The sequence below is a fragment of the Hetaerina americana genome, unplaced genomic scaffold (assembly GCF_022747635.1).
Source record: "Hetaerina americana unplaced genomic scaffold, ioHetAmer1.1.p SCAF_4, whole genome shotgun sequence".
Lineage (NCBI taxonomy): Eukaryota > Metazoa > Arthropoda > Insecta > Odonata > Calopterygidae > Hetaerina > Hetaerina americana.
Window position 1 is genome coordinate 31,044,135 of NW_027286985.1, and position 144,179 is coordinate 31,188,313.

A 144,179-nucleotide genomic window follows, 5' to 3' on the forward strand; every position below is an offset into this window, starting at 1 on the left:
ATAATTCGTCCGGAGATTCATTTTTTCTCTCCCGGAAGAAACGAGCTTCAGTCTTGGATATGGAGCCTACATAGTAAATAAGATATGCTCCACGACTCCCTTTGAATTCCCGTGAATTATAATTTTATTGTGACTTTCCTCGGTCGCTGACTGATACTCGAATTTCAATTTAGCTTGAGCTGGTTGCCGATAAGTCAACTTTATCGAGAGTGACTACGATGTATTCTCTTTTTATGACATGAGATTCAAAGATTCTGGAAGAAGCAGTTCGAGGTTATTGTTGCAAATCTTACGGCGCTTATTCCTCTACTAATACGCATTTTACAATACATCAGCACTGAGGAAAAAAATGATCATAATTTACGAACATCGTGGAAAAACTTCATAGCTTACTCACTTCCTTCGTTTAATCAACTATGGACCCAATCCACCTCGTTTAGGGCCAGTGAGTCCGGGATTTGAGCTCGGACTGAAGAATTACCGGATATCTATGTTTATTTATTACAGGTCCTTAGGGTAGGATGGTGATTACGGATCATTTTTCCGCGAAATATCGCCATCGCTATTTATTATGTGACTTTTATTTGTAGCAGTGTGAGGTCATGGGCATCGGGACCAAGTTGACCTGATGACTCGTGGTTTCGCAAGAAGCTATGAGAACACGAGTTTGGTCTTGAGAAATTTGAGGCATGGCGAGAGCGTTTTCATTCTCCGTCACGTCCATTGAGATAGTGCACGTGCATTATAACGATCCATGGTCGAACCCCACGTCCCACATGCTTACACACTGCTGAAGTTGATCTGATACAATATGAAGAACTTTTGTTCCAACAATACTCCATTCCCTTGTTCAGATCTTTATCGTTCCAGACTCTTCATGCTCAAGATAACTTTTTTCTAAAAGAGGAATCCTATGCTTAAGAAATCTTATATCTGAGGAAATAAATCCACTCATATAACTGCTCTAATGTTGCAAGCGTCTTCTAGTTTGAATAACAATGAAACAATACCTCCATGATGATGTTAACGAAGCATTCAAAGCTGAGGGAAGAGAGGTCTGTCGCTCTACCGTCGTGAGGCGTCGGCTAAATACCTAGAATCATTGGCATTGCCAGCGAATTTGCCCTCTTCCCTTGAGTGGGTTATTGCTTGATTTTTTCGACCTCGGATGTGATCGAGGACGATGACACTTGCACTCGAAGGAATGATTGATACTCCGGTGGAAAATACAGCATATACCAGAGTGAGACAAGATATTCGAGCTGTCGAAGTGTTCTTGCATTCGCCGTAGAGATTTCTGCGTTTACTGCAGCGAGCAGAAAACAACGAGAACCACATTTATTCGCACACGTTCTCCATGAATTACACGGGTCAACTTTCGCCGGAAGCCGCAGTGGGGAGTCAGGCCAAAGAACTTAAGGTATTACGGAAACACACCAGGTAAATATGTAATATTATGTAATATTTATCACTTGCGCGCAATGGGGAAGGGAAGTTCCTTGTTTTGGCGAGTCACTTCCTTTTCCCTCGATTCTTTTCCGCCCAGAATAGTGCTTTTCAGGTGAGATTGTAGAGTAGTCACGTTCGTTGATATCTGTAACGTTTGAGTGTAATAATATAAGACACTCCTTACGGGAATTATTCTCAGCATGGTTATGAGACATGGACATAGGCTGGAATGTGACGCAATGTACGCCAGGAGCAATTGAAATTAGCTTCAACGACAGAAGATTGAGACACGCTCTATATAAAGGGCAGGCGGAAGTGATTAGATGAGAAGCTAATATAACTAAAGGAGAAAGGTAGGGTTCTTCATTAATCGCCCTTGATATTTAATGTGATCTTGGAAAGCAATAAACGAGATCAAGGATGAGATAAAAGGATATCTATGATTACACGGAGAGAGGAAAATAATCTGCGATTTGCGGATGAAATGGATATACTTACATCAAAGAAATAAACCTGGCAAGGATAAAAATCTGAAAAATGGATAAGAAAGGGGGATATTTATTTAAGTTAGAGCCAAATGGAATAAAGGATATTCTAGGAATAATCTTATAGAAGAGGATACAGAAAGATCAACTGACAAATATTCCTTAATCTAAAGAGTGACTATGACAATTTCTACAGGAATTTGATGCCAATTATCCTCAAGGAAATTGCAATGAACTACAGCGACAGGAGATTTTTACCCCATATAAAGAGGAGGCAGGAGGGGTTAGATTTGAGGAAAAAAGGGGAGAAGCTGAAACAAGAATAAATAAGGCAGGAGAGCTCATCATCAACATTGGTATTTGTGTACATTGAGAAAGCTTTGAGAAGATTGACTAAATCAAGGAAAAGATAAAGAGTTGGAGTATAAATTGAATGGCACAAGATAAGTATGAGATAATTTTCTGGCGATATAGCTACATGTAATCTTGCAGAGAAGAAAGACCATGCAAGATTAATGGCCGATATGGAAAAGGGGATGAGAAAGTACAACCTCAACATAAATAAGATTAAAACTAAGGTAACGATCTGCAGTTAACGCGGGGAAGATAATCTCCGAATACATATAAGCATACATGGTTTGCATAAAAATTATTGGGGAAATAAATTAATTGCAGATATTGGTACAAAACCTCAAAATTCTTCAAAGTACATCCGTTGAGCGTCGACACACTTTTGCCTGCCGTTTTTCCACGAATCCAAGGCTCCCTGGTTGGTGGATTCCGCAAGATCCTTGAGGGTACGCGTGTAAGCTATTTTGGCGGCACTTAGGGTCCCATGGTGGTGTCCTTTGGAGGAGGATTTAACTTTTGGGAATAGGAACTAGTCTGCTGGCACCAAGTTGGGACTATAAGGTGGTTGGAGAAGCGTCACGATGCAGGTCTTCACAAGCAGACACTTGAGTCTACTTTTGGTCGTCCGTCAAGACCTTTGGGACGAGTTTGGCGCAGATCTCTCGCATCGCCAAATTTTCAGTGATAAATGGTATGCACTGTCACTTATCAATGCAATCATGCGTGCACTTAACTGACGGTCTGAATAGAGCACTTCACGCAAACCTCAGGAAAATATCGTTGCCGATACTTTTTATGCAAAATTTGTAGGAAAAGGCATGCTGGAACAAGTGGATGGCAAAAGATATTTATTCTGGTATAGACAATAGGCAATTCTCTAATATATATGGCGTATACTCTCCTTTGAATGTGAGAATTGGATGATAGGAGCAGCAGAGAAAAAACCGTAGGAGGCGATGGAAATTTGGTGCTACGGAAGAGCGCTGAAAATAAAATGATTGGATTAGCAAACTAGCCAATAAAGAAGTTCCTTGAAGAGCGCACGAGGAAAGGAGCATATAGAAGGCCCTTGAAAGAAGAAGGAAATTGATGTGACAAATCCTGAGACACAATAATTGACTGAAATTAATCATTTAAGTGCATAAGCAAATTACGGGCGAAGGCTTAGAATGAACTACGAGAAGTAGGTAACTAAAAATATCTGAGCATGGAGCTCTGAGGAAATGAAGAGATTGGCAGAGAACAGTATTTTGATTTGAGAGTTGCCGAAAACCAATCCTAAGATCGATAACCTGTAATTGTGATATATCTCTAAAAAAACGCACACAATGAATGCTTAAAATGCTCAGAGACGTATTCAGAGAAGGGAAATTATGTATTACATACGTAATTATCAACTTGAATTAGATTTTGTATAGGCAATTTCATTTCTCCCTGCATGGTAAAAGGCGCAAGGTTGCATAATATTGAGATGACCGGCCTCAGAAAAACAAACCAGTCGAATATTCCAATTTGGTCAATTGATTAGACGTAACCGTTGGCTGACCTCTGCTCGTCTTTTGAAAGCTTCTCCGAGGACCACATAATCTATCCAATAGTAAAATGAATAAGAAATGCTAACAAGGGCATTTCTATACTTGGCTTCGCAAGTCAGTCTACATAGCTTTCGCGAGGAATAATTATGTTCAATAAAGTAGAGGAATGTCCTCGCCCGCGGGGATTGATGACGTTATTTCTTCTTGAGGTTCAGCTGATGGGAGGAGCATTTGGAAAACATCGTTGTCTCATTTTTCTGGCCCTCTTGAAGGTAATGTGATTAGTTTATGTGAATGAATTATTCATCAGTAATTTTCGCTCAGTGATCCTAGATACCGCTTTTCGTGTTTTATTAAGTTTCTGGAATTTAATATGGCATTTCATCATTAATGCCTTGGTGACAGCCAGAGTGGTCTTCCCTCTCCTCGCATTTTCCATGGATGTATCTATCGGCGGCGGCTTAAAACAGGATATTTCCCGCTACTTATTGCCAGTAGATATTTCGATTTTGTAGGATTTCCATTAGTCATCCATCCTCCTCGTTCTATTCCTGATTCATATTTTCCAGCATTTTTACCGTCTTGGTATCCTACGATAATATTCCAATTTACGAGTAATAATGAGTATTCTTCTGATCTCATTTTTTTATTATTTCCATGGTACTTTCGTAGACCTGTTCCACATTATTAATAATTCATCATAGGTATATATATACCAGTACTAGTATTGTATCCGTGGGGTGGGTTTCTATATTAATAATTGACTAACACTTCGTATTGCGAAGGAAGAAAGCCCTCCACCCGCATTCTATACAGCACTCCGACACAATAGTGAGCCCTCACTCTTGCATATCCGTTCGGTGATTAAGTGCACATTGGGCCGTATTCCAGAAGGACACTTCCCTTGACTGCGAGCGTTGATCCACGGGAAAAAATCGCATCGCGGCTTGTGCCTTCTGATGACCCCTAGAGCCGTGCTGGCGGGAGCAATGATATTTGCTCCTCGTAGTGTCACCCAAATAGGTCGAATGGTAGGAGCTAGACGCAAGGTAGGTCGCTCAACGTCTGCTCTTCAGTGAGACCGCTGCGAAGACATCTGACCCTAGAGGGGCAGCCATTTGAGTGATGGTGCCGCGTCGAAAACACTGTTGAGGAAGGAAACGGGAAACCACCTCAATTATTATATGAACCGAGTGTATTTTGCTATGGCGCTGAAACATTGTCTTTGAAGGAATATATAGGCGAAGATTGGAGGCGTTTTAAACGTGGGTTGGGAGAAGGTATGTAGGTAAAAAAGTATAGAAAGGAAACCAAACGAGGAAGTGCTACAGGGTTCGTCCGGAAAATAAGTGTACTGAGCTCAGGAAAAAAAATGTATTACACTTTTACATATCTTAAGCTAATATTCCTCAAAATAGGACCCTTGTGAGTCGATACACTTGTTCCAGCGGCGTTCCCATTCCTGGAACGCTCCCGCGAAGGCATCATCGGGAACCTCTCGAAGACTCGTCGTCGACCTCTTCTCTGCCCTCCACGAACATCTTGTGCCACCGAAAGATCATGTTTCTGGACATGGCTGACTCCCCGTAAGCCTGGTTAATCATACCGACAGTTTCGGTAGACGATTTCCCAAGCTTTACCGCAAATTTGATGGAATAACGCTGCTCCAAAAACTTCGGCATCGCGTTCCGTGACGTGGGTCGAGCGTGGAGGTTCGCGTTAACAGAGCTCCTACTACACCACAGCTCAGAGCCGACTGCCTTTTTCAGCGTCGCTTGCCAACATACCCCCCTCCAATCGCAGCCCGTCAGAGCGGTGCTGGGCGCGCCTGGAGCGGCGGGAAAAAATCAGTAGTCAGTACACTTATTTTCCGGACGAACCCTGTAGGCATCGTGAAGGAGGAGAGGAGGTTGTTGGACGAAATCCCAAGGAAGCAGGAAAGATGGATCCGGAGCGTTTTGAATGTCGATGAGATGCTTAAGACTGTGACATAGGGGATGTCATAAGTGCAGCAAGGAAGAGGTAGGAATGGGAAAGGCTTGTTGGACGTTATGATGGGAGGAAAGAAGTATACGGAATTCAGGAAGGGCTTTTTGTAGTGTGGGATGCTTTGTTAGGATGAGCGATGTATTTTTATACAGTTGTATAGCCTTTGCCCGTCAAAGCCTACCGACCCAGAGGCGCCATACAGAATGGAACCCGGGCCTCGGTCCAGCGCTCTATAAACTGGGCTACCACAATAGACATCAAAATGAAAACATTGTCAATTGAAAACGGATTCCAAAATGCAAATACATGTAAATATTTATGAAATAGCAAGTACACACACTTGCACGCAACAGCATTGTCAAAACAGTTTGCCAAGGTGCTACACGTACATCGGAAGTAGAAATATATAAATGAATTATGTATCAATAGATTGCCTTATGGAAATAACATCAATTATGCATGTCATTACAACAATAATTTATGCGATGATAACCTCGAAAATGTATAAAAAATGTAATTAGGACACGTCCAAAAGTGAAATAAGATTACCACAAGGGTTGGGGGTGATATAAAAATTAAAGCCGATTACTTGCGAAGAATTCCATTCAACCAATTCCCACTGCTTTAATAAATATTTATGAAATAAGATTCAGCGATTAAAAAGCGTTATTTATATAGTTCAATTTAAAAAATTGAAGTGATTGTTTTTGGTTTGCCAGGCATGCTGAAAAAATCTCCCCTCAGGCACTTGTGCAAATAAATTCGGTCTCTCCTGTTTGAGTGGAGTTGGATCGTTGATCGTATCTCTCGCGAGTGTTAATACTGTAAACCAATGCAGCAAATGAGCGGGTTGAATGGGTTGTGACTGAAGTTTGAGCGAAATCAACACCCGACTGTCGTTCTTCCATACGTCTTCATTCTGTTTCTTCGCCACCTAAAGCATACTAAATTGCGCTATCAAACTTCTATAATTCCAAAAATATCTCTTCACATTACTAGTGTCAGGCTCATTAAATTTCCACATGCCCTTAGAATTCTAACTTCATAGATTGCAATCTTAAATTGCTTACCACAATTGAATGATGTAATATCGTGGGTTCATTCTACCTGCTCGGAGTTCCAAACAAAGTTGTGTACTGCAGGAATATTTTACTCGAGAACATATCGTCTCTTCTCGATTAAATATACGTTGATGAGAGTTGACATGATAATGGCTTTCGTGATGAATTGCTTGCTTCCCTTTCTTCTCCACCTCGCAATATTTCAACCATTAGAGTAACTTTTACCAAAGTTGTTATATGACTATTAATGAGGCCAATCCCAATGGTAAACTCACTTAGAGATGTTTAAACTCCGATAGAAGATGCCTACCAAAAACGTTCCTTGATTTTTATTTAATTTTGTATCGATGTCCTTTTTGGTCTCTTATTTTGACACTATCGTATCACGTGCTACCTTAGTCTAAGGTATTTCCATGGCGTAAATTAACCTGTGGCCTTAGGATTGGATATTTTAATTTATTTGGACAGAAAAATCAGCATTAAATATACAAAATACCTAGAAACATAGATCAAGTTATTAAGCTATAGCAACTTACGCCTATAACTTTAATTTTGCAAGCACAATAGAATTTATAAAAAATTGAGGGATAATAATTCAGCAAACATGTATAAACTTTTCGTTTAATGAATTATGCCCAGAGGAATACCATAACTTGTAATTATATACTATTCATGCACACTTGGACTATGCACGCTGTCAATCGTCCTATTTACTCAATGACCCAAGCCAAAATTTCTTTGTAATGAACCAGTCAAGATATCGAAAATGATTTTAGGAGAATTTGCAGCTACACGTCAAGAATCCCTAACATCTGACATCAAATAAAGATTATTTTAGTTCGAAAAAAAGTTGTGTAAAAAAAATGCCAAGATAATTTATTCAGTGATCATGAATTTTTCACAAAGTCGAGTCTCAAACCATCAAATTCATTATTTTGATTCCAGCAATCATAAATGTCTTCGTCACAGCAAGCTATACGAACTGTGGATATAGAATAGGAGGAGTTAAATGGACTTGCAGACAATCTCATAATTAGATTTATAATGCTTGCATATTGGTTGCAATATTCGAATGCCTCGTTTGACTACAGGCATTCTATCTATTCAAATATGGTGATTAACACATTCCTAGGAGACGCAATTAGTGTGGATGTTCCACGTCGTATCAGTACGGGAGGCAGAATTTAACGATTTAAATAGATCAACAAGAAATATATGCCGAAAATTAGACGACTGTGCTCTGAATTCAGTTGTAATTTTTTTTAGAGCGCTCACGGGATATGAATTCCCCTCGCCAACTAAAAAAACCCTAAACTTTTCCCGGGAAATTAATTATTTTTATTATATTTTCACCATCCGATTTTCGGAGAGGAAAATCCAATGAAAAAGCGGAAGTGGCCTGGCCCCATCTTGCCAGGAAGTGGTCTCCCCTCGGTTCCACCCCTGATTTTCGACCTCGTCTGAGGTTAGCACTGCATGGTATCATTCCATGCTATCCACAAATTAGTTATCAGAGGCGCATTACTTGATTTAATCATGGTCGGCGATGCATTTTTTTACTTTGTGCGGCCAATAATCACAGTCATTACTCTTAGTTTAAGCTATTCATCAGGATCCAGTTTTCTTTAAATATCCATTTTAATCCCCCTCTGTCATACTTTAGGACACAATTATTACCTATTTTAAGAGAACCGATTTGATAGTTTTCCAAAATGCTTCAAACAGGTTTACACTTTTAAATAATTCTACAGGAAATTATTCCCACATTTTCACCCCGAGCTTGGGGAAACAGAAATCTTTACCCTAATGTAAAACTCAAAGTTTTAGGATATTAAAATGAATATATAATCCAATTCAACTGATGGATCATCTACGTCTGTGAGGACCAAGAATGAAGGAGCGTATTCTAACAGCAGAGCGCTAATTAAATATTTTATTCAAAATGCCACCGTCAGCGAACCTAAATATGTAGCTAAGTCTACTTGATTTCCGAAAGGGAATGAGTTCAAGAAGTTGAAAAAAGGAGACAAATAACACTTCTTCATTCTTTGGGAGACTGCCTTAATTCAATCAATGCTTTCAAGTTCAAACCTAATCTTATATTACCCATATCCGTGATACGTTCTTTGTGCAATTTCTAAGTCTCTTGACATACGAAAGTCTATTGCGCGTTATCTTAATTTTCTTCTCTGTGCATACGAATATGCTTTTAATACAGCGAGAGGATCGAAATGGTGCGGTGGCTATCGTCCTGGCTGCTCACCCAGAGGGTCCGGTAACCACGGGTTCGATTCCCGACGGTACTGATTATTTTTCAGTGGTATCTCGATCCCTACATGAGGAGCTTTGTGGAGGGCACTTTGAGTGGGTACGCCGTCCGTCGGATGGGACGGCGCCTTTCGTAAAGAGTAGGCTAATGCCGACGCCGGGTTTCTCTCCACCCTTCATCCTTTCCTGTCCATCCCCTATGGCGCAAATGACCTCAGCAGTCGGTCGCCTCCCCTAAATACTACTACTACTCTTAATACAACGATATGCGGAATGCCAATTCTGTCATAATTTCTACATTATTCCGCATACTAAAGTAAATGATATGGATAACATTCCAATATGATACCGAAATAAGTTTGAGAGACAATGAGATACTGAAGTAAGCCTAGTGAGGTTGGATACGGTCATCGATGGAAGACTGCTGATAGAGCGAGGTACGAGGAGAGGGTGGAAAAGAAAAGGTATTTTTGATGGAATTAATGGAGATAGAAAGTATTCAGGGCCAAAGACGAGTAAAAATTTAGCATATTTTTAAGGAGACTTTGCGTTAATTTAGTTAGGGCTTAGGAGTACGTTAGTGGGCATTGCTGTGGGCCATCAAAAACCTACCCTAAACCGATAGACTACTGCTAATAAAGAGGGATAATTACAATATTATTTATTTACACCTCTCACTTAACCTCCAATCCATTATTAATATGCATGAAAAAAACTGAAGTGTTAACAATTCTCAACAAACATCTAGGAATTTCACCAGCATCATTAAGAAGCTCTGTAATTGAAGATCAGCGAATGTGGGTATTTTCATGAAAGAATATCTAGATTTGCTGAAGGTAATTAAAACTGGCAAATTTAAAATAAAGAAATGAAATTCAATGAGGCAGGGCATTCCTTTGAAATACGGCCCGTGAAGTAAGGGTAAAAGAACCTCGCGGATGAACTGGTTTGATTCAAGCGTCCGAAAGAGTCCACCATTGTAGACTTCAACTGAACCGTAAAAATTATGCATCTTGTTTTCACGAAGCTCTCATTACACCGTTAACTTGGAATTAAAATAGGACTCGAAATACTTCGTCGTGCATCAAAATTTAGTGCGATGCCAAGGAGCAGGATGTAAGCGAAATCATCTGTACCCGATAGAAAACAATCAATTTGAAGGAAAATAGTTTTCCATTTAAGTGATTACTTCGCAACAATACCGACCCGGGAAGAATCACGAAGCCGTTCTGTGTTCAGTACTGGAAAATGGCAGATCACTGAGAAAGAAAACTGTATTCTCGTGCGTTGAAAATTTTGTAACGGCAGTAGTGTTCTCCATTGTGAGCTAGCGAATTTTCAAGACCGTTGAGGACAGAGACGAAGGGGATGACTGAGAGAACCTCCAATGAGGGTTTGAATGTGATCAAGGGGTCTGAGCATAAGAAAAAAATGTCAAATCTACTCGGCGTTAGCCTTAGACGAATTCCCCGCTGGCGCTGCTGCTCGTAGTTCCTCCTCTTGATCCGTTCATTCCATCCGCGTCGACCTCCCGTCGGGAGAAAGCGACGGAGGAGGTTACGTAACGACACAGTCGGAATGACTCGTTTAGGGAACCAGGACTCCTCTCACCACTCACCATGATCACCACCTCGGATGCGTGATAACAGAAGGATACATGGAAGGAGGCATTGTAAAAGAGATCAAGAGCAAGGCGGTGACGTAGTGAGCGAGCAGTTTAGTAAGCTCTTATCACTCACGAGACCATCGACGGAGGAGTGAGAGAGAGAAAAAAAGAGGCAGCGGGCGCATGGAATCACAAACACATGCTAGAGATGCGGCCATGGTGACCGATTTACATTCGAGCACTTGAAACTACGGTTTTGAGTCGTGCGGAGGGAGCCTGAGCGGACGATGGAGGGGCACGTGTCCGTCAGCCAGGCGAGCGGAATCAACGAGTACCTCGGGATAGGGTGAGTGAGCCGCGGGAAAAAAAACATCCTCATGCATACACGAATGCAAACGATTCAAGGTCTCCTTTTATTCACACGTTAGCGGTCGACTCGTTAATTCGGTAGTGCCGGTCGAGCGAGGTGAAAGTGTGAAAGTCCATCGATCGCCGCAAGAGAAAATGGAGAGAAGTGGGGCGTGCCGTGAGGACTCTCGGTTATTCCCGAGCGGACACTCATTCAAAAACACGTTCGCCTCTCTCGTCGGCGTCTCGACAGTTCGTTTGGAATCCGAGCTCGATTGATCGAAAGAAAGGTCTTCGAATTTGGAATGGTGGACCCATTAAGCATTACGCGTCCACTGCCTTTCACAAATTGTGAGCTTTGAAAAGCATACCCTTCGTTTAAGTGAATTCGTTTGGTGTAGGTGGAACCCCGGAGTGCTCGCCATGCGCCGTCGTGAACACAAAGTGAAAGTCGAGTGATGCCTAGGGCGTAATCTTCGTTTTCGGCCGCAGTTTAAATATTGTTGGAAGTCCCTCATTCTGATTGTCGAAACAGGCGAAAATGTCATTGACACGAAATACCTTAACGATAAAACCTTCATGCGTACCGCTTGGTGATTGTGTGTTATAACTTGTATGTATTATCAAAGATTCCCTGCGGAAGGAAGGCAGGAAAGTCAGCCATCGGAACTTGTGAGGGAGCTAGAGATATTAATGATCGTATGATGATTAATGACCATCCATTGTGCACAGTATTTATTATTTCCCTTTTGGTATTCTCATAATTTTATTCTTTTACACCCCATATCAGAGAGGGAAGTTCTGTTCAGAAAAGTAGACATATTCATTACTCGTGCAAGTGAAATAGTTCGTTTCGGAGAAGCTTATTCAAGGAAAAGATAACCATTTATAAAGGGTAATAAAAGCACAATGCCCGCATACATAAATCGGCGATAGTTCTCTTCAGGGCTCAGTTTGTGAAATTTGGACAGAAAACAAATAGTTTAATGATTAGAATATATTTTTTTGATTAATTGAGTAAAGTATTTAAGGACATTCATATGGATAACGTGTTCTCGCTTATATAGCTAAATCTGTGGAATTAATGATGCACTTTGTAATAGGACTACATATGAAAAACTCAATTCAAATTACTCATGTCTATGAAGACGCGAAATCACATCTTATTCAGCATTACCACCTTAATGACTCATCAAAATTTTGCTATGTCACAGTTGGCACTGTGCCATTGTACACTTTTGTTGAGGAAAGATGACACAAAATGAGCTTGCTGCGTTAGACTTCTTCGCCCTCCTCTCCAATACTTGTCCATGGTTCAAACTCAAAGCCTTTGCCATATCTCAGTACTTCTAACTGGAGTGGCGCAATGGCAAATCGATGCTGGAGGATGAAGTGTTTGGAAGGGATTTGTTCACTGGTCAGATATTATTATTATACAATCTAAACGAAGTCTCAATGCATTAATACTCAGGAAAATCCACCGTTCATCATCTCCTGCCTGTGAATTCGAAGAAAATATTTCCATCTGTTGAAAATGAGACCGCGAGTACTATAGAGTCTCATTATTGTGTAATGAGGGTATCTCCTGAGAGTTTACCGACATAACAAGATACGGACGAGACACGTGCCTCTAGGGGCGACATTATTTGTTTTCCGATAGGGAGATTTAACAGATAAAGCCTAATTATCCTCCCTCTCCTCCTATTCGGTAGCGATGAGGAAAGAGATAATGTGAAAATACTTGATGCCTTCGCCAATATACCACAGGAAGAAATGTGATGCTAGGTCAAGTGACGTAACTCGCCGACGTCAATAAAACCCGACTATCAATGATCTGCCAATAACGGAGTCCTTGTGAGACGGTCGCACTGCTTGAAAGTGTCAGAACCTTTGATATCCAAGTCCCCGAAATTTCACATGAATGGAGACCACTGCAGGAATAAGGATTGCCAATACATTGTGTTGGATTCAAAGACCCAATCAACTAAATTGTAATATGTACGTTACGAAATATCTTCGTACGTATGATGAGCTTACGTAAAGCTTTAATGCCACATACCATAGTTGGACGTGGGCAAAACGAAGGCATTTATTCAATAGCCTTTTATTCAACATATTCTGCAGCCTTTCAATTTTCTCTTCTCTACCACAGTCTTCGTTAATCTGGGAATCCCGGTAATTAATATTTCTGTCGAATTAATTCCTCAGTATCTTTTCTGATTCCCAACTCAAACTTGTACTGCCATGACAACTTCTTTACGCTTTGATGGAAGATCACCTGTTGGGGCATTTGATGAATTTACGAAAGTTAAAATTGGGAAATCCAGTATGAAATATTGAAATCGAACGTTTTTTGTGTGATGAATCTCCACTAAGTTTCTATCTATCTTAAAAGAATTCATTAAAAAAAATAAAGCTCTTTGAAAATTTTCGTCATCACCGTGGCTGGCTATCAATTTTAAGATCGGTTGGATTTAGTTTTACACTAACGTCTCCATATATGTATATGTATATATATATACAAAATGTGTAATATCTTTATATATCATATATATATGTATAATATCTTTATATATTATATATATATATATATATATATATATATATATATATATATATATATATGTATATATGTACATAACTATTTTGTGAAAGTCTCGTGGACGTGAATAATCATATATAAAAGTAATGGACAAAGACAAATACACAAAAAAAGAAAAGAAACTCACTCAGTTTCAAATTTTCTTTTTTTTATGTTTCTGTGTATTTGTCTTTGTCCACTGGTGCTAACTTTCATATATATATATACGAGTATATAAATATAAATACATATATATATATATATATATATATATATATATTCCTTCCCTTTGCCATGTCATTTATTCCATGCAACTTATCCAAGATCTTGTTCTGTAGTTATGGATGCGCACTTTCCCTCGGCGAGTCTTCATAAGGATATAGCGTCTCAAAATAAATTCCTATACATTCATTCTTTCAGTAAAGGACTGAGGAAAGACCTAATTCTGCTCTTAACATTCTGAAAATTCTCTTTGTTACTTAAGCGCTCCGTTGATTTGATCTTTTTCCTGTAGCACCATATTTTTCATGTTTCCAGTCCTCCTCATATTTCCACCTCATGTCCTTTTATTATTTTCGGTTTTGCTTATTTTTTTCGCACTTACGGACACATTATCACTAATTCCGTATGGGAGTCATTTCTTCTGGAATATTTTACCTCAGAGACCTCCATTTTGTTTTTGTTCAATAAACATTTGTTGAAAAAACTGGTTAACAAGCTCCCTCAATTTGGAATAATACATGGACGGTTTCTAATGATCTTCTAAATCTTAGCTATAAGGGCTTTAAAGCGACTTTTACCATCCATTTCACGGTAGGAGCGTTACTCTACCTGCCCCTGTAGTTTGCAACTTAGTAGTTAGCCTGCATGGAGAAGTGTTCCTGACAGCCTCGGGTAACTGGAGACATAAACTTCTGAGACTTTCGCCGACGTCAAGTCACGACATATTATGCAAGATTCCATATCTTTTGACAGACCTGTCTTAACCATGCAACCTGCGAATATCGCCGTTTATTGTCCGTGAATGTTTGTTTGTCGAGAATGCTCGCTTATTGCCTAGCTAACCTCTGTATATTGAGGGCGATCCAACGTCTGCAACCCTCATTCGACGCACCCGGTAGCACGAGGAAGCGCTTACTAAAATGCATCCTTTTCCCATTACGCACGCTTCAAAATTATAACTTTCAATTAGGTCTTCTAGTTTTTATGCATTTCATTCTTGAAGATGGCGTATTTAGCCCGATGTACGTGTCACGGTAATATTAAAAGAAAAGAATTCAATTGAAATATCTTGACCGAGCTGAACCAAGCGATAGTGACATGCACTAATGTGGTTTTTCAGAAGATTCAATTTGATGAAATGTGCTTGTGCTATATTCACTTATAATGGTCATGACATAAACACTAAAAGCAATAAAATGTATGATATAACAGTAAAATAATATGCCACATAAAAATAAAATATATATGCGGATATGATTAATCAATATTAAAATGTACCATGTGGTCTTCAGTAGAATTAATTAATCAAGTTGTCAAACTAATTGCTTATAACTATCTGTCAACATTAATCGCTACAGTCTTTAAGAGGCGCTCCACTTTATGTGAGACGGAACGAAAACTGTCTTACTTAGTATCGAGTATACTAACTACTGGCGGGTTTATTTACACGAAAGCGTGAGTACAATTATATCTTCCATCAAGCCCGTAAACATTCTAAAAGTGGCAGGAAATTGTGAATTTCCTTCGCTGAGTGATAAATGTGTTGCCTCACAATTCAAAGGTGAAGTGCCATATTCTGGCGGAAAGAGGTAAACATGTCTAACTGCGACAGTTGTCTTCTATCCCTCACGTCCAGCCGTGTGCTCAAAAATATTTTTGTGCGTGTGAAATGGCAGTGCCCACGCAGCGTCTGTTTCTCAGTGAAGAGGCTGCAAAGGTGGCTAACCCCAGTGGGACGGCCATTGAGTGATGGTGTCATGTTAAAAACACTATTGAGGAAGGCAACGGGAAACCACTTCAATTATTATTCCTAAGAATACAATGATGGACACCAAAGAGTATATAAGTCCGGGCAATTACAAGACTCAGCCCAATCGGCCGTGTGTCGTGCCCGGCAGCGGGAGAGGCAAGGCTTCCGCGGTCGCCTTCCTACGAAACCCTTGCAAAGGAAAACCGACAGCAGCATGACAGAAGACTCAGCATAAGATAACTAAATTAGTTAGAATAGGAACGTGGAATGTTAGGATAATGTTGAAGACAGAAAAATTAGGGCATATTAAGCGAGAGAGGGAAAGAGGAAATACAGATATGTTAGGTCTATGCGAGGTGAGATGGAAGGAATGCGGGGATTACTGGAGTGATGTTTATAGAATAATACTCTTATACAGCGGCGGGGACAAGAGCCAACGAGGGGTTGCCATGGTATCAAATGAAGAGGTAGGAAGAAGCGTAGTCAACATAGAGCAGGTAACGGATAGAGCTAGTAGAGATAAAAGCAGAAACGACGAGCTTCGTCATTATACAGGTTTATATGCCACCGAACAATCATAAGGAGGAAGAAGTCGATAGGATATACGATCAGTTAGAGGACATAATTGCGCGTGTTCCTGCAGGGAAACCATTGATCGTGACGGGGGATTGGAATGCGACGGTAGGCGAAGGAAGAGATGGTGATGAGGTGGGGGACTACGGTTTAGGCACGAGGAATGACCGCGGGGAGAAAGCAGTTGAGTTCTGCAGGAGACAGAGGTTAGTCATCACCAACAATTAGTTTAGACACGAAAAACGGCGTAAGTACACGTTGAAAATTCCAGGTGACACGGAAAGGTATCAGCTAGATTATATTCTCGTTGGGCACAGGTTTAGGAACAGTGTGATCAATTTGCACAGCTTCCCGGGAGCGGGTGCCGACTCTGACCACAATTTCGTAGTTATGAAATGCAGCGTCCTTTTCAAAAAGATAAGACAGGGTCGGCGGATTAGGAAATGGAATGTAGAAGCATCAAACTGATTGACTAGGAAAGAGTATCAGCTGGCTGTAGAGAAAATCATGGATGACGGTAAAGAGTTGAGTACTATCGGAGGAAAATGGGAATGTATCAAGAAAGGGATTAAGAGTCAAGGAAGATTAAGTATCAAGAAAGGGAAGCCGCAAAAGAAATTATAGAACCCGTTACTGGGAAAAAGACAAGGAAAACATGGATCACGGATGAGATGATTAGAAAGATATATGACAGAAGAAAATGGACGAATGTAAACACAGAGTTAAGCAAAAGGAAGTGCAAAGAGTTAAATAAAAAGTTGAGCTGGGCAAGAAATAAAGCAAGATAAGCATGGTGGAAGACGCAATGCGAGGATATGGAAAGTTTGCAGAAAAAGGTGAAATTGGTGCGCTATACATCAAGGTTAAATCACTATCGGGAGGTAAGAAGAGAAGATCTGAGCTAACAGTTAGAGATAAGTTGGGTAAGATAACATTTATTTATTGTATAATATTATTATTATTAAAACTCACATTTCCGGATAGACAATGTCAGGTGGCAAACAGGTCTTAAGTATTATAATCAAACTTGTATTGGAAAAATAACATGCCATCTCAAATCCAATCAACATTACAAAAGATAATAATAAAATCACTCAGAATAAATAGTTTTGATAATAGTTGAAACAGAAAAGATCCAAGAGATTTGGAAGGAATATATAGGAGAACTATATGGTAAAGAACTTAAAGTTTAGACGTAGAAAGATAACATGACGTAGAGGAAGATACAGGTTTAGCTTACATGCAAGCATACTCGACGATAAGATAGATATATAAAGAGAGGTCTTTATTTGAGCAAATTTGAGACCTTAGGGTCTCTTCTTCCATTTAACATATAAAGAAAGACAGAAAGGGTATTGCGGGAGATGAAATCAAGTGAGGCCGTGTAGGTAGACAACATTCCTGTGGAACTCTTAAAAGGTTTAGAAAAATGTGGGAGGAAGAGCCTATATGGGCTGATTCGTAGCATTTATGAGAAAGGAATCTGGCCGGAAGAGGTTGTGCAATCAATGTTAGTCCCTATTCCGAAAACATAGAGGCCACATCATGTGAGGACCTCAGAACAATATGTTTGATATCCCACGCAGCTAAAGTGGTTCTCAGGATCATCAACAAAAGGATTAAGAGCAAGGCAAATGCTTACTTAGGGGATGATAAGTTTGGGTTTAGGAAGGGGAGAGGTACTCGTGATGACATTGCAGTAATGAGATCACTATTCAAGAGGAAGAGGAATATAAAATACAATCAGGACGTATTGGCCTATTTCGTTGATTTCGAAAAAGCGTTTGATAGAATGCCTTGGGAAAAACTATTGGGTATGTATATTGAAGAAAATAGGAATACATTGGAGGGACAGGAGGCTAATCCCCAAACTAACATGTCTTAGACTGCTCATTTGCGATTGGAGGACGGAGAATCCGTATTGCCAGTGTTAGGAAGAGGTTTAAGGCAGGATTGCCCAGTATCATCGGCGCTGTTTAACGTATATGTGGAGGCAATGATGAAAGAGGCATAGGAAGACCTGGAGGTAGGAATGAAAGTGGGCGGGGAATTCGTGAAATCAGTTAGGTTTGCTGATGACCAAGCTTTAGTTTGTCAGTCAGCCAAGAGGTTGCAAGCATTGCTGAGTGAATTGGAAATTCATCGCGACAGGTGTGGGATGAGAATCAATATTAATAAAACAAAGGTTATGCGATTTTCTAGAAAGAAAAAGGCCAAGCTAAACATTAAAATAGGAGGGCAAAAACTAGAGCAGGTAGAACAGTTTACGTACTTCGGAAGTGTTTCGGACCAAAACGGTCAAAGTAGTAGGGACGTAAGGAGAAGAATTGCGCTAGGCAAAGATGCTTTCACAAGGAGGAGGGAGTTGATGACAGGGACGTTGAGTAGGGATGTTAAGATAAAACTCGTAAAAACTATGATGCGGAGCGTAGTTACGTACGTAGCGGAAACGTGGCCACTGATGAAGCAGGAGGATGGACGTAGATTGGAGGCTTTTGAAATGCGGGTGTTGAGAAGGATGAATAAAGTGAAATGGACTGGGAGGAAAACAAATGAGGAAGTACTAGGTGTGGTGGGCGAGGAGAGGGGTGTTTTGGGAGAAATTCTAAGGAGGCCGGAAAAATGGATGAAGGGCGTATTGATCGGCAGTAGGATGTTGAAGACTGTAACAGAGAGGAGAATGTTTGGCAAACGAGAAAAGGGCAGGAACAGGATAGGGATGTTGGCTGGGATGAAGAGAAAATGGAAGTATACAGAGATAAAGAAGAACTTGATGCAGGGTAGTTTGCTGGATTGTGCTTTGTTTTATTTATTTATACATACCCTGCAAGCCACCGCCAGGATGAATGGCAGGGGGGAATAATTTTACCTGAACATGACCCTACCGAGGTCAAACAATATTATTATGATTCCCTATCGTTTGTGGAAAAAGTGGCATTATAAATCTATCTGTTCTAGATTTGATCTCTCTAATTTTATTAGCATGATCTCTCCTACCGTGATACGATAGGGGTAATAATAAATTATCAATATCACTGCTAAAGATCTCGCCTTTCAAGTTATGCAAGAGCTTCAATCTGTAATTTAACCTTCGCCTCGTGAGTGATTCCCAGCCTAGCTGCTCTAATATTTTGGAAACGCTACTAAGTTTATTATAACAACGTTTTACAAAATCTGGCTCCTCTAAGCTGCATGAGATCCAATTCGGTAATTAATCTAAATTCATGAGGATCCCATATACTTGGAATATATTCTAAATAAGGCCTGACCAATGACTAATAACATGTCTCTTCGACTTTTTCATCACATTTACCAAGTACTCTTCTAATAATTCCTAATTTTTTATTAGCTAGTCCACATATTTCCAGTATGTGTTTCACCCAAGAGAAATCGTGAGCGAGGGTAACCCCTAGGTATTTAAATTGAGTCTACACATTCCATTTCGGTGCTCCCAATGCCGTAGGCAGTTTTGTATTTTGTTAGGAGCCACACCTAGGGTCCAGAAACATAATTTGTTGATTTGAAGAAACTTTCAACTAAAGTAAGCAAATTTTGCTCCCGCACCCTGTATACATGTATATATGCATGTGCGTGCGTGTGCGTATTAATGCATATAATCCTACCAAAAATCTATTCTATCAAGGAATCTGCCTGTATCTTTCTGGATGACATCATATTAACAGACTTTCCCGAATGGCACGTGTTCAACTAGTTATGACTTCTGTCGCGATGTATGCCTGCGCCGGTGAGTGCGTTGCTCCAAGGGTTCGCTCGTTGGACGGTACCGTTTATAGCTGCGTTGTAGAGATCCATGGCTGAGCTTCGGTCTAAGGTTGACGGGAAGGTTGCTCTTCCGCGGAAGGCCCTGACTCGGGGTGGAGGTGCGAAAAATTGCCGCGCAAACGGGGTCGCACGGATTCGTCCGAATGCAACATGCGGCGGAGTGATCGAGAGGTCGCCCCGAGTCCGATCGTTTGAAGGGGGAGAGGTGCCTTTCCGGAAGTCGGAGGATTGGAAGGTTGTCTCGCGCAGTAGCGGGGGAAAGTTAACACTTCGGCGAGGGATGGGAAATGCGAAGGCAAACCTCATCCCCGTCTCCAACAGGTATCAGGTGCTATCGGAGGATAGCCCAATAATATCTGCAGCCCCTACCTGCGCACCTGTGAGAGCACCACCCAGAAGGAACCGTCAGAGTGGGAAGGGGGGATTCTAGTGATAGGCGGCAGTAATATCAGATGTGTGATAGTCCCATCGTGGGAGAGGGCAGACCAGGAGGGTGTTGGCCAGCGCCTGACGGCATGGTGCATTCCTAGTGGCGGCGTTCTCCAGGTGACGACGGCGGTTGGGGCGGCGTCTGCGGGCACGCAGTCTTCCAGGCTGCGGGTCGTGGCTCATGTTGGCAACGATGCCGTCCACCGTGAACATGAAGAGATTCTGAATTCCTTCAGGGAATTGAACTTCGGAATTGAAGCGGGTGGGTGGTGTCGAGGGGGTTGATGTGACGCTCTCGGTCCCAGCCTTGTCCTGAGGATTGATCGTGGACCACTGGTTTGAGCCGAGTGGAAGGCATCAATCAGAGGTTGATTGATTTCTGCAGGGATACTGGGGCGTCCTTCATCGACCTTGGACCTTGTGCCATTGGGCATTATACTATATGTTATTCTTACACATTTCTCATAGAACTAATACATAATCCTCGTTCGCCATTATTAATATTTACAAAACGATGTTCACGTCTTCGTCGATGATCCTCATTCTTGATTGACCGGTGTTTGCGAATCAGAAATGGCGTAAACCACAAGGATTATCGTGAGCATTGCCGGCATGGAGTGGAGAAAGTTCGCTTCCCGGATGCCAAGTATTACTTAAACTTAGAATAAAAAATAATGAAACATTCATAGTATAAGTTTTTCAATATTTCGGTGTCCTTGCCGCTTTTCTCAACGGAAGAAAACTTTTTTTACATCGGACTCAGCGGAAAGAAGACATGTTTTTGCCTTCCGTTGAGAGGTGGTCGGGAGACCGAAATATTCAAAAGGTGATACTGTGAGTGTTTCGCTAATCTGTGTTCCTAAGTTACATATGTCATGACCACACTTGTGACTAACCTTATGTTCACCTTCGCGAAATTTTTTCGTGAATATAAATAATAGTAGAATTTCTGAACTAGTGATGTAACTTACATGTATATGTCAGGATGGCCGAGCGGTCTAAGGCGCCAGACTCAAGATATTCTTGCCCATTTCCAATGGGTCTCGTGAATTCTGGTCCTCGTAAGAGGGCGTGGGTTCGAATCCCACTTCTGACAGATTTTTTGCAGGCTAAAACCTTGTCCACACATATTTCTGTACTGTTTTCTGTTACTTTTTGCTTCTTCGTATTTTCTTTTCGAGTATACTCCAGTTCTTCAGTGAAGCCTGACGCCAAAAGGTCCTCATTGCAAACTAGAAAAACGAATGAATTTACTTCACCTTAAAATAAAACATAATTAGTGCAATGAGGACCTTTTGGCGTTAGGCTTCACTGAAGAACTGGAGTATACTCGAAAAGAAAATACGAAGAAGCAAAAAGTAACAGAAAACAGTACAGAAATATGTGTGGACAAGGTTTTAGCCTGCAAAAAATCTGTCAGAAGTGGGATTCGAACCCACGCCCTCTTACGAGGACCAGAATTCACGAGACCCATTGGAAATGGGCAAGAATATCTTGAGTCTGGCGCCTTAGACCGCTCGGCCATCCTGACATATACATGTAAGTTACATCACTAGTTCAGAAATTCTACTATTATTTATATTCACGAAAAAATTTCGCGAAGGTGAACATAAGGTTAGTCACAAGTGTGGTCATGACATATGTAACTTAGGAACACAGATTAGCGAAACACTCACAGTATCACCTTTTGAATATTTCGGTCTCCCGACCACCTCTCAACGGAAGGCAAAAACATGTCTTCTTTCCGCTGAGTCCGATGTAAAAAAAGTTTTCTTCCGTTGAGAAAAGCGGCAAGGACACCGAAATATTGAAAAACTTATACTATGAATGTTTCATTATTTTTTATTCTAAGTTTAAGTAATACTTGGCATCCGGGAAGCGAACTTTCTCCACTCCATGCCGGCAATGCTCACGATAATCCTTGTGGTTTACGCCATTTCTGATTCGCAAACACCGGTCAATCAAGAATGAGGATCATCGACGAAGACGTGAACATCGTTTTGTAAATATTAATAATGGCGAACGAGGATTATGTATTAGTTCTATGAGAAAAGTGTAAGAATAACTTATGATGTGCAATGGCACAAATTAATCATTTCGAAATATAAGTAGTGCGTTCTAATATTTATTTGAACCAAAAAAATTCTGCATTCTTTTTTAGAAGAGGGGCTACCGTAAGTGAGAGTGCATTATAGCTAACCATAAATGTTATATGCTAAAGGGGAAGCTGAAGACTGTGATAGAGGGGAGAATGTTAGGCAAACGCGGAAGGGGCAGGATTGGGACAGGAATGTTGAACGGTATGAAGGGAGTGAGGAAATACGAGGTTACGCAGATGAAGAGGGACTTGTTATAGAGTAGGATGTTGGGTTGAGCTTCTTTAGGAGACTAATTTGGTAGCTTGTTTCCATCCAAAACCTACCTTAACCCGTAGATTATCGTAATATAGAAAAATGGTAAATGAAACTGTTTAATCCTGGAGCACCATAAAAGACTAGCGGCAAGAATAAACAGAACAAAACACAAGCAATCGCAAGCAAGCACAAAAATACAAGGAAACAAGTATCGGGGGTAGGTAAGAGCCTATCTCGAGTGATTGAGTGATTGCGTGTTCACGTAAGTCTTTTCTGTATCGTTTGTTATTTCTGTGTGATTGACGGGTCCCCGGCATAGGAGAAATCCTTGTAAACGCTGAACGAATGAGTGTGTGCGATTCATAAAGGTCTAATACATCTGAGTGATTGAGTTATTGCGTGTTTACTTAAGTCCTTTCAGTTTTGTTTTGTCATTTCTATGTGAATGAAGGGTATCTGGCATAGGAAGAATCCTTGTAAACCCTGAACGATTGAGTACTTGTGAATCACAAATGTCCCCTATTTTCGAACACACGAGGGTGATTGAGTGAATGAGCGAAAGCGTGCGTACATCCGTTTTATAATATTTATTCATCAGTGTGATTGACGGGTCACTGGCTTCGGAGGAATCCTTGTAAACCCTGAACGAGTGAGTAAGTGCGATTCACAAAGGTTTAACACACCTGAGTGATTGAGCGATTGCGAACGGGAACTTGGGCCTTTTCTTTTTAATTTTTTTTTAATTCCTGTGTGAGTACAACGGGTCTCTGGCATAGGAGATACCCTTGCAAACCCTGAGTGTGTGTGTTAATGCGATTCATGAGAGTGACTGTTATTCCTTAACACACCCTAGTGAACGAGTGGTTGAAAATTTGATTTATTTTGCATAATTAATTTTGCCTTTTGTGTGTGATTGAGGTTGTGTGGATATGTGGGTCACCTTTTCCCAAACACACCCAAGTGACGTAGTGTGTGTCCCCTATCTTTCTTCTAACTTTCTTCTTACGTTCATTTTATATTTACATATATATATATATATATATATATATATATATATATATATATATATATATATATATATATATATATATATATATAATGGGCTGACACAATATAACACAAATAGAAAAGAATAGACACATTTAAAACAACACTCACACGGTAAATTGTTCGAGCTTTCGGCCCTCTCAGAGGCCTTCTTCAAGAGAGACTGAAAATATGCTATATGCTATTGCAGAGGAGAGGGGAAAGAGCTATGGGCGTGGAGGGGAGGTGTGGAGGGAATGCTGGGAGGGAAATTAAATATGGCGGTTTAGTGTGGGAATTTTAAAGGAACGGAAGGATAGTATGTAGGCGGATTCACGAGTTCCTATGTTGGTGGCTGAATCAGGTAGGGATTCTAGGATGCTTAGAGCAAAACACTGGTCGAATGAAAGGTTGTGGGAATTGGCGTGTGAAGGGATAGGAAGAGAAGAGAGTGAGGCAGAATTGCAGGAGTACCGGTGATTATTCATTCGGATGGATAAGGGGGTAATGCATTCACCTATGTAAAAGGAAGTGCAATGCTTGCATGATAAAAGATAAATAATATTTTTTGAGAGGCAATTAGCGTGGGAACGAGGTGAGGGGGCTATGAGGGGATGTAGGGAGAGGGGAGTAGGCATAATAAGAGGACAGGTTTTACTTCGGGGGCGGTTGCAAGTTGGGGAAATATTGGAAAATTTGTCACGGGGGGGCGCAAAAGGGTTGGTGGATCTCAGAAGGTTTTTGAGATTGGTGGGTCGTCTGTATGCGATAGATGGGCATTGGGGTAGTAAGGATGAGGTCGCGTCATTGTCATGTAAAATTGGAAACAGTTCTTTAAGGAGGGTTTTCAGTCTGTGTGATCCGGGGTAATAGGTGGTGCAAAGGTTGAGTCCTGCGTCAGATGTGGGCTTGTTATTGTGTGGTGTGTTTGGTCGGGTGGAACGGTGGATTTTATTTCGTTGTAACTTTTCTGGGTAACCGCGTTTGAGGAGTGCAAGGTGTAGATTGGCAAGGTATTTGTTGAGAGTGGCTGTGGTGTTGCAAATTCGGTGTCCGCGGATAGAGAGAGAGTTAGGAATCGAGCGTTTCGTGTGTTGAGGATGACAGCTTGTGTGGTGTAGGTATTGCTGATGGTTAGTGGCTTTGATGTGTACTGAAGTAGTGAATTTGTTGTTTTGAAGTGAGATGTCTGTGTCAAGAAAGGTGATGGTGGAGTCGGAAATGGAAGAGGTGAATTTAACAGTGAAAGATGAATTTAAGGCGGATAAGAAATTGTTGAGAGAATCAGAGCCATGTGTCCAGAGAATAAAAATATCGTCTATGTAGCGGACCCAGAAAAGAGGTTGAAGGGGTTGCTGTGACAGGAAAGTCTCTTCGAGATGGCCCATGAAGAGATTGGCGTATGATGGTGCCATCCTCGTTCCCATCGCTGTGCCTTTTGTCTGTAGGTAAAAACAATTTTGGAAAGTGAATGCATTTTTAGTTAGGACGAAAGTGGCAAGATTGAGGAGAAATTCCGTTGAGGGGCGCTGAGGTAGGGGGCGTAGAGAGAGATAATGTCGGAGGGAGGATAAACCTTCTGCATGGGGAATAGAAGTGTAAAGTGAGGTAACGTCGATGGTGGCCATAAGTAGGTTGGGTGTGGAGGGAATAGAGACGGAATTTAGACGGTCGTGAACACAACACTCCCTTTGATAAATGCTATAGTGTATCCATCATAGCATCCCTCCCACCCTCTGATCCTCCTCTGAAACTGAAAACATCAGAGCAATCTTTCATCTGGCTCTTGGAGTCCTGGAACTGGCCAGGAATCAATATTAGGCACTAATTACCCTGCTCTAATTATATTTTCATCCCCCTTCCACCCCCATCACCTTCTACATTTTCCCCACCCTTCCTACGCTGCCCCTCCAAACCCGTCCCTTCGGAATTCTCTCCCCACCTTCCCCTTCCATCCATCGCTCCAGCCCTCGTATTCCCTTCAGTTCTGTCCCTCTCTTCCTTGATAAAGGTGGCAACGACCACCGAAAATTCGAAAAATAGTGAGTCTCGTTTTTGTGTGTTTCTGTGTTTTTGTCTGTGTCCACTAGTGCTAAGTGTTATACATTATTATTCACGTCCGTGAGACTTTCAAAAAGTGTTTTATATATATATATATATATATATATATATATATATATATATATATATAATTAAGAGTTCTTTTATTATATATATATATAATAAAAGAACTCTTAATTTCAAAATTGCCATAAATTTTAAATTGATAGAAGGAAAAACTGTAGTATTAACGAGATGCTTGATCTTGAGTCTTTGAAACTAGTTCTTTGGCCGCAGGTTGAATTTAAATCACAATTAGTTTTAGCATTAGGTTGTCCTCTACATTCAGTCTGTTCCCGCACTTGTTTAAGATTTAACACCATGGAAAACCCTTGTTTATGCAGAACTGTTGTTGAAAAGTACACTAAGAGTTAAATGGCCAAATCTGCACCCCTGGGTTAGTGGCATCGTGCTTCAAACACGCAGAGGAAGTATCGAAAAGAAGTCTTTTACTCGAATATCACACGTAAGTTCAACTATTTTCGCCCTCATTTTATTAAGCCTTCTTCCTAAGCGTCTCGATCAGAAATTTTATTCCTAATCCTGTCACCAGAATATTTTTTAAAAAATTAGGTAATCCACAGATTAAGACAGGTTTTGGATGGACAAAACCACCAAATAAATATTTTGTTCCTGGTAAAAAAACAACCCAACATTCTACTCTACAACAAGTCACTCTATCTCTATGTATTTACCTCCTCCCTTCATCCCGTCCAACATCCTTACCCCATTCCTGCCCCTTCCTCGTTTGCCCAACATTCTCACCTATATCAGTCTTCAACTTCCCACCGCCGATCAATATGCTTTTCATCCATTTTTCCTGCCTCCTTATGATTTTTCACCATAATCCACTCTCCACATCAACATTTCAAAAGCCTCTATTCCACGTCGATCATCCTGCTTCAGTGACCATGTTTTCGAGCCGTGCATACCTACGCTCTATATCAAAGTTTCGAGGAGCCTTTTCTTAACGTCCTTACTCATCGTCCCTGTCATCAATTCCTTCCTCCTTGAGAAAGTTTCTTTGGCTAACTCAATTCTTCCCCTTTTTTCCCTACTAGAGTTAGAGGTTAGGTGGCAGAAGAGATTCCCTAGTCTCAATCTCGCCCCAAAATAAAGACGAATATCTGTCTATCTACTAACCTGACCGTGTTGGTCCAAAACACTTCCGAAATACGTAAACTGGTCCATATGATCAAGTTTTTACCCTCCTATTTTAATATTTAACTTAGCCTTCCTCTTTCAGGTATATTTCATAACCTTTGTTTTATTTATATTGATTCCTGATTATCTATCGCACTGAATTTCCATTACACTCAGCAATGCTTGCAACTCCTTGGCTGACTGACAAAATAGAGCTTGGTCATTAGCAAATCTAACTGATTTTACAGATTCCCCTCCAACTTTCATTCCTATTTCCAGTTCTTCCCATGCCTCTTTAATTATTTGCTCCTGATATACGTTGAACAGTACCGGTGATAACGGACAGTCATGCTAACACCTATTCCTAACACTGCTCATCCGGACTCTCCGTCCTCCAATCGCAAATGAGCAGTCTAAGACATGTACAGATTGCTGATTAGCATCCTGTTCCTTTAAGCTATTCTTATTTTCTTCAATATAATCATTAGTTTTTCCAAATTGACTCTATTAAATACCTTTCGAACTCTACGAAACAGGCAAATGCGCCCTGGTTGTATTCTATATCCCTCTCGATTAGGGCATTACTGCAATGGCATCGCGCGTACCTCTCCCCTTTCGAAATCAAAACTGTCCACCCCTTTAGGAATCATTTGCCCTACTCTCTTTCCTTTTTTTGATGATCCTGAGAACAAATTCAGTTACGTGGGAAATCAAAATTATAGTTCTGTAGTCCTCACATCATGTTACATTTTCCGGAATGGGAACGAACACTGATCTCACAAAGTCTTCCGACTAGATTCCTCCAGGTGATCGGAACGCAGAAGTCCTTCCACCACGTCAAGGTCTACGGGAGGGACCGGAGTTAATATATTCCGAGAATTACCATTAACTACAAAACCTTCAACCAATTTGTGCTGTTTTCATGTCCTTCAACACATCAGAATGAATTTAAGAGTTCATTCTCTTGAGAGAAGTCTCGAAGAAGTGTGTAAAAAAGCACATCACCGTTTTCGAAATCTGTCTCCACAAACTGGAGCCTAATCTTTCTTTGCGCTCACTTCGTCTTGAAATAGATAGGGAGTGTAGTCATCTTTCCCAGCGGATTTTAATTGAGGTTATTCATTGAGCCGGATACATCCGTCAAGTATGGAGCCCAACACAGCCACAATCCATCAAAAAATTAATTCTCAAGATCACATTTGATTCAATTGTTCCCGGCTCAACTTTGTGGAAATTCATTTTAATAAAATTAAGAATACAAAGTAACTTTCCACTATCATTTATTAGCGTATTAGCGTCATTTATGAGCGTCGAAACCGGTTGTACGCTAATTAATGACAGTGGAAAGTTACTTTGTATTCTTAATTTTATTAATATAACATTTGATTTTGAAATCATTGTGAAAAATCTACACTTCACGTCGCATCTCAATAATTCTGCTCGACACGTTACCCCTCGACAACTACCGTATAATTCTCCGTGGAATAGTGGTTTCTTGTGGTCAAATCCCATGCCATTATATAACACTGAAAATAATATTGATGTAGAAGAACATGATATTAATAAATACATCGCTTTAGCCACCGCAACGAGGACGGTTTCCATCCTTGGGGACAGATTTTTAACCACCAGAACCAGTCCGTGTATGCTGTGGTCGTTCAATAGCGGTTTGAGGAGTAAGTTCCTTTATTTATATGTTTTTCTGCCGTAGAACGTGATCAATGGATTCATGCTCCCATGCATTACCACGGATACAATTGATTAGTACTTGTGAAATCATTGATTTTCAAGATTATGTCTGCATAAATACAATGAGCTGTTAGCAGTTTCTTTCTTCACGAACATTTCCTCCGTCTTCAGAACTAGTGAAACATCGGTTGACTCATCAAAGTGGATCGAAACATTTTCCAGTCTTCAATTTTTCAATGAAAAGTCTCACTAATCTTGTCTGGCGATTGCAACAAGGTAAAAGTTGCAGAAAGGGATAAAATGAAATAAAATACTAAAAAGATAACTCTAAAAAGAAGACAAGAGTCACTCTAGTGATGAATTATTATTCACCAAGCGCCAAGGCTGTTTCTCATGAAAAAAACTAGGCTTACGTAAGTTTATCCTCGATTAAATTTTCTTAATAATGGACGACAAAAAGGAGTAATTTGTAAAGGCGATTTTCCTTATATTGATTAAAGAAAGGATTAAATTACACACGGCAAATACTGCTTGAACGAATGATGAGTGTTGTGAAGGTACTCATTTAAATTTTTTTGAAAAGAAGAATAAGAAAAAAATGAATGTGCAGGGGTCATAAATGAGGAGCGTCGGGTGTGAAAGGCGGCTAGATGGTGGCTTCACATTCCGATATCCTGGGTTCCAATCCCGGTGATGGCTGAATTTTTTCAGTGGTATCCCTACTTGGGGTGCTCTGTGGAGAGAATTTAAAGTGAAGTACACCATCCGTCAGATGGGACGTAAAACTCTGATCGCTTTGGCGCCCTTCTCTAAGAGTTTTGCTTTTGCCGAGGCGGGATTTCTCTTCACCCTTCCCCCATGTCCTTAAAATGCTACCTCCACCAAATTTGCCTGCTATCTAATCCCGAATGGCGCAAAAGATATCAGAGATCGGTCGCGCTCCTTAATAACTACAGATGTCATTGCTATGGCATGAATGTGGCGAATTAATCGTCTATTTTGTGAGAGTAATTTAAACTGTCTCAGCTTTCAGCTTTTGATTCCTTCCTCGGCGTGGATACGACGAACATGAGTCAAAGCCCCAAGAAACTATTTCCAGTGGTACAACCTGCTTTCTCTCTAGACTTGAGTTTTCTCCGAACCTCCTCCTTGCAAGGGTTTCATCACTTCTCGTGTTCAGTAAAATAAACGCTGGTTCTGCTGGATCTGATCACTTCTCCGACTTCTTGGTCCTAGCTGCAGACCGGCTCGGGCCAGTAACTATTAGTGTAGTGCCTGACGAGCCCGACTTGCCGGGGAAATCTAAAACAATGGTGTTAAGGTGATACCACCTGGCGGAGACTCGATGTTTCGTCGAGATATCGCAGAGTTACTCTAATAAAGTAAATTTAATCGCGATTTTTATCCCGAAAAATATCAAACATCTTCTTCGTAACATGCTTGATAGTCGGGTAGTTGTAGCAAATTAGCCATTAATAATTAAATATATAAGCCTGATTTTAATTTTGATGTAATAAATTCATTCCAAAACTTGTATACATTACGCAAATACAATTGAAATCCTTAATGCTCTCGTTCAAATCAGTATTTATTTACTAATGTGAAAAAGAGAACACTTACTCTTCGTTTTATTCTGATATTTCAAACGTATTAGACGCCGTGAAGGGAGATTCAACTCATGAAAGCTGGGGAGAGATTGAGTGAAACGCAAAATATATTTATGGTGTGTACATACTTTAAGATTACGAAGGTTAACTGAACAAATTAGTGTCCAGGATTCAACCAAAAATAAAATAAATAAGTAGACTACTTAATTGGTAATAACACCAAATTTGGCTTAAAATTTGGGACGTAAAAAAGTCTGTTTTAGTAACTTTACAGTCCTCTTCAAGTCTAGCTAAATATTGACATTTTTACTTAGTATTTAATTATTTCCACATTAAGATGGTGATTAGCCAAATTAGGCTTCAACAGTCGACTTTATTGAGTAACTAATATTTTTTAAAACAGAGACCTTAACAACACTCCAATCATTTTTCAATTCTAGGTTTCGGCTATTAGTAATAACAATCATATGTCTGCTCAAAACACTGGGTCCATTATAAAAAAAAGCTGAGTTACACATTTTAAAAGAACAAGTCGCTTCTATTTTATGTCCATACTAAAAAGAAAGACTCGTACTTTTTAGTCCATACTAAAAAGAAAGACTCGTACTTTTTAGTATGGATATTAAATACTTCCACGAAGTGAAGCCTGAAATAATAGAATATATTCTATTTTATGTATTTGTAATTCCAAAATTTAAACCGCCTTGTATTTTCGTAGAAAATACTTCTCCGGAGCATTAACTTAGGAGCAATAATCCTCGAATATGAAATTCCTTTATATTATTTTCCCATAAAATATTACACTTTAAACTACTCGTTGCCTCAATTATTTATAGCTAGGAAAATACATATGGTAAATCTTTCAATTAGGGCACTTGGAAAGTGAAATATCTTTTTTAAATTACAAACAAAAAAACATCTGTGTGTCATGGGAAGAGAGTAATTCTCTACAAAACTCAAACTACTACTCTGTCTTCTCTTCACATTTTTGCGAATATCTTACGAAAGGTCGGAGCGACACATCATCCCTTTAATTTTTTTTTACCAAGTTGCGGTTTTAATTTTCCAAGAAATCGGGACTTCTGAACCGCGTGGCTAACCCGTTCTCCCCATGTTCGTGTAAGCCCCATCCATGCCTCGAACCAATGCTCATCCAGCCTACTGCGTTCCCCCTCCATTCTCGACACCAGGTCGTACCAACTTAACGAAATACTTATTCTAACTGGGAGACACATTAACCTTTTCTAATTGCATTCGATGGGATAGCGTTCGAATAATAGAGCACGCGCCAGTGTATGAATGTTGCCACTCACAGAAGAGGAGATGGAGAGGGGTGAAGAGAAGTTTCACGAGCTCCAGAATTCACGCATATCACTTTTGCTTTCGCGTGCATTATATAATTTCACCAATCGTTCCATCATTTCGGCAGCGGTTTTTTATAATTTGCCATTTCTAACGTCACCCCAGTCAATCAACGATATGATACCGATATTCTGAGCATTTTTCCATGCCATCAAGGACTCCAAATGTACGTTCCATTGAAAGCAATATTTGATGACGTGTCAACAAAGTTTCAGTTTGCAGAGGTGGTTAAATTACGCCAACGTTTCGGGGACTCTCTTTAATCCTAGTTTGAGGGTTATTTTATATGTTTTGCGCAGAAATTGATGTCAATGCTCGTTTTCGGCGAAGAATATTCAAGGTTCATAAATGAATGACTAATATAAACAATTTAAAATAAAACGTAAACTATATTCACTAATTTAATGGATTAGCTCATTTAAAATTGTGTTTACGATATTTAAATCTCTTCCATTAGCTCTGAATCTCAGTCATTAGCAATCATAAGATCACAAGAATAACATGGCTGACAGGTTATAACACTTTCCACTTGTCATTTATGCACGGTTAAATTCTGGACTTTGAGCTCCACGTCATAAAACAAAATGTCACTTAAAAGCTAAAATCTCAAACCCAACTTTAGATGAAAAACTTAAATATTTATTAGTATACTAAGTCCTTATTTATTTTTAGAATACTTATTTGTACTTGCTGTCAACACCGGAAATCCTCGATTCCAAATACACCATGGTCCAATATTCAAGGCACTTCTGAGACTTTTTAGGGCTTAAATATTTCTGAATTAGCTCAGCCTTTATTATATGCGAAGAAGAAAGGACTGCTGGGTTTGTAAATGGCATTCTTAATTTATCAATAATGTGTGGGAATAGGTAGATTAAAATGACTCTAGCAAGTTAAAAAATCCTAATGAATGTTACTACTCATTTGGAAATTTTATATAAAACAAGGATAAACATTTGATAAAACTATTACCATTAAATTAACGATACTCTTCTGATCAGTACAAAAATTTTACCTATACTTAGGCTGCATAGACTACCCTTCGTCTGGCTCCTAACCTTCGACCTATCTGGAAAGCGAAATCATATAAACTTAAATGCAAGAGTGCTGTATTAAATTAGCTCACACAATATCTGGAGGCGATTTTTATGTCCACATACAAATGGAAAAAGAAGTAGGTTTGCACGCAATATATAGCGATTCTCAAAGTTTCTGAGAGAGTTAGTTCGCGTGGCATTGCTGTCATTCACATCTACATTTATTTAATATCCCGCAAGCCGCCATAGGGGCGTGTTAGGCCACCACCCGTAAAAGAGAATAAAAACAAATACTAAGCCAACGAAATCATGCAAAGGTACACCCACAGACGCGTATATAGTCATGCAATAACCTTTTTAATTTACACCCATGCATATGCATATACTATCAATTCACTCTTTCTTCTTCGCTCTTACGTGATCTTCACCAGCGTGCTCAAGAAGGGGTGATATTTTCTTAGGGGGCCAAAAACAATCAAGAGTTGTAGTCATTGCCCTCTCTTGAATGCATAGTCTTACGTAAGAACATATATTCACAAGCGAGAAGAGCCTCTTTGCTCCATTTGTGGAAACTAAGATGCTTAGGATCCTTAAATTCCATAAATGTAATCAAGATACTTTTCAGAGGACTTCTGAAAACAACTTGGTTTCATTTGAAGACATCTCTCTATTTTTTTTACCCATGCTGGTTACGAACGCTTACCGTTGCTGCTAGTAATAACTCGGGCAAAAGATAGAAAGCGACAGGAATGCTGCCTAATGCAAGTATATAAACGCCAGAACGTGTTAATCTACTTAGTTATCGCATACCTGGATTGATGAAGGATAATTTTCCTTATAATTATTTCGCTTGTGCTCGATAGTAGCTCCGCTTTCCAAAACTATTATATGTCTCTGGAAAAATGAGCAGTAACTGCGTTATCCGGCAATAATTAGAGACGTCTGTTTAATAACCGACTTAAATATTTCCCTTCCATCCAATATATTGCGATAACTTGCACGTGCTTAACTTTGTTATGTGAATATTCCTGCTATTATAAGCGACTAAAGTATGATGCCATACTTATCATGACACTATTGCAATATTCAGTTCTTTCACAGATCACTATTTATAAAAATAAAAATCTGCTTTCTTCTTCATAATCCTTTCGTTAATATTTTTTTCTACGAAGTTTTCGTGAGTACGATTTGCTAGTGTTTACTCATGTATACTCTGAAACATCTCAAAAATTGCGGTATGAAGTACGGAGGAACCCACGTTTTAATGAGAGGGCAGGCAGCTAACGTCCGCATGTGATTTTATGTAAACTATTATTAAAATACGAAGTATACTAGGATGTCAGAGAATGACCTCCCGATTGAGAGAGAATCGTAAATACAAAGAGCTTGGATATAATATCGTAATTCATCATATCAATTTCATTTAATATACTGCCGAGATATAATTAAACCCCTAATGCTGAATTGTCATCGTCATTAGAAATATCCTCCCCATTAGTTATCACATCAAGCTTTATTTTAGTATATTAAAATTTGCGAATTACATCTTAAGAATAGCAGACTATAAGCAGGTGAAGCAGATGCTCTCTTGGAGAACATCCCCATGTTTACCCTGTAAGTCAGTCAATGTCGTATGGCAGAGGATGTAATCATCAATGGAAAGCTGTTAAGAACTGGAACGGGATTTAATGAAAGAGAATGGGAAATTGAGACATTTTAATCGTTGCTATGATGCATTCATCGTGAGAAAAGGAATGAAGCCTATAAGTTCGATTGCCTTTAAGAAATGATTTTAGTCTCCAGCCATAAATCCTTGAAGATTATTAACACATTGTACTTGAATCAGTAATTACTCTAATAAAATCGCATAAAAGTTCAGACATCAAATGAACGGGTGGAATAACTGCTGCGCCTTTCAGGAAACATAAAATTACAAAATGTGAATATTTTAAATTTATTTTTTCAATGATTAGTGATGAACATGATGGAAGAGGAAATTAAATACAACATAATAGGAAAATCAAAGGACATATATCAAATAAAGAGGAATGTGAGAAGGGAGAGTAGTCACGGGGTTTAAGAATTAGCATTAGATAGGGAAGAATGACTGCAGTTAACCAATCTTCGGATTGAAGGATTCATGCTTGAATAATTAATTAGATTTGTCTTTTGGACAAAACCCTGTACCCCAAATAAATTCCTTAAATCCCCGGGCTAATGCTCGAAAGTCAAAGGTCTGTTTTCACGTACTTTAAATATCCATTCATTCCTGATTTATGTGCATTTTAACTATGCTTGAGGACATTTCCCCATAACTTGCAATCTGCGGTGACGATACGAGCCTTGGCAAGGGACAGCCCAAGACCACATCGCCGTCCTCGGATGTTCGACCCCCGACCTTTCCCAATACGGAATCAACATCCACTCTCGGCTTTCGTTTTATAATTTAATGGGAAGATAATGCAATGATTAAAAGTATTTTCTCCGTCTTAGCTTTCGATGTGAATCTTCAGATATCATCTTCAGACACCACATGGTGGCCCCCACCTGTATACACCAATGGTCTCTCCGATTTAAATTTCGAAAAGGTACTGCGTTAAGTCAGACGCTATGATCGCATTCAATGGCAAGAAGCATTTAGTCCCAGCTATTTTTGGTGTGATATATCTGAAGGCACCTTCTGCATAAAAAATATTTATTCACGCATCATCTTCAGCGGGTAGTCGAAGGACTTTCAATTTACTTCCTGAAAATGATATCTCACTTAATCATACACGAAAAATAGGCCGGAACAATTTTTTTAATTAGTGAACATTTTCAATCGTTTGCCATTCATTATGGCCCAATTTAATTTGTGCCTGTCTCCTTAGCGCTGGGAGCAGAACTTTTCGGAAACGAGGACTAATGCGACAGGTCGTCCAGGAGAGTAAATACCATTCGTGGGCAGGAGGAAGAGGTGCAGGAGTTTCGAGAAGACTCTTTTGGCGAGGGGATTAAGGGGAGAATCGCTGTGTCCAGACAAGGACGGGACGGGGCAGGGAGAGTGGGAAGGCTTATGTAACACAAGGAAGGCGCGGGGCGACGGAAGCTCAATCTTCCCTAAAACCAACACACAGCTGGCCAGACGGTCGTCCGAACGAATATGGAAAATAAAATGGGCAGAAAAATATTCGTTAAACGCACCTGGAAGCTCCAGATGGGTCCCTTTGCATTTAAACACCCGCGCGAACGAGCCTTCGGGCCATAAACTCGACGGCATTCCTTACGGACTGATTTGGGCTTGGCAATGATGCCACGAGGACGAGTGTAAAGAGCGTGGAAGAAACATAGAGGTCTTTAGTTGGGCGAATTTGAGACCAAATGGTCCCTTCTTCCATTTCAACCATCGCCGTGTGCATACCGTATTAGGCGTAAAATTTATAATTACATGAGTACACAAATACATAAATACAAAATACACATAAAGACAAACTTTAACTATGCACTGATTTTCACATCCAATAAAATATATAATTTAATACAAATGATAATATAATTTTATATATAATTATATATATATATATATATATATATATATATATATATATATACATAATTATATATACATATATGTTTTTTATACATATATGTATACATACATGAACATATATAAATTAAGAATACATCTAAAAATACACACACACTCAAAGTAAATTACGGTGAAGAAAGAACAATAGAATAGAGAAAGTCTAAGCAAAGAATGAGAGTTATAGGAAAAGCTAGAGAGAGCGTGGCATTGCTCACCTAGTAAAAACCCACGCAGGAAAACACCCACGAAGAGAAGGGATTGTGAAAAACCCGCGAAAATTTAGAGGAAAAAAATAATTAGAGGAAAGTTACATGTACATGGTAACAATCATTTTTCACATAGTATAAATAATATTAAGTTACTGGACTTGAAATGAAGAAATTAATTATATTGACAACACATGAGGAGTAAGGAGAAAAATGACATTAACTAAATATAATGATGCAAAATTCCAATGTTTGAGATGACAAAAGAACAATTAGAAACAGTGATCTGTATAGCAGTTGGAAGAGCGCAAGCTGGCTGGATGCAGTTTCTCTTGTCGCGCCCCATTGGCCTTATGGTCGGTGTCTTTGAACTCCCCGGTTTCGGTGAATATCTCCGACTGCCATATGCTGCCAAACCAATCGGACAGCCAGAGCAATAAATCTAGATTCTTCTTCAACCTAAGGGTTCAGATCGATGACGTTAACAGCTCTTTTAGCCACCCTCCTCGGCGAAACTTTTACGGAGATAATTAAAAGAAGAATGAAGTGGACGAGGGATAAGGTATAGGACTTCCATATCTAGGGTCCCCGGTTCCGTTCTACGCAATTGTTGCCGGATTTTCATGGAAGCCAATATGGGATGGCGAAGAAAATTTTAAATACCAAATGAATGTGCCTCTAATTTTGCGTGCAGATTCGGGCGAGCAGGTGTCTAAGAATGTTTGCGATGGAACCACCCAGAAATGTGTTTTTCACACTCTCCCGAGATTTTTTGATCCTAACTCCGAGGAATATTATGTACTATATTTCCAACCCTGTCGATAATTTAATTTCGATTCCTTTATTTGATTGGAGTGTTTTCATTCAGTGATTAAACAGCAAACAATAATATTTCCCATTTAACGACATTATTTTTTTGCCATTAGAATTTTTTTTCATTGCACACATGATGAATGATGATATAAAAATGAGAAAACCTTTAATCATAGGGGTTAATATCGAAAAATTAAATTCATGGATAGAAGAACTCATAATAAACATGAATTCATTAACTCTTAGGAGATATGACCGTCTAGTGATGTCAATTCCTACACACCTCCTCAATTAATATCACCAAGTATATAAAATCAATTTTGAGCGCTCCACTAAGCCCTTTTCCATGAAGTCTAAAAGTTTTCAACCATTAATGAGTACTAAAATTTGCAATCATTGAAAAAGATTAATTCGAAACTCTCGTAGTATTACGTGATATTGTAAGTAGCCAAACACAAAATTATGTGAAATGGAAATTTACGGAGTTAACTTTTGATGCAACGTTTAAGAGGTTTAAATTAGCGAACATCCTTCTTGATATTTTTCTTTTGATTTTTGAGTCATTTTTTCATAAAATTAAATTAAAGGTAATTCTTTTGTTTTTTATTTTTTACAAACTCTTAGTAGGTATTCTGAATGACAGAAATACGCAATATATTATGGCAATAAAGCATAAAATAAGTTATATACGTAAATCATTTCAGTTTCAATTGTGTTAACTTAAAATCCACGGAAACGAACTCGTTAATTCGCGTGAATACAACAATCCAAGTATAATTCAGAGAGTAAGATTAGTTTTCGGTTACGTTTTTATTTGAGAGAAAAATACTGATAAATTACCGAACAATTGATAAATAAATAATAATCTCTGAATAAAAAAATGAATTTCCGCAAACCATCGAGAGAGGATCCGCCAGGCGATTTAATTTCTTCGTAAGCATATAACAGAGTATAATGACGTGAATTTTTGTACGCACCGCAAAGCACTCGATGCCCGAAACATGGCAAGTGTATAATTTTCCCCTCAACTAGAATCCTTCCCCAACTCCTTTCGAGATTCCGGGCATTCAAATTCTCTCCCATCGTTCAATTAGGCGGGCAAGAGAACTGAAATCATACGCTGGCATTCCTTAGAATCGCACAACGAAACTGGTTGACGGTCTTTCTTTTCGGAACCCGACGTGAAAACTCGTCGCCGATCTAGCCTTCCCCGTCGAACCGGCGCCCCACCACCTTTCCCCGCCACCACATCCATCTCCACGAGCGCACCAAACACTTGCCTTCGACATGTCGGACGGGGTGGACGCGGGGCTCCACCACGAGTCGCTTTTGCCGCAACCCTCGCACCCGCCCCAGAAGCCGGCAGGAACGGCTCCATCCCTTTTCTGTGGACTCGGCTGTTTCGCCTGCCCCTCATTCCCCTCCGACCTTCGCAGGTCCTCCGTCCGAGCCCTCTTTCCAGCCGCCGCCGATGGGGGGGGAAGTGAGGAAGAGTGTCCACCGCAGCCCCCCAAGAAGCCCTGGAGGCCCTACCGCAAAGCTGTGGAGCTCACCCTCTCCATCCTCTTCGGTATCGGAGCGTGGCTGACCGTCAACGGCGTCTTCGTGGAGCTCCCGATCCTGGTTCTAGTGGCCCCGGAGGGATGGGCCTTGCCCTCGCATCTGTCCTTGGCGGTGCAGGCGGCCAATTCCGGACCGATTCTCTACGTCCTCCTTCTCCGCTTCTCGAAAAGGGTATGTCTTTCTCATTTAATATGAATATCAACGGTTTCCAATGCCATTCAGGTCGAAATCACCTCGAAGGTCAGTAACTGCTGCTCCTCCCTCACTAATTCATATATCTCTAGCCAAGGATGGGCCAACTGCAGTGCTCTATTCTTCCCGAACCACTGTGCCAGTTTCTGGCGACTCCCTCTCCCTTGTTTCACAACTATCCCTATTTGGTTCACAAATTAGCACCTCGTAATTCTTTGCTGGACATTCCATTCCTCGTCATTACGCTTCTTGAATATCGAACATGTTATATAAAATCGTGTTTGATCCATCCGGCTCTTCTTTTCCACATTGCACTCCATATAGATTTTTCCTCTTCGGTCTCCCATATACATCTTCATATCACATTTATCCTCTCCAGCATTCGCACCCAGTTCTCCTTTGATTAAAAAATAATCCATTCTTTACTTTAAATGGATGTTTTCATGAATGTCTAACCCTGACACCCTTTCTCCTTCCACTGCCCAAGGCAACCCAATTACGTTTCCGATTCAGGTTTTGGTAATTTATGAAAATTCAAACATGGATTTGTGTATGGAAACAAGTTCTGTGACAAATAATGGAAATGTCCACCCTTTGGTGTCATTTGACCTTATTTACCTAATTCTACCAGATTACCTAGGGATACCTAATTACGATGATGGCAGGGGTAAAGGTCTTCTAAGGAAATACATGTTTGAGCATTTGTCCTTTGCAAAATTTCGAGTCCTCATCCACATCTCTGGAATGTCTGAATTTGATTTAGAAAAAGAGGCTTTTCCCAACGGAACAAGGGGGAATGTATGGTAATACCTATTTTATTGTTTGGGACATTACAGAGAATGTGGGTTTTAGGGTAGAGCACGGAGAAAGGTCGACTTATTTCTAAAACCTCTGAGTGTTGTTGTGAGAATGAAAGGTACCCGACAGCGATGCTATCTTTACGGCTGAGTCCTGCTTAGCCTGATCCTTTCCCAGATGTCGCACTCCACTATTACTGTGGTGGAGGGCATGAGGGTTGAGAAGTGGCGCAACCGTTTGTTATCAGTAAAGTTTTTTTTCAAATGGACGGGAAGAAGTCGAAAGAAGATTCATGGCAAGAAAACGTTTTGGCCATCCTTGGCCCTTCAAGGTCAGCAGCCTAATAATATCTTCAATACGACATCACTGTCAAACCACCTTCCCTTTTCACATCAGTAGAACCACAATTAAGGTAGAATGACCGATGTGAGCCTTAACTACACTCAGGAAAATTCCTAGTCTCATCAGCAAAGAGTAGAGAGGCATCAGGGTTCTAATTCCCTTCTCTTTTCCCTCACAATTAGCTCGTTTTCAAGGCCAATATTTTAAAACAATGGAATGTCAACTAAAGATGAGAAAAAATGAACGAAGATATTCGAGTAAAATTAATGTTTCATTAGTTTTCTTTTAATTTTAATTAATTTTGTTCGGTTCTAATAGCTTCGTTATCTTTGACAATTTCCTCAAAATAATAATGTTTTTATCCTGGCTGTCGGGCGTAACATCATTAATCAGCGAAAATGGCCTTCGTTAGAAAGCATGGAGTGCAAACGACGGAAAGACGTAAAATGTGAATCCGACCAAGGAAATTCCTCGATGATTGCACTGAAATTCTGCATAAAGTCGCACTCCGCTGAATGAAAAGAGCGAGTCACTCCGGACGCCCACCGCCAGCATGGGCAGGATCCTTCTGCTCAATGCATATTTTCTGCAGTGCATATTGTTCGTCCCATTAATTAAACAAAAATATCCTTTATCCTGTAGTTGTGGGAAAAGACTCATTGACACACTATGCTTACGGTGCGACGGGGAAAAAACGAGCAATTCAGAGAGTGTCAGGCTGAATTGAAATGACGAGGAAATTCTCAAGTTCTAATGCGGAAATGCCACCACGAATGGATATGGGAGAAACAATGACAGAGGTGAAATTTACGCACTCAGTACGCTATTTATGGGTTGAATGCGAGCTCGTACGCCAGAACTTTGTAGACAACTCGGGATAAAGTAGAGTCCAGAACGAGCAAATTTAAATCTCTTTCTTCCCTCTATCAATTCAGTTCACAAAAAACCTGGTAATCCGACAGCTGGAATCGAAAACCGACACCTGGGTTTAATGATCCATCCCAGGGGCGAAAACATAACAATACCTTGGTGAAGAGGTTTACATAATAAAAGCTGACGCCCTAATAATCCCTGCCAAATTACCCTCTTGCATTGAATCATGTGCACGAGTTTTCACTATCGGAAGACCCGTTTTTGGACTTGTGTACGGGTGGATTATCTTTCAAATGGTAAAATACTCGGCAATTACTTTAAGCACTCATTAAAAAGTAGATAAATAGATAGAGGTCTTTATTTGGGCGAAATTGAGACCGAATTCCATTTAGCCCATCGTCGTATACCTTTACATACTATATTAGGCATAACATTTATAATTACATACATACACATAAAAAAATATAGACAGACAAACATTCATAATGCCCAGATTTGTGCATCGGAAATATATATATATATATATATATATATATATATATATATATATATATATATATATATATATATATATATATAAATTAAGTATAAACCTAAACATATACACATACTCAAAGTAAATGACAGAGAAGAAAGAGAACAATGAAATCTAAGTAAAGAAGAAAGTCTAAGTAAAGAAAGAGGTTTGTGGGAAAAGCTAGGGAGAGCGGAAAGTAGTCTACCGAGAAGAGGTTTGGATTTTCCATAAAAACTATGACATATAATCGCGGATATCTCACAGTCTAAAATAATGTTTGTTCTACGTTAGCACTTGTTCATAACTTTTGCCTCCATTCATGCCGTCCGAAAACTCTATTCACTTCTTTCCTTGACCCTAACTGCCTAACACACTCCTATCTATCATAGATCCTTATGCTGCTTCGTATCATTTACCATACCCTTTCCTCCACGACCTTTCCTCTGACCCATACAGAAACACGTTCCTTATATAATTTATCACTAATATGTTATTTGTGTCTTGGCATCTTACCGGGGATCAGATGTCACCGCGGAAATTCTTGCCCTGATATCCCTCCTATTTTATTGCTCCTCTTGTGACTAACGGCTCGTCTCCTGAGCGTAGAGAGGTATTTTACCCTTAAATACACACACTGTAGGTTATGTACGTATTGTTATAATACTTACAATTATTTGAACTAAGCAAAGAAAATTTTTTAGTCTCTTGCAGCCAAGCAACGATTAATTGATCTTGTTTGACTGATGTGGAATCTCCCCCTGCCACATACTCTGTAACGACGGATGCCTGCTGCATTTATGGTACCTTGTCACGTACCTTGCAGATGTTAACAGATGCAGATAAATAGAAAAATTCCACTCTCGATTTTAGGGTTTATTGATTAAAGAAAACCGCAATGCAATAAATATGGCTTCCAGTATTAAACCTTATTGGCTATAGGTGTAGGACAAAATTTGTGATAGTGGTATGCGCACTCTTCATGGAAGATCCTAGTAAGCTTTTCTTCCCCCTCCCTACTTCTAATGCTTGTCTTAACCTTCCAACTTCTTGAAAACCACGCGTCTTCTCGCTAACATTCTCCCATTTATCACCGCATTCAACATCACTCTACCTTTGAATATGCCGCACATGCAATTATTTCTTCTTTCGACTTACCTCTAGCAACTTCCTCATAACCTCATGTATTTATAAATATGCACACACATTATAAACACAAACCCACACACACATACACATATGGTGTGTATATATTCCTATTATATATATATGTCCTTCTCTTCCTTGAGAAAGGTGGTGTGGACCACTGAAAATTCGAAAGCTAGTGAGTTTTTTTCTTTTTTGTGTTTCTGTACTTTTGTCTTTGTCCACTATAGCTAACTTCATATATATATATATATATATATATATATATATATTGCTTACTTAAGCATAAATATATACTTGCCAAGACATGAACAGCCACTGACAAACCTTGGTGCCTATGTACATCATGCAATAATGGGTGTGCTCAAGTAAATTTTTAATGCTGCTTTTTGAATTCGGAAAGTAGTATATATATATATATATATATATATATATATATATATATATATATATATATATATATATATATATACGCACATATATATATATACTACGTCGTCCAAATGTTTTGTATATATATATATATATATATATATATATACATAACATTTGGGCGGCACAATAGAACTCAAAATAAAATGGATAATACGTAAAAGGACGGTCACATTTTAGATTGTTTGAGCTTTCGGCGTTCTCTGAGGCCTTCTTCAGGTCAGACTTGAGTCTGATTTGAATTCAGGCCCTCGGGTTGGGAAGCCACAACATGACAGACCTGAAACGGTGATGCTTTAACGAAACCTAGGTCGTAATAAAAAAATTCGATACGGAAAAGCAAAGCGTGTTTTTTCATCATCAAGCCACAACATGCTAAACATAACTAGAGTACAGGCTATCAATCGGGGTTCATGATATTTGTGCTCCTTAAGAATTGAAAAACTATACCTGATCGTCACATCACCAAAGTCTACTAAATAAACGTGACTTGCACATCTGGTCCCTTATAACTTAAACTCGATCAATATTTTCTGCACAGTGCTTCGGCGATAGAACAGACACCTTCGCTGTTTTTTCTCGGATTGTTTGGGAAATTTCTCGTTCCCTGAAATATGGCTCGGGAATTTTCAAGAATTTGCGTTGTGCTAACATGCCCCTCGAGCACCTCTGCTAAAAGAGCCGGTTGCGCGTCAAAATTAATATGCGTTTACCTCTCCGGAAATAGCGGACTTTGACGCTTTCCCATTTCCCACAGTAAATAACTGGTGTCGCTACTCGTGTACTGCTCTACCTAATGTAAATTTTGCTATCCAACCATGAGTGAAGAATACGAGAAAACTGTATTGTCGCTAGATTTTTTCTCTCCAAAATTTTTGCTGCAAATAATACGAAAAACTGGTAGATCATAGCATATAAGAACATATAAATACGTATGCTGCCGTCGAAGTGGCCACGTTACGGCTAGGAGTTCAGATTTTAGAGTAAAGAGAGCTTAGCATTAAGAGGGCTTTAAAGGCTACATATAAGAATAAGTTTATCACGCTTGCTCCTTGGATGTATAATTTCCGATCGAGTATCACATTCTACGGCAGAGCAAAACCGCAAGCTATGACAGAAAACCAGTTCGGAACTGTCGCTGAGTTGTTAGACAGTGTAAAAAAGATTTCCAGTAAAAATTGTCGCAGAGAGAGAAAATCCACCCCTGAGTGGGGAGTTGGGAGACGGAAATCAGCGAGAAATCATGCCATTTCAGCAGAAATCATATTTATCGCTTCAAGTCATCCAAAATATCTGGATGCGTGGAAGGCATTGTAATAATTAAAAAATTGACTTTTATTATTCACGAAGAAGAAGATATTTAGAGGACTAATCATTCAGTAATGATTTTGAGAAAATCTAGTGGTTTTGCACTGTGCTCATAATTCGAAGGCATACGGGAGTGTGTCGTTTTTAAGTATTTATTATTAAGAAATACCCGAGATATCTGGATTAAATCTATTATCCATATTAATGAATCCTTAGGTACATAATTTAATAAATTAAGGCTATTGATGTTGATTTGTTTTGTTTCCGGAAGCATTACAGATTGAAGTAACTCGCAATATGGGGAAGGTAGAGTGCGATTAATTGTGATTGGGTGTGTTTAAGCGTGAATAAGTTTCTTCATTTTTTATATATGTGTGTATAGAAATGTATATATATATATATATATATATATATAACACTTTTTGAAAGTCTCACGGACGTGAATAATAATGTATAACACTTAGCACTAGTGGACACAGACATTTATCAAGGAAGAGAGGTTCTGTCCCTCTCTTCCTTGATAAATGTGTGTGTGTGTGTGTGTATATATATGGTTATCGCACATATATAAAAAATGAAGGAACTTAATCACGCTTAAACATACCCAATCACAATTAATCATATTATTTATATATATATATATATAATATGATTAATTGTGATTGGGTATGTTTAAGCGTGATTAAGCTCCTTCATTTTTATATATATATATACTCATATATACAGAAACAGATATAAGGAAAAGGGATAGGAGCACACATAAAGGACGAACACAATAGAGGTGGGGAAGGCGGAATCGAACGGATCACAAGAGTAAAAATATTTCCTCGAACGGATCACAAGAGTAAAAATATATCCTTGATATTTTTACTCTTGTGATCCGTTCGATTCCGCCTTCCCCACCTCTATTGTGTTCGTCCTTTATGTGTGTTCCTATCCCTTTTCCTTATATCTGTTTCTGTATATATGAATATTTTTCGCCGTCTGGCGGGATTTCGTGTTTGAATGTATATATATATATATATATATATATATATATATATATATATATATATATATATATATATATATATATATATATATATATATATATATATATATATATATATATATATATGTATTTTACTCTAGAATATCAAATTTATGTAGATTAATTTTCACTTAAGAATTCATACAATAACGAGATTATTTATACCAAAATCGATATTCGTGTTATCTTTCTCCTAAGTCATCCGCCCACCCTTCCACCTTCATTTACGTATAAGAAAATCGGGTAATTTCATTAGGGTAAGGGTAGGTGGAGGGGTACAATAACACTTTCACATGTACAGGTATATGAATGAATCAGAATGGAATAATTATCTAGAATACTGAAAACATGAAATAATAATTCATTAAAAATATTTTCCCCACCCAGTTTCATAATAACACGTCAGTCTTAGGTGTAACCGTAAAATTTTTGCGCCCATCATTATTTTGGGTAATCTGAGACGGGTTTAGTGAGTAGCAGCATTGCTATGGGGAGGAGGAGGAAACAAAGCGAATGCACGGGGATGGCAAAGGAATATAAAGAAGCCGAGTCTCTACTCCCTCCCTGCTCTTTGTTTCCTCCCCATGTCGTAAAAAAGGATTCAATTGGAAATGAATACGCTGTTAGTTTTAATTAATTTATATAATTTGAAAAAATAATGTCATGACCTTATCATGATCTTATCATTTGAATATAAATCAAAAAAGTACAATATTTCGGTCAAAAATTAAAGAAGAACGACAGATATGAGACGATGTACTGTATCACCTTAAGGGTAAGGGGGAAACACTCATTTGAGTAATTACGCGACTTGAATAAATTCAAATATTATTATTATAAATCGCTGGCTATGAAAATTTAACAACATAATTTCATTATAGATTACTTTCCAAGGATTAAAAATTTTATGATGTATTTTTCATCTTTCGTTAAGACATATTGAAGCATGTTTCTTAGAACTATTCATTGCATTGAGTTGGGTGTCCAGCAAAGAAATTACCATCCAGACTTATTATTTATTAGGAATTATTTTCTAAGAGTAATTTAAAATCTATTTTTTTAATAGTTAACCGTATAAATTGTCATAAGAGCATGAATTTAATACTCGGTGCTTTTTTGGCTGGCATTCTGAGCCCGCTAGATGCAGATTGAGTCCGAAATCTCTCCCAACGACCTCCACCTGAAATCGCTTCTCGGTTCTATCTAACGAAAAATAATTGTATTTAACACCATAAAAGATGACACCGTTTACTCCTACGAAAACATTTTTATGACAAACGAAGTATTAAATAATGAGTTTTAATTTTTTATTGCACTTGTAGGAAGGACTTTGGTAGATATGCGGTCCATATTACTTTACCTGAAGCCTTTCCATGGAATGCTCCTTCGTTCCCTTGATAAAAATATAATATACCTTTAATAAAACCGGTTATTTTCCTCATCCTTGGATTACGTAATTAATTTTGCTACTTGCTTTATCCTAAATAATATTGTGCTTCTTTGGAAAATACGTTCTTCTTCATTAATAAACATCGTACAATGTTTAGCTGAAAAATATTCGCGACCTTGATAGTGATTTCCGAAATTATCTGCATCCTATAGTCGAGAAGGCACTTAAAGCGCCCCAGCGATCGCACACAACCAACACACGTCGTGAGCCTTGAAGTCGAAAATCTAGGGTCAGATATTGCAACAACGCGTCTCATTCGTCCCTCTCCCTCCTTTCCAAGGACTCGAGTGGACCTGCCTACTTCCTGAACTGACATGAGCCCCATTCACATCAACAGCTGCCGAAAAAGCGCCCCTGTTGGAAAAAAATACGATTTCTGGGAACGATTTTTGTCGTCTCTTGAGTCACTTCAAGGATGTGTATTTCGTGTTTTTGAAGGTTAAGAGTTACAGATTTTTTTAGCACTAGAAATATTTTCTCATTTAGGTGTCCCCCATTCATTACAGCTTGTAGGATTATATTTATACGTACTGCCAATCCATACCTTGAATCCGTAAGCAAAAATAAATTCGCCAACAGCTTGCAAAATAGGACGTGATATAATTGAAAATTAGGCGAAAAACAACGCAATCGTTCAAAAAAAATAAATAAATAAATGTGTTTATAAGCATGTCTCAATTAACATTTGTAAAAAATCAATTAAAACTGAATTTCAGATCATTTTCAGTATTTAACAACCAATATGGTTTGGTTACTCTGGGTTAATACTCTGCAAGTTAGGTACCAGACACGTGTTTGTCATTACTAATATTTGGTATATAAAACCCAAAATTAGTGGGTATACATGCTGGAGGATTCAGGAAGGTATGGTTGTATTATGTTTAGGCACAGTTTGAGAAATAGAGTGGTTAATTCGCACAATTTCCCGAGAGTGGATGCGGATTCAGATTATAAAATAGTAGTAATAAATTGTAGTATCAGATACAAGAGAATAAAATAGGGAAGACGGTCTAGAAAATAGAAATTAGAAGCATTAACCGGAACGGCAAGAAAGGAGCATCAGTAGACTATAGGGGATATCATGAGCGTGTTAAGGGCTGGGTGTAACAAAAGAAAAACGGGCAGGTAGTAGGGAAAGGACAGAACTAGGAGGACGAGATGGATAGGATGGTTTTTGAGGATTGATGTGAATTCTGTACTTTAGATATACTTACAAGAAACTGTTTCCATTAATTCAAATTCTTTAGCCTCAGGAGTCTACCTTATTACTTTTATTCAAATATTTCTTAGGATTCTAGTTCTCTTTCGTGACATAATGTGATTTTAAACTTACAGTTGATCGTGCATCTTATAGAAAATATGTTTGCTCATACATTCGTTAATTATTTTAGTGAGTCAGTTTGAATGGCCTCAAGGTGTTAGTTTGTTAGCATTAGCTAGGAGACACTTGATCGGAATTCCTTTTCGGGATAATGCTCTCATTTTGGTTCCTAAAACGCGAATGAAGGACAAAAATGGAAATTTCCACTGTTGTAAAATCTTTGGAAAAATTATTGACGCCAATCTTAAAAATTTGAAACATCCTTTCTCTGGACGAAAATTAAAAGCTACAATGTGGGTTTCGGAACTGCCTTTATTCCTCCACTTCCTACATATTTGCCAAATATCACCACTGTACCTACGCGTAGTCCTGGCGAGACAATGTCCGTTAAATGGCGCACACACTTTGTGGCACATCGCGCATAATTTATTTCCCTTATGTTCGTCAATCGGTTCCGCGGAATCAAAGGAAATAACATTTTTACAATGATTAAATTAAGTGCATAACTAAGTTTCAAAACTTTTTCATGGCACGGTTTATTTTTTTATAATTGCTTACGGTTTATGGATAAAGCCAACATAGTTATACAAAATGGGGTTTAATTTACTAAATAAATTTTGAAGAAATGCCGTAACATAAATTAGTGACGGGAATGATGCACCCTCGTTTACTCGGGCCTTTGGAGGGAAGGGAATAACTCCTTGGAAAAATTCCTCTATATATCTCGCTCCATTATAACTTTCAGGCATTTTTCTTGTTTTCCCTGGCCATTCCTTCTTTCACCTTCGCTCACCTCCCCTTCGCTCTGCAAATAATACTGTCATTAAATATATACGCAAACTTTTTCAATGGGAAATTTAAACATGGGATCCATTTGAGTTCCTACGAACGTCACCCATAATTTATGCCCGTGGTTACTAAAACGAGCATTCTGGTTGACAAAAAGAGTAACGAGTCTTTCTTCCTTCCACTTCACACAGTCACGAACGGTGGTCGCCAGAACAGCGGTCGTCTACGTAGTCTTGGTGATCGGCGCCCTTGCGGCACTCGCCCTCTCCTTCACGTGGAACATGCCCGTCGGTGGGACATCGTGGCCCACCCTGATCCTCACCTTCGTCTTCGCCATCGTCGGCTGCACCTCCTCCGTCCTATTCATACCCTTCATGGCAACCTTCCGGCCCCGCGCCCTAGCCGCCTATTTCACCGGAGAAGGCATCGGGGGCCTGCTGCCCGGAATCATCGCCCTTGCCCAGGGCGCGAGCGGTGACCCCAAGTGTGCCCCTGATGGTCATGTCCTCCCTCCTCCGCCGCCCAATTTCTCCCCCAAGGTCTTCTTCCTTTGCCTCTTCGTGCTCATGCTGTGCAGCGTCCTGGGCTTCCTCCTTCTGGAGAGGCGGAGTAGAGGAGGGCCGAAGGAGACGATGGAAGAGGACGATATCAGGCGAGTGGCGCGGGATATAGCCGCAGCCTTCTTCCATTTCAATGATTATTATACCGAATTGACTTCACCTAAGTCTGTTCCAAGTCAATGAATTTAAATTAACGAGGAACGTTGCTCGTTGACATCATATGCACAACGTACATCACATGTGACCAAAGTTGAACTCTAACCTGCAAAATTTTATGAGTTCTTTACTCACGGCAAGGTTCTGGTATTTTTAATTGATGACTCATGAGTGATGTGAACAGCATAAATGCCTACTTCAATAAGTGTCTATTTCGAAATGAAACGGTTTGGCGCGCTCCTGTCAACGTGGAGAATCGAGACCCTTGAGTTTTGGGGGTTATTTATCCAGAATGAATGTGGCCATTATTTAAAAAAAACAGCAAGGTGTAAATCCATTTATACTCATGCGATGATTGGTACTTATTTTGTACAAATACATTCATTTAATTCTAATTCATACGCTAATATTCTTCATGTGATTCTATTAGAACAAAAGAATACTTCCCCCCCAATAAAAACGAAATTATCACTATGAGTAATAATGTACAGAGAAATTTTAAGATGAAACAAGATAAAATTCAAAATAAAATAAAGTGAACGTATAGCGTAAAAAAATATTACATACCATATTAGCCTCCTCTTCGAGCCATAGACTTCTACAGTGGTTGTCTCTCAATTCCAGCAAATTCGAAACGCAAGATACCTAGGTTCATTCAAAATTGGTTCAAACTATTCGTTGCATGTGTCTGAGTGAATACTCGTCGCTTGTCGCTCTTTGTTTAATGGATGCAATGAATCAAACACCTCTATAAAGAATTAACTTGGTACGCCTAGCGGTACACTCATAGTTTCCCAATATAATTTATATTTTAAAGATCCGAAACATAAAGTCCCAAAAGGTCATACCCCATTCTAAAAGATACCCTATCGCACCCCAAGCCCTAATTGAAATCAAGAAAATGCTGTTCCTGAAACACGCCATATTGGTAATTTGCAATGGTATATTTGTTGCTATATATATATATATATATAAAACTTGGATAGCAACAAACAATATAAGAACACATAAAAAGAACACTCGCACCTTATTTCTTAATAATTTTGATGGAATTTACCTCCGTTTTCCTCAGCAGAAACAGTAGTACTGATATATGTATGTATATATATATAAATATATATATATATATATATATATATATATATATATATATGTATATACAATTTATCAATAATATAATCAAATTAAAAAAAGTTGTATCGATGTGAGAGAGCTCTAATTTCAGTAAATGAAAGAGGGAAGTTAAACTTTTGGAAAGTATTTTTCATAAATTAAAATTTTCTATCCCTCTATGATAAATTATGTATGAATAGAAAATACCTTTTCCAAAACACTTCTCCAACCTCTTCCCCTGGTTCGCCACACCCATTAACCCATTAACCCGTCCCCCAGAATTTGCTCAGCGCAGCACTCACTCGACAAGTTATGGTGTCATCGACCTCCAATGGCAAGCTTTCAAAATATTTTTGCTCACCGTTACAGTCAAAACATCGACACGGAACGTAAAAAAAAAGTTATCGGCTGATAATTTCAATTCTTTGAATTCTCGACCTCAAATCTTGGCCAGCCGTATTCGGCATTTCCTAGATGGCCTACATCCCACAATTCATAATTGGCGAAATCATTAAGATCGGTGAAATTCACGTCAGTCCGTGGGTCGCCGGCCGTGACACACTGGAATGTTCCTTAGACTAGTAAATGGTGTTTCGGCTCCAGGGAAACTTCATCGTTAGCGCAGGATTTTCTGAATCCCAGGATCACATGTGGCAGTAAAATGTCCGCGGGTTAAATATTATATCCCGCCGCCATTCGTCATTGAAACGCGTTCGACGTAACGTCATTGAATCCCGGAATATAAATATATTTCGTCAGGAAAGGAGTGAATCTTCGGGCTCTAAAACCTTGCCTTTTTCTCACCTAGGTCTACGTCAGTGAGGACGTACAACGAGCAACCTACTCCCAATGAAGGACCTCCTCTCCTGAGCACCTTGCAGGTGGCTCTCCTTCTGTTCATTGCATTCTGGGTTTGCTTGCTGGCCAACGGAGCCCTTCCCGGGATCCAGACGTACTCCTGTGCTCCGTACGGCAACTCTGCCTACCACCTCAGCGCAACCCTGACGGCGATGGCCAACCCTGCCACCTGCCTCATCGTCTTTTTCACCCCCATCCGAAAGACCTTCTCACTGTCCAGATCCTTCGCCAAGATATTCACGTAAGCACCGCTGGGGGTGATTTTCACGGAGGCAGGGAAGAGTGCTTATGTCAGGGCCTTAGACAATGCTTAAGAAGTGCGCATAGTGTTATTTATTCAATCAATAAATTTCACATGTCCTAATTATTAGAAACTGGATTCTAATTAACATTGAAGTGAAGCACTTGTCAAGGTAGGTTTTAGCGGATTCAATTCCCAGGTACTCTTAGATTTATAAGACCCGCGTGATATAACATTAAATAATCGTACATATTCGACACTTACAGGTAAATTACAAGAAACCATTCTTCGAAAAATACATTTTTACTCCTTCCCTTCATTCCATTCAACATTCCCATTCTTTTCCCCTCTCCTATCTCGTCTTCCCAACATTACAAGTATCCCATCTACCATAGTCTGCTACTTAATATGCTGTCCATCCATTGTTCCTGTCTTTTTTTCATTTCTTCCAATTTCCTTCTATCCTCCTCCACCATGGCCAGAACCTCTTCATTTGTTTTCTTTCCTTCCATTTCCTTTTTTCCATCTTCCATACTCCCACCTCAAAAGCCTCCAAATATCGCCTATTGCCTTGAATCAAAGACCAAGTTTCCGCGCCGTAAAATAAACCACGCTTCAATAAAGTTCTCAATAGCCTTTCTATAAGTCTTCATTCATGCTTCCTGCCATCAACATCCTCCCCGTAAAAGCTGCACCTTAATAATGACATTAAAAACCGATTAAGTTTGAAAAATCAAATTTTGATTCGTTGTAAGTAGTTAGAAGATAATTATTTATTCAAATGAACTATGTGTTTTCGTTATTTTTGCAACCATTCTAGCCCCGGGAAATGTTAAGCGCGTTGTGATAACAAAGTTAATTTATTTTTCGAAATAAATTGGTTGATTTTTATAATTAATGGAAAACAGTGTATCAAGTTGAATTAATTCTTTTAACAATTGACATAATCAAAAGTCATGTTGCACTGGCTTCACAGGTATAGTGAAGAATCTTGTCTGCTGTGGATTACTTGAGAAACTCTTTCGAGTAGATTTTAAACATGATTGTCGAAGTTTGTGAACTTTTTTAATTTAGTTTTAATTCACGGCCATAATTCAGAATACGACATGGCATGAGAATTACATGCACGATTACATGAAATGCGAAATAAATAGATAAATTTCTTCCTTTCTTGCAGTATTCCCATTGCGTGTGTCCTTGTTTCTTTCGGGCATTTTACCGTTAATGTCAACGATTTTTTATATAGCAATGTGCAACCATATTACCGAATATATTGTTCAGAAACTCTCTCTTGTGAAAAAATTGAAATCTGCTTGATTTACAGACTTGAAGAAAGTTGATAAATGGAAAAAACAGAGGAAATAAATAAAACGAGGGGATTACGAATAAGCGTTAGGTATGAAAGGGGTGGAGAGAAAATAGTTGCGGCAGATTTTATCATACAGAAAACTGGACGGAATAAATATTGATAGAATGAATCATGTGGAAGGAATATAAGAAGGAAAATGCTGGATGAGTGGGAAAGAAGGACAAAAGTAGTTGGCATTTTAGGCGACTAAATTGCGGTATAAAACTATGGCGAGCTGAAGAAAAAATATTCATTTTGTGCTGAAATATTTTCAAAGTGCAATGCGATATATTTTAGTTTCAGGTCCCGCGCAAAACCTACCTCTTCGCGGTACCTGCAATATGCGTTAGCTATTTCCATAGCATGGCTTAAATGAATTTGATGGGAAGGTCCCGCAGTCAACACCGAAATCGATCATAAAATTCTGTTCCATCCCAACCTGATTGGACTTCGAAAGAGAAAATATCCAGAGCGACCCTTTTGAAAGTCTAAAATATTTTCTAAAGCAAAGGCAACGTCATGAAAATGTTAATATTTTGCGTTGAGTTCGACCTTTTTACAGCTAGAGAGAACAGATGAACACTTGGAAATATAGTGACACCTGAATGACGTATATCAATTGAAGTGACTTAAAGATCAAGCTTATGAAATGCTATGCCCTTTCCAAAAGGACCAAAGAAAATTTTCAAAAATTAAGATATACATGGCAGCTATTCGACAGAGAATTTTCACCGCCTCGAAAATTACGGGAAAACATTTTTTTTAAGATAAGAACCACTTATGAACGACATCCGCCACCTTGAAAGATAAATGGCTAAAGGACCTGGTGGTAAAAGCTTTACACCACCCGGTCGGTGGCATGATTATACTATATTATGGCATAAAATTTTCGAAAGGCCTCACCTCTTACACTGTACAAAAAAAGCTACTTTGCAGAATCGATACAAAATCTTCGGTGTTGAGCTTCACATTTAAGCTCGAGAGCACCAATGCTTACATCAGCTGTCACATATAAAACACTTATGGATATTCTATACATTTGTTCACTTAAAACGCAATAAAATCGAAAGGGAAAAAATGAGAGGAGCAATATCACAATATATGTAAGATGTAGTTTGAGTGTTGGCATGTGTGTGGGGTGTAAGTGTTCATTCATGAATCTATGCCATGTTTTTTTTGTGGATGTATGATTTTGTAGTTTTTGCATGCGGTTTTTTTTCTTTTCTAAATTACGGGTGGTGTCCAAGTACCCCCCGCCACACGCCCTTGCGGCGGCTTGCGGGGTATTAAGTAGATGTAGATGTGGATGTAGATACCACCAGAGGACATTCCAAGTAGAATCAATTATATATCAAAAGATATATTTTTAAAACATTTTCCCATTAACAATGCGAAGCACAATTCCCAGTGGAAAATCTCACTTAATAATTTATTACGACTCAAAAAAATTTGGAAATACGGTATCGCTTTCACCTCATATTATATTTGATTATCCATCTCTTGCCTTTCAGAATACTACACCTGCAAATAGTTTACCTTATTGATATAACGAGCAATCACGTGTGGAAAACATTGCCTGTATTTTGTTGATAATTATCCCTAACGTGACTGCTGCAACCATTTTCGACAGCTCGTATTTATCTAACCCTTACAGTTTTTAAGGGTCACTTGGTGTTATCAATTTCTTAAATGACTGTTTTTCGCCATCACTCATTAAATATTCATCAATTGCCTTCGATCATGGCCTTGATTTTACGCAAAATTTCACTCATTCGTCCAATTTTCTTATCTCTTTCATCTTCATGTTCTCGCCTGTCATCATTTCACATGTCTCATCTCTTGTTTTCCATGTACGATATCTTGTATTACCTCTTTTCCTCCGTAACTAAGCGTTAACTTTTCCCTCAACGATCCACCATGCCTCAAAATGTGTCCAATTAGATCAATGCTTGTGCTTTTCAGTTTTTTCATGCATTTCATTTTACTTCTAATGTTCCTAAGATTCCTTCCTTATTTGATCCACCTGGATGGTCTTCATAATTCTGTGCATGAGCACACTTTGACAAAGTAGTGGAATGGTAAAATAGAAAATTATCGATTATTTTGAAGGTTTACGGTTTCAACCTTTATTTGGCGAGATGAATCCATATTGGATAATGAAAATTGTTGCACTAATTCACTAGATAAGAGAATTTATTACGAGAGACGTTTCGGTTCACTAAGCCATCATCTAAGGAAAGACGATTTATTACGTACGACGGGCGTTTCGGCTCACAGAGCCATTATCATGAACGAGATGCCAATACCAAGTGACACCCAGCAGATATACCCGCAAAAAGGAGAGAGGTAGAGTAGGGAAAGGGACTGTGGAGGGATGGAACCGACAGCGGACAGAATTTGTTGCATAGCCCTGTCCACTGGCAGTTCCCCTCCCATTCTTCCCTCCCCACTCTATTCCTCTCCTCCCCTTTTCTTGAGTAATTTCCAGCACTGTCATTTGGTCTCGTTGCCTTGTAAATGACGATGTTTAATGAGCCGAAATGTGCTTCTAAATTATTTCATTCACTGGAAAATAATGACAGTTTTTCATTCTCCGATATATATTATTAATACTGTAGTTAGATAATTATCTAATAGAGAATTCAAATTTTCTTCTGTTAACTTGCTGTAAGTTATTTAAACACTAAAAAAATTTTAAATTTCTCACCTCCCTTCAGGAACTCATCATTCTGAGTATAGAATCTTGTGATCATAGTACTATAATATATATAAGTGCAAGGAAAATAAAAAAGCAATATGAAAAAAGATTTTGGAACAAAGATCGAAGAAAAAATATTGAGAAAAGATATTTCAATGATTGCATCACGTATCAAGATAATTTCGGTTTAAAAATATCCGATAAATTATACATAGAGCTCACGCATTGTCACATTACTCACTCTAAATCTTTTTATAGTATTTTAGGTCTGTCGGCAATCGCATCTACGGTGCTTTCTGGCCTGGCGCTGACGACTGCCATCCAGTCACCAAAGCCACCGCTCGTCGGTACCAAAGCCGGGGAAATCCTAATTGTAAGTTTATTCAATGAAACCTCGGGAGAACATACTCCAATGAAGATCTATTGAGACAATCTTTCCGTTGAAAAACCCTTCCAATACTCTCCTTAACCTCTCCACAAGATCACCCATTCTCATTTTAGTGTTCATTTTGACCGCGGGTAGTCATCACGGTTTTCAGCAAATATTTTCAATTTAAACCCAGCTCGTTCTCATGCCTCATTCGTCACATCCAGTCTAAAAGGATCACTATTTCAAAATTAATTCCGAAATGGGAGAATATTCCAGGTGTTCCAACTTATAAAGATTTCGATTCATCTCAGATTTTACGATATGCTCACATTTTGCCGGATTTTTATTCGTTTGAATACACTCAGGTCCCTTTTGGTTACGATATGCACGCAGTTAATTCCACATATACGGGAAACGAATTTGGAAATAAAACCGGTTAATACAACAAGGCGTATTTCAAACATGACTGGGTTTTTTCCGGAATATTTGGGAAAACTTCGGAAACGAGTTTCCCAAATGAAAGGAAAACATTTCATTCTAAATGTCCCGGTGGCGACGGGGTGACGTCCTCTCCTGCCAGCTCAAAATTCGCGGTTTCGATTTCCCCATAGGTGGGTTTTCCTCCGCCTACGGCATGGGTCCTTGTTATTGTCATTTCCGTTAATTATTATTTTTTAATGGTTAAATGTTAATTTTCTATGCTCCTAGTACCCTATTTCCCTAATTTGACCATGCAATGGACACCATTTTATTTTTATTTTATCAATAAAAAATTCGTTTTCGAAATAAAAAACTGTCTGATGAGGGTGAGAGACATTTAAGCGGGCTGATACGCTTTACAATCGCCAATCAATCAAGGTAGCGTGGCGGGGAAGAAATAACAGCTACGCATATCCCCCATGCCTTCGCCCGACCTCAATCCTCAAGTAATTATATTTTTGCAGGCACACAATCTTCAGTTGATTCAACTTCAGATTAAAAATTTTGAATCACCTTGACAACGCATATTTGATATCCGTGTAACAGCACAAAACCATCTGGGAGAAGGTTGCAACGATCCAAGATCTGACTTGACCATATTAACATATTCACCATATTGCATTATTTCAAATGGGGACATTGGAATACGAGTACGTTTCGTTATTTTGCCATTCAAATTTCAGTGATCACTTATTCAATTGATATGGATTCATATTTTATGCACTTCGCATGATACTAACAAAATTTTTGCCGAAGGCGCTGGGTAATCCATTTCATTTTTGACACCAATGTTGTGGCCTGAAACTATAACGACGTATTAGATCGCCCAGATAAAATAAAGGAAGTTAAATGAAAATTGAAAAACGCAAAAAATTTGCTTTTCATGACTATCTAGACATTTTTTGCTGTTTAAATCGTGTTTAGTCTTCCCTTTTACGGTAAAAACACTTCATAAACTATTTATTAGAACACAATTGAATTATTAGAGGCTGGTGTTCTGCCATGCTTCGCCATCACGCCTCATTAGGGATTTAGAGTTAATTTTGTGAGTAATACAAGTTATATAAAACATTTACCTATTGTGTAGAACTTTGATCCTTAGCATAAATGCCATAAAAATAAAATCCTACAAAAACAATGCTAACACAAATAGTATTGAAATAAACTTAATTAACCAACGCCTGCGAGTTTATGCATCATTAGTTGAAACACCCAATATCTTCTAGGATAATTGCTTGAATCTCTTTTGGAAATTAAATAATAGGCAAGATAATTTTGCAATTATAATTCTAATTTTCTATAGCCTCAGGCAAAGAAAATTCCGGCAACATAAACGTATGTTTCCACTGGAAAATAAAAAATTACATGATGCCAGTTTAAAAGAAGGTTCAAATTATTAAAAATAAATAAATAAAACAAGTAATGACACTTGATGTTTCTTCAAAATGCATAGTAGTATTAACTATTGAGTTCACTTTCCTTGATGATGAAATGAAAAAATACAATATAGGCTAAAAAATCTCTTCTTCTTAAGTGGAACTGTCTTTTGAAAGGTTGCAATTGGATATACTCCATTTTGCAAGGTCGTGAGCACCTTCTTTCATGCATCTATAACGTCTGCCATTTTTTACGCCATCGAGTATTCCAGTCCGTCTTCTTCCCCATCCTCTCTTTCCTTCAACTTTCCCTCTACTCCCCTTCCCAATAAGCGATTTCGGGCTAAGTATGCTCCAAGTAATATGCCTTACTCTTTTTGGTATTCTCTCAACAATTTTCTTCCCTCTCCTATTTTAATCATTATTTCCTAATTTTTCTATCTTTCAGTCCAATTACTCTTAATCATTCTTCTCCACAGCCTTATTTCTAAAATGTTCAAGTATTTTCCAAATTTATTGTTAACTGCCCATTTTTGACTTCTATAAAACACTAGACTCCAAATAAAACATTTATTAAATCTCTTTCATAGTTCTAATGGAATTCTATTTACTGTCTAAAGTCCTTCCACCTTTTCAAAAGCTTCCCTACCCGGAGATATCCTCTTTCTTATTTCCTCGGTACAGCTTACATTCCTTATTGCTAATCTTCCCGAAAATTGAAATGACTTCACTTTCTGAAATGTTTTTCCTTCTATGGATATGGCAATGATTGCTTCATTCCTACTTACTCTCAACCTTTTTGTCTTTCCTGCTGCTATGTTCATTCTGAATTTGTACCCCACTCTCACCATACTCTATATCATACCCTATGGTTCAACTGACTCCGTCAGTACTATTTGAACATCTTCATTTTATTATTAGTATATAGTACGTCATTTATTATTTCTCATCCCAAAACAACATCTTTTCTGATGCCTGATTAGTAATACATCCAGCAGAAACATTGAAGAGGGGTGGTGAGAGACAACAACATCCTTGTTTGACACCTCTTTTAATACCTATCTCATCGGCCTCGTCATTTCTTGCTCTTAGCGCTGCTTCCTGACTTGTATACACTTACTTTATTATTTTCCTATCCTTACAATCTATTTAAATATAATTTTAAATATTCAGAAGCACAGTTTAGCTAAATGTCAAGTTTCTTCTCTCTAATGACAAAACATATATGCAGGAGCCGGTTCACGTTAAATTTTTTTTGGCAATCATCCATAGGCATCCAATTAAATCTCGTGCTCCTTTACCCTTTCTGAATCGTAACTGGTAGATATTCTCTTTACTTTTACTGTCAATTATCTGAAATAAAGGTATTGTGACAGATTTTGTAAAACGACTTATAAAACTAATTTGTCCCATTAATTTTAATTCTTTCGTGCTACACTTCTTAGGTAAGGAATCTGAGATTATCTTGAGTAACTGTTCAGGCCAAATATCCGAGCCTTAGATTCCATTGACTTAGACTGGTCAAAGTTAATATTGGGTTAGACCCTAAATATTTAAAAGCCTCAGATGATACTCTGGCCAACCCAATGTTTTCTTTTCGGTGAGTTCTTGAATCGCCTATCTTAATATATTTGGTCCTTTAATCTCTTCATTGCATTCATCTTCCGGAACTAGTGTATGATCAGCCTGTTAATCATACACTTCCTCTGAATACTTCATCCATACTTTCATGTTCTTTTCCCAGCTCGGCATCACCTTCCATCTTTATTTGAAATTCCCTGTTTGCTCGTTTTCCTTGAGTCTGTTATTGCCAAGTGACTTAATCCTTATGCAAATTTCTCTGATTTTCCTTACTTTTACAATTCTTCTATCTTTGACATATATCTCTGTATCCAGCCCGATCAGTCAAGCTCTTTAATTTATTACGAAGTTCTCTCTACTGTCTTCTTCCATCCTCGGAAGAGTAATTTTTCCATCGCCCGCTTAACTCCATTCTATCTAGCATACAGTAATCTCTGTAATCAACTCTTTCATATTACTTTCTTCTTCACATCTCCAACTTCTTCCTCCATATCCATCAATATTATACTAAGAAAAACATTCAATTCATATGCTACATCTTCTCTTAAATTGTCAAGTTTGTTCTTGACGTATTTAATATACTCTTTTCGAGAACATTAATTCTTCAGCTCACCAATATTCCTTCACAAGACAAACTAATGCATCACAAATATTTACAAAACAAAGGCCGGCTTCAATTGAGACATTATAAATACTCATCGTTTTCCCTCACTTATCCTATTTACTTAAAAAAAGGACACAACATACATTTATCTTCGCGGTCTACGCCCAATGAAAAGGCGCTACTCGTAAATATGTGCAGTACGCGAAATTTCCCAGTTGTTGTAGTCATCAGAGCAGATAATCCCAACCGGTACGACATACATTTAATAGATTTCATACCAATTATGCGTGTAAATGCATGTTGAGATTAGAGAATACAAGTGCGATGTGCCCCTACACTTGCACAAAGCCATGCGCTAAGTGCGCCGTACACTTGAAAGGGGTTGAGAAGCTCTGGACTGCGGGGCACGATTTATGTCGGCACTCACACTCAACTAACCTAACCTTTTCGTTTAACAAGATTCCCGACGATATCAGCGTTCTTCTAGAGTTTCCTCTTGCGCTCCATGTTAAGTAAAAATGCAACACGATGATGAGGCTAATCTGAATTATTTAAAAGCAAATAAATTTCCAGAGGAGGTTCCGAAAAAAAAATCCCGGGTACCTCCCTGCGAATGGGGTCAGTTGAGTGCATTTTAAAGGCAGGCCGATATAGGGTGGAACGATAAACACGAAGACTTTGAACCCCACTCCCACAGTAATTTTAATCCTTTAAATGGCACTGAATGCATTAAATACCAAGCAAAATGAAAGTCGTGAGTGGGAACAAACGGTGACTTAAGCGAGATAAGCTTCCTTCTCGATTGGAATCTCACAAGAGCATTACGCCTCAATGAGCTGTATTTTTCCTTATGAATCTCTCTAGTCGGTTTTATCCTCTTATTTTTCACTTGCATCACTTAGATGCATCGGAAGCAAATTTATTTGCCCCTTCCTCCCTTACCTTTACCTACCCCCTACTCGCGATCATAACCTCGCCTCACGCCATCACGTCTAATGCCCGAACGGTTTCTTTAAACGAGAGGACTTTCCAATTGAGGAAGCTTCATCGCATCGCGATTGCATCATCACTAGTTTAGCAGTCCTTTGATTGGTTCGCTCAAGTGTCGATATGTGATATCCTCAGTTTAAACTCATCTCCGCGCATACTTTCGTTTCATCGTAGGGAATTTCTCCCGTTTCTACTAGTTAACGTTTCACTTTATTCGTCTGATAACTTCATTTTCAGGTTTCCTCTCCTCTTTCCCTTCGGTTGCACTTCTAATGTAGGTCAGCATTTCTCAGTATACTACGGAGAGTCCTCTTGTTTTGAAGGGAAAAAATAAATGCTAACCAGTCATTATGTTCCTCGTGTATTTTTTTCTCCCTGGACGCGTCTGAAGGCCCGCGTGTACCTTGTGGTACCGACAAGCCGCTGGCTTTTCTTCATGTTCTCCGGGAACAGAACCACTAGAATTGACCCAGCATTCATGCCTGAGGTGAAACTCGTAGCCGCGATCTTTAGGATAGCAGGCGAGTGCGATACTCATTTAACTATCCCGACAAATCTCGTTTCCCTTGTGAAGAAAAGGGTTTGAATGGAATCAATGGAAAACTACTTGTAACGTAACTATGTCGGCCTTATCTGAGAGTCTAAATGCCGTATATATCAAATCGACTTAATTGCACCTCAGGCCTCCCAACTATATTTTACAGATCAAAGTAGTGTATTTTATTCTTGTATAATTCAGAATGTGCTCATTTTGGTAGTAATACGAGTAGTTATCAGGGGAGGTGACCCGCTGCCAAGATAATGTCTTAGGTGGGTGATTTCGTAGAGGTAGGTTTTTCAGGTCATGAGGGAAGAGCGATGGAGAGATGTCCCGCGTCGCAAATGGCCTACTCGTACCATTAAAGGAAGGCAAAAAAAGGGGCCACCAAGTAACGACCCATCCGACGGACGTGGTGCTGTATCTAAAGTGTTCTCCACGTAGCACACCAAGTACAGGTCGGGAAACCAACAAATAATCCTGCCAACGCCTGGGAATCGGACCCAGGTCCTCAGAGTGGGAAGCCAGTGGCTCACCCACCCTATATCCTGCTCGTATTTGGGCATCATACAGGCGACGTCCTACTAGCAATTAGCATTGAAAAAATGCGTACTTACCCAGATACGGCTGACCGAGTACTTTCACATCGGCCCTCAAAAGGATCACGTATTGGTACCCTCCCGAAATACACCTTGACCGGCTAGCGCTCAACACGTAGCGCGGGCGACCCCCTCCTCCCCTATCCTCCCCCCACCCCCAGAGTTTATACCTCTATTTACGACCCTCGAATCGAAATTTTTCCCATCGTTGGAGCGGGAGAGCAATGATTCCGCCGCACCCCTTCCCCCCAAGCCACTCGCGGTCCTTCAGCGTGTGATACGACTCCCTTTCGCCTCTGACAGGTGCTGATTTGGATCGGACTGACGTTCGGAGCGGTGTACGCCAAGGTGGGCGTGGCCGGTGCCCTGCAGGAATTGGACTCCCGGGGGAAAGCGACGGGCAGAGGGCCCCTGCTGTGGTACGGGGCGATGACGCAGGCGGGGTCCGCCTTAGGCTCCGTCCTTTCCTTCTTCGCCGTGAGCGAATGGAAATGGTTCGTCGCCCCGCCGCCTTGCTGACTCAACCCTAAGGACGCTCGCGGGTTTGACGGGCGGACGACAACGAGTGTGATCTCCGGGACGAAGGATTTACATATTGTTTATATTGTGCTTAGTGTTTCCGAATCCTAGCGATGGCAATATTTCTAACGGCAATGACGAATCAAAATATACTCTCAAAGAAAAAGGACTTGGGTATCGAGGGCTCGAACATATTGTTCTCAGTAAGACGGATGGGAGTTATTTTTTCAGTGCTCCATACGTAAACTGTGAAACAGTCATCAGTATGTTCATAAACTGTTCAATTCACCCTAAATACTCAAGTGCATGTGCCATAACATAGATTAAATTGATAAGGGTATTTTTATGAACACCTTCCAAGATGAGAGGTAATGTTTCTGGTAATGTGATCGTCAATGAAGACCAAATAGTGAAATTTATTGAAATAAATTGAGGAGGCATAAGTTTCAATCGAGAACTTATATGAATTTCCCTTCTTAAATTGATAATTACTGTTCTTATGTACTGTTCTTGGAAACCACTCCAACAATTCAAACTTGCCCTTCCTTGGACGGGCGCGTTCAATTCCACGTGGGATAGTTTCAAGAAAATTCCCGCTATTTTTCTACCAAATCTCTAGTTATCCGTTGAACGTAAAATGTTATCCATTAAAGTAATTTCCAAGAAAAAAGAACATTTTTTCTTCCTCTGATTTCCCTTGAAAATAAATATCTTCTCCATGCAAATCTTCATCTGCAATGATGCGTATGTACTTTGGAAGTCACCAGAGGGTGTTTTACATCAAGGGGAAGCGGACAAAAGGGCGGATGGCTGCGTGGGAAGAGATGGAGAAGGGGAAAGAGTTTCCATTAATAATACTAGCGGCGTGGATCAAACTTATTTCAGCTGGTCCCCAGTGGAATTCCATCGGATGATTCTGCTACCCGAGGTAAGACTCCGCGACCTTGGGTTGACCGGAAGCCTAATTATCAAATTATACCTGCCAATCACTCCCCGTTATGCGTACTACCTTTGAGTAATTTGTGGACGAAAGAAAATGTGATGACCCTGAATTCGCCCAACAAACTATGATACATTTATAACCCTTATAACCCAGTTTTCCTCCTAATTATTTTGTTTGTGGATTTCCATAATACTTGTGCTTCCCCAGGGAAAAACAATGATTCATGAATAGTATGCCGGCAACTGTTCTCTTTTAACTTTTAAGCTATCCGCCTTCGCGCTGATTTTCTAACTTCCTTGAATAACATTTCGATTCACATTTAATTTATTTAAAAGAATAAATTAACTGAGGTGTTAATTTATCTAATAAAGAAATAAACATTATATCGCAGATGTAATGTAATGACCCATACATGATTTGTATTCGAGTGGTACACGTGCTATTTAGCTCGTAATCCAACAAAAGCAGCGTTATGTTTTTGTAATATTTGGTACACTCCTTCAGTTTTGTGTCAAAGTTCACAAGTAGAACCTTACCGTGGCTTAGACTCTTATCAGCTAACTCAATCCTTTCTTCAGAATATTCATAAAAAACACACCCGGAGTATTTCCACCAGTAGGTGCGTCCAATGCCAGTTGCGAAGAATTCGTCTGCATTAGTTGCAATTGTAGTTTCAAAGTCAAGAACAATTTTTTAAGTATTGCTCTCCATTAGTACCTTCCTGGAATTGGGTTTGTGATGTCATTCCAGTACATATTGAGCTACTTGATGTATTTGATATAATATCTAAAATGCCCGACCATGGCAGGCACCTTGTATATCTAACTTGACGAATGGATGACGAATCGTGGCGCATGACGGAAGTATAAATAATGTGAAAAAATAAAAAAACTAATGAAAGAAAAAATCTAAACATCAGACCAAGGAGGTAAGAAGAGAGTTTAAAAATTAATGTTAGGTAAATTAAAAAACAATACTTGCATAGGGAATTTCACGAAATCTTGGTAAGTTCCTTCCGGCTAGAGTGGAGGGAGTCGTGAAAAATATCCCCAAATGGAAAACGGAAAAGCAAGTCATTTTAAGTAGTTTTTCGGACTAACGATCCAAGGAGCTAACTTGAAGATTGATAAGAGTTTTATAAAAATAAATTGATTTCAAAATCTAAATAGGGTGATTTAAGACTTGAAAATTTAGCATTAACTCCGGCAGATATTTGTATTATTTGTTGCTACGAAAACCTCCATGGAAAATCTATTTTTTATCATTTATATCAAAAAAAGGTAATACATAACCATCATTTATTTCCAGGAGAAAGAGGGAGTACTCTCCAAGACCATGTTTCCATGTGTGCAAAAGAAAACAGGAAAATCCAAGTCAACTGAGCGAAAAAAAAAGGTTAAAGAACAGGCGATCGCAATGACGATCTCACCAAACATCACAAGCAGAAATATTGCTTTATTTTGTTATTCCTTGTGTGGAAATACTGCATGCTTCAATAGTTACGAAGTCGTGAAAAGAGGCAAAGCGTGCCGCAGATTTCAAATGCCTGGCCAAAAGTCCGGAGAAGAGGAATTAAAATGCCAAATGCGGGCCGGACCTATAACACTACAAGCGGCGGCCTTGCTCGCCTGTCACGTCAAATTACGTGCCTTCGGACTGGCCCGGGTTCTTAGAACTTGATCTTTGAGAACTAGAACTGCTACGCCACGACAAGAAGTGAAGAGAAGACATCTCAAAAGTTTCGTTAGCAGAAGCCTGAAGTAACACTGCTCGCTTGTTATTTTAACTCACCCCATATCCTCCCCCGTCCCATCCCCCAATCTTTTGAGTGATGCGACAAAGCAAACAAAGGGAAGTTTTCTTCCGAATTCGAATAGCTCGTTGATGCCAACCTCTTGCACATTGGATATTTATCAAAGTCTGTGGGTTTAGTACCATAAATATGAAAGAACGCAGCGCAGAGAACTTTAGTCGATGCTCCCCCGTTATTCATTCAGAGATGTCAGATGGTGATTCCGCATGATTATACCAATATTCCATTGCCCGCTCCCACCAAACTCGGCCATCTCAACCAAGATTCGACTTCCCAAAGGTATTGCAAGAGCCGAACTCACGGCTATGAGTGGATATAATTGCAACTATTTCCCATAGTTTAGAAAGTAAGTCGAATTCAAAGATGAGAGCCAATGCCATTGATTTGAACCAGAGCTGAGTTTCTCCTCCTGAAATACTCTATTTCGTAATACTTCCATAAAACGTCTTTCTCGCTAGCGAAATTTGACTTCGTTTCAGCCGAATAATCAAATTCCGGCATGCGTAGCGCGCTGAATTGGTTCCACCATCCCACCCCCCCGCCCTCCTTCCACGCCGGTGATTCCGAAACCCTTGTCCGTGAGCCTTAGAAGTCCAATGAGGGTTTATTGATGGGCAAAGTTGTAAGAGTTAAAAGATAGCAGAAATAAAAGATAAACAAAAGGCATAAAATTATTTTTTTGGCAAATAAAATGATTTCACAGACACTAAAAGACTAGGCAAATATTTTGCATGAACTAGCAGTATGAAAGGTTGTACGTGTCTATAAATCTTCGTTTTTTAGCGTATATTTTGTGCTGATTCATTATAAATTTATTAAAAGTTAAAAAAGGTAATTGTAAGGTTAAAACTTGAGCGCACAAGTGGCCACAAATATTTTTCTTTACTTTTCCTTAAGAAAACCCCTTTAGACTTTCAATTTAGTCTGACATGAATGAGGTAAGTACGTTCTAAAACCTTGATACTGACTTACTATTTCACTGAGCTGACTCACTCTTGATTATAATACATCGCCTCGAAATGAACTGACTACTGACAATTGGCACTAATAATCACAAAATCATGGGAATAGTCCTCGTAAAGAATACCTTCGCCAACGTACACGAGCAGAAGACAGTTTTCCTGACGCGAGTCATGAGGCTATGTGTGTAATATTAGGTGCTTGCAAGTTCCAAAGTTCACTTAATTTTTTCTCGGGACCGGAACAGAAAAGAAAAATGTGGTTGAGCTTAAAATACAAGGGGTCTCCTTATGGATATAAAACCTAGATGACAGCACCGTATAATGCACAGGGTTTGTAGTACGAGTTTAGCCGCTGCCAGAGTAGTAAGCGTTTTCAACAAATTAAATGGCGTCGTTTAGTGTATAATAGCAGCGTGTAATCATCGGTTTTCTCCACTTTCGTGGATTGATAACCATCTAAATACAATGCCAATGAATGAGAGATGCAGTGATAATGTTATGGATGTGAAAAATGAGGTTTCTTGGGTGCACCAGTCCAAATAATAAAAGCTTGTGTAATTAATTTTAATATGCATAATCTTAGCCATGAGTCTTTCATTCAAGCTAAATTTTTAATAACATTAAAAATGGGATCTTTGCCTTTGGAGGAACAAATTGACTTTATCGGATTCATAGTTCTTCGTGTCTATATAATTCGCTGTGGTCTGGTTATTCTAGCATTGAATTAGTGGTTTGAAATTATTTCGGTCACCAGAAATCTTAGAATAATCTCATTTATTTTGCAAATTTTGGTACCACCACTAAATTTCCTATGAAGCTGTTCGGTAAGAAACGTAATCATAAATAAGTCATTAACTTCGATGCATGCAGCTCTGGGTTGCGGGGAGGTAAGTTTCCTCGGGCTCGCCGATTATTGCGGCTGTTAAGTTCCACCCACAAACCAGCGTTAAAGGCCTGATAGGAATTATAAATTACAGCCATAAATGTCGGTGAGTGCGAAAAAATAAATTTTAATGATTTATTGTGAGAGAAAAAAAGCAACAGAATTCATGAATGCTGCCGTAAAGGAGCAATAAATGTTCCGATGAAAGTTATTATGAAAGACAATGTGATCACAGGCTAACAATCAAATGCGTACGCTTAAATTAGAGAAATAGTGCCATGGTCGTTCGACCTGAATTCTTAAAATATTCCATTCAGACAGTAATGGTATATGTTACGGGTTTTGGAGTGTTTGGCAAAATCTAATAGCTTCGAAGGATTTTATACCTGCATTTTATTCATAAAGATCACCTATTACTACGCGGGAAACTCGTCGCACTAGCGCATACATCAGGTGGTGATTCCGAGGACCTTCCTAACTACCCTCGTATCTTTGGTAATTCATTTTTTTAATCTTTTTCAGACATTTTCCCATTAATTAGGTCTGGTTGTACAAATAAAGACTATTCTAAACAATGAAATTAATGCAAAAGGGAGAGAGAGTTCCAGCATGCACCCATCGAAGGCTCACTGGAAGTGCTCTTCTTTCATTGGAATTTGGATTTTTTAAGGTATTCTGGTGACGGAGGTCAGGCGGCTCCGGAGAAAACGATACCGCTTCAGAGAAAACCCGTTACGCGACAACGCGCTATCCACGGCCTCGGAGAGATTCGAACAAGCGACCTTTAGCCGACCAGCGTGTAACCAACGGTGCTAACCTCTCATGTTGAAATTAAGTCAGTTTTATTATTTTTTGAGCGGCGGGCGTGTTAGTTGGGTGTGTAATGCGTCCGCCGGTTAATTCAAAGGTCACAGGTTCGAGTTCTATCATAGGCAATGCGGACACTTGGTGGAAATGGATCGTTGAGATTACAGGAGATGACGGAATAATTTGAATCTATGCGCACAAGAGTATTGCCTGCGTACCCGTGTAAACAGCACGCATATAGCGTAAAGTAGATAGATAGATAGAGGTCTTTATTTGGACGAAATTGAGACCTAAAAGTCCCTTCTTCCAATTAACCCATCGCCGTATACATATGGCATTAAACTTATAGTTACATTCATAAAGTAGGTAGAATACGTGATCTAGGTAGATGATGAATAAAGTTTCTTTTTTCTTCCTATTTAGGAGTTACTTTTCATACTTGTAGGTGGTCAAAACCTTTGAGGTCGTGGGTCTAAATATATTTGGAAAAACGAAACTGGATGAGTAATATGGAAAAACAAAATAGAACATTTGTCCACTGTTTCACGGCCGTAAGTACGCTCGTTTTACGTTTACACTAAATATACTCGTAGTTACTTTTAATTGTTGTTTGGGAGAACATTTATTTAAACTTGTAGATATAAACATACATTTTAAATCGTCTCTAAGGAGCATAATAACGAATGAACCAAAGGAAGTTTTTAATACTTGGATTGAAGTGGGTATTCTGCGTAGGTGATGAGCTAAGTGACATAGTAAATAACTCAAATAATAAGGCGAGATTTATGTATAATAGCATTTAATTATTTTGGCGATAGTTTATCATAAAATAACGAAACCGGTTGTTTTTTCAATGCGTCTTCTAGTACGAAAAGAAGTATTTTTTACTGATTGAATAACAAAAATAATAATAAGGTTATTTTTAGAGCTGCTATCTTTGAGAATAATTAACTCCATTCAGTAAAGTGATCTTTCAGCTAGTTCTTTATGGAATCAAGTTTATAAGTGAAGTTAAAGTTTATAATCAAGTTTAAAAATATATTCGAGGTATTCCACAAAAATAACGGTTAAAATCACATTGTACGAGGCCGAAACGTAGGTTACTTTCTGGTCATCCCTCGCATATCACATTAGACTACGAATGGAGTGCATGCGTATATGTAAAAAAAAGATGAAATCACCAGAGACAGCGGAAAAAACACCGTCGGTACTCCTTTTATTTAGCATAATTCTTTTTCTTCGAATGCGTTCGGAGGATAAGCAGAACATTCATAATAATAACATTAGATTAAGAGAGGAATGCACGCTTATATGTAAAAAAAAGGCAGATGAAATCACCAGAGACAGCGGAAAAAATCGCTGCCCGTAGGCCTTTTATTTAACACTATTCTCCTACTTAAAATGCATTCGGAGGAAAAGCAGAACACTTAGCATAGCAAAAACATACTCCCCAGTATTAGAAATATATTAATAATAATTATGACCCAATCTCCAAAAAAAGTTAAGGAAAAATACCCTCTAGTGCAAGGGTTATTGAGTTTTACTTTGTTGATAATTTTGAAGTGGGTATTATACCAGAAATCCGTGCTTTTACAAAAAATTGCTTCTTATATATTATATAGGATATCGGCAAAGATATTAGCATTAAATGTTACTCAACAAAATGAAAATTCATTATTATGTTAGGAAATGTTCAAGAAATGTGGTACAACCACAAGATTTTGAATAGATTTTTTTTAAGTAATCTACCGGTTAAGGTAGGTTTTTGGACTGACACAACTACCAAACAAATATTTTATTACTCCTAACAAAACACAAAATCAATCATCCTACTCTATATCAGGTCCCTCTTCATCTCTGAGTACTTCCTTCCTCCCTTCATCCCGTCCAACAACCCTATCCTGTTCCTTCCCTTTCCTCTTTTGCCCAACATTCTACCCTCTATCACAGTCTTCAACATCCCACTGCCGGTCAACACCCCCTTCATCCACTTTTCCTGCCTCCATAGGATTGCTCCCAACAAACCCCTCTCTTCGCCCACCATACCAAGTACTTCCTCATTTGTTTTCTTCTCTGTCCATTTCACCTTCTCCATTCTTCTCCACACCCACATTTCAAAAGCCTCCAATCTACGTCTATCCTCCTGCTTCAATGACCACGTTTCCGCTCCGTACATAGCTACGCTCCATATCTAAGTTTTTACGAGTCTTTTCTTAACATCCTTACTCAAAGTCCCTGTCATCAACTCCCTCCTCCTTGTGAAAGCCTCTTTGCCTAGCGCAATTCTTCTCCTTACGTCCCTACTACTTTGACCGTGTTGGTCCAAAACACTGCCGAGATACGTAAACTGTTCTACCTGCTGTAGTTTTTGCCCTGCTATTTTAATTTTTAGCTTAGCCTTTTTCTTTCGAGAAAATCGCGTAGCCTTTGTTTTATTAAATATTGATTCTCATCCCATACCTGTCGCACTGAATTTCCAATTCACTCAGCAATGCTTGCAACCCCTTGGCTGACTGACAAACTAAAGCTTGGTCATCAGCACACCTAACTGATTTTACGACTTCCCCGCCCACTTTCATTCCTACCTCGAGTTCTTCCCATGCCTCTTTGATCATTTCTTCTGCGTACAGGTTGAACAGCAACGGTGATAATGGGCAACCCTGCCTTACACCCCTTCCTAACACTGCCCATCCTGACTCCCCGTTTCCCACCCTCACCTGGGCAGTCTGAGACATGTACAGATTGCGGATTAGCCTCCTTTCCCTCCAATCTATTCCTATTTTCTGCAATATACTCATTAGTTTTTCCCAATTTACTCTATCAAACGCTTTTTCGAAATCTACGAAACAGGCAAATACCTCCTGGTTGTGTTCTATATTCCTCTCGATTAATAATCTCATTACTGCAATGGCATCACGCGTACCTCTCCCCTTCCTAAACCCAAACTGATCATCCCCTAAGTAATCATTTGCCCTACTCTCTATCCTTTTGTTTATGATCCTGAGAACAACCTTAGCTGCGTGGGATATCAAACTAATTGTCCTATAGTCCTCACATGACGTGGCCTTTACCTTTTTCAGAATAGGAACTAAAACTGATCTCACAAAGTCTTCCGGCCAGATTCCCTCCTCATAAATACTACGGATCAGCCCATATAGCCTCTTCCTCCCACATTTTCCCAAGCATTTCAAAAGTTCCACGGGAATGTTATCTACCCCCACGGCCTTATTTAGTTTCATCTCCCTTAATGCCCTTTCTATCTCATTGTCTAGTATGCCTGGACCTAAGCTGTCTTCCTCTACGTCATGTTCCTTTTCAATGTCTAACTTTGTTGGTCTAAGCTCTTTACTATACAGGTCTTCTACATATTCCTTCCATCTCTCTTGGATCTTTCCTGCGTCAACTATTACCTTACCGGCCTTATCTCTAACTGCTAACGTTGATCTCCCTTTCTTACTTCCCGATAAAGATTTAACTATGCTGTAAAGCGCACCGATTTCCCCCTTCCTCTGCAGACTTTCCATATTCTCGCACTGCGTCTTCCACCATGCTTCTTTTGCTTTATTTGTTGCCCGCCTCAATTTATTGTTCAATTCTTTGTACTTCATTTTGCCTAATTCTGTATTTATATTCTTCCATTTTCGCCGTTCATCCATTTTTGTAATCATTTTGAATAGATATCGATGGAAAAATAATTTATTATATTGGTTGAATTCTTTCAAAGTCAATTATCACGTGAGAGCAAGAGGTACCAGTTAAACTTAAAAAAGGATTGTAAATAATAACTGCACGCACAAAAATGTAAATATTCAAATCCGATATCGCGAAATGTTTTGGACGGCCTTTCTTTTGGATTATTTACTCAATTCAGTGTGTGGACTCCAAACGCAACCCTAACAAAGTTTAGGTGGATTTGAAGTTACTACTCGTAGATGTTATACCTACAATGTGCTATGCGATCCGTCATCGATGAATTGCAAGTACGTAGGTTGAATAACTAAAAGCCACTTGCCCGTCCCCAATATCCGTCGTTACGTAAGAAATATAAAGTTACCTAATTCATATTCCTCAAAATAAAGTACTAAGAGTGCAGTTACAGTAAAGTTTAAATATAAATAGTACTGTTTTTCCACAAAATTTTAATATCCTATTGAATTTCTATACATTTATCATTCATTTCACTCTAAAGACATTCCTGGGAGGCATTTGCCATCCCCAAGACAGCAAACGTCTGGTCCTTAGTTTGATATCTGGTGGTGGGAAAATTTGGTCGATTACAATCACCATGGTAAATTATGTTCCATTTTAGCATAGGTTTGAGATGATACTATGATCGAGGGGCCTGAGTCTCATCCCGTCTCCAAACAAGGGCATTGGATATTCATTTCTCAGAGGGGACAAGGGGGTAGTTGCAAGAGGATGATAAATCACAGCTATTTGCATTAGCTGCAATCTACGGTGCTCTTGGCACCGATTCAAAGGTCAAGCAAGATTATTTCTTTGCCATTCAGGAAGAGTCAAAGTGCCCTTCCCTTCTCTCTTAAGACTTAAGCCTAACTCTATTTCTATGCCCGGGTGACTACAGTCACGGATATTATTATTAGGTAATCTAACGATTAAGGAAGGTTTTGGATGGACACAACTATCAAATAAATATTTTGTGACTCCTAAAAAACCACAAAATCCAGCATCCTACTCTACATCAGGTCCCTCTTCATCTCTGAGTACTTTCTTCCTCCCTTCATCCCGTCCAACATACCTATCCTATTCCTCCCTTTTCCTCGTTTGCTTAACACTCTCCCCTCTATTACAGTTTTCAACATCCCACTGCCGGCCAATACCCCCTTCATCCACTTTTCATACCTCCATAGGATTTCTCCCAACAAACTCCTCTCTTCGCCCACCATACCAAGTACTTCCTCATTTGTTTTCTTCTCTGTCCATTTCACCTTTTCCATTCTCCTCCACACCCACATTTCAAAAGCCTCCAGTCTACGTCTATCCTCCTGCTTCAATGACCACGTTTCCGCTCCGTACCTAACTACGCTCCATATAAAAGTTTTTACGAGTCTTTTCTTAACATCCTTACTCAACATCCCCGTCATCAACTCCCTCCTCCTTGTGAAAGCCTCTTTGCCTAGCGCAATTCTTCTCCTTACTCCCTACTACTTTGACCGTGTTGGTCCAAAACACTGCCGAGATACGTAAACTGTTCTACCTGCTGTAGTTTTTGCCCTGCTATTTTAATTTTTAGCTTAGCCTTTTCCTTTCGAGAAAATCGCGTAGCCTTTGTTTTATTAAATATTGATTCTCATCCCATACCTGTCGCACTGAATTTCCAATTCACTCAGCAATGCTTGCAACCCCTTGGCTGACTGACAAACTAAAGCTTGGTCATCAGCAAACCTAACTGATTTTACGAATTCCCCGCCCACTATCATTCCTATCTGCAGATCTTCCCATGCCCCTATAATCATTTCCTCTACAAATACATTCTAACAAGCCAAGATTGCCTTCCTTCTCTGCTGCACCGTAGATAACAGAACTCCACATATAACATTTGATGGATCGTTTCCTCGTATCCATGCAAGAAAAGTATGACGTTAGGGCCTGTTTATTTTGATAGAAAGCATTACTTGCCATTCATGTTATGTTTTCTATATAGACGTTGCTTTTTCCAATGTTGCCGATGTAAAACGTCTAAATAGAAAAAACCTCCGTTCTTTTGATTAATATCATGGCGAGAGTAACCAATCGGTGATAGTTAGCCGCGTCCACTGGATGAAGAGTCAAAATACCCAATTCAAGATGCATGGGATAATATGCATAGAATCGAGGGTTCAACCACAGAATCAATCCTTCCTAGAGTTGGTATTCTGGAGCTGCTGGCTAAACTTACTTCATCGCCAGTCAGTTGTTAACTGAATAGTCAAGTTTACCTCTTACTTCTGTTTTTAGATGAATTTTATGATCACTTAATGTTTGGGTAATTTTATTTCCCCGTTATGACGTTTCTAATTGTATTTCAACGTTTCAATTCATTTCACTGGGACGATTTTTTTTCGAACCGTCATTTATTTTATTAATTTACTCACATTTATCAAAATAATAACCATGACGTACACTATTGACCTTGCTGTATAATGAGTTTGTAGGCTAAATTTAATGGTAGGAGTTAATTTTACCGCTGGTGTTAATGATAACTCATCAAAACAACAAATAATCAATTTTGGGAGAAATACAAGTATGTATGCCCTACCCTACGTTTTATTTAATCAAAAGTTTGAACATAGGGCTCATAAAATATTTCACCTTTTTTCTATGGCTGTGAGATGAGAACATAGGCCACCACAGAAGTAATTACTACAGTAGAAATGGAAGTATAGGTCTAATCCTACGATCGATAATTTAAAATTAGAATGCCACCAAAATATTTAAGAGCTAACTGATTTCAAGGAATATTTTTGAGCAAATCTCCTGCACTATCTCATTAAGTAATTATTAGGTGCTTAATTAACCAACTAATGCATAAATAGATGAAATGTTGGAGGCAAGAGGTTTACTTCACGAGTGGAACTAACTTGATTCTCCTGTATCCTGCATTATATGCAACCTACGACTACATGAATACCTGTATACCTAGAGTGAGGTCTTCTTATGCGTAAGGTCTTCGAGGCATTTGCATTTAAAATTTAAATTTGGTATTTCTGTTCAGCAAACTCAAGAGATCAAGTCAGAATGATGTGGTGAAACAACCTCTTGGGGTTTAGCCAAGCGCCATGAAGGATATTTTTTTTGAATTGATGCATCAGAACAGAAAGCACAAGCGAAAGCGAATCTGCATTTCCCTCGAAGTACCATAGGCATACACGTGTGCCATTGAAAATGAAAACCATAGGTAATTGAGACATGAAAATCTTTCATTCTTATTCTTTCTTAAGTCCTGCGCAGATAGTGAGCGAAGGCAAAGACTTGGGTGAATCAACTACCACACAAGCAATACCCTTGACACACATATTTTGCCTTCCTCACCATACTCTCTCCCATGAACTTCCTGTCGCTGTCTTCCGTTTTCGGTCTCAACTGAAGCGGAAACCTCCAATGAAAGCGCTCATTTATCAACATCTTTCGAAAACCCTTGATGCATCCAGTCACGAGCCGTTTCCATCATAACAGGTAATCTACCTGTTGAAGATAATTTTGCTTTGGGAGCTCCAAAATAAATATAATGTGTCACATTCTTAGTAGATATCCTCTCGTTTCACTGGCATTATACCCTTCCCCAGATTTCCATGCTTTCCACCCCCTTTCTTTCCGTCCAAAAACAACTTTTTTCTAATTTCCTCTCTCCCGCATACCTTATATTTCCTCTTCCGTCACGGCATTTCATATTCGACTACCTCTGAATACCTCCTACACGACATAAATGTCACAGTTTCAGGCGTAACATGGTGAACACCTTCGTGATGAAAGAAGACACTTTTCCGCATAGAACCTTTACGTGGAACATTCTACATACGTGGAAAAGCAAAGTGTCTTCTTTCATCAAGTCCTACACGCATTTTTTTCCGTTCTCCGAATTTGTTCAAGCACCTTTCTATCTTCTCCCGCCATGTTTAAGAAATCGCTGGAAGTCTTTCACTCTTTCAGCAACGTTTGGTCAATTCTCTCTTTACTCACAATTCAAAGGTACAAATCTAAGCTCAACTTCTTCCCTCCAAGACCAGGTTTCGGAATCAAGGAGCACTATGGCCCACATAATAGTCTTTATTGTTATTTGTCCTGCGTGTTTACTAATCCTTTTATTAATTCTTCACTAAAATTATCTGCCTTACAACAATTCCTTCTACTTGAAAATGTCTCTTTGAGAGCAAAATCCTTCTCGTAATAATCTCGCCGCATATTTTAATTACCAATTTCCCCCATCAAATTCCACCTTCAACATTTCGTCAGCATAAAATTTAAAAAGCGCAGGTGAAATCAATAGCCCATGCCTGTTTTCTAGAATAATTTTATCAAATTTATCCATTTTATCGGTGAAACATCTTTCTAAAATCCGAGTCGCATACAGAAACAACTCTTACTTTTTATCAACAGTCTCATTTCTGAAATGGCGCAACATGTCCTCTCTTTCTAAATCTAAACTATTCATTCTTCTCCTGTATATATTTAACCTTATTTCATGATTAATAGTGTTTGCCTAGCCGCAATATGAATTAAAACTACCATCCCATAGACCTCATATACTCCTAATTTATTCTTTAACCTGGACGATATTAGAAAGTGTCTACTTAAATATTCTGGCCATATTCATTCTTCATAAATACCAAACATTAGCCCAAAATATGACTTCCTTCTATATTCCACTTGAATCTTCAGTTATTCTGAGGGGATATACTCTATTTTATTTACATAGTACCCTTTATATCTCATCTTTTATTATTGCGTAAGTACCAAGTTCTCTATACTAATATACGTCGTATTCACTTACTATCTCTAAGCTGGTGGACTGAACCAATTTTACCAGCCTCTGAGGCGGCGGGTTAACTTGTGCCTGCTGTTTCAGAGGTCGCTGGTTCGATTCTAACCAAGAGAAAGAAGTGTTTCTAATTACTTTCCACCTAGATGTTCATGAATGTATCACGCCTGACGTGTGATTTTGGGAGGAGGATTTTTGGACATTTGGGAGGACTATGCGTAAATAAATTAGAAATATTCAATCCACTTTTCATTTATTTTGACTGTTATACCTATCAAAGGTAGGTTTTGGACGGTCTGTATTATTTTTTCTCACATACCGCAAAAACTTCCTCCTTTAACCTCATATTATTTCCTTCTTAATTTCCTTTTTAACCACAACCAGCATTCATGCTGTCCAAAAAAACCTCACGTACTCTCTGCCTTCCTTTACCTCGCCTACCCAACATCCTCCCTTCTATCATGACCGTCAACATCCCACTATCTCTCAGTACTCCTTCTTCCGCTTTTCCTGAAATTTTAAGAATTTCCTCTATAACATTCTCCATTTACCCGCCATATTATAACGTCATGATTTTTCTTCTTCACTGTCGGACTTATTTTATCCAGCCTTCTCCACGTCCGTATTTGAAAAACATCCAACCTACGCCAACACTAAGATCCAAATAACTCTACGCTTCATTTAAAACTCTTCGCTAACCTTTTCTTTGCAAATTTACTGGCTTAGCTGTCAGCAATGCTATTCCTCTTGCTTGATTGCGAAGCTAGGGATCTGTGTACCACCTGACTCTTTCTATTTGCACATATACTTTTAATAATATTACCCATATTCTGATCATATTTGAAGTTCCTCACTACTAATATTCTCATCACTGCATTGGCTTCGCGTATTCCTCTTTCCTTTTTCAATACAAACTGATTTTCGCCTAGGCAGTCGTTTCCACTCTTATGTAACTAATGGCTTTCGATCAATCCTTCCCGCCAGTAAAATAGAACTTATCATCCTTAATTCCTCAAATATAGCTGCGCTGCCCTTTATGGTGATGGGGTTAATAACTGAGAGTATAAACGTATAAAATCTGGCCATCCTTCCTTATACAGGAAGATTCCTGTAAATACAGCGTATAGGTTAAAAAAACCCCTTATTTCCATTTTTCTCTACATTCTTCTGTAGTTTCGCGAGGATATAATCTAATCCGACTGCCTTGTCCAACTAATTCACTGCCTTCAAAATATTAAGCTTTCCATCTGAAATTATCTAACTCGGAGTTTTTAAAGACTCATTGCAATGATTTTTTTCTGAATAATTGCGCATAGTTTGCTAGTCATATCGCTGTTTTATTTAGAAAATGTTCGAAAGCATTTCGATGGCATTCAAAAGTGCAATGGCTAATTGCAGATGATATGAAAAAGTAAAGTAAAATAATTTTTTCAAAAAATGCTCAAGGTATTCTACTTTTTAATTCTTGCGAGTTCCATTTCACAAGTAACATTTGAAAAATAGATGCGTCGGACACTTTTTCCGCCATAAATATTGCCAAAGGAATTAGGTCGCACTAAACCACGCGCTCATCTACGAACTTCCTTTGAAATGGCAATGTAAGTTAATAGGTAAGGCTAAATGTCGCCCTGGGCAAGGATCCCGTAATGTCGTGATACGCTTTTTCCTGGATTAACTTACGTTGGTAAATGCCCTCAGAGGTCAGAGCATCTTAAAATCCAATTAGGATATTTCTATCGCAAAAGGGCAGGTAGATCAAAACAAGAATAGTTAAAGGTATAATTCCCAATCAGATGCCTTGACACATCGACCATTCAGCACATAATACCCATTCTATCCATATCCTGACAGTTATCTACTAGATATATCACCAAGTAACGATGTAAGGCATGGCCAAATCATTGGATGCTAATGATGCTTGGCATTTTAATAGCATGACTTTGTTTTTTGACGAAACGCATGCTAAAGAATTCCTCCATTGTAAATGAAATCCTGGTAGTTTATCATCTTTCAGTTTCTCACACCATTTAAATAAATATAAGAATGTTTTGCTGCTTTAATATGCATTAGATTATTATTATATCAGATAGTTTGGCATATTAGTATATATAATTTATTGATATGAAGTGTAAAACATGTATTGACAAAGCCATGCATAATTCTATGCTTATGGTGAAGGAATAAATTGAATTGAATTGAATATATTTCAGTGTCAATATAGCCATATACCATTAATGTCTTCTTTGTTTAAATAATTTCTTTGGTTTACAGTATCATCACCGTATGTAAAATATTTATTTCTCTTATTACAAGCGATCTGTTTTCTTCCGTTTTATTCCAATGAGAATTTCTATTTGTTTCTTACGTCGGTTTTTAAGATAATGTTAGATAATATAACACGCTTAATATAGGAATCACACATACAATTATATGTATATATATATATATATATATATATATATATATATATATATATATATATCAAATGATTACTTAGGGGATGACCAGTTCGGGTTTAGGAAGGGGAGAGGCACGCGGGATGACATTGCAGTAATGAGATTATTAATCGAGAGGAATATAGAACACAACCAGGAGGTATTTACCTGTTTCTTAGATTTCGAGAAAGCGTTTGATAGGGTGAATTGGGAAAAACTAATGAGTATGTATATTGAAGAAAATAGGAATAGGTTGGAGGAACAAGAGGCTAATCCCCAACCTACACATGTCTTAGACTGCTCATTCGCGATTGGAGGACGGAGAATCCGTATTGACCGTGTTAGGAAGGGGTGTAAGGCAGGGTTGCCCATTATCACCGTTGCTGTTCAACCTGTATGCAGAGGAAATGATCAAAGAGGCATGGGAAGAACTCGAGGTAGGAATGAAAGAGGGCGGGGAATTGGTAAAATCAGTTAGGTTCGCTGATGACCAAGCTTTAGTTTGTCAATCAGCCAAGGGGCTGCAAGCATTGCTGAGTGAATTGGAAATTCAGTGCGACAGGTATGGGATGAGAATCAATATTAATAAAACAAAGGTTATGCGATTTTCTAGAAAGAAAAAGGCTAAGCTAAACATTAAAATAGGAGGGCAAAAACTACAGCAGGTAGAACAGTTTACGTATCTCGGTAGTGTTTTGGACTAACATGGTCAAAGTAGTAGGGAGTAAGGAGAAGAATTGCGCTGGGCAAAGAGGCTTTCACAAGGAGGAGGGAGTTGATGACAGGGACGTTGGGTAGGGATGTTAAGAGAAAATTCGTAAAAACTTTGATATGGAGCGTAGATAGGTACGGAGCTTAAACGTGGTCACTGAAGCAGGACGATGAACGTAAATTGGAGGCTTTTGAAATGCGGGTGTGGAGAAGGATGAATAAGGTGAAATGGACCTAAAGGAAAACAAATGAGGAAGTACTAGGTATGGTGGGCGAAGAGAGGGGTTTGTTGGGAGAAATCCTATGGAGGCAGGAAAAATGGATGAAGGGCGTATTGATCGGCAGAGGGATGTTGAAGGCAGTAATAGAGGGGAGAATGTAAGGCAAACGAGGAAAGGGCGGGAACAGGATAGGTATGTTGGACGGGATGAAGGGAGGAAGGAAGTACTCAGAGGTGAAGAGGGACCTGATGTAAAGTAGGATGTTGTGTTTTGCTAGGGGTCACAAATTATTAAATTAGTAATTATGTTTATCCAAAAACCTACCTTAACCGGTGGATTACCTAATAATAATAATAATTATATATGTATATATATATACCGATTGTACGGAAAAACTCACACGAGCGGCACAATAATGGGCTTATACAATATAATACAAATAGAATGGAATACCAACATTTAAAATGACACTCACTCGATAAATTGTTCGAGCTTTCGGCCCTCTCAGAGGCCGTCTTCAAGTGAGATTTCAGTAATAGAGGGCAGCCCATTATATATATATGTAAATATATATATATATATATATATATATATATATATATATATATATATATATATATATAGCGGATCGCGGTAGTCCATGGGGTAGAGCGTTGGACTACTGACCGGAAGATCCCGGGTTCTATTATCGGCCTCTGGACACCTGCAGCTCCACCCAAGCTATGTGATTTTTCGGGTACCAGTTCTTACTGGGAAACCATAGCCGGCACAGAGAAAGAAACTGGCTCCCCTACCCTGATGTGTTAATTTCACACGCCGTCAGGCTTAGTACTGGGTAAACTCTATCATCACCTACCAAACCGACCTTCGGGTTGATTACTGTGCTTATGGTTTTTTCATATATATATTCTCTCCTGCAGCATAAAAAATTCATTTTTTATGATTTTTGAATAAATAAATAACTAAATATTTTGGTGGTCCCAGTCACCTCCCCTGTGTACGAGTAAGGTTTAGTACATTTTAAAATTAAAACCTTAAGGGAGTATTTTTTAATCACATCATTTTATTTATTTATTCCGCTTAAGTATTTCCATACATGTGATTGGATTTATCACCGTTTTAAGCCATAGTCATCATGCTGATTTGTTTTATTTAATACTTTATAAGATAAACAGCCCGATAATTGACACTTCTAAAATATTTAAACGAATAGGCCCCATGTCAGCCAGTGCGAGTAATTGCTCGTAAACAGTACAGTAAGAGTGCCTCTTAGGTACCTGAGTTTTTCTCACGCATGAGAGATTTAATTTAGTCCCAACCGTGGGAAAATTTCTCCTTAAACCTAATGGAGTGTTTGGAATCCACTAATACTGTCCCCTAAAAGGGCCCCTAAAAACCCTAAATAAGGAGCTAATATTTAGTGGGGTGTTGAAGGAACATATTTTTTCCGTCACTGAAACGCACGGATAGCCCAAAAAAGGCATTATATCCCGTAGACAGCAAAAGGTCGCGTATTTTTTGGGTGCGTCTCGTGTTATTTGATCCCTGCCGTTGAGATTGAATTTCTCCGTAAATCAACACTTCTGTTTTGAAGTCCACTTTCCCTTAACAATGCACGTTTAGCGTCAAACTTAATCGTGGCCACTGTGAGTTTTTTTTACTTCACATTTAGAAAATTGTTCCACCGATGATAGTATTTAGTCGGACTATTTCAGCTCTCCAGCAGCATAAAAAAGTTCAGCTATTATGATTTTTTTAATGCTAATAATTCTCTACATTGCTATCATATGTGTATACTGCTACACTGGAATATAAGCTAATCCTCCTAAAGTCACGACTCTCTTGAAAACAAGCACCCAATTATTGGTTTCGGATGAAATATTTTGAGTTTGAGCTTTACGTTACTCCTGGCCTTGAGAAAATAAGAAGACACAGAAATCAGAACTTCGCATTCATGATTAAAGGGAGAAACAGAAATATTACTCAACACGCCTCCTGCAAAACCAAAATTAAATGGAAGAGCCCAATTTCATTCAATATATCTTGCCCACCAAGGTCTTCATTTGCACAATAAGAAGAACTAGACCTTTCCAAGGGAAATTAGATGGTTCCATAAATAATGTTTCAAGGCGTTACTACGCCTCCATATTTAAAGGTCAAGTCGAAAAAATGCAACTATGGAAACATGATATATTCAAAACTTATAATCGAAAGCATGATCAAATAATAAAGAACATAAAATCAATGATATAATAACATGAAATAAGGAACACAGTGTCTTCTTTCGCTTGATTTTATTGAGGTTTGACTAGTTTTAACACTCCCGCGACATCATCAATGTTGAAGCGTTGAAACTAGTTGTGCCTCAAAAAAATCCAGGGGATGAATACATAATGTTACTTATTTCATGAACATGAACGACATGGTGTGGACTCGGAAACCATCGAAATCTTATAATGACGTCTTCATAAAATCTATAAACGTTTATTTATCGATGAATACTGACTTGTTGAGAAAAGTCAGTTGAGACTGACGATGTTGATAAAACGCTTTTAAAATTTAATTAATTGTTCTAAGCGTCGATTTGTGACAATTATTAATACGCATTTAGCAAAATAAACTCACCCCCCATGAAAATGCTATAACAATGGTGGAATCAATAGGTATCGCTGTGTGAAAAGTCTCTTTGCGAGTTTTTCTTTTCTAAGATTTTAAAATTTCTTGTTAATTTCCCAACGTATATTAATCGTAGGATATTATTAGAATCAAACCCGTTTAATTGTGAAACCAATGAATAGCCAATAAAGCATTCAATATATAGTCACGCCACAATTCATGTTTACCCAGCAGCAGGTAGTAACTTAGGGACATTTATTCAGTATTTGCCATAGGACCGGGGCAAACTTCACTCTTATGGACCTATTCATCTTAAACTATCATTCATCTAAATTTAAATCTCCTATGCTGTTATAATAAGGCATTATATTCGTATGCCCCTATCGTATTTCTAAAACAAAGCCAAAAAGTTTCTGAATACACATTGGCCAATTTTTTACTTATTGCATACATAAATGCATTGCATTAAATAGTATAATGTCAAAGCAAAAAAGAGTTGGATGGGCGTTATAAGTTTTTCTATTTGATTTCGGTCCCTTTCAGTGTATTAATTCTTCAACTTTATCCTCTTTTCTTTATTTTACAGTACTTGAAGTCTTGAACCGCATATATTACATTTTGGCACATTTGATACTCACAAACTAATTAATCATCTATTAGAAGGCATATGCACCCTCATAGCTAATGCAAAATAATGTTTTCACGATATAAACCTAATGATGTGAAAAACGTATGCGTGCCGCAGAAGAAACACGCACAAAACATTTCTTGAGCTGTAGGTGAACTCCTAACAGATATCGAATACAATTTAACGAATAATCACATCACATCGTCGGTCGTTTAAAACACGGAGTCGAGGAGAAACATGTGAATATAGGCAAAGAGCGAGGTTACCATATGATTTGTTCAAAAAGCATGTTCGTCAAGGTAGCGAAACAAGATCTTTTTTATCATTAGTGGAGGATATACGTGTATAGATTTCTTTACTAAGTTTTGCTTTTACGCATCGGAAATATTATAAATGCACCAAACGCATAGATAATGAAAGTAAAACTCTTGATCTCTCTTATATTCCACCCAGTCCATATCGATTCCAACGATCGTCCGTGGAGAATAATTGCATTTTATGAGGTGTCTTACCACGGGGGATTTCAACGGCCGTCACCGGAGAAATTAGATATTCGCCTATTACACGGAACGGACTAATGGAGAAACACATTCCCGAGGGAGAGATACCGAGAAAGATAGACAGAAAAATCACACAAGTGAGGTGAACAGTAAAATGTCATGATCTTTCTCATTGCAAAAGAAAAAACTATTCGGCTATTTGGATCTCAGCCACCCAGACGAGAGAGGAAATCGCCTCTTGGCCTGGGCAGAGATCCACAACCTCCACCCCTTTCGCTCTTCGTTTGATAACTCCCACCCACTACCACTCCCACTCTCCGTGCACTTCCTCGCGGAGGCCGACGGGTGGAAAATGTCGAGCGACAAACCGCACCCCGCCCCCCACCCTGGCGGCCTCCGCCCGTGGTGGTGTGGGGGGGGAGAGACGTCCAACCTCCCCATGAAATATCGGAGGTGTTGGTCACACCGCGTGCGGGTATATATAGGCCGGGCCCTCCTCACTGCAATCATCACTCGAAGAAGAGAAACAGAGCCTAATTCTCTACACTGCTCAGCAGCTCAGATTCAACCAGACGCCGAAGTAGCAGATCAGCAGAAGACATGGCCGCCATGAAGGTACGTAGAGTCGGAGTGACTTTGTCCTCCGGAATTACATTAAGTGGTGTTTTCAGACTCGGGAAACGCATTCCTATTAGCTTCTAGGGTTAGAAAAGTTTATTGGAAAGTAATGAGTGAGGAAGGAGATTAAAATTCTCCTTATCCAGTATCTTTGCAACCAATATCTTTATCTAAGTATTCCAGGAAAAAATTTAAAACAGGTTGATTGCCTGACATCATTTAAACAAATCCTAGGCATTTATTTTTCATTGAATACCCTAAGAAATTCGTAAATTATACATCCTTTTGAGTCAGTGCGGTGCAAAAATGAATTTCTTCAACATAAGCAAAATCCACATTCCTCGGTGACAAGGAATTGAGTGAAACAAATTTACAGTGTACAACAATGACCATAATAATTCTTCAGAGCGAGAAGTATCCTGAATACTCAGGACTATAAGAGAACATAGCTCATCGCCAAAACGAATTAATATTCCAAATGAAGTCCTAACTTAACTTTAAAATCGAATATTAGCTCCAGATTCCCCGATCAACATCTTCTTGAAATGTTCACATGTTGTAGTAATTTACAAAATTCTGGCAATTGGCACGGAATTATTTGCACAACAATTTCCTTGAAGTAATCATGTTTGAGCTTTCAAAGTGATAATTTTTCAGGGATATCAATAACAATCCGAGTACTCTCTGTTTTTAACAATCCACATTAACGTGGCATCATTGAACTGCGTGATTAGTACTTAAATTTCAAACTAATATGGAAGCGCTTACATCCATCGAGGAGATTATCCATCGAATTGCCACCACTTCACTCCCCTTGTGATAGGTTGGACGTTCCACGTAGAACACTAAATACTATGGTGGTGATTACCTACCATTCCATGTGAACGTATCCCGACCGGAGTTTTTGCCGCTCATCAGTCTTCAATTCCATCCACCTTTACAGAAAAATGTGATTTATAATTAGAGAAATAACTGTACAATATTCTAAAAAATAGGTAGTATGACTCGATTAACAATGAAGTACTAAACCATTACGCAGTGCATATCTAAATATGAAATGGATGCTATATAATTCGACGGAGTTGATCCTGAGTTAGGGCCTTAGCAATTTAGAATTTGACGATACCTCCTGTCGTTATTTGTACCGGGAAAATGAAATATATGAAATGACGTAAAAATCCGGCATAATTTGTGTGAAGTTGAGCAAATCGCGAGAAAAATATGTAAAGGGAGACACAATGGTATCCTGGTAATTCGAATAGAAGTATTGCATCCATATTTTAAAACCAAGCAAATCAAATATATGTTTCACGAGATGATGTCTGTGAGAAATAGATTAAATTTTTATATTATGCAATGGTTAAATATTTTATATATTAATATATTATTTTATAAATCCAACCGCCTTGACACAAGACGTGATTTTTTTCGAGTCATTATGCTTATGAGTGCTAAAAAAGATTTTAAGTGCTTCTTTTGTCCTGCACCCCCTCCCCCTCGATTCTGGCCATAGGTGAAGTCGAAGTACTATTATAGCAATTTCTTCTTTCAGTTCGTTATTTTGCTCTTCGCCATCGCCGCTGCGGTTTCCTCAGCAGATGTGCAGAAGTCCGAGAAATTGGAGTCATCTGATACCGTGGGACTTGGCTACTACGGAGGTTATTATGGAGGCAGCCCTTATTATCCCGGCTACGGAGGCTATGGGTACTCTGCCTACCCTTATTCCGCCTACCACCATGGATACGGTAATACTTGACTGTAAAATTTTGATGTTTTACAAAAGCCCGGCAATCTGAATTCATTCTTTTGTAAGATATAACTACAACTTGTCTTTTCTCGAAATTGGGAGTAATATACTCAGTCTATCTCATTCCAGTCTCTAATAGGTCAATATATTTGTAGTTTTTTTTCAGAGAATTTCCGTTTTTTGAGACCAATGATTCATTTCTCGTGGAACTTAATTCATTATTTCTGACGATTTTTTTAATGCTGGAATTTTCTTGCCACAAGAGCTGTGATGCTTTCTGAATATCTGTGGCTAGAAATGCTGCGAATGACTACTCATAGAAAATAAAGCCTAAAAGCCCAATCCTGTCAATAAATTTGAAATTTTTGAAATGAATTCGTAAGTAAATCATCAACGTTTATTTAAAATATGCTCTTCTGTTTGAAAACACGTCCGAGCTACTGGAGTAGTCCTTCCTCTTTTCATGAATTTAATGGCAATAATTGTTTCCAACTTGACTTATACATGCAAATATCGCCCTTGTTCAAAATGGAATTCAAACCAAGGACTCAGCGTATTTATGACGAATGAATTTTAAATTAAATTGAAGCAATTAAGCTTTAAAACTAAAAAATTGTGGTGCTGCAATCAAAACCGTATTTCATATGTAAGAGTATGCAAACCATAATAATATAAATTGCTCAAATATACAACGTTCTTATGCCTTTATCTCCAATTCCAGGATATGGCGGATACTATCCTTACGGACACCATGGATTCCACGGATATTATCGCTAGATAGCACCTACACGCTACCAGCACCAGTGAAATCGGATAACGAAAATTATGGTTTCAACTGCAATTTCTTTCCGCTGTCACTTTTTCTGTCTGTTATCTTTCCTTTTCTTCTTCCAATAAAAACCAAACACTAAGGCAAAAATATTTGGTATCCTTATTTTATACATAAGATACACTTCTCATTAAAACGACGCTAAAATGTCATTCTTAAGGATTAAAACAACGTAAATATTTTGCAGGTTAAATACAATTGTAGTAATTTTTAAAGTAAATATTAGGTTCAACGAAAAACGTAGCATCAATGATCAAAAGAAGAGTAATAACCTCAACTACTTGTAAAAATGAAGAAACATACTGATTGCAACTGTAACGCTACAAATCCTTCTAATCCTCTTAGTTTCCCGCGGAGAACTGAATTCGTACGAGCGTTAGAGGTTAGAATTCCCTTACGCAATCATAGCAGTAATGATCTTGAAATGATCGTTAACTTAACACATAATTAAGCTGGGTGAAAATATTCCCATTTTCTTAGAAATCGCTCTTTTGTAGTCATCAGTCTGATTGTTTCATAGATAGCTATATAACGTTATATTGAGTAATACCATATGATCTAATCTGACAAATTAGGATCACGGGACATCCATAAAATTTACAGCATAATAAAAATTATCGTTTTTTTCCTTTACCAGCGAAATCACGCGTGAGCAATTTCTTTAACGACCTGAAATCGTGAACGCGCCGGTGATACAGTTCGTGGTGCTTGCGAGAGCGACTGACTCACATCGTAGATGAATTTAAGAACTTAATTTGCCCGCGATGCATGTACCACTTTTACTTTCCAGGACTCTCGGACGTTTGTATTCCGACCGGATGATGAAGGGCTTTTATTCCGGAGCCGCCGGGTCTTCTCACTCACGGGTACGTACTTCAGATTGGTGTTGAACGCGATGACAGGTGCACTCCTGAGAATAACTCTTAAGGTGACCCGAAAACGTATCAGGGTCACAGACGTAAGGGCCTCAGCCTAACAAACAGAGCGCTTACGTAAAACAAAACGCTCGACCAGTTAAACTCCTTCGGTCCAGGGGGTTACGGAGCTTTAGTAGGTTAGGATATGTGTGTGTGTGTGTATATATATATATATATATATATATATATATATACATATATATATAATATGTGTGTGTATAATGCATATATATGTATTTATTTATGTACATATATATATAAAACATAAACACAGTAATCAACCCGAAGGTCGGAGTAGTAGGTGATGGTAGAGTTCACCCAGTACTAAGACCTATACGGCGTGTGAAATTCACACATCAGGGTAGGCCAGGGGGGCCAGTTCCTTTCCCTATGGTTTCCCAGGTTTCCCTATGCTTTCCCTATGGTTCCTATGGTTTCCCAGGAAGAACTGGTACCCGAAAAATCACATAGCTTGGGTGGAGCTGCAGGTGCCAGAGTGCCTTTCCCGGGAATCGGTCCCGGTCCCCTCCGGTCACCAGTCCCACACTCTACCCCATGGACTACCGCGACCCACCATCAGATATATATATATATATATATATATATATATATATATATATATATATATATATATATATATATATATATATATATATATATATATATATATATATATATATACACGCACGGGATTAATTCTGTATAGGGCACCTACTCTTCTTCATAAACATTGACGAGGTAAGCTTTATACGAATTTAGCAGCAACCTTAGGTTAATTGCAGACTAACAGAAAAATAATGACACCGGCAGATAGCGGGCTACTTTCGAACGATTAAGACTAGATATTTGAGTGCTGTAAGGAATGCTGATCATAATTAAAAATCAGAAAACGTTTTGGAATAAAAGAAAATATAAACAAGACTAAATTTAAACATTTCAGAACAGGTCAAATACTTGACCGTTACACAAAAATCAAAACTTTCATGGGGTAGACACATTTGAAGAAGGTGTGCGTAAGCGCTGAAGAAGTTATTCTTCATTAGCTGGGGCAATTTAATGTGAGAAGTTTTATTACGCTTTAGTTAGGCCACATTTCGAATATGTGGTAAGTATCTGGGATCCATGGGAGAAAACGTAAGGTTGATGAAATGGAAAACGGATAGAAAATATCCGTTAACCGTGGACGATACGCCTTCATCACAAAATCGAACTCAAGCGCATAAATACATACAAGCTTGTATTAACTTAAAGACTAAAATTTAATAATTGAGACAGACACACCAATTGTTTCAATGATGTATCTAGGCTCGTATGTGTGCATACGTACGCTTTTGTTAATTAACCAATATATGTTACAATGAATGTGCAAACTGAATTCAATGATTTTACGCTCTACTTCGTGAAAATTCATGATTACCGACTAATTAAGCATCGTATTTTGTCACACTAAACTTAATTACACGACTGCCGATTTCAACGCACAGGTGACATCATCAGTGATGATGACGCCTACCTGTTGATGATGCATATGCGTAGAAATCGGTAGGAGTGTAATAAAGTTTAGTATATAAAAATACGAAGTTTACTAATTCAGTGAATGCACGAAAGGCAGCAGCATATCTGCATTTGTGGCGAGTGCCTAGCAACCCCTGCCACAACCCTTTACGGCGACTTTTTGGGTATTTTGTGGATGTAATCCAGAAGCGTTTACAGGACTTGGGACTTTTTAGGCTAATTTTATAAAGGTGAACGCTTGGATTTCTACAAACGAGGAGTTCTTTATACAAACGAGGAGGGATAATAGATTCGAATGAAAAGTTGGTGAGATTTCTATTTTTTCGTTATCGATTAGATCTCAACTTGAATGGATTTCGAAGCAAAGGAGAATTTAATTTTTGAATTCAATATCATGGCAGAGAAAGCAGAAGGCACCTCTACATCTACATCTACTTAAAACCCCGCAAACCGCCGCTAGGGTGTGTGACGGGGGGGTGTTAGGTCACCACCCGTAAAAGATAATACCACATGCAAAAACAACAGCATGGAAACTTACACCCACAGCAGCGCACACACTCATGCAAAAATCCCTTCATCCAACACTCATGCAAATACATTTACCATAAACCAACAAACAACTGCACACCAGGATGCAGCACAAAACCCATCCAACAACACACAAGCCAGGACACAACAAGCAAGAATGTGAAACTCCACCACCACATGAACATGCAACACAAAACGCTCTCCCCCCCCTCCCCCCGCCCCAAGGAGACTGTGAAAGGAAGGGAATGCGACCCAATGTTGTAGGTAATGGGCGGGTCTCCCCGCGGAGAGAGACGAGGGATTGCAGGGGAGACTTAAAAACAGATGGACAGATCACTAATGAGGTCATTCGGAAAGAACGGATCATGATAATAAATCACACGAGGTTAAGGAAAGAGTATGCAATTGAGTAGAACTAATTACTCCCTAGACGCTAATATGGGATGCACGATGGCACATGCAGCACTTGAAATAAATAATGGAAAAATACAAATCGCAGTGAGTAATGCGGACATTGGTGGAATAATTTCAATACCACATTGCAATGGCTAGGCGTGACCACAGTGAGAGAAATTGAGGGAAGTAGACGGCTGAGCCAAGTGACCCAAGGAATGCTTCATCCCAATCACAATTCGCGATGTCATCAACGGGCAAAAATATAACTCAGACTTGCATAACTCAGTCTTTCATTACAATCAAAGAAGCTTCATTTAATGGCTGCTACTTCATACTGGTGCCTGGCCCGGAGACGAATCGTTGGGCGAAAAGAAACTACCCAAAAAGAAGGAAAGATCGAAATACACGAAAGCCCATTCCTAGAATCACTACGTAGACGCTAACTGGATTCACGGGCAATAACTTTTTGGCATCATTTCTAATGAAAGAATGACTAGAAAGGTATTGCAAATCTTGTTAATATGTTCAGCGAATGTTTCATTCATTTGATTATTAATTCGAGGGTTGGTTCAGCATATGATGGCAGAGCTGATTATTCTTTTCCAGGCAAATCTCTCTGCTAACCACTAGGGGAGTTTTGGTTGCGAGTGTCTCAAGAAAACTCCCAAGTTCGGGCTCGGAAATCTTCTATTAACAGCTGAGCGCGTGAATCATTATATCGGCACTCCAATAAGAAACTACTCGAATTTAAGTTCAATAAACCAGCATAAAAAACAGCTGCTTAGATCTGTTAAAATAGAAAGAAATTAAGTGAATCTCATGACCTTTCCCCAGCTATTGTGCCTTCCAGCTGTGAGTAATTTAAAAAAATCAGTGGATGGCGGGTAAATTTAGGCGTTATTCCGGTTATTAATTGAGAGACACGTAGAAAGTACTCCATCGATAGCTCGTCGAATGGGTTGCTGTACTGTAGAACCCTTCGACGTCTTTCACAAAGAGGAGAATTCTGCCGACAACGGGTTTCTCTTTCCATTTTAATGCCTGTATAACGTTAACCCTGAGGATATTAATCACCCAAATTTTCGTAATTATTTTCTCATTTTACGAGACTTCTATTTCAAGTCTAGGCCACTAAGCAGTGAATGCAAAGAGCTTCACATTTCGATGTTTATCGCTATTATCTCCAATTTGTTTCATTATACCAATTTTCACATAGACGTGTGGCACGGGATGGTGGTTTCCACCAATCCGCTGATTTTTTTTAATTGCTAACAACTGGATGACTTTAAATAATAGCTTAAAATTTCATGAGATTTACTTAATTTCTATCTATTTTAACTGATCTACGTAGTTATTTTTAGCTACTGAGCTTAAAGCGGAGTAGTTTCTCATTGGAGTGCCGATATAATGACTCTCGTGCTCGGCTGTTAATACTCGAAGAAGGGTTCCGAGTCCGAAATTTGGAGGTTTCTTGAGACACTCGCAACCAAAACTGTCCTATTGGAAACCACCTGGCGTCTGCAGAGTTTAGCTAGCGCTGTTAAAGCCCGCTCAAGCGCCGCATCCGGAAATAAATCGGAAGAGGAGCTTAATGCAGTGTTTGCGTGACGGAAATACAGTCATTCAAGGTGAGCGCACCGAATTCGCGTCGATTATTGCGTGATATAACTGTCCGTAGTGATGTGGCAATCACCACTATAAGTCGAAAACAATATTTATTTATGTATTTATTCATATATTTATACATTTATCTGTCAGTGGAAGATGTCACGGAATAACATGCATGTATGAGAGCTGGAAATAGTGACTACGCTAGTTTTTTCTCGGTTTTTATTTTCCTCGCATAGACGGAATGTGCAAATTTTTTCCTAGTCTTATCGGATTCCACCATGCATGAATATTGTAATTCATAATTTAAACTGATTTGACTAATTTCTAACCATTTTTTCAACCATCAAAATAAGCTCACAAGTTCCTTGTCAAAAAGAAGCCCATTGGCAGTGCGTAAGCTACTTTCCATCTTATTATTTACGTGTATAAGTTCCCGAGTTCGCCGTATGAATCGCGCGCCTCGCCGTTCGGATGCACGATAACACAGCTTCATCAGTTAAGGATTTGATTCTAATATCCTATCGCATTGCTGAATCCGGGCAGCGTCATTCCCAATCTGTCTGAAAGTTGCACCGGCAGCGATTTCTCCCCGCAGAGGAGTAATAGCATCTTCGTGGCTAGAAGAGCCTTTACTGAATGGAGTAGGAGAGGCTTTATCTATTCAACGGCATCATCGGTTGTAATTAAGATGATATGCTAACCTGCCGGGTCACCGAGTATTTCTTTCAAAGTTTCAGGATGTCAAGATTGTGATCATTTCATAGGTGTGAGATATTTACTAGCTGGAGTCGTGAAAATGCGTTCATTCGCACTTTTTGCATTTTGGTTTTAGGATTCAAGAATTTCTAAAGGTGAAATCTCCTTCTAATACAGGAAATAAATATAGCTTGACCTTCTTACTTTCGATGATCATGTTGACATTATCACTTTTGTACAGATTTCCGTGCCCCTTCTTTCTGAACACGTCTTAATCAAAATAAACTGCAAATATAAATCTCCAAATTCGTCTCCAAATTCGTCTCCATATTCACTTATTTATCGAGATATCAAAATACTAATGTAGGCCAATTTCGAAAAAGGTCGCAAATATGTATTAGTCTAACATATTTACCTCGCATAAATGAATTACGAAATTAATTCTCTGAATTGAAATATTTTTAAATGCAAAAAAGAAGTTTGCACTTCTACGAATAATTTGGCGCGCCCTTTAATTAGATGGTTACATTCAACGAAATATTGACGGAAAGATGAAGAGTTCACTGTGCTTTAATTAGGAGGAGCAAAGAGATTTTTGAAAAATTCTGGATCCTTAGGACTCCTATTCATTGAATAATTAAAAAAGCCAATAACACATACTACCTAACCAAACATACTACTCGTACGTAATTCCCGGATGCATCGGGCAAGGGCTGAGGTCAGGCAAGATTTTCCCGTCAACAACATAACTCTACTGCTTCTAATATCCCACTCATTCAATTAAACGGTTATTTTACGTTACCGCTAAGAAAGGACTGTTCACTTATAGGTATGCCGTCCATTGACAAAATATTTCATTCTATGATCACAAATTTACTTTGATCATATATCTCTGGATGTATTGATCAAGTATATTTAACAGCCTAAGACTCGCCTTTTAAAAATCCTCGTTAACTCTAATCGTTAGCTAATGGGAAAGTTAACTTAACTTTTAGATTGCCAAAAGAGCCTGTGACATTGTATATGCGGTATTTCGTCACAACCTCTTGTTCCTTTAAAGCCCCCAAAAGTTAAGTGTTTACGAGGACGCCTCGATAGCTTAACTGGATAAAGCACTCGACAGGACATTGAGGGACCCGGGTTCGAATTCCGGTCAAGGTCAATGATTTTTACACTCTGAAATTGTTGCATTGTAGATTACCAACGAATTCAAATTTATAAACAAATAAGACTGCTCATAAGGGCATGTGAGTATTGTAACTGTAGCAACACCAACTGTAGGTTGCTGAGCAGTTCAACGGCCGATTTTTTAATTAACTAGTGATCACAAAACAGAGTTTTGGTCTAAACTGGAGGTAAAATTTAATCTTCGGTTTAATAAGACATTATAAAATCTGACCTAAGTCAAATTCTACTGGGATTGATATTTCTCCAAATTTTATTACGCTATCAGTTCGAACTATTTGCTCTCTCCGTTAGGTAAATGGAGAAGGGGAAGAAAAGATTAGGAAGAGGGAAGAGTGCCCGGGGGGGGGGATGCGGGGGAAGAGGTGAGCTGAAATAAAGTAGGAAGGAGCGACATTTATTTGGGATTGGAGTGAGGGGATTATATCCAATTTAGGATTCGGCCAATGTTTGAGGAAACGGCAACAATATTGTTATATGGTAATTATTGAGCCCTGGCGGATGAGATCCTTTCAATAGCCAAATCATTTATAATTCCGTGTTGTTAGCTGTGCACCCAACGAAGCGGGCGGAAGGATTTGGAGGATAGAAACAGTAAAGCAACTGTCGAGTGGGTAAGGCCATCCTTTGGGACCGGAAACTGCGAGGAAGATGTTCTGCGGCTATTGATGCGGATGGAAAGGCGGTGGAAGTTCCACCTAAGTAAAATATGGAGCACTCGTAACATTTTAGTACGTACACGATGTTTTCCGAAACAAATTTTCATGCTATAAAATTGAAACTAGGCTGAGGCTGTTTGGACTGGTAAATACGAAAGGGGACTGGACAAGAGGGCAAGTTTTGCTCCGTGGGCGAAGAGAGAGATAAGACAAGACCCTGGGGCTTCGGGGAAGGAAGTTGTAGATGAAAGGTGGCGTTGACGCAGAATACTTTGGAGATTGGCGGGCCGTCTGTGAGAGACATTGGGGCATTTGGAAATAAGGTTTGAGGAAGACGGGACTGTACTGAAAGATGGGAAAAAGGCCTTTAAGTAATTCGAGGAAGAAAGAAATATAGAAGTTCAACGTTATATCGGTTATGGACTTAAGGCGTGGCTTGTATGGGGAAGGAATTATGAGGCGAGTAAAAATGGAAAGTGGAATGTCATGTATAAGGTGGCAAGCTTTGAGGTTATCTAAATTGTGGACGAGTGTTGAATGATTATGGCAAATACAATGGACATGGGTCGAGGGTGTATAGGGGATTGCGCGGGTAATATGGGGATGGTGGCAGCTATTGAATGGAGTTCGTGTTGGTGGATAGTGGGCTTAATATGAACTCAGGAAATACCTGTTGACAAGGGAGATTTTGATGTCTAAATAGGTGATATTGATGCTGTAGGTCAAGAAGGTATGTGAGATGGGGAAAGAGAAGTTGAGTTGGGAAGAGAATTTGGAGAGAGTGAATCAGGGCCGTGTATTCAGATTAAAAAAACATCATCTATAAAACGGGACCAAAAAAATTGTTTCAGTACCATTGAGGAGAAGCCAGGAGTTAGAGCTGCAAGTGTGAACAAGGAAAGTATGAAAATTAAAATGGTGCTTTCAGCAGATCATGTCGGGAAAAAAGTTGAAGAGGCAATTCTCATATCGTAGATCATTTTCGCCACAGCATATTTTCTCAGACGGAATTGACTGTTACGTTATGCTATCTCTTCAACCTGGGTATCCATAGATGAATATTTATAGCATTTTCCACGCACGCGTTAATTAAACACGAAAAGCAGACTACAGATTATAAAAGACAAGCAGCGTGACACGAAGGTACTCGACAGGCCTCATAGCCTTACGGGATAGGACAACTTTGGATATAAACCGCCCAGCAGCATTTCCAATGGATTTAAAAGAATGTAAAAATTCCTCTTCCTCTAATCTCATCTTGTGTATAAAAATCCTGGGAGCAGCCTTGCCCTCTTACACTTCGAACTTAAAAAAAAGTCGGCCTATCCAAGCATCTTCCGGAGTCTCCAAAGTGTCCAAAAGAACCAAAAGCATTACCTATCCCCAGCGACGCTGGAATGGGTCAATCCTTTGGGCATATAAGATACATCCTCGAAGCATCAATCACAACATTCATTTTTTCTTGCCCCTATACGTACGTTCTAACACGGACAGCCACAGTCAACTGTTCGACGGTACACGTCCTGACCGTGTGCATGCGGATGCCTCTGAAATCTACTTCGAACGATCGACCCGCTGGAGGGTGGTCTGTTGGTGGCTGGTGGATTTGATATGAACTGAAGCGAGGAACTATTTTTGTTGGAAAGGGACGTTGCGGTGCCTAAAATAGTGATATTGGTGCTCAAGGTTTCGGAGGTAAACGAGACGGAGAAAAAGGAATTGACATTGAACATTTATTTGGAGAAGGAATTAGAGCATTGATCAAGATTAAAAGCAAACTCCAAAAATGATGAGTGCCTCTTTGAGGAAGGTGCAAGTACCCTTAGGTGTGCCTGTTGTCAGTAGGAATAATAATCTCTTGCATTTTTTCGAGCGCAAAACGGGTTGGATGCAGGGAATCGGTGGAAGAAACATACATGTATGGATCGGGGCGTCGAAGAAGGAAGTGCCATAGCGCTAGAAGGTCCCCACTGTGAGGTATGGAAGTGTATTGCGAATACTCGTCGATCGTTTTCATTATGACATTGATTCGCAGAGGGAGTTGGACACTATGACTCGGGGGGTCTCTGTAAAAAGTGTTGTCTTGCTGACGAAGGAGGGAAGTGAGGAAACAAGGGACAGAATATGAACATAAGTAGAAATGTATTCATTGATTTCGGGTGAATTAATATTTTATATGATTGATCGGCCTATGTTTTTTGGTGTGTGTGTTTTTGGAAGTAAGAAAAACCGTGGAATGCATGGGTTGGATGAAAAAATGTTAGCGTTAAATACGTTCATAAGGTTTTTAATAATCTGGCGCTGTTTTCCTACTTGACTCTTCTCACGACAACAACAGAACAGTTTTTTCAATGTTAAGATTTATAAATTTAGGTGACTTGGTTGCCCTTCTTTTTATAATAAAATTTGTGATGCATACGTACTTCAGAATAGTGTTATTAAAAACCACTTTGCACATTCTCGCAAATTGCTAAAATTCTGCGTAGTATTTTAAACAAATTCTGTACATTTGTCGTCCATTTTGTTTTTATACAATTATTTATAAACTCTGGCTTACATGAATTGCACACTCCGTAGCTATATTTATCTATTTAGTGCTAACCCGAAAACAACCCTTTTGACCTTAAAATCGGATTTTTTAACATGAGTTTAACAATGAGAAAAAAATTTAAACATCCAAGCTGTGGATGGAGGAAAACCCACCTAGTTAGGAATCGAACCCACGACCGCTGGGTTGACAGGATGAGACGGTACCCCACCGTCACTGTGATCGGCTGTAATGTTTCTGGTTGGTTTTTGTCACCGATCATGACAAACAGTATTCTATAATTTTATATTCGATGAAAATATCCTGAAGTTATAGTTACCAAAATTTTCTTTATAACACTCACTAAAAAGTTAATATTTTCCAATTTTTAGTATCTCAAAGTATTTTGTACACAAGCCCACCCTTTGCCTAATAGATAAGAATTTTCCTTGCTAATGCATACATTTTTGAGTGATAACTTCTGACTAATTTCTATTTTCTTACGCCTTTTTCGCTCGGATATTTTTTCATGGTATTTTGTAACTCCTGATACTCTAGTTGGATCTCTCTTACATAAATCAAAGACCTAGAACTTATAAAAATAATAAAAGTTTCTGACATGAAGTAGTTCATATAATTTGGTCATAACATGAGTTGCTTCATAGAGAAATAAACTGCCATTTTACTGTTAAAATATTTCAGACTTTACGTGACGTAACTTCGGAATCGATCTCCGACAGTTAAGTTTGTAACTACGGTCTCAAATACTGCCCCAAACCAATTAAGCCAAAGAGCACTTTTATAAACAATGGCCATTCATGGCCATTTCACTGACTTTCCAGAATAATAGCGAGTTGTATTTCCAGGAAGAGTGAATTTATTCAGGACCACTCAAGTGTATTCTCGCGCGCCGTGCCGTGAACTAATGGCACTGCGTTCATCATTTTATTGAGGTGAAACTCACGACTATTCTACGTTTCTCACAGGTCATGGCTACTCTGGTGCTGGTCTTCTTACCAACTTCATTGAATTTCCCAATAGCATGACATAGAATGGACCTCATCCGTAGAATGCACTTCGCCCAAACACTAATCATTTATTGTGCCATTTTCTAATTTTATGTGACAAGATCACTGTGAAGAAGGCATAAAAAGATGACGGGTAAAATATTGAGAGAGAGGAATGATGGGAGCATTTTATCGATGAGTATGCGGGACAAGCGAGGAAAAGAATTTAAAATTTGAATGGCACAAAAGTTAAGATGAAAATAATAAAGAAATACTATTGAGAAAAATACGTTTCTGTCGGTCAGCTTCATTTCAAATAATTGCCAAAGATTGTTCAAGAAATAGCTCTAGAAAACGTAAGGCTAATAGATATAGTAGATAAAATAATATAATATATTATAATGAATAGAATAGCGAGCTTAAAAACATTTGCATTTCACATAATGAGCTCTGAAGGTGTTGTGGTGCAAACATGGACGCATTACGCAATTTTCTTTTAAATATAGTTTCAAACCATTTTATTAGTCATCACGGGTAAATTAGGAAGGAATAAATACTGTTGTGATCATTTTCAAAAGTATAGTTTGAAATTACTTCATCCATTGCTTTAATATGATATTACAGAATTTCTATCCTAAGATGTTTAAATCATCGTCATGTGAAATGACATTTAATGAATTCTTTTGATATAAAATACCTGAAATACAAATACTGTTAGTCAAATGTAATCGTCGATTTGCAATTATTGACATTTCTTCATATCAATTTAGCACTCATCCACCCTTGCCACCAAATATGACGATATAACGAAGTGACCCTAAAGACATTAAAACTGATCAAACTTGTTGCGGGTCTCAGTTCTTACGACCGCTGCAAGTAATTCATTTTTGAGCCCAAAATTCATAAAAAGTTCCTTGACGAAAGTTTTAAGTTCAAGAAACCCTTAAGTATCTTTTACTCAATACCATACTAACGCCTTTGACTTTCATTATTATTCATATTCGATCATAAAGGAGTTCATGGAATGATACGTACATTAAACGTACCTTCATTTCCGCAAAATAAAAGCTTGCTACGTTCTATAACATAAGAAATAATTCAGTAAATGTTATCTACCGAAGCAAGACGCATGAGCAGTTATTTAAACTCAAACATAGAACAAGAAGAAATTTTTTACTTCATGACCTTTTAAGAAAACTGAAGTAGATAATGAATTTGCTATTGCCTGAATTTCTAATCCGATGTCTTCATACAACTCCTGTAATTGACGCGGTTCCTATCTGAGATTCACCCTACCCATTCAAGTCCGCCTCAGTTCCCCGCCCCCGTCTCATAAAAGGTTCCCATGTCTCTTCAACCGTGCATCCCAAGTCTCACGGAGCTAAAACATCAACCCCCACGGCTCGTTGAATTTTCAGGTATATTCGATGCGATTTTATCTGTGGAGAATATTGAAATAATCTTTTATCTACTGCCTCTTGAATATAATTCGTAGATGCAACTCAATCTTTGACTACATATATTGACGGTTTTTATATCACCAGGACGTTGCAAAATGAATGGAATGGTGACATTGAATCAAATTGATATTTTGCTTACATGCATGGTTAAATTAAATGGTATATTGATTTTAATTGTACTCAAATATCCAGAGCAAAATTTGAGATTGAGTTCTGGGAAACAAAACAATTCATATTACGCAGTACCTGTCACACCTTAACTATTTTCAAGGGTTTTATTTCTTTATTTAACACTTTACTGGGGTGAGATTATGACTTTGAAGTTTGCGATTTTCTAGCCCCTTTCCCCAAATAATAATAATAATTACTTGATCTCGGCGGAATTTCCTCGCCTGCTAACCCAGGTCGCGGGAATCGAATTCGCGACCTCTGGGTTGGCAGGTTAGAATGTTACCCGCCGCCACCGGAACCAGGTATAATTGATTAAAATGCTAAATTATTAATCTGAAAATTTCAGCGATCTCATTTCATTGCCAGTAAAACGGTTAAAAGTCAAACAGCCAATTTGAGCAAAATTATTCACATCTATAGATACTAATAATTCACGTTAATCACTTTAAACCCTCCTGTAAGAACTCAGAGATTTCACAGCCCCGCCGTTATGGATATCTCTGGACATGCAACCTAATACTAATGAGATTTTTTGAGATCAGCTCCTGATTTGTCGTAATTAAATAAAGAAAATAGACGTCATTCTTACCAAACCTTATTTCGGCGAATTATTCCACTTAGATGCGTGGAATTATTGTTAGGAATATTAACGCAATTATAAATAATAGCCAAATTACAACGAAACAAAGCACCGAGGCATTTAGGAAAACTAATCATTGGCACTCCAAGATATTTGTATTTTTTTGGTCCAAATTAATTACATATGCTAGAAAATAGGGCTGACCTACACGGTTGTTCTCACCTACTTGAGCAGCCATCTAGCAGAATTGACTTAAATCACTATTGAATCCAGGAAATTACTTAATCTTAATGCTTTAAATAGGAACAAAGTCAGTACAGTAGAATCCATGGCTCTCGGTGAAATGGGTGGTCCATTTGATAGAACGTTCGGCTACTGATCGCAGGTTTCGGGTCCAAAATCTCGTGTGAACCGTTTGGATAACCTGAATACGTAAGCGATGCGATTTTCTGCTAACTAGTACAACGTGTAAATATTGAATGCGTACTGGTTCCACATGTTGGTGGGCTGAGTACACGCTTGATTTTCCTTCAATTATCAAACTAGCCTTCTAGGATGTGAACTGTGAATTATAAAACAAACGTGAAGAAAGCAATAAATTCAAAATAATACATGATAGTGGGGTCATGATAATAGGAGGTAGATAATAATATGAATAATGTAACAATGAAGCCACAAGACACTCAAGTCACCCCTCGCGAACTCGAAACCTCACCAAGGTGAAAGTATATACTGCGAATCTTCCACAGCTGGACGTGCGACAATTAGGTCGTGGTATTCATGGATGGTCAAGATACGTTTTCCTGCTAAGAGCATAGTGTTAAAATTCATTGATCATTATATCTTATTTTCTACTAATTTATGTAAAAAATTTAAAAACGCCAGAAGAAAAATTAGCACTCAAATAGAGCGTCAGTATACACTAAAAATTTTTAGTGCTTAATCTTATCTCTGGTGCAATCAATGTTTTCGCTTCGTAATTCTATTATGCTATTATAGTACATGTATACCGCAATATTATTTTCAATCAAGACAGCTTATTACGACGGGATGTGAAAACAGGTGAGGAGTATCTGAGTATGGCACGAATTTTCCCCGAGAATAACGGCCGAAGCGATGAGTGAGGAACAAGGTGCAATTGCGCGGGTAAATGGGTAATGGGAGAAAACCATGTCTCGTCAAAGCAGTGATTTATAACCCCTTCCATTCCATTACCAATTTGGTGCATCTGTTGAATCAGTTATTGCCGGAAATTGCGGGCCAAGCCAGAATCATTGGAGGTCAATTTCTCGTAAACTGTTGCCTACTAGAGATACGGTTTACTCCTCGTAGAGCGTAAGCACACTCGAAAGCAGTTCAAGGAAGCTAGGTCAATGCATCATATATCGCATACTTTGAACATTTTAGCACGTTAAATAAAAAAGAAACGAGGATATTGAACGAACGATACGGTTGACGGTGAATGATGATGATAATATAAATAAGAGTTTCTCAACAAAATAAGCTATGAAATCTTGAAGGATTGACTAAGGAGAAGGAAAATTATTCAAGACTCATCTTTCATATTAAATCCCAGAGTGCTTATAGCGGATTAATTGTTTATAGCATTCTTCAAAAAATGCTTTAGGTCATTAATATTAAAAATGTGATTTATTGATGGTTAGCAGTACATACTATGCACTTAAAATGTAAGTTTCAAAATTATGTGTCTATTATTACTATCAGTGGGTCGCGGTATTCGAGGTGCAGAGCGTTGGACTACTAACCGTAGGGCCAGGGTTCGATTCGCGAACCCTGGCAAACCTCTCTGGACACCCTCAACTCAACCTAAGCTATGTGCGTATTTCGGGTACCAGAACTTCCTGGGAAACCATAACCGGCACAGGGAAAGGAACTGGTCCCCCCTACCCTGATGTGAGAATTTCACACGCTGTCGGGCTTAGTACTGGGCGAACTCTTCTATCACCAATCAAACCGATCTTCGAGTTGATTACTGTGTTTATGATTTTTTTATTATAATTTTTGGTGATCCACCCATTAATGTAGGTTTTAGATGGACATGAGCTGCCAAGCGGTACAGCGACAATTCCCTGACCTCTCTTGGCCTGGCCAAATTTTCAGTAATAATGGTGTGCACTGTCATCTCATCAATACCAATGCGATCTGCGATTATGCGCACATTAACCGACTGTCTGAAATCAACGCTTTACGCACACGTAAGGAAAAAATTGTTACCAATACTTTTTACACAAACCTAATACTTCCTCTAACCTAACCTAAACCTCCATTCCTTCCAAAATCCCTATCCTATTTCTACCCCTTCCTCGTTTGCCTAACATTCTCCCCTTTCACAGTCTTCAACCTCCCACAGCCAATCAAAATGCTCGGCATCAATCTTCCCTGCCCTCCTTGGAATTTCTCCCAACAATCCTCTCCCCTTCCCCACTTTGCCGAGCATTTCCATGTTTGTTTTCATTTTTGTCCACTTCACCTTCTCCATCCCTCTCCAAACCCACATTTCAAACGCCTTTAATCTATGCTTATCTTCCGGCTTCAATGGCCATGTTCCCCCAACGTAAAAACTACGCTTCCATATCAAAGTTTTCCTTAACATCCTTACTCAACGTTCCTCTCTTCTATTACCTCCTTGTGAAAGTTAATTTGCCCAACGCTTCTTCTTCTTCCAACAGCAATACTTTGACCATTTTGGTCCAGTTTACATCCGAGATAGGTATTTACCAAAATAAGTTATTTAATCTTACAAAGTCATAATTTTTAATTAGTAAATTGTTTTCCCGATGTACCTGTAGGTGTTTTGACGTGGCGCATGGACATGTCAATAGTTCACAGAAGCGTAGAATAATTAATCTTGGGAAATATCAAATTCCCGGGTAATAAAACTATGCCGAAGGCCACTTAGAGATGTCGGTTTAATTTGGTGCGACGGCTTTGGCGCAACATCTGAAACAAAACAAATCCAATTGCTGCACGAAATAATTTCACAGTCACGCGTGTTGACACTACGCCCTTTGTGTTCGACTTAATGCGCTTTCTCTTCCCTTGTTAGGTCAAAGCACGGATGACTTTCGATGCCTCCCTTCGACGCTAACAACAAGTTTGATGGATGGGCGAGCGAAAACTTTTTTTTTGACGCACTTGCCGAAGGAGGGGCTTCATGGGCGAGGAAATAAATGAAAAAAAACATGAAAGACGTGCCCTGTGCGCTCACAATGATTTACTCTTGATTTCTCAAGACCGTACGGGACGTTAATGGTGACCAGTGCTTCGTCTTCGCAAATTCGATACACGAATAAAATTTCCCACTTATTTCAAAATCCTTTTTGAAAACGTTTGGTCAATTACTATAAAATATTTGGGTACATCCTTGTAGAGAGCTCACTTATGAAAGTGCAATTTATTATTAAGTAATCTACCAGTTAAGGAAGGTTTTGGATGGACACAACTACCAAATAAGTATTTTGTGACTCCTAAAAAAACACAATCCAGCAACCTACTCTACATCAGATCCCTCTTCACCTCTGAGTACTTCCTTCCTCCCTTCATCCCGTCCAACATACCTATCCTGTTCCCGCCCTTTCCTCGTTTGCCTTACATTCTCCCCTCTATTACTGCCTTCAACATCCCTCTGCCGATCAATACGCCCTTCATCCATTTTTCCTGCCTCCATAGGATTTCTCCCAACAAACCCCTCTCTTCGCCCACCATACCTAGTACTTCCTCATTTGTTTTCCTTTAGGTCCATTTCACCTTATTCATCCTTCTCCACACCCGCATTTCAAAAGCCTCCAATTTACGTTCATCGTCCTGCTTCAGTGACCACGTTTAAGCTCCGTACCTATCTACGCTCCATATCAAAGTTTTTACGAATTTTCTCTTAACATCCCTACCCAACGTCCCTGTCATCAACTCCCTCCTCCTTGTGAAAGCCTCTTTGCCCAGCGCAATTCTTCTCCTTACTCCCTACTACTTTGACCATGTTAGTCCAAAACACTACCGAGATACGTAAACTGTTCTACCTGCTCTAGTTTTTGCCCTCCTATTTTAATGTTTAGCTTAGCCTTTTTCTTTCTAGAAAATCGCATAACCTTTGTTTTATTAATATTGATTCTCATCCCATACCTGTCGCACTGAATTTCCAATTCACTCAGCAATGCTTGCAGCCCCTTGGCTGATTGACAAACTAAAGCTTGGTCATCAGCGAACCTAACTGATTTTACCAATTCCCCGCCCTCTTTCATTCCTACCTCGAGTTCTTCCCATGCCTCTTTGTTCATTTCCTCTGCATACAGGTTGAACAGCAACGGTGATAATGGGCAACCCTGCCTTACACCCCTTCCTAACACGGTCAATACGGATTCTCCGTCCTCCAATCGCAAATGAGCAGTCTAAGATATGTGTAGGTTGGAGATTAGCCTCTTGTTCCTCCAACCTATTCCTATTTTCTTCAATATACATACTCATTAGTTTTTCCCAATTCACCCTATCAAACGCTTTCTCGAAATCTAAGAAACAGGTAAATACCTCCTGGTTGTGTTCTATATTCCTCTCGATTAATAATCTCATTACTGCAATGTCATCCCGCGTGCCTCTCCCCTTCCTAAACCCAAACTGATCATCCCCTAAGTAATCATTTGTCCCACTCTCTTTCCTTTTGTTGATGATCCTGAGAACAACTTCAGCTGCATGGGAAATCAAACTTATTGTTCTGTAGTCCTTTTCTTTTTCCGGAATAGGAACTAACACTGATCTCACAAGGTCTTCCGGCCACATTCATTCCCCATAGATACTACGAATCAGTCCATATACCTGTAGACTCTAGCTCCCACATATTCCTAAACCTTTCAATAGTAATAGTTCCGTAGGAAGGTTGTCTACCCCCATGGCCTTATTTGATTTCATCCCCCTTAATGCCCTTTCTATCTCATCCTGTACCTAAGCTGTCTTCCTCTACATCATATACATGAGTAATCCTAACACGACCAATTGTCATTACTCCCACCAGATAAGCTCTAGGGGTCATCGGAACGAACAAGCCCTTCCAGCACGTCAAGGTTGTAGTCCACGGGAGGGGGAAAAAATAAAATTAAAAAAATAATGATAAAATTTAAAAAAATATATATTATTTTTTTAATTCATTTCCAAAATCAACTGAAAAGTATATTACAAGAAAGTCATGAAATTGACTGTTTCAGTTACTCATTTCCTATTTATTTTACATATAAAATCAGCATTCTTTCCATACATCAACCCTAATTTTTCAACCTTATTTTCTCCTCATCTATCTCTCCCCTCTATATCTCGGAAATGCGGTGGCATATCATGAATCTTCTCTGTACCTTATTCTCTGCCGTCTCGCTTGAACCATATTTTAATGCCTCGCTCATCCCCTCACACTAAACATCTTCACCAAGCCATTTTTAAGATGCAACCTAATATTTGTTTTTCCGTAGTATGATTCCGCAAATCCTCAAGGAAATTGGAATGAACTATTACGATGGAGATTGATACACGCTCTACATAGCGAGCAGGCAGAACATCGGTGAAAGCAGGCAAGATGCTTTAATAAAAAGCTAAAGGCAGAGTTGCTCATCATTGCTAACTATATTTAAATTGCATGTTGAGAAGTTTATTATCGAGGTCAAGGGAAAAATAAGAGTAAGTACACGGATTCAAAGTTTAAGGATATTTATGCTGCGTTTTGCAGACGACTGCTTTATATGGGCAGAGAAGATATGGGACCCTACAAGGATACTAGCCAACATGGAGTATTGGATGAAAATGTATCACATTCTTCCAATACTGTGATTATTTTAGCAAAACAAAGCTGAAACAAGAATTTTGTGAAAGAGGACGAGGGAAAGTATTTTGGAAGAAAAATGAGGGAGAAGAAATGGTTCTGAATATACTTGCACACCGTACGATCCGATTGGAATTGGTATTCAAACTTTTTAGAATAACAAAGTTGGAGAAAATTCTTTCGAGAAAAGTGACACACATAGGATCCTTCAGTGCTCATGATAGTACAGGAACGAGCCGAGAATGCAGACAAAACAAATGCATGACTCTATTACGCAAACTACGAAATTACATCATATTATTTAGCGCAAATAAATGTACAAGTTTGAATACATATTGAAAACAAAATAGAAGGTTGAAAATGTATGGAAAAAATGAAAAATAATAAGCTGGATTCATCACTTCCTCTCTAAATGCATATACAGGTGACTGATGGCCAAGGATCCATTAATATGTACACAGTTTCGGAAATCTCAGGGAACCACGCCTTAACCGTTCCTTATACTCTAAAATAAATCGTCTATGAAGAACATCACAGCTCATATGGCTATAAATTGTTAATATATTATCTCTGGGAATCCTTAAAACTATGCTGCACACTCATTTCCGGTTTTACCTGAAAGCTATGAGTCCAATTAAATTTCCCATCGAAAGTGGACAACTGATGGAAACAGCCGATGATTTCCGGGATGTGCCGGAATACTATGGGACTGATTATCGAATTCGCTTTGTGCATTCAATTGTACTTTAATGCGATGTACAAAGTTAAAATCATACAATATTTACCGTTTAAGTTACAGGAAAAATAAATGCAAAAACCTTTTATTTGCACCAAAATTTCAAATTTATGAGTTTTTTATAAAATAACGCCAAACAGGCCAAAAATGCCGATAATAATGTTCTTGGTTTTTTCTCGCAGAGAAACCATAAACTATAAGTTAAATATTTTTACACAAACGGTTTTTGAACTGCAGGCCTGATATTCCCTTGATTATTGCTTATATTATATTACGTATGAGTATATGCTTGGGTAATCACTCGGAAAATGACACCATAATAATTTTCTTCAGCTAACAAGCTTAAGAGCCACGCCAACTATTAGATACTTGCAACAATTTCAGAGCGTAAAAATCATTCGCCTTGACTGGGACTCGAACCCAGATCCCTCAATATCCGGTCGAGTGCTTTAGCCACTTAAGCTACCGAGGCCTCGGTAGCTTAAGTGGCTAAAGCACTCGACCGGATATTGAGGGATCTGGGTTCGAGTCCCAGTCAAGGCGAATGATTTTTACGCTCTGAAATTGTTGCATTAAAATGCACATTAGCGGATGACTCCGTTAAAAGTTACTGTTGCGGCATCTCCCGCAGTTTCTTTGGAATTTATTAGATACTTTCCAACAAAATTTCCTTTAGATTTCGAGATGGCCCTAAGGACTAAATATTTTGATCCATCCACCTATAAAATCCTTCAATCTATAAAGATATTTCAACTGCTAGAAGTTTATTTCTTTCCTAAGAGTTTACGCATACTTTTTACTTTTACAAATCTCGTAAGCTTTGTTTTTTTTCATCATGTAGAGCTATTGAAAAGGAATTCATTGGCTTATAACTCAATAGTCAACAAAAATGAATTAAGTATAGTACGCAAACCACCATTCACTTAAAATTGTTTGTGGGACGTTTCCAAAAGAGCAGCAGACGGGAAATAAAAAGTTAAATTAGGCGGTCAAGCACGAACATTGAGTGAATGGTGTTGATCACGACGGGCAGCACCTTGCAGGCGAAGCACCGTTCTGTTATTTTCGCAGGCAATACAGAATTGAATCCTTAAATGGTAATTCCTTTGGAGTTCCGTATTAAGTTACCATGGTAAATATCAACTTGGCGAAATTAATTCAGATATTTCTGTAGAAGGGAATAACGATGTACTGCCTAGCTCCCTATTCATCATTAGACTATCGATTAGAGGAATATTTTGCGCAGTCCATGAAAACCGTTCTTTAACATGCATGGCGGGGAATGTCTAAAGGACTTTCTTTGAGCAAACACCCTTTGCCTCCATTATTTTCTTATTCTGATTTGAGTTCCCTTATGTCTTACGCGCCGTCGAAAACTTCCCGATGATTTAATTCTTCTCTAACATCTACCCAACTTCCACAGTAGCGGATCCAAAAAAAAACCGTAATATGAGGTAAGGTCATTTTTATAAATCAGCACAAAAATTTTGTAACTTTTCCTCCAAAAATAAAGTCAAAAATTATGTAAAATTTGTAATTAATGCCACTTATTAAGAGACCGAAAAGTACCATACATGATATAATATTTTGCTTTGGAGACAACTGGTATTCAAAATTAATTTACAGAATATGAGTAACTTTTATTTTGAATTTTATTAAAGTCAAAAGTATTCTCCACAGGGGTTTCATGGTCACCGTTTAAACCCACTCATGACGTTCCATTGCAATCATTAACATCTCATTACATCAACGTCCCAATTGTCTCTATCCACTTTTTCTGCTTCTGCTCTGAAATTTTCCTGAACAACATGCCATTCTTCTCAATTATAACGAACGTTACTTTCTCAATTCTTCACGCATTGGCATCATAAAAAATCACAATTCACAGTGCTCCAGCGAATCAACTGACTGTATCGAGGAATAAATTTGATTTTCTCTCTTTGAATAATCCCTATGGGTCTAGAAATCGAATTTTCTCTCGAGGAGTTTGGCACAAAAGGTGAGCCATACGTAAAGTGTGCGGAGCGTGCTGTTAAAAGCCCATAGAACAAATCACATAAAGTTATTCTTTTCCAAAGCAGTTCCATGTTTACAGCCAGAAAATATCGACTTAGGGGCCACATTCTATTCCTACATGGCACGGTGAGGAGCATTACGGCGCCTCCATCGATAGCCTTAACGTGCTAATGAATATTAAAATATAATATTATATTGATATGCTTAATATGGGGTTAAAATGGTGTCGTAAACTTTCCGCCGATTGTGATTTGAGATGAATCCAGGGCGGGTTGTTAGGAGATATTCCTAACCCTGCAGGTTAGTGAGATTTTTAAGTAATGATAATTATAATAAAATTTTATCTGTCCAAGACACATGGAATTATTTGCCTTGGACACGTCACGTTTCGCAAGATATCAAAAGAGCACACAATTAATCATGAATTTTGAGGCTTTCATTCACATTGCAAAGACACTTCTCAAGGAGGAACTTGTGTAATTGCCTTTGAAATGCAACTAATGTTGTCAAGGCATTCAAATAAGACTGGGCCGCATTGTGTACCTTACATTCGCATTGCTTTTGAGCCAAGGAAACCAGTTTTGAAGTTTTTTTGAGAGAGAAACCTTTGAGATGGCCTGTTGTGGTGAAATACAACGCGATTTAATTATTCTATCTGGTGGGCAATGCTGATGATTTTCCGAAATACATATGCATATTAAACTCTTTCTCTTTTGAATTCTGAACGTTTTTTATTCACTAATCTGTAGTTAACATGTACATGATCTGTTAACCAATGCCATCACCTGGAAGCATTATTAATTATGCAAAACCATTGCGTTTCAATTACAACCTCGAACCCACGTTGAATGTGAGTGCTTGGCTCATCGAAGGAAGATAATACCAGTATTTTGTCGCGTTTCTAGTTTCCAGGGTTTGGATTGGTCTTTCACGAGTCAGTCTATCAGGGCGTTAGATACAAAAACCATAATACGGGTCCAAAAACCAACGTCCTGACTTACTGACAAGCACCCAGTAAGATGGGAATTTTTCGAAACTCAACACGAGTTCGAGTCTTGAAAAAGAAGTGTCTATTCATTGTGACTAATGCTGCCAAGAGATGTCGTCGGGCGTCAAGTCATATGGACGTAAGTCATAACATCACCCTTGGTATTTTTTTGCTGTTTATTGAGTGCAGTCTAAAAGTAACAATTGATTTGAGAATCTAAGAATAACTAATGATTTGAGAAACAGCTTGTAAACGAGGAATACGAAACCACGATGAGACTACTGACTCAAAAGAAGGTTTGTCAAGTTACAACAGTACTCTCTCACTCTTAAAATGCTTTGAGGTACGACTCCCACGCCAGCCAACGCCTACTATTGCCACTCGTATTTCCGCCCTTTTTCTGCTCATTCATGATTTGATGCCTCACCCAACTCTTGCAACGACTTACGACCTTGCACTTTCGCTTCGATTCGATTCTGAATACTGGAGTTTAATGTGTACCTTAATTTGGATACAAAAAAGATCTTAATTTAGTTTTTGATATGGATTTTTATTATTCTCGGGCATGACAACTGTATGGTTGAATTTTCATGAGGAATTTTCATAGCTCCACGCACCATTTCCCCATCACAGGAAACAAGGTCTGTCTATTTGGGTCCCTCACGTAGCGTATTAATGGCTCTCAGCTAATGGCTAAGGAGACACCACCCAGCTAATTGCTGGGTGAGCAATTGGGAAGGGTTCTTCGTTATGTCCCACGACAGCAAGCGGGACAACTACATACACCAGTTCTGCTGCGAACGTTATCTCGATGGCGTGTACCAACCCTTCACTTCATGTTAAGAACTTGTTAGAACGTGACGATAATTCATGTGACCTGGTGACAAATAGGCTGCTTTTTGTCACCGAGGCATACCAGAATGGTGAAGTGCTTTGGTACAGGTCATCTCTTCGTGAGGAGGCTACGCAAAATCTCTCACGGGGTCGTTTGGTTGTGTTACCACTCCTACCATCTCTCGAGCCGAATCGGACTCACTCGTGTCAGAATCGATGTTATTCTTCCTCTACAAATGCTCCTGAGTGAACTCGCTCATTATCTTAGCAATTATTCCATCTAGGAGAAGACTCACCAATTTTATTTACGGGTGCAAAGAGATGGGTGCGAAGAGAACTACTAGAAACTACTGATTCCGGATTTTCGGCAACTAAAAAATGTTTATACTTACAAAAATTCTTCCGCTAACTCAAGAAGCGAAGGCATAATGCTACGTATAATGTTTATATTTTCGCCCGAGGAGCTGGATGAATATAATAGATATCTTGACAGAAGAAAGGTACAGGGGCCATCACTTCAAGTAAATGCGTTCTCAAAGACAGAAAATTACCCCAGGTAATTTATATTTCAGTGTCAACACATATGATTAGCACTAGATACTGTGATATTTGCTTTCAAATGTTGATACATTTATTATCATTGAATTTAGAAACCACCCCGGGTGGATTCGGGTAGACCAGATATTTAAATATAAAATGGCTCTAAATCCAACTCTAATCAAAATCAAATTAAATCACTCTATTTTGGTAGTGATCCTTTTGAAACGTTATTAAGTTTTTTGCTGAGTATAAAACATAGCTATTCAAATAAAATTCTTTTCTGATTCAAATTATATGTATTTGAAATATCCTTTGAAAATATGTACTGGAAAGGTAATTTGTACTCTATGTTCAACTTCCTTCCTATGGTCAAATGTGTTTTACGAGATGGAATGGGCCAACGCGTTCCGATGACAACTTGAGCAATACTGTAAGTGGAAACGATAATTGCTCCTAGCAGGTTCAGCCATTCCAGATAGGAGACCGAAGAAACATATTCTATGCATCATCTATGTATTCCTCAGTGAAGTGACTGTACACAGCGGCGCGACCATTAAAGAGATAGCGTTACATTAAGAACAGTATTGAGGATGGCAACGGGAAACAAATTAAATTATTTTTCCATGAGAATAACGTTGGCGGTTACGAATGGATAATGAATCCTGTCAACTGCCACACTCGGTTCCTTGGGCGGATATCGTGCCCGTCAACGGAGGAATCAAGACCGGAGAGGTCGGTACCACATCCGGTCCCCGGGGCTCTATCAGCAGGTGAAAATAAGACTCCAAAGAAGACCGCATTTCAATTAGGAATCTTTCGACGATGTTCTCGACAAGTAAATCAGCAAACATCAAGAGGAAAAGAGGAATAAATGTCAAGTTAGTATACGATAAGATGGAGAGACAGCAGGGATGACTGGGGCAAGACAAGCAAGCAAGTTATGGACCTCAGGCGAGATAATTAGCACTGGAAAGTGGAAAGAGGGAAGAAATTTGAAGAATTTCAACGCAGAAATAAAGGAGAATGATTCACAGGGAACTAAAAAATGAACTTAATTCAGGTAACAATGCCACATTATTTAAAAAAAAGAGGCATTTCAGAGACATGGAAAAGTAGAAGCACTAGATTATAATGCAACGAAAATTTTAGGATGCAGCAAAGGAAAAAAATAGCGGTCGTATGAAATAACAGAAGAAGGTTATTAATGGAGAAGCAAGAGTTTTTCCACCTCAGAGAAGGTGGAAAGAATATGTAGAAAAACGATATGCGGCATGAGATAACTAGACTAGGCCGGCTAGCTTAGGCTTAGAAAGAGAATCCGATGTCGACGAAAATAGCCTGGGTCTAGGAATATAAGAACGTACTAGATGGAAAAAGCGCTAAGAGTAATAAAATTAAATAAAGTAGAAGGCATTAGTGTTACCACCGCAGTAATACTGATTAGCCTAGGGTAAATTGAAAGGAAGAGATTTTTTTACTTATAGGTGGGGTTTACGAGGAAGGCATTTAACCAGAATACTTCAATGAGTGGAAATATTGACCCCCAACCCGGTAGAGAAAAATTCAACAGCATGTGGAAACGTTGGAGACATAAGTTTACTTTCACATATAGAAAAGCTAGTACTGAGAATGATCAAGAACAATTGAAAAAATTAGATAGATCGGGAGCAGGATTAATTACGAAGTGTTAAACATGGTGTGCGAAAAGAGGAAGTTAAGCAAGGTAATCCGGAGAAGGCATAAAAGGTGGGCGTAGGAGATAGGGAGATGAGGATGAGCGTTGAAGGCCGTAATAAAATGAAATACTAGGTAAACGAGGAAGGGGAAAGAAGAGAGTAGGCTTTTTGGGCGGCATGTAGGGAGGTAGAAGTCATGAATAACTGAAGAAGGAAATGTTATAGAGCAAAAAAGAGGATGCCCAGGCCTTAGTTAATACTTACTAACAGTTATATGATAGTTTCTATGAACCGTCCAAAATCTACCGTTAGTAGATTAGGACTGATGTTGGCATGAAAAACTTAAAGGGAAAAATTCGTAACTGAATTCATATTCATATTTATAAATTCATTCTACTTAGTTGAAGATGTGCAAACATTGAAAAAAAGATTACTTCACGTTCATAATACATTTCAAAGAGAAACTTCTACAAAACGGGATTCTAATCTGCCGCAAGGGATAGACTAGAATTTCGAAATTTTAAAATATACTTTCAGCATCTAAATAATTTTATGTCGTATCATATATTGATAGTACGGTACTTATGAACGTCGAAATGGGATAAAATAATTGAAAATCACATGCAAATATTCCTTGAAACATTTCAAAGACAGTTGATTTTCATAAAACTCAATGTTTGATAGAAAAGGAAAGCATATGGCAATAATATTGAAGTAAAAGTATGTTCGATACAGATCCGATGAATAATGATTAACTACAAAGCTGAATTTGTCGTCTTACTAAAAACAATAGTAAAATGTTGACATGGAACGATGTTTTGTTACATTACTGAAGTGAGTTTTGTAATTGCTGTGGTGTGACCATATCAAGAGGATTTGGTGCAGAGAGAGGAGATTGTTTTTTCTTAACAGTTATTCTATCACAATCGAATGCATATAATCATATATAATAAGTTGCCGACCTAAAGGCTTGCTTGTATAGGCATATTATGTTCATAAAAATGTTAAATACGGCTCTTAACGTATTCTCTAATGTCAGCCTGCAAAACTTTACACCAGTTAAATACACAATGCAAGGCACTAAATAAGCAGTCATGAAACATTGGAAAAGTAGTATTATCTGCAGAGTATTCCAATTCTGTTGGCTACTAACTATGATCGAATACTCATAATTTTAAATTTCGAAAATATATGAGTGCATATTAAAATACTTACTCACAATAAAAAAGACACGACTAAGAGGGGAATGGAGACCACTGATTTTGCCCCGTTCGTACGGATATTTCACGGGGTCACTATTACATCAGCTTAAATTTAAGAGGGCAAAACGATTACAGATTCATCTAAAGAACAAATAGACGTTCCTAACTGATTTACCATCGGCAAATAATTGCAGAGAGCAAGAGAAGAGCCCTGGAATGTTCTCAAGATAACCCAACCAAATCAATCTATCAGGACAGATAAGAAGGGCCGTGTGCCTATTTTTCGCTCTGGAGTTAAAATGGGTTCGCTATTTTAATCACACAGTCCGTTTGGAGTGTCAGACATTAAACAATTGAATATATTCCATTTCGCAGTGGCTATATAGGTAACTCAATAATGTGGTGCTCAGTACATTTCTGACACTCCGGAGTCTGACATTTCCGTTGGACAATGAAAATGTTTTCAAGGGCTCTCCGTATCGCACAAATTACTCCGTTAAAGCGGGATACGTATAAAAACGCAAGAACTTCACAGTATTAATAATGTCCGTCTTGAAACGGACTCGATCCCGAATCTCTTGATTCCTGACTTTGTGCTTTAACTCGTAAAGTTGCCGAGGTGTCACAGCGAAATTCTAGTTGCTTCATTATAGCACTCGGCCGCAAATAAAGAGATCCGAGTTTGAATCCCTGTGAAGACGAATGCTTTATACGATGTAAAATTTCTGCGTTTTAATTCATTTAGCGAATCAATTCATTGAAATAACTGTCGCGGCATCTCTCACAGTTCTTAGAATTTGACGGAGGCGTACCTTCGTCGACCTTTGGAAGAGCCGTTGACCGTGTTGCTTAAGTTCATAATCAAAGGATAGCATGCCTATGGAAATAGAAATTGTGGGTCCATTGATGTGAAATAAAAAAGTGGAGCCAAGATGTTGAGAGCTGAGAGAGAAAAGAAGAATATAACTGAAGTAAAAAATATTTGCAAGCCGCAAAAATTTATGGGAGTAGCTCGTCAACTTTAACAGTGAACCTCTTTCTAATATACCGTCAACTTTACCCATCAAAAATTTTTTTAAAGACAAAATATTGGTTTTCTCAAAAATATTTTATGAAACTAATGCAAGGACTGAAAAACATAATATGTTTGCTTGAGCCAAAGCAATAAGTTTTTAAGTAAAGCTTTGGAAATATAATTATAAATATTCCATCACTACACTGTGCTTTGAGTCACGCGTAAGAATATTTCCTGGGGCACGTATTGCTCGTATTTATACTTATAGAGGCCAAACGAAGGAATTTTTCCCCGAGTAAATATCCCTTCGATGAATTTAAACGTCAAGACTAGTTAAAGTTTAAACTAAATTATTGGTCGAAAATCATATTGATCATCGCACGAATACCAAATATGTCTACGATTATTATCCATCATACAATTTCTTTAACCAAATTTCAAAGTGCGTTTAAGAGACTTTTTATATTCAACACTTAGATTTTCACTTAGATCATTAGAAAACTAAAAATTAAGAAATAACTTGTGGACTAAGAATCATGAAATGAGCATATTACTGGAAGGACTTTGCTGAATTCAAGTAATATTTCTTACGTATTCCCTGTCTGACAGGCAGTGAAAAATGTCGAATACAACCTTCAACGCCATGACAGCGGAAAGTTTTATTTCGTATTTCATCATCTCTTTCAAAATGATTCGGATTTAATAAGTTAAGAAACTGCACCAGTGGTTGACCTTTCTAGTTCGCACGTCCCAACTAAATACGTACATGACCCATTTTGGCAAGTTTGTGCCCACAAATAGAAAAAAAATCTCCCTCCAAAGATTAACAGAATAGAGCTATCTCCATTCTTTCATTTTGTTCATCCCTCCAGTTAAGTTTAAAGTTTCACAAGGTGCATCAGAGGCGCATGATGCCTGGCAAGCGGAACTTCCTACATTGAGGAGCTATAATAAAGTGCCCACCCTTAATAGGAATTTGCTTCATCAATCTTCGTGCCTAAGAATCTTTGTTTCAACCAAAGAAAGTGTAATGCATCCACATAATGACAGTAATTTCGTTTAAAAGTGCTCCTCCAGCGAAGGAATGACCAAACACATATATCCAACCGATTTAAACCCTATAATAGCAATAGGGCAATATATTCAATTAAATTAAGTATAACTGACATGAGTTGTAAACTATTCACGACGTCTATCACTCATAGTTTTACTTTCGAGCAATCTAAATACGAGCTAGATACACATTTGATGCAAAATCGCTTCATGTGGATATACAGGGTGCGGCAAAATTACTTCCTCTTTTCAAACGCAAAATGTTTTCAAAAAAGGAAGTTATGTTGCCCCACCCTGCATAAATATGTGTTAGTTACCGTATGAAACTTTAGGATTCGGAGACCATTTGCGTCACACGCAACGGTGGGGAATTAGGAAAGTATGAGCCTGGAGTGAGTTGAGGGAGACATGGTGGCAGAATAGTAGACCAACGTCGCCCCGACCCTCAAGGAGAGATAAAAAGGTGGCTAGGATCAGACCTGTTCAAGAAGGATTTACTGTTACTGAAATTCTTTCCAAACAGTATTAAAGAAGAACCCAGAATACTTAAACTGAAATGACATCAGCAAAATTGGAATGGATTTCTTGGGTTTTACGAGGCGAAGCATGCCGAACCACTAACTAATGCGCTTATCCAATCCCCGGATAAATAATTTATTTTGGTCGGAGTTGACTCTGGTTAAACTTGAGCGACACGGCGTAGAATTTTCCGAGCATAATTAGGCTTTACTACTTCCACGAAGTAAGATAAATCGACGAGTTTCAAGTCCTTCAGTAAATCAAGAACTCAATAATAGACTCATATCTATGCTTCAAAGCAATTTATTTCATTGAATGAAGGAGTGGGTTATTTTGGCGAGGAGGGAATGTTTGACAGCTGGAAAATGGGAAGGATTGACATTTTTTTTGCACCGCTAGAGACAGTTTTAACTTCAGTAGTAACCATGGCCGCCAACGTATCCACTGTGGGCACCGTTGTATCCATGCTGTGGGTAATATCCGCTTCTGTAGCCACCATACCCTCCGAGGCCGCCTGCAAGAAAAGAAAATTGATTTAGTATGAAATCGATGATTTTTCACTGGACTATATTATTTCATCACCCGTGACTATTCATTAAAATGAAAAATTTTGTGCAAATACACTAAAGAACTCAGAAATAGAAGCAATGACGTCGGTCATTCGCGGCCTTTTCGGTCTCGTGCTCGATTTTGACTTCATTCGACAGAAATATTAAAAGCTGTTTTTCGCCTTTATAGGTACCCGTTGGGAGCGACAATACATGTTCACTCACCCGACAATCATTGATTGGAGACATAATTCACTCAATATCATGCGCAATTAGACCCCAAGGAATGGGAAAGTTGCAATAAATACATTTCGTCATCCACATCACCAGATGCACGTCTAACTTGAGTACGATTGAATCCGCATTTGTAATAAAGCTACATATCGTATTAAAAGTCCTCAAAATACGGTCTTGCATGCAGTATGAAACATATATTCCCATATTTCGTGATGTAGACTAGTAAAGGAGTGCTGCGGAGCACTGAAAATCATAATCGGCAGACTCCCTTTGAGCTAATTACAAGGACTTGTAAAATCGCTAATCGTAAAAATGTCTTCGAGAAACGGGCCCCTGATCATATTTCTGCTATTTCCTCATTCCATATCGATATCATTTCAATCATTCCCAACACCCAGGTTCATTTCTGTCAGGGAACTCTAACCCACCGTATCCGGAGCGGAAGCTGTTTTGTGGGTATCCGCCGTATCCAGCATAGCCACCATATCCAGAGTATCCAGGATAGCCAGAATAACCTCCATAGCCACCATAGCCGGCGTAGCCTCCGTATCCTCCGTAGCCTCCGTAACCTCCGGCGGAGTAGGGATACGCACCACGGTTGTAATAACCAAGACCGACGGTATCAGATGTTTCCACCTTTTCGGCGCCTTTAACTTCTGCGGCGGTGGCAGCTGCCACGGCCAAGACGAGGAGAAGAGCGAACTGGGTGAGAAAAGAAAAGTATTAATAATAACTGCCGGTGCTTACGACAAAAAAATAACTGAATTATCACTATTTCTTAATTGAAAAACATATTGGGAAAACACAGTTTATAATAAAACATTTAAACGCAATTAAAAAGTGAATATACCACCTAATTTTTATTTGACATGCAACATGTCACCTTCAGAAAGGTGCCTGATAATTCTTGCCATGCTTGATAGCATTGCCTAACATTCTTTTCCATCGTGTCTCGCTGCTACGACCGAATTCGTTGAAAGAAAAATTATGATTTCTAGTCGCGGTGGAGAGATTATAATTACTCATATCGCGTCGATTACTAGTGGTTATTTATTTTTATTTATTTCGCATTAGTCCGAAAACGACACTTCAGCCTTTACATCGGACTTTGAACAATGATATTACAAGTGACAAAATTATATATACCCGAGCTCTATGTGGAGGAAAACCCACCCAGACGGGAATCGACCGGTGAGTTGGTAGGTGACGACGTTGCCCCGCCGGGGCCGGTTATAGAATATCGGCCGAAGTCATTGTAATAGACATTATTCATTTTTGAAGTACTTCTACGCCGATTTTACGCTGGTAAAGAATTACGAATTGTATAAAAAAGATTCATGCCCGAAGTTACCAAGTGGCGAGCACTCTGTATCAATGTGAAAGGCCCAGAGAATCCTCGGGTTTTGAGAGAAATAGTATATTTCGAGCCCTAGGGAAATATCAATGAGGAATTCAAGTAGGATAAGTGAAATTTCTACAAAACCTGAGGAAGCTATAAATACGCACATGGGTGCCCTAAGAAAACCCTTCTTCTAAACTAGCCAGTAAAGAAAGAGTAAACTCCACGTTACATTACGGCAACCTAAACCCGCAATACGCAGCCCATATTGAGTAAAATAATGAGCAATGATATAATGCTGGTATCATGATACCGACTATATTAATTATAAAAAAAATACTGAGAGATAATTTCTAATTCCAAAATAACTTTTGGGACGCTTAATTACAAGTATTTCAAATCTATTCCACCGCATTGCACAAACTACAAAACGAATCTCACAATATTGCAAATAATGATGATATATACACGCATATAGACACTTTAAGAGTTTTATTTTTCTTTTTAATACCCCGAAGCTACAGTAAAACGAGAAGCTCCAGTTTACGCGAATCCGCAGGGAGAATACCTGAGATGACAATAGTACTTTCCCATTTCCTGAAATGAATATTCTTTCTCGCACTTATATGCAAAACATTTTAATTAGAGTCATGATTTTTTTATTTTTCGTGGCACCAAAGGTTTCTCATAGAGAAGGTATTGGCTAGAAATATCAAGTTAAACTTTTCTATTAAACTTTGAAGGCATACAAAAATCGAGAGCGGGTTACTGTGGATGAATAGTGACCATTTTTTCCTCTATTTCTACAAGAATATAAAACATTTATATACTAACACTCAGTTTGTAGTTCCCCGCATTTTTTCTATCATGTTACAATAATTTCACTGCTATTTCCTAACAAGCAAAGGCTATAGGTAGGAAAGACTGGGAGTAGCTGTTATTAGAATTGCCCATGTTCTCAGCTAAATCTGTAGAATTTTCACTCGAGAAAATGTCAAAAATATCCTAGCTGAATTTAGGTGGTATCTACTGTACATTAAGTCCATTTTATATTAAATACTCAATATTTTTCTTCCTGCATTGGAGATTAAGGCCCTCGCGGATAAAGCACCTTCTGATGTACCCCAAAATTTCCCGAACACCAGGAATCGAACCGTTTGGAGCGGGAAAGCGTAATTTAGAGCTGTATAAATTTCCTCGATTATCTAGCAAAGAATAAACCTGTAATTAACTCATTCCAAAGTAGCAGAGGCAGCAAAAGTTTAAACAAAATTTTTCATTAGAAATTCCATTCGAGTGGTTGGCTAATCCATGCCCACCTATGACTATCGCCTCGGTATATACATGTAATTTTAAAAGAATTTAATTGTAGTTTCTCGTTAAAATATACCTTTAATTTTGAGTTGGTCGAATCAGCATGGAAAATATGGTCTTTGTATATAAATACTAAAGATATCCTAAGCGCAGGTATATCATGACGAAATTTTTACTTATAGACTTGAAACAAAATATTTAAGTTAATAGTAAGAAAATAAGTTCCTTATTCATCGTAACTTTCAATGAAATATGACTATCCCTCCTAATTTCTTTTTACTAAAAAATTCAGTAGTAAACAATAGTCTAACGTTGAAAAATGACGAATAACTAGGATTTTCACAGTATATCCCTTGCTATTAAGGAAGAAGTTAGTATTTTATGCATAGGTATAAATTTAATCTAGGTAACGGAATACTATCTTGCGGGGCGAAGCTAAATGAAAATGTTACAATCTAACTACTTGCAATAAAAATGCTTCTTTCAGAGAGATAGAGACATGATTTACCATTCTACTTCGTGTATTTCTTTAAGTGTCGTAAAAAGTTGCGTATAAATATATAAACTTTAAATATAAACAAAATACTGCATAAATTGAAAAAATAACAGCTCCTCCGGAGAAGAGAGTCCAGGGGGCTTCTCTCCGGGGTCCGTCAAATACACCCGGGACTCACCTTGATAGCTGCCATGTCTTCGGTTTGGGCGAAGTGAGTTTCGGACGCTGTTGAACTCTTGAGCTTCTCACGAGTACAGTGAAGATCTAAGGACCCGTAGCGGATTATATACCCAGCGGCCACGAGGGGATCCGGAAGGGGAGGGGATAGGAGAAGGGCAAGAGAAGAGTGGGTGGGTGGGCTTGATGTATGGTGGGCATCCACCGGCGTTGTTCCACCGTAAAAGTGGTTTCCATGGGGGAGGTCAATAAAAAAAAATGGCTGAATATAATGGTGAGACGATTCACAGACGTCCCGGTGCGTTGAAGGCGGGTTAGGGTAAGGCCCAGGATGTTGAGTGTGTTGCGAGAGCTAATTTTCTCTCCTTGCCCTTATCCCGGCGCATAAAAAATGATTAATCGACCATGCGCATTAAGTTAATCTCCTGTGATACTCGGGCGTTGAGATCTCCGAGCAGTTGATCAAACGTAAAGGCCAATCGGTTGAAGCGCTCATCCGATAACCAAATATGAATGGTGATTCATTTAAAAGATAGTTGTAGCTTGCATCTGTCTCCCTACTTAGCGCTATTCTTGGAATTATAAAGAGGTCCAAAACGGGTCTATGTGAGCAGACAGATGTATCTTTTGGCCCGAGGAGCGCTACTGTGAATGGAATGAGGGTATTTCATTTAAACAGCGCAAAATACAGATGATATCCCGCGTTACCAAATATACCATCCTAAAAACGGTTAGCATTTAATTCGAGTTACCAAAATGCAATTCTAAATTACAAATTTTGTAAATGTTGAATGCCTACACGCTATGACTACCTAGCTGATGTAAAATTGTAGCTATTCTTCAGATGGTTGATAGAAGTCTGTCATGAGAAAATAAAATTTATTTCTCACTCAGTCTATGCGCTTCTAATGTTTATTCCAAAATTTCTCAAACTTTGATGTTCATCGAACAAAGTGTGAGGAATTCGGCAATCAAACTAGTTATATCTCCTTCTGATTCTAAAGTAATTCTAGTATTATCATTGGAGATTTATTTTTAATTATTTCAACCTCGATTAGTATGCATATTAATTATTACAAAAATGAATTTAGGAATCATATGTAGTTGCTGCACACGTATTTTTCGAGAAATTCTGTGCATTGAATATATTGTGCCTGAATTACGATCGCACAATGCTGGAAGTATTTTCAAAATCGAAGTGCAATATTGTACACTTTTCCAATAATTGATAAATTGGTTTTTACACCCTACAACTATCGTATTCTATCCCGGATCTCATTGATGTCATCTTTTCATCTATTTTAAATCACCAAAAAAGTATTTATATTGATTTGTACTTAACAATGATTGGTAGAGCAAACTGAAGTCAGTATAATGCCGGAGATGTGTGACAAAATACAAGCAGCAAATAAGAATGGAAATGATAAAAATAAACTCAGAGAAAAATGACACCCACCAGTAAAAGAGCTTGTGATTTTGACCGCTTATGTAATAAATGTTGCAGTAGAGAATACCCGGAATATAGTCTTCGAAAAAAGGTTTTGCCCAGAAACGGGTTTATTTATAGTAATCCGGCATCTGAGATGACTGAATATAAGTATAATATAATCTAACTGGAATTCTAGAGGGTACACCGACTCGTCGTAAGCGCCTTTGGGCCAAAAAACAAATATTAAGCTAAATATATTGCTCGATAAAAATTTCTCTTAATATATTAATTCGCGCGTGAGTTTTTCTAGAGATTATCAAAGTTGTAACCACCAAGCTAATGTAATACCCAGTTTTCAAAATAAAATTGATACTAACCAACGTAACGAGTCCATCTTTCAGTCTAACTTTCCTAATCATGTTAAAAAATAGCTCACTCTGTAAAGTAAAAAACGAATGTCATTAACTATTTTATGTTAAGCCACAAAACATGAATTACTTCATAGGAACACTAAAATGCTCATATAGGCAATTATCGTATAGTTCATGTATAATCTGTGCATAAAAATTAATATTTTAATATTCTTTTTTACGAGAATCTTGCATCATTTTCGCAATAAATGGAGATGTGCCAATAGCAATATACTAATAAACCTAAGTTTAACATCTATGTCTTATAGTTAAGAAAATTTTATCTTCTAAGGATATGCTGAGACGCATTTATTGATGCATCCGCCAATTTCCCATGCTGAGGCTAGGGTCTCATTTTAAAGAACGATGGATAAATTATGCGAATGTACAGGCCAAATCAACCTGCTTTCCTCACTGCCCTTTCCCTTACGTTAATAGCAATAAAAGGCGAATCCCACACAAATAGTGGCAATAAAATTCGATCCTAGAGGCATAATAGTTGTGAATGGATGATACGGAAAATAGACATACGTATTTCCGGCGACGGGAATGCTTTCGAAGATCGTAATAAGAGATGATAAATTGAAGCAAATGGCGCCCATGCGGTCGACAGTTGAATGAGTAGTATTTAAGGCATTGGTTCGCATCCTTGGTACATCGTCACCGGTAAGCATCCCACCCTACAAACAAGATTGGCCCGAAGGCAAAGAGTTGTTACCCAACAATAATCAGAATGCAAATTACGAAGAGTGATCATAAACCATTAGTTAAAAACACATAACTCGCAATTAACGGAACACCCAGGGAATAAAATATGAATGCGAACTCGTACAGGTTAGAGGCTAAAGTGTGTGATCGATAACATCCAATGTGCTACGCTAAAAAGTGAAAGAAATATTTGCATCCATCATCCATTCAGAACAACGAATAATATAGTTCTGAAAATCATTCAGTTCAAACAAAATAGAATTTCCCTACTCCGCGGCGCTAACAACAAGATCCGGGTAGCTTTATCATTAAAATTCTATGAGTATTATTTTAAACCAAATCTCTTCAACATTCTTCCCCAGGTCGGACGCCGGTTTTAGCTGTTCCAATTGCTCCTCGTTTCAATCGCCAGAAAATCCAAAGTTCGCAGGAGCCATTCCAGAATTGAACAACGTACAGCCCACACTTGTACCTACCCACTTGCACCCTCAGGCCATGGACCTGAATGTGCCCCCCAAGCCCTTCAACCGGAGAAGATATTTTAAGTGGTGAGGATGCATTCAGTGTGATAAAAAGATTTACGACTTTCCCCAGAACGGGATAACTTTGAGTGTGTGTGAGGCAGAGTGACATTTCACATAATTCTATAAATAATAACCCAATAAAAGCTTCCATCGCACTTGTAACTAACGCGTTCGAAACGAGTGCTTTTAAATATAAGTCCACCGATTTTTCACGGTGATATCGATTGTTCCAGAATAAAAAACACTTTTGGTGCAAAAAAATATGGCGTACATCAAATGAAACCCCTGGGTAAATGGCATATACTTTGAAACCATTTACCATGGCCTCGCAGGGAGTTGGAAGTTTGTAAATTTTGTCAGTGGCCCATTTCACTCAAAGAGATTGATCTCACGTCATTGATGTAATCCTAGAGTTGAGAACGTTGCGTTGCATATGTATACGTCTTCATCATCAACGATTTTCAAAATAACCGAGGAATGCTCCTAGAATTCAATAACTTTTATTGCTTCTATTGGCTACTATTTTACCAGTTGCCGCTCATATATGATTTAATATAATAAATTCGATCATTGAGAGAACAAATTGCGCAGGCAGCAGGATTGTAATATTTATAAACCATAATTCAGCATGTAATAAATAGTACGTGAATATAAATAATGAGCTATAGCTACGAGTTATTGTACATTGGATTTTTAAATAATCTGATTTGAACCATTCTCCTGATTAAGATACGCAATTTTATGCTTGACACGGTGGAATCCACCGTGTCAATTATATCCACCATTAAGAATAAAAATTATACCACTTTCCTACAAAATAATAAGATTTATTATGACACTCGTTTCGGCTCACTCAGCCATTATTGCGTATAAGACTTTTTACTTGAAGGTGCTTGTACCATATGAAAACACCATGGGTCGAAATTTGCATCATAACAGACCTTTTTATTCAGTCAAAAAGCGCATTTTTTTAATTACTCAGTTTAATTATATCATGATCTAACACTTTATTGAAAAGTTACCTCTATTAAATCCATTTTAATGCCATAAGTAAATTCCCTTTTAATATTAACATCAAATACAACATATTTTAATTGATTGACGACTGCATAAAGCATATAGGTAGGTCAAGTTCCTTCCATTCCAAATTACACTACCATTAGATATTAATCGTAAAGCAAGAAAAGCAAACGTTTGCATGACATTTAAGAGTTCTTTCCGGTAGTTAGGAAAGAACAGGTTTTGATGCGACCATTTAATTGGCGTCATTTTATGAACATCCATTTATCAAGTATAAGGCTTAATGGTAATACACAGAAATCTCGCTGGAAGGTTTTCCACCGTGGCTTCATGGGAAAAAAACTTTCGGTTTCAGATTTTCAACCGAATTTTTATTCGCGAAGGAATAAAGAACGAATTTGGTATTTCTTCATCTTCCACGCCTTGGTCAATATATGAAAGTTTTAAATTAGAGCCTTGAATCGGAAATATGCAATACGGTCAAATCACCGCCCAAATAATGGAGAGCACCACCATTACAAGAGTAAAATTAGAGCTGGGTCGAAGGAGGAGAAGGAGCACCAGAAAGTCATCAGTCAATCGTGAAAACATCACATCCTTCTCCAAATAAGGATGAAATCTGCCTGCATCCAATCAAAAGGGCTTGAGAGATATGTAACTTTTAAGCAAATTAAACAAATACAAATCAATTTAAAAAGGAAAAATTAATACATTATCAAAAAAGTCAATATAAAAACCGACGAACAAGCTTAATAATTGCAAGTTTAATTTGAATAAAACATTTGCAGAATCGCCTCGCATAAACTATGGCTATGCAACATTCTTCTTGAATATCGATAGAAAAGGGAGTAAATTAAATTTAAAATTTCAAGCGCCTAAATGCAAAGCAATCGAATGCAAATTACTCGATAGTAAAACTCGGTAACTATAATAATGATGAAATACCTGAGAAAGCTATATACACTTGTAGATGGGATAATTTTTGACCTATAAATCCATAATATCAGCGATTTGCTGTTTTGTGACAACGGTCCTGCCACACATTAGGTAGAGCTTATGATCGGGGATATTAATTAATTAATGAAGAAGTATAATCCGAAACTAAATGTTTAGTTACCAAAATAAATTATGCTTATGCATCACCATGCAATCAAGACCTGTTATACACCATAAGAATATCGCAACGCTCAAGAGAGTAAATTTCAAGTTTGAATGAAATCATTGGTGATTCTCGCTATAGGCAAACGTAAACGACACTGCAGGGAGGGAGACGAAATCAATCACATAATATGTAAAATCACGATAATTGATCTAAAACATATATTTACATCAAAACTTGCAAAATAATTTTGTCAATGTTGCCAAACTTCATTTAATAGCAATGAAGCCACCTGAATATATCCCGACAGAACGATATGCACCATCTCTACAACTGCACGAAATAGCTCCAAGGTTACTGAAATATAAAACAGGTCCCCGTTGCTCAATAATCCAATTTTTTCGAAGGAAAATATGCGCACATTAAATAAAAATAATAACTAGAATAAAACTAAGGTTAAACAAACGTAGGCAAGCTTAATCAACCAATTCAAGAGGGGTCGCCAGTGCTTTTTCATGTTCATCGAATTCGTGTCAAAGGCCTGGAGGTCGTGTCTGGAGGTCAAAATTTTTCAAGCTAACGCCATGAAATCGTCAGAGGTACTAATTTTCCAAAAACATGCAAACATTTTTGGAGGACACTATTTTTACGGCTTTGAGATAGTTTTACCATACTGTCCGCAGTAATAGTAAACTACGGAAAAAAGTCAATGATGCTCGAAGTTGCGCTCATATCGACGATACATTTCCAAGCTTCACTCTTAAACGATGAATAATTCTTTTCTTCTCCCGTATGATATACACTAATCATTTGAATAACCGTTATTATACCCCTTGATGATCTAATCAACATCAACGATAGGATTTTCTTCTATTGTGTTAAAAAAAACATCAAACAGAACCTCTGACGAATTTCTGAATCCCTCAGTCTTTCATTGGAATAATCGGAAGGGAAAAGTGGAATGAAATATTAGTTTTACTCTCGGGAGCAACATATCTTGAAACTTCTTGTGGAAGATTTCAGTGTCCATGTTTTATTATTTCGTCAAGGATATTTTCTCAGCGATGCCTTAATATAACAAAAATAATCAATAGGTTAAGCATTTCTTCCATACGGAAAAGTTAAAAACTGTCACAAAAACATACCTTATCATTGAATTTTTCTTTTAGAGCCTACGACCATTTTCGTCCAAATACGAAACAAATTCGCACTAAAGAAAAAGTTTAATCAATTTCCATACCCGTCATGACTCTCAAATGAGATCGAATGTTTAGTGCTAATGTTACACTCAGCTAGTTGGCAGACTTCAACATCCTTTTATAGTTTATTCCAGTATATTTTGGTGCAATTATTCCTCCAAAAATAAAAATATTACTAGGTGAAGGTGAAAGAAAGAGAAAAAACAACTTTGCACCTTCGCTTTCTTTCACCCTCACCATGAAAGAATTCCACAAAGTTAAGCCTGAAACTGTTAGCTTTAAAAATATTACTACTCCATAAATTACACTAGCCGCGGTTCAAAGAGGTGCTTCAATTGATTTTTTTTGTGGTCATTTAATTGGTATTGAAAAACAAGGAATGTACTCCTAACATGCAAGTTAAAATCTATGATAATAACTATTACCGTTTTAAATCGTCTGTTTGTAAAATAAATTCACCAACTTTCGTAGGCATGCTCTAAAATGCAACAATTTCAGAGTGTAAAAATCATTCTCCTTTACCGGGTTTCGAACCCGGATGCCTTAATGTAATTGTTGCATTGTAATGCACATTAGCGGATGACTCCGTCAAAAGTTACTGCCGCGGCTTCTCCCGAAGTTTCTTGGAATTTGTAAAAGGTATAAACAGCATAAGTGTTTAGAGTTGGCTTTAACCTCGTGGACTGTGGCGCATGGCGCACTAGTACGAATGCATGTGACATTGTATGTGCGGTATTTCGTCATAACATCTTGTTCCTTTGAAGCCTCAAAAATTTCGGAGTTTACGAGGACGCCTCGATAGCTTAACTGGCTAAAGTACTGGGCTGGACATCGAGGGATCTAGGCTCGAATCCCAGTTAAGGTAAATGATTTTTACACTCTGAAAGTGTTACATTGTAATGCATATTAGCCAATGACTCCGTCAAAAGTTTTTGCCGCCGCATCTCCCGCAGTTTCTTGGACAGTACGTAGGCATGTTAAGGTCAGATCAATCTGCCACTAGTTTGACATTCCAAAGGAAGTGATACGGGTGTCTGCTCTAATATTAGTTAAAACAGTAATCATTTATCACTTATAACATATTTCGGATAGGTAATGAGATGAAGAACTTCATTCGTCGAAAACAAATATCACCGCTAATACAGAATCACAATTACATGAGCAAGTTCATTGTCTAATACTGTATCTATGCGGCCAATTGTCATCCGATGCCTTCGGAATAAGCATCTGAAGTATTCATTAAATTAAACTCTTTAACCAAAGGTAACTCCTTTAAACTCTCAAAAAGCAGAACATGAATCCCTAATAATTAACTATGAGAATATAAACACGCGAATATAGGTTCACTGGCATTGCAATTGTTATTAAGCGATCACTGCATAGTCGCAATTGGGTCATTGAAAATTGCTGAAACATTTCAATTTTAGCAGCATTTCAGTTTCAGTGAAACTGATAACCTATTTTAAGCTTGATGTATCGTCCTACTAATATGTTAAGGGTAACGCCCTGCATAATATCATTATATTTTCAATAGTGTATTAAACAAAAATAATAACTCTTAATTAAATTTGGTGTATCCTAGAGTTTTTGAACATGGTACTCAGAAATGAGAACCTCAAGGGCACTTACAAATAAACAGGGAGACCAAGATCATGTATATCATGAACTGTGTCATCAAAAAGGTATGTAGAAGGGAATAATTGGACAAAAGCCGATATTTATGTACTAAGATGTGTTAAGATCTTCTCTTATTAGGAGTTTTCAAATAAAAATAACATGAAAACAGAAACTATTCATCTCAAATTTTAATTGATATAACCTTTCTTTTGCTGTGTAAGCGAATAATACGAAGAATAAAACAAAATTTGAATCAGTAGTTTGAGAATTTATTTATCTAACACATTCTGCATGATTACAAAGGAGGGAATTTCGTGATTTATGTCACAACCGTATGCTGTATACAGAAATAGAGTAGCGTTCAGACTTAGCGGTGGTTTTTAGACAGCGTTCATAAATGACCTCAGCCCTGTACTGTACTGTAAGTATATCCTACAGTGAGGTGATGAGTACAGCAACACTATTAAGTCTGAACCGGGCAGATATTAAATAATTCTATCGATGTAAAACAAGCACATTCAAGTACCCAGTAGCTTCTTGAAAGTCTTCAGAGTAGTCTGCTTGATTCGAGACGCAAGAGACAGTCAGCCTACAGTGGGTAATTCTCAGCAACGGCGAACACTCATCCTGAAAAACTACAATGAATACCCTCGTCTAAGAAGTCCCGAAAAGTTTAATAAAGGGGTAACTGACGTGGAATAATACTTGCTTTTACTTTTTCCCATACATGTATCTACTACATGAAAACACAGGATTCCGAATATATATATATATATATATATATATATATATATATATATATATATATATATATATATATCGCTACTTGACGATGGGTGTTCATATTTTGGTTTTGCTAAATTCAATTGATTTGGGTAATACTATTGCAATCACTACCGAACCATTTATATTGTGATCTACGTAATTTTTTCACATCTTTCAATGTCTCAATATTTAAATGCAACCCTTTTAAAGGAAATACAGCCAGCTCTACCGTAATGCGTTCTCGTCTCTATGTAAAAGGACTCGGAAAAAGTGGACCCCAAAGTCGACATCGTCTAATTTATGCATATTATTTTCCCAAGCTCTCTTTCTTCTTAGAACGTAACATTTCATTTTTCAGGATTACTTCCCAAACCTAATCTTTGCAATGAACCGTGATTCAACCGTTAGGTGACCTGAATGTTACAGAACAAATCAGACATCTACCCTTTCACTCCTGGAGTTTTCCTTCGACTCCCGCTGATGAGTATCTTGTCTTCTTCTTCTACAAAAGCCCTCTTCTTTGATAGACGTTTCCGATATTCCCACAAGCTTAAGCTATACCCTTCTCTTGTTTACTAGGACGCTACACCGCACCCCATTAGTCCGATGGTGTATATAATGACCTTTGTAATGGATGGAATCAGGAAATTAAATGCGGTCCAAAACAGAGCGATGCCATTAAATTCCGAGGGATCAACCAATTTAAGTGAAATAGCAGCACGTTTCACTTCATAGTGTAGAATACCGCCAAACTAAAGAATAAAAGACCATAATCTTTACGGGAAGGATCGCATTTTTTCAAAAAAAAAAAACAATTTAATGCAAATATTGTTTATTAATCAGGAAATAATGCAACTAATTAATGATGAAAATTTTTATTGGTCAAAAAAATTACCATTGAATATTTAATTGAAAATTATTGAAGAATACTGATGATATTTGGAAAACTTAAAATTCCTGATTTAAATATTTTTTTAAACTTTCATTACCTGAATGAATAAATCACGACCGGTCACTGCACCAAATCAAACCTACACTTCGTTATATTGGAAGACGAAAAGTATAGAATAATTAATTCTTTAAAACCCAAATTTCTCATAATGCCTAAATTTTATTTAAGTTTTCCTAAAAAAAATGTTTTAAGCCATGGCCAAGGTACACGATATTTACAATACATTGTAAATGTGCTTGCTATTGAAACCAAAGTGCTAGACTTACAAGAGGTTTTATTCGATTCGACACGCTCATATTCCCAAATACACTGAATCTCAAACAGCCCTTTTCAATTCAAGAAGTATATTTTCTACGAACAAAATACATCACACTTCAACCTGAATTGAATGGACAAAAGCAGGAATTATCCCGAGTAAAAAGTGCATATTTAAGATAGTAAAGGTAACTTTTGTATGAGTAACTTTGTTGGAAAGTGCACGTTGAAAACCGGCTAGTGCATTCTGCATAAAACGGTAACACTAACCTTTCTGTTCATATTGTCTTGGTGATTATAATTATTAAGATACGGTGTGGTCAAATTCCCGGTGTATCAAATTGAAATTTGAACTCGTGAACTTTGCTGCTTTGTCTCCGGTGCCATATTAAATCTCAAAAATCTTTCCATTTACAAAGAGGTTTCTGTTTCCTATTTTACTCGTTGAAGAATAACTCATTACGAAAAAACATAAATTTGAACAATAATTTAATACTAGATACGTTACAATATTACATAGAAAAATCCGATATATATTTCATCTAATAGGGAAAAAAATAATAACTTCTGAATCTTAAAATGTCACTCTTGGCATATATATATATATATATATATATATATATATATATATATATATATATATATATATACATATATATACATATACATATATATATACATATATATACATATACATATACATATATATATATATATATAAACACAGGTGTAGATTTTTAGAATATAGAGACACAAAGAAAGGACACTCACAATTTGTTATTTGACGTTTCGACAGCACGGCTGTCGTCTTCAGAATCTTTCTGAAGACGACAGCCGTGCTGTCGAAACGTCAAATAACAAATTGTGAGTTTCCTTTCTTTGTGTCTCTATATTCTAAAAATCTACATCTGTGTTTTTATATATTTGTGCGTCGCCGAAGAGCGTTCCATTTCGAAGATTTTATATATATATATATATATATTATTCATATATATATATATATATATATATATATATTATTCATATATATATATATATATATATATACATATACAATATATATATATATATATATATATATATATATATATATATATATATATATATGTACAGGATATATGATGCCTGTATATGATTGACCACTGCGTATTTCGTTATACCGAAATTGGCTATCCAAATCAGGCACATATTTCTTCCCTGCAGAGAAAGGGACGGGTATATCCCCCAATGACGCCTCCTTGACATTCGCAATGTTGTAATTTTAAATTGCCCCCTTTTCTCCCGCATTTTTTGAAAGTGAAAAAGGTTCCTGATGTACAATGGCAGAAATAAATTTTGTAATCTAACGAAAATCAGAAAATACATCGTGGAACAAGACTTATGTTACCTAATAATTCCACCCTGTAGTCGCCATAGTGAGAAATATAGTATTCCCGAAAATTCATCCTTTCTGAAGTCACTAAGAATTTACGTAAATTTCGATGGCCAACGGTTCTAACTCAAATCCTACAGTCTAAATCCAATCATACGATGGACTATCCGTGCTATTATACCACGAGAAACAGACCAATTAGATAAAAATAGAAATAAAGGCATTCATGGAGCTTTTGGTAACCCACCATTTCAAATCGATCACTTCTCTTACCTGATACTCACCACGCAAGTGGCGCGAACTCACACTACGGAGCTGCGCCGACCACAGACTAGAAGACTAAAGTTTGAACTGCATTATCACTTCCTCTCCATTATTACCCTCTTTTCCTGGGAAATACTACACAATGCATACAACATAATCCAAAACTTCAATAGTGTACCCTGTCGAGCTCTATTGTACGAGCCTGCTCGATATCTTTACATTACCGCTGTTACACCGTAGAAGTTTACGCGATGTAATTTCAGGAATACCTTCGTTGTAATAAAAGTGACAACAGAAATAATTAACATTTAATTATTATGGATAACATGTGTCAACAGTTCTGTTACTTCCGGCAGGGTTAGAGGTTAAAAATCCAGGTGACATACGAGGGCAGCGAAAATGGATGCAAGGCACATGGTGTCACAATAGACTGTTGACGACTGTGGATGCAGATAAAAAGTTGGGTAAACGAAGTAGCGGCCGAAAAAGAACCGGCACATTGAAGGGAGGCAGAAGTACATTATATGGCGCTGAAAAATGGTTTCGTTTATTGCAGGTTTCGGAGTAGGTATTTTCTTGTGTTTTCAAAGGTGGGATTTAGAAATATAGAAGAGCTTAGGTATTGGAATCCATCAAAAACCTACCTTGACCGGTAGATTACTCCTAATAACAATAAAACTTCGGGACAACCCCGCGTAAAAATCCAAGGAAACGATTATAAGATCTTTTGTATCTTAGGCGCTCAAAGGCACTTATTATTTGAAAAATAAAATTCGGGGCGTGACATCCCAGTGGGAAATGCTTGGAACCGCAACCTTGGGTGGGGAAAAGAATAATATCTCCGATTTTCAGAATCAGATTCTTCTGGCTGAGTTTTCAACAAAGCGTCCAATACGAATGGCTCATTTCTCCAATAAAATTTTATTACGCGTGAAAAAATAGATCGAAATTAACGCACAAACCTCCTTGTATTTGCCATCACATGGGCGACCCCCACTTCGGACACAACTGGATGGCATTATTCCTCCCGCACAAGCCCCTCTGAGTGATATGTTATGGAAGGCATTTCAAGGACGGAGTTTGCGAAAGATGACGTGAAGGACCTCGTGACCTTGGCGCCCCTCGCGATGAGTGGAATTACGTGGGCACCGGGTTTCTCTCCTCCTGGGCGTCCCAATATCCTATGAATTAACCCCCCTCCCGCCCCAAAACACGTACGCATCCCCACGCTCCGTCTGCTCGGGGCGGCGCGCCGCCGGGGAAGACCTTCGCATCCACTCGCCCACCTTCCTCCGGGCGATGGGGTCGATTCCCCTCCAGCTTTACGACCCCATCCACCACCGATGGACCATCATATTTATTGCCCTTCCCCCCACCCCCAAAAAGGTTATACGTCCCCCCCCCTCAGCAAAAGGCTCCCCCTTGCGATCCCCAAGGAAATAAACTTGTCCGCGGAACGTCCCAAAACGTTTTTCACCATGCCCTCCAAATGTTCGGTCCCGCGGGGAAGCATCCCCTTGATCTTTATGAATAAATCGTGAAACTTGGCGCGAGGTAGCCGAAGGAACCGGTACTAATTCTGGGGAGGGGGGCAGAGGGAAGGAGAGACGACCGACGGTGCTAGGGCGGGATCAAAGGTGGTGAAGCTTAACTCCGAAATGCGATCTGGAAACGCCGACCGACCTTTACGAAGCAAGCGAGTGCCCCCGTGCCGCGCGAAACCGTCATTATTTCGACGATTTGCAAAACTCTAAAAATTCTTCTCGCATATTCGTACCGGCTACTTCTCCCAGCCGCGTCCGTCCCGAACTCCGCACGCAAAAGCTCGCGGAGCCCGGACGGTTTAATTCGTAACACTGGACGCGCATTTGGCGAGATCATTAGCTTAATGACAATCGGTGCAACGCGACGATTTGGAATGGATCTCTCATGTATATTGCAAAGATTTCGAGAGTTGTTTTGTTATTTAAATATTGGGAAAGTTAAAAGATTGCAAAATTTATGTCATGCTGATGGCTATGGCAGCAGCATGAGCCGGTCGCTCGTCTCGGGAATGATTGGCGTAACATTTTACGATGCAATGAGCGAAAGTTCATGTGATTTACTCTTATGACCAAAATGTATGCACGAGGGAAAGTTCACCTAACATGAGTGAATTTAATTGATTCCGTCATAAACACCTTGCAAAAACCATACGATTAAGTTGGAGACTGTTGTGCTAATTGCAGGCTGACAGGAGAGCTGGAAGATTTGACACGAGGTCAAGGAGCATGTACTTCACCTGCCAAAAATTCAACGCTCTTATGACTCAAGCCTGAACCTAAGTATATGCATATTGAATTGAAATTTTTACCTTCATTAATTTATTTATTATTTTAAATTGAAGATACTTAGTTTAAATTGGTTCAACGACTATCAATTTCTTATAATATCGGACGATACGTGGTACTTTGGCAGTGCATTGTTACAAAACTACAATGAACTTTAGGGAGCTGAATTCCTTTTTTAATCACGAAATATACCACGGCCATGAAGTGATTCCCCGCGCTCCTTTATGATAGCGTCAAAGCGAAGGATGCCAAGAACACCCCTGTATACATTAATGAGACAAAGATCTTTATTGCGCTCTCGGCCAATAGAAATTCTAAGCAACTCCTCAAGCTTTTAGGGTCCGAGGATGATCTTCCTACGGCAGCTGAAGGTTCTGGCACTATCTACATGTTATACGCACGAATTTTATTTCCGACAACGTCGACTGCATTCTCCTCGAAGACAGTTCAACGTAGTCCTATGGCTTCTTACAGCGATAGCTTGATGAATACCAATAATTTCGGCATTTAAATCGGCGGTTCAAAATGTGACTGCTAACAAATCTCGCAACCAGCATTTGCTGATATTCTTATTTGAATCACAAAAATTGCAAGGGCTCGATTGCTTCTACTTCTGGCAAAAATTAATCCAGACTGACGCAATCTTATTTAGCAAAGTAAGTTATGTCCGAGCCAAAATTATTTTTTTATCCGAAAACGCTTTGAAAACCTCTATTTTGAGTAATAAAGAACAGAACGTTACCCTAACACAAAACATTTGGAACAAGCTATTCTTGGGAAAACAAAGAGGAATGCAAGAGAAGAGCAAAAACAATCCGGTTTCACTAAGTTTATCTACCCAGGATTATTACTAATTTCTAAATAAAATGGTCATTTTATCCTCTATATATTTATGTGTAGAAATATCGAATCTGTCCCGTTCGTCTATTTTCTTGCATGCATGCATTGCATTCATACGTACTTCTCTGTTCCGGAGACTCCTGCCACTCCCTATACTGAGAGTATCTCCTGATGACTTTCTCAGCCGACTCTTACTCTCAAACCATTTATTATTCTCATTACTCATAATGGTTAAAAGGTCATAAATAAAATCAACCCAAGTGATAAGCTGGTTTCAATGTACAGGTTTATTAATCTGATTTTGATTTATATCTCCTAAATCTCCGTACTTGAGTGGGAATACTGGTTACAATATCCATACAGATTTTATGAGAAGTTATTGCTCATCACTTACAAATATTGCCGTCTTCAGAGGCTTACTTGTCACCTTATTTATATTTGAGCAAGCTAGGTTGTGGGCATCATTCCAGTCATGAATTTTGGTGTATCACAAAAAATATCTTTACAAAAAATATATTTATATATTACTCAATTTTCTTTGACAGACACTAATTTTAAGTTAGATTAAGACGAATTTCGAATTTTTAATGCAGCATCGATTTAAAACCTATTTTCCAAAGGGGGACAGATACAGGCAAGCTAGAACTCTACTATAAAAGATTCGCCAAAGAGAAGTTCAGATGACCCTCAAAACCAGGGTTTTTTTTATTTAATGATTAATTAGTTGTAGTTACTTTGTTCTTATGCTCAAAATAACATATAGATAACGAATAAGTTCACGGATCTGGATTTATCCGTGAACCACTCGGATATTTGGGAATTTATCTGATGAGGGTTTCTTACGGGGGTAAGGTGTGTTTGAAAGTAAATCATTTTTAAGCCAATCGTAGAGTGTGAGTGTAAGAACCCTTTTCTGAAAGAGATCTCGCTAATTGTTGAACATTACGCCCACTTACAAATAGCTGACTTATACATGCTAAATAGCTTACTTGCATAGTCTACTTCCCAATTGCTGAGGCCCTTGCATTTAAGATAATATGCGGGAGCACACTGGTATGCTAATCGTAATATGGTGTTAATTTCATTAATTTTTATTCTCTCCTTTCCTTCGCTACACTTAAAATTAAAACATGCGATGAACCCTGCTCTCTCTTCCCATGGTACCTGACGGACCGGTTACCTGCTTCACGGTTGCAATCTACTCTTATGAGTTCATTAAAGTCAGGAACGCACGCTGTGGTTCCCATTCCCGCTCCTAATTGACGAATTGATTATTTAATCTCCCGGAAGTTGAGACGCCGTAAAAATGAATCCGAAGAAAGAAAGAAATACACCGCCGTACTTATTGATAACTTTATTTTTTCACGGGCGTGATACACACAATGAGAGACACACAAACATTTTTACGAGAAGCAATAACCCTAAGTTCACCGGCTATTAAAAATCTATAAAGAATTGAATATGTGACTAAAATAATTAAACTCTTGGCACTGTCAACCATGCGTAAAGAATTTTAGTAAGTTGAACCGACACGGCACGCGTGAAAATTTAGGAGATAATGGATTTTGGAATTAAGATGGGCGGCGATAAGAGGAGGAAATGCGTATACTCCAGGAATGATTACCTTGATAATCTTTTCCATAGAGGGAGTTCTATTCAATGTCCAGCTTCGAGACAGTGAGAGCAACTTATTCCAGAAATCATCTTCCCTGATCCAATGCTAAAAACCAATTCGTTAATGGCTACTAATTGAAGAACTGATCCCGAAACTACATCCAACTTCGGTGTATCATTCTGCGGGGCATATTACGACAACACTGAATTAAAGGATTCTACACAAGAAAGATTGGATCAGGTGGAAAGACCTGCAGGGAATTTTACAATGCTAATTTTTCTAGTGACCAATTAAATATAATGACAGTAATTATTGATGGATTAATCGATTATATAATGATTAGCGATATTAGTGAAAAATGATGTTTCAAGATTAAATACAGGAGGCAGTTATCATTAGTCATAAGGTTTTTAAAGTTCTCCCGTGGGCAACGTCATAGCACACTGAAAAAATCAAACTAACAGCCCTCATCCATCACCATTCGAGTTACTTCTTTGTTTGCTTTTCTTTCCGCCTATTTTACCTTTTCCATCCATTTTCAATTCTAGCCTTCTATCTACACCCATCATGCTGCTTCAAAGATCAAATTTAACAAATCAGTGTTCACTAATCTTTCCTTGCGTAAATGTGTATGCCTAATATACGTAATATCGTGGCACTAGACTATGAAGCAACGACACGTCTGTGATCCCCCATTTTTTCACCTTCAAATACCTCTCCTCCCCGCTAAGGTTACGGGCAAGGGCATTACAATATTCGTATTCCTAGGTAATGTATCATAATTCACAAACTAAGATGTTAAAACACTAAATTTTCAATATTGAAAGTAAGGAACACACAGATGAACATAGCTTTCCCTTTTTAGCTTTTTACCTTGAAAAAAAATACCACCAAGAATTTATGGTGAGTAATTTCTTTCTTCGGCCTTACTTATCCTGAGAAACATTACTCTTATTTGCTTCATGGTTTATGACCACGTGAAACTACATGGGTCTCGCGATCGTCATAAATCTTAATTTTAGGTGAGAAGTTTTATTTTCATTGAAGGCCACGTTGTCCGCTGACTTCAATTCATCCAGATGCAGAGTTACTGAAGGAGAAAAATTCTCACACCTGTAAAGTAAAATGTCGTCTCTCTCTCCATAGCGCTTTTCAGGACCAACTTTCATGGAATGTGAACACTTTCATGTAATTCATGGTTTCTTTATGTGAAATTTTGAAAAATATTCATCTTCACAGTAAACTTGTTTCTCATCATGAATCTATTCTCCCTTATTACGCCTGAAAATGATTTCTATTAGTTATCAATGCCTGCCCCTCCAAACTCCACTAGTAGCAGTCAATAATCTATTGTCAATAAAATTCTCCTTTAAAAAAACCAGTCTACAAAAGCTGATATATACTCCGCGAACGAGTGGAAAATGTAACTATCTCCTTCGCCTTTTTAATAAGGCAAAATTTATAGCCATAATAGTACTATTTAATTTTCCATCAAATAATTGGCCCCTTTATTTATTGTAAAATGCGTACCTCTTGCGTATCCATCGGAATAATTTAGCGTCTGCCATAATTTTCCACACAAATACTTGATATCTTACCGATTTCAGGTGAAATTTCAGACCACAAATATAAACTAAGGGAGATAGATTCCAGGACAGATAGGTACAAATACTCATTCTTTCCTCGAACAATCAGAAATCATAATAGTAAGAAACCGAAGTCACTTTAGAAATATTGAAAAATTGAATTTACAAGTCGGAGCAAAGTTAAACACTGCAAAGCTGTTAGGTATACTTTCAGGTGCATGTGTATGTAAGATGTAGATTGAGTATTTTGCATGTGTGTAGGGTGTAAGTGTTCATGCATGAATGTATGCCATGTTTTTTTTGTGGATGTATGATTTTGTGGTTATTGCATGCGGTTTTTTTTTTCTTTTTCTTTTCTAAATTACGGGTGGTGTCCTAACACCCCCCGCCACACGCCCTTGCGGCGGCTTGCGGGGTATTAAGTAGATGTAGAAATTTAACACAAATTCGGAAAGAGAAGAAAGAAGTAAATGCATTCACTAACTCATCTATTATTCATTAAATATGCAAAATCAAAAGGATCTTGATTAACTTGAACTTGGAGCTATTAATTTATTAAATTAAAGTAGTCGGTTCATTTCATCGTTAAAAGTTTCCGATATTGATATACGCCTACGTTGAAATTGGATTAATCTTCTCTTTGCTGTTTAACTTTTAACAGCAAAATCGAAGAGCATACATTTTGTTTTATGACCTGATATTTGGTTTCATAACCATATCTGTCTACAAAAATATTTTGATTCGGTGTAAATGAAGAGGATATAAGTTATATATATTGATGCTCTGGTATTCAATTTAACCAAAGGTCAATCTTCAAGTCTATGTGATAGGACGTGTTAAAGCTCAGCAGGCAATAAGCCCGAGGTAGTACGGCAGAAATTTACACTTTATGTCCCTAATCTGAAGGAATCCTTACACCGCAGGGGAATCTTCCGGACGTGTTGATGTCCTTTACCCGCCGGACTTCCACGCCATCGAATTTTGTTATATTTCCTAAATAATAGATGTTTTTAGAATGAAGAATATAAAAGAGTATTTTGTCGCTGAACGTTTGCATGGTGTAAGGAGAAAACCTGAACTGGGTAACGGCCTCGATAAAACACACTTAGCTGTTGGATTTAAGATTATTTTGTGGATCCCGAGATGGAGAAATTAGATCGATTAATTCCGGATAGTGAGTGGCGGTTGTCTCCCAACTCCTGCTTTGTCACCTCTCCATTTCAAACCAGTTCAACTATTCCCATTCATCCTTAGATTGCACGTGTTTAGGCACGGAACGAGACCAACATTTCTCTACTCTTTTCAATCGAAACGAAATGATGTATCACATGCCCACGGAACAATTTGGCCTCAAAGTGCAACAAACGCATTTATGAAACTACAACACCCTACACTGACAATTCAATGATCGATGAGAAATACGATGGTAAGGTGAAAAGTTCTCGGCCTGACAAAGAGATGACATTCCAATCAGCAAAAATTTATTATTCATGGCTGGGTGCACGTGTCATGTGTTGGTAAGACAAGTTTCGAATTCTTCATGCCAGCAGTCTGTTTACACGTGTTTTTGCAGTCGATGTCTTTCGTATTTTTTGTTAAAATGGTAAAACTTGAATTTCGTGCGGTCATAAAATTCTTCGTTTTGGATATAATAACCCCCAAGGAAATTCATCCAAAGATGACTATTTTTACAGCCTTCCAGACTCGCTTCCAGGAAGGAATACCAATTTTGGAGAAACGTTGGACCAAGTGCGTTGAAGCTAAGGGAGATTATGTAGACAAATAAAATAATTTTGTAACTGAAAATCGCAATCTTTCATTGTTCGGCCGAGAACTTTTCACCTTACCCAAGTAGATCAATCATCCGGAAACTGGAAGCAGTTTGAGATAGGAAGCTCTCTTCAACTTGCGAAATGTGGCATTTTTGAAAGCTGAGCGAAGATAAAGGCGGAGTAAGGATAGACTGGTAAGCACCTCCAGGAAGGACGTCAGAGGGTCGTTGATTTTTTCCTTCTAAGTCTACGAACAGGGTTCTGCACTGCATGGGGCTAATTACGAACATTCTATACGTTAGTTACGGTGTCAAATGGCATCCGTTGTTTTCTCGTATCTCTAAAAACAATTATCACCTCCTCTAGGTGATGATCGCGAAGTGCGCAATTGGGCAACCATGGATGCCTTTTCACTCGAAAAATATCAATCAAAAAGCTCCGTAACAGACGCCCAAGCGAACTCAATGCAAGAAATTGGGCGAGGGGAACCTCAAAAAAAGTAATGTCTCTCTAAACCCTCTAAAAAGGAAACTAAGAACGTCTGCATCCCAATCCTGAACATTAATCGTTTCTGCAAATATGTACACTCCCGGGAAGAAAGACAGGAGGCCGAGGAGGACCTTAGGATGGAGCTGAAGAAGAAAGGGAGAGTGATGGATGAATGGAGGCTGCAGAGCAGGAGTGACTTGCCTCACGTAAGGAGAAAGTACGGCGTTACGGCCAACCGTGGAGGGAGGGGGGTCTGGTAATTGGGTCTGTAGCAACAACGAGTTTTATGAGTGACTTATAAGATACCCTGGAGGCATTTTATCTCTCTTTCCTTTTTGTTCGTGGTGTTCAGGGAAGGAGGCTTTATGTGCTTGCGGGAAGGAAGTGCTCTCTCCACTATACGATAATGGGATATTCGTGACCTTTCCGGCGGTAGTGCTCGCTTACATGCGTGCCTGCTTGTGCGAGCGCGTCCCCCGCTGCCGATTTTTCCACGGTGGGCTCGTCCTCGACCCGCGGAGGTGGCGCGGATGGCGTGTGGATATATATTACTCCAGCCCGCGAACCTTTCCTTATAATATGGAAAACATCCGACCGATCTAACCCCATCCCGCGGCACTCCTCCACCTCCTCCTCCTTCCACCGCTTCGACCCTGTGTGCCTTAATCCCCCTGCCCCGTCCACTAAAAAAAAAAGATGGGCCTCTAGAACACCCATAAACACACCCGTCTTCATGTCTTCCCTCCACTCCAAACCTCCCACCCACCCACCACTTGTCTGACCGTGCGTTCAAACCTACACCACCACGCTCCTCGACGGAAGGGGTGCGAGACCACGTGTGGGGAGGAGCATGAGAAGGATTTTTGTTTTTCGATGCGATCACTGTATCGGAATTTCATGATTCCCGCGTGAATTAACAATTTACTTCAATTTGAGTAGCCATTTGAAGCGTTCGGCATATTTTTAAGACTCAAAGTGACAGCTAAACGGCAACTAAAGTAAAGAAATAGTAACAACTAGGAACATTTGGTAAAACGGGCAACTGAGAATACTGCATTACCCCTTATTGACGACAGGGATTACGAATAAACCACTCTGACTCTATTTACTTTCACATTATATTTACACTATGACAATATGTGCTAGATGAAGCACATCATTTTAAATATTACTTAACTGTAAGTTTTAACAAAAATTTTCTGTCACAAAATTTGCAGATAGTTTTGATTTTATAATTAATAGCCTTTCAAAACAGCAAACCAGCCTTTTCAAAAATGGAAATGGAGTAAAAATCAAAGTAACAAATATAAAAAAGGTGAAAATATTATTTTCTAACAGATTATTTTCATGACGTTTCACAAAATCTGTTAAATTAAACTTGCAAGTACACTTTTGTATTCTTTTCACACTTTTCTTCAATCAATAAAAAATTACATTTTCAACCTACAAGACTGGTGACGCTGTAAACTGACGCACTAAAAAGAGTGAATTGACTATTTATTTGAAAAGAGCATCGGTGGAAGGATGGCGACTATTGCCTCATCATTAGGCTAATGGTGATAGGTAAATGCAAGGGACGGAAATACTAAAGCAATGTTAAGAATAACCACATTAAATTTTTGCGTAGACAATGTTCCATCATGAGTAATCTCGAAAATTAACCATGTATTCCACTAAGAAAGTTGATTAAAAGGTGAGTGAAGTGAAAGAAGCAACGTAAAGATTTAAAAAAAAAGAGACGGTTACTCTGATGCTCTCTCTCTCCCCACCCTTCCTCTGCTCCATAAAACGCGAAAAACAACCACCCGTGCATTTCCAATGATCCACACAATTGGAGACTCAAATCACCAAACCCGGCGCTTTCGGTACTGACGTAATTTTTTAAAGTGGCCGATGAATGGAGGATTAATGAGACATTAAAAAAAAAAAAAAACGAGGTCTGTCCAATAAATACGCGAACTGAGGCCATAAAAACCTTTTTGCAAAATTAAGTCTACATCCATTTTCTGCCCTTCAAATTACTCTCCATTCGTTGCTATGTACTCATTCAATCTTCTTTTCCACTGTTTAAAGCACCCTTGGAAGTCCTCGGCAGTTAGACTTTTTAGTTTTGTCGTCGTTTCTTGCTTTATTGTGTCCACATCTTCTCAGTGATGTCCCCTCATCACATTTTTGCATTTTGAGAAAAGGGAAAAGTCGTAGGGGGGATATCTGGCGAAGAAGGAGGATGATCAAGGATGGTGATTAAATTTTTTGCCAGAAACTGGCGAATAATCAATGCTGAATGGGCAGGTGCATTGCCTTGGTGAAGGATCCATCTATCATGTCCGGTTAAAATAGTGTGCACTGTTGATTTTCCTAAGTTCAGTTCATCAGATATCATCCGGACAGTTTTTAACGATCGGTAAGAAAAAGTGGCCACACACGATCAATGTTGTCGTCAACACAGGTGACTGAAGGTCGTCCCGGTCTTGCATCATCCGTGACGTCTTGTCGGTCATCTTTAAAACGCTTAATACACTTGAAAAAGGATGTTTTCTTCAGAGCATTATCACCGTAAACAGCTGTCAACGTTTCAGTAATTTCTTTATAACTTTTACCACACTTCACCAAAAAACTTGATGTTCATTCGTTGCTCCGTGATTTCGTCCACTTCCATTTTCGACAAATAGTAAAAACAAGGACAACACAAACTAACATAACTGGCACCATACGCACAGCTCGACGATCCGCCAAGCACAGTCGGATCATTGGGTCTCAGGCAACTGGCGCTGCTAGTGGGCGGGGCTATAGTCCGCGTCATGGCCGCCAGGGTGCACCAGTTCGCGCATTTATTGCGCAGAACACGTAGTGTAGC

At 38.5% G+C, this 144,179-nt stretch overlaps 3 protein-coding genes and 2 non-coding genes across 5 annotated transcripts; 3 read left to right on the forward strand and 2 right to left on the reverse strand.

The window, feature by feature from the left end:
• The first annotated feature begins 10,704 nt into the window (after positions 1–10,704).
• LOC139691970 (solute carrier family 52, riboflavin transporter, member 3-A-like) lies at positions 10,705–63,776 on the forward strand. Its single transcript, XM_071589944.1, has 6 exons — positions 10,705–11,090; positions 38,772–39,069; positions 49,285–49,745; positions 51,731–52,021; positions 56,326–56,440; positions 62,909–63,776. Exons 1-6 carry the CDS (start codon positions 11,032–11,034, stop codon positions 63,122–63,124), a joined length of 1,440 nt encoding a protein of 479 aa, XP_071446045.1. The 5' UTR covers positions 10,705–11,031; the 3' UTR covers positions 63,125–63,776.
• On the forward strand, positions 21,410–21,526 carry TRNAL-CAA (transfer RNA leucine (anticodon CAA)). The gene is made up of 2 exons: positions 21,410–21,447; positions 21,481–21,526. It is a non-coding gene; the product is annotated as a tRNA-Leu (tRNA).
• On the reverse strand, positions 21,845–21,961 carry TRNAL-CAA (transfer RNA leucine (anticodon CAA)). The gene is made up of 2 exons: positions 21,924–21,961; positions 21,845–21,890 (listed from the first exon to the last, which is right to left on the reverse strand). It is a non-coding gene; the product is annotated as a tRNA-Leu (tRNA).
• Positions 63,777–84,648: 20,872 nt separating the features above from the next.
• Positions 84,649–87,395, forward strand: LOC139692418 (prisilkin-39-like). The gene is made up of 3 exons (XM_071590596.1): positions 84,649–84,737; positions 86,293–86,485; positions 87,209–87,395. Exons 1-3 carry the CDS (start codon positions 84,723–84,725, stop codon positions 87,262–87,264), a joined length of 264 nt encoding a protein of 87 aa, XP_071446697.1. The 5' UTR covers positions 84,649–84,722; the 3' UTR covers positions 87,265–87,395.
• A 29,898-nt stretch (positions 87,396–117,293) lies between these two features.
• Positions 117,294–121,134, reverse strand: LOC139692429 (keratin-associated protein 19-3-like). The gene is made up of 3 exons (XM_071590610.1): positions 121,078–121,134; positions 118,179–118,452; positions 117,294–117,479 (listed from the first exon to the last, which is right to left on the reverse strand). Exons 1-3 carry the CDS (start codon positions 121,090–121,092, stop codon positions 117,379–117,381), a joined length of 390 nt encoding a protein of 129 aa, XP_071446711.1. The 5' UTR covers positions 121,093–121,134; the 3' UTR covers positions 117,294–117,378.
• Positions 121,135–144,179: the final 23,045 nt, after the last annotated feature.

Coding starts and splice junctions, on each gene's coding strand:
- LOC139692418 (XM_071590596.1), top strand. Junction 86,486..87,208: donor CGCCTACCACCATGGATACG/GTAATACTTGAC, acceptor CTCCAATTCCAG/GATATGGCGGATACTATCCT.
- LOC139692429 (XM_071590610.1), bottom strand. Junction 117,480..118,178: donor CAGCTTCCGCTCCGGATACG/GTGGGTTAGAGT, acceptor CTTTTCTTGCAG/GCGGCCTCGGAGGGTATGGT.
- LOC139691970 (XM_071589944.1), top strand. CDS start 11,032: ATGGAGGGGCACGTGTCCGTCAGCCAGGCGAGCGGAATCAACGAGTAC. Junction 11,091..38,771: donor AACGAGTACCTCGGGATAGG/GTGAGTGAGCCG, acceptor CGACCTTCGCAG/GTCCTCCGTCCGAGCCCTCT. Junction 39,070..49,284: donor TTCTCCGCTTCTCGAAAAGG/GTATGTCTTTCT, acceptor CACTTCACACAG/TCACGAACGGTGGTCGCCAG.